Source organism: Arachis stenosperma, chromosome 3 (genome assembly GCF_014773155.1).
Source record: "Arachis stenosperma cultivar V10309 chromosome 3, arast.V10309.gnm1.PFL2, whole genome shotgun sequence".
Classification (NCBI taxonomy): domain Eukaryota; kingdom Viridiplantae; phylum Streptophyta; class Magnoliopsida; order Fabales; family Fabaceae; genus Arachis; species Arachis stenosperma.
Window position 1 is genome coordinate 170,056,741 of NC_080379.1, and position 137,760 is coordinate 170,194,500.

A 137,760-nucleotide genomic window follows, 5' to 3' on the forward strand; every position below is an offset into this window, starting at 1 on the left:
GTAATGAATGAGATGATAATGAAGGAGTTTGATTGAGAGGATGATGAATAATTATGTTTGAGATATATGTGACCGGGTAAGACGTAATGGTGATATCCACTTGCTCCAGGTATGAATGGAGAATGAATTGTAATGATAATAAAAATGTGTTTCTATATATGACTCCGAGTAAGATGCAGCGGTGTTATCTACTTGCTCCAGGTAAGAGTCAATAAGGCGGGTAAGATGCAATTGTGTTATCCACCTGCTCCGAGAGAGTTTGAGGCTTCGGGTAAGATGCAAGGACTGTGTTCTATCGGCGCTTGCTCCGGGTCGAGAACTGTAACACCGCCTGGGTAAGAGGCAGTGGTGAGGTTGTCCCCTACTCCAGATACGCAGGTAAAATGCAAAAGTTGCAGTGTTGTTCCACTTGCTCTGTGTTTGGTGTTCTGTCCAGGGTTAGCTACCGAAAATGTCGGGTTTGGCTTTATAATCGACAGATGAGACTCATCAGGCAAAGGACAAGTATGCATCATGTGCATATGTTTAATTTGCTTGTTTGTGCATTAATTGAGAGTGCCTATGTGAATTAGTATGCCTAATTGTTATACTTGCTACTTGCATTACTTGTACTCTAATTGTGTTTGTCTTTGTTTATCTGTGTGGTTCTACCGGAGTTGGGAGGACTGGAGGAAAGTGAAGAATTAAGAATTTCGGTTAGAGTTTGGTTAAGTTTAAGAACCTTAGAGAACTATCCCTGTTTATGGTTTTCGTCTTAAGTCTTTAAGTTTTATAATCTGAGTGTCGGGGTTCTAGATTTGCCTTTGGCATTCCTAGGACCTTATATCTTATTTATGTGGGTACTGTTATTATGCTAAGAACTTTCAGTTCTCATACCATATATATGTTGTTGTTTTCAGATGCAGGTCAAAAGACACCTCGGTAAACGTCTGGAGTTCATTATGCAAGCAAAGTGTTATATTTGAGACTCTATATTTTGAGCTTATGCTTTATATTTTGTAGTTAGATTCTCCTCTGTATGTATAACTTTATTTTGTCCATCTTAGAGGTCGATGTGAAAAAATAGGTTGTTGTTCTATATATCTATTTTGGGATATTTTGAATTATGTATATCTATGTATTTATACTCCGATCAGCCTTAATTTTGCAGGTTAAGTCGGAGGTTCAGTATTTTGTAATTCTTGATATTCTACTATTTATAATTACGTATTATCCTTTTCTGTTTTCTCAGTTTACGTTCGTGCAAGCAATGCACTTTTATTTTTGTGACTTATTGTTTAAGCTTCCTTTCAAAACTCCTAGAATATATATTAATTTCACCTATATTATATATATATGATTTTATTTTTAGAGGTTGTAATTTCTTGCCACCTCAGTTTTGTTTCATGATTATAGCAAACTGACTCTGCGTGGTAGGGTGTTACAATTCTTTACTCCGTTGATATTCCCATTCGCCAAAACGTCCGAAGCCACGCCGAAATTTATGATGTTGAAAAGCGGTTTGAGCGGAGAAGGAGAAGGAGAAGGAGAATGTGATTGTACTTGTACTTGAGGGCGCACCAACAGGCCCTTGGCTGCTGCCTTCTTCCGAGTTATGGCAGCCGCACTTGCAGCCCTTTCATCGACTCCCCTTCCCCTAGGGAGGGTCTCAGCAATCATTGCGGCATTGACAGATTTGTTTGTAAGTGTACTTGAACTTCCAGATCCCCCATCTGTAGCTGTTGGAATGCTTGTACAAACTCAGGACGTGCCTGTCATTGTATGAAAATCTAAATTTCAGTGGGTGTTAAAAAGAATCAGAGATAAAGGCGTAGAACAAAGATATACTTAAGATGATTTAAGAACAAAGTGAAAACATCTGCATCAAAGTTGAAAACTGATAGCTACATTAATGAACATTGATAACAAAGAACATCATTCTCACTTTACTGTCATTAAACATTAGTATTAACTAATAGCTATAGCCCACAAACACAACATCTATTATAATATATAAAAAGAGAAATTAAAGTACTGTTAACAAGCTAATGCCACCTAAGTTTAAAATTTTCTATGAATTTGTGTGTCAACAATAACCTTAGTTTGTAGCAACATAGAGCAAACAACCTATCTATATAATCACACTTAGAATATCACAGTAAATAGCATCTATGTAACTAAGCTATCATGAATTTCATAATTTCTCATATTAAATTCTTCAATTATATAAAAAATTATATTATAGATATTAGTTTATATCAAGGGTCTGAATTCTAATATTGTATATCCTCCTTGTTGAGTAAATTTTATTTTATAAAATTGTAAAAATTATTTAAAAGAAATCAAAGTAATATTAAAATAAGCTAATGACACCTAAGTTTTATGTAACCAACATATCAATTTCATAATTTCTCACATTAAATTCTTTAATTATATAAAAAAATTATATCATAGATGTTAGTTCAAATCAAGAGTCAATTCTAATTTTTTATGTCCTATTTGTTGAGTAAATTTTATTTTATATAAATTTTTCACCTCTCCATACCCACTCAAGAGATTGCGGAGTTGAGTTTCCTATCATAATAATAATAAATTAATGATACCTAAGTATTTTAAGTTCTACATAAAATTATCACGTTAACATTAAATTTAACTTTTAACAACATAGAGAAATTATCATGAGCTTATAATAATGATAATAAAATTTGAAAAATAAATGTATAAATGAGTGTGACGACTGAAAATACTTTAAAAACTGAAAATTTTGTGTATATTCATAAATGAATCGAATTGTATGTCTTATTTGAGTGTTATACATATATAGTTTCTATCCTATACTAAAAATGTCATAAAGTGCAAAAAATAAATCCATATATTTGTGAATCAATTCTAAGTCAAAAAATGTTATGTTATAGGTTTATACACAATATGTAAGAATGTTTATATATAATACAGTATTTACCATATGTATTAAAATTAGAATAAATAATTCTATCAAAAAATATTTTATTAAATAACTTTAAATTATTTTATTTTTTAACATCAAAGAATATTCTTATTTTATATTCTTGTATTTTTTCGGCTCATTTTTTTAGATATGAAAAGTATGTGTGTTGTGTATTATTGTGGAAGATGTGGGTGCTAGACGTGAGAACAGCTTTTTCTAAAAAATAGGACCATCCGATTTTTTTGTAAAAAAATTAAACTTACTAATCGGACAGTCCGTGTGGAAGAAGAAATTTAAATTTTGGTGAAGGTAATCGGATCCTCCGATTTGTATTTAAAAAATTAAAAAAATTTGGAGTACACAAATCGGACCATCTGATTTGTGTACTCCAAATTTTTTAAATTTTTTAAACACAAATCAGAGGGTTCGATTTGTGTACTCAAAAATTGGACGGTTTGATTTTTGTTCCTGACACCACAGTTGCATAAGCACCTATACACTCCATATCTACGTTCTACATCATTCTCTCTCTCACATCTAAATTAAAAAGTGTATTTTTTCATGCAATGCGTGAATTCAATGCGCGGATTTAAATCTAGTGATAAATAAAATGACAAATCAACAAAAGAAAAGGAACTCTCAAGAAAACATCAAGAGCGAGCCTTCTTGGCAGATGCCGGATTCAAAGCTTGATTGTTTTGCTTTTGAGGCATTCACCTGACAAGATAAAGTGTGAAGGTAACCAGTACATGGAGTGAAAGTTTCTGTTGCTACCGGGTGCTGAAAAGGAACATAAGGAGATGGAACACGGATACAGAACTTTTCATGTTTTTCAAAGTAAACTATAGAGTAGTATTGACCCCTCCGCTCGCTGAGAAATGCAAAGGATCAATGAAAATTATAATAGTTGGTCAATGATCAAATCACTCACAAAAAGTCCTCCCTATTGCAAAGATTTACCATCCAAGAATTTATGAATGTTGGCAAAGGGCAGCTCCATGCAAGTGTCAACAACGGATTCCATAGCTTACTCATGACCTCAAGATTCCATGGATAGTTGTATGAAACATACACACAACTAAATTGCCAAGTGATATTTGACCTTACTTGAATGCAAAAATTGTACCCAAAAAGACAAAAAATAAAAAATAAAAGAGCCGAAAAACTTGGAGAACTGAAATTTTCTGAACGTTTCACGGGAATAAATAGAGACTCAATCCCATTTAACCAAGGAAAAAGTAAATGCTAGCAGTGAAATGTGTAGTTTCATTCAACCAAGGGAAAAATATACAGTACCTGCACGAGTCATGTAGGGAAGGGGCGAAGGGCAAATTCAGTTTGTTGCCATCCATGATAGAAGAGTGCCATATTAGCATAACTGCAATGAACAAAATTTCAATTGGAGGTTCTAGAGCATAATGTTTCATAACAAACACCAATTTTTCTGAAAGCATGGTGTACATGAAAGATATTATATGCAATGGCCTATGGAGGATGTTAATAATATTGCATGAGTTGTAAGATCGATGTGAGAATAAGTTTTAGGTGACTCTTTTTTTTTTTTTTGTGAAATGCATGAATAGGTTTTGGGGTAAGTGTTTAATTCACAAACTTTTACATGTGTTCTTCCCATGTTTTGTCGGCAATACAACCCCAATTACTTAGAAAAGACCAAATTTATGATAAGTTCATTTACAAGGTAAATTTTCCTTGAATAATATTTTGTGGGCTTATTGATAAGAGTTTGTAATACCAAGAAGAACACTTAAAGAGTAAAACCGAAAACACGCAAATTGAAACAACTCGAGTGTCTCATGGCAAGAGTCACTCTTGTGACCTTTCGTCAGAAATGAGCAATGAAAAAGGGACTCTTACCATCGGAAGAAAATAGTAAGTAAGGACGGAGACAATGTTTAATTGGATTTTTTTTTTAATAAATAAAAATATTTTATTTACCGAAATAACAATTTTTAGCATTTTTACAAAAATTTATCCTATTTCTTATCTCGTTTATAATAATAATAACAACAATAACAACAAAGGTTTGTCTCACTAGGTGGGGTCGGCTACATGGATCAAACGACGTCATTGAACTCTATCATGTATCATGTCTATAGAAAAATCGTTTACATGTAGATCTTGTTTGACCACCTTATGGGTGGTCTTCCTAGGTCTTCATATGCCTTTCATATTTCGTTTACAGTGTAAACGAGATACGTGCATTCTTATTTCGTTTATATTGTGACGAGATACGTGACGAATTATGGCATTTAAGTGTAAATGAGATACGTTATGACAAATTTTCAGTAACTATAGAAGGATGTATTCTCCACAAACATTTTACTTCTTCTTCTCTTCTGTTTTTCTTCCAAAAAATAAGATAAAATGTCTACTAGTAGTGGATATATGGTTGTAAGTGTGTATCCCAATTGTCATATGAGAAACAGTAAGTTCTTTATCTAAGCTGAAGAGTCTGATATTGAATAGCGTTAGTGGTAGCGGAAAAAAAGAGATCGGAAGGGTGGGGTATAGGTTGTTAGTACCGATGAAAAATTGAGTTTTTCAGTTTCGTCTGTTTTGACTCCATAACGATGACAATGTGCGTCTCATGTTTGACATCCATGGGAGAATCGTGGCAGAACAAGTGATGGAGCTTTCTGTGGAGTTAGGTGATGTTGGTGGCGGTGAATTTGGCCACTCGGATTTTGTGCAGGATGACCCACCTCTCTCACCACCACCACTACATGTTGCTAGTCCAGTGGAAGACATGGACGTTGATGGTGAGGACTCCGACGAGGAGTATGTTGCAAATAGCAACGATAGTGGTTCTTCTGAAAATGATGAGGAGGAGGAGTTTGTATTGGAGGCGTCGGTTGAGGCATCAGTTTGGTATCTCCTGCCTGCCCCGCACCTAATTTCAACTTTATCAGTTGTACCCAGTTACTATATCATACAATAGATCTTGACGCGATGTACGAGAAAACTCCATTTTTCAACACGGGTGAAGACGATTACAACTTAGACGGTGGTGTAGAGTTTTGGGTTGGCCACAGATTCAAAAGCAGAGATGCATTAATGCAGGGTGTGAAGAATTACAGCATTCACAGAAGTGTTGAGTACCGACTTATGGAATTGGATTGATTAAAGTACCATGTGCATTGCCAACAATATGCAGCATAATGCCCTTGGAGTATTCATGTTGTCCTCCAACAGAATCTCAGATATTAGTGAGCTTAAGTTTAACTGTGGTATGTTTTCTCATTTATCATTATTGCCATATTTGGTGTAGATGCCAACCATGTATGTGTTATTTCATTAGGGAGGTGCGTAGGGTTAGAGGAGCGCACACACGTGTTTAGCACCCATCATGTCTTAGGATTATCGACAGTTGGATAGTAGTTTCATCTGCAATGTCATCCTGCCACTGATACAGTCCTGCCAATTCGTCAGCATTCCAATTCTACAAGATGCAGTTAGGCAAAGCTATCCTTCAAATTCTCATACAGAAAGGTTTGAATGACAAAATAAAAGACAATTATGCAGATATACAGTGATTGAGATGAGTCATATAATAAGGTATCGAAATTGCTGCAAATACTGCAGAATTGTTATCCCAAAATAATATGTGAGTTCAGGGTCATACTATATTATGATGGGCACTGTATGGCCATTGCAAAAATATTTAAAAAAAATCATTTATCATACATAATAGTCCTAGACATATGTAATGTCATGTATATATTAATGATCTATTTTAATTATGTGTATTTGAATGATTATTGTTATTTATATTTTTTATTACATTAGTAAATAATATTTAAAATTAAAAAAAAAAGATAATTAAAAAATATATTCAATTTTTATATATACTAAATAGTTATAATGTTTAATAGAATATTTATTATAGCGCATAATAACTCAAAACATTAATTCAAAATATACTTGGATCCAATAAAATTTTAAGCAAGTAGGATCAACCTATATCCAATATTAGAGTCTCAAATTTGACCTAGATTCAAAAAAAAAACTGGCAAAAAAGGTATAATATAATTATCGTAAAATAATTAATTAAATATAATAAAATACAACTTATAACATATTCAATGTGAAAAAAAATATATTTAAAAGCAAAAACATAAAAAATCTTTTAATATAATAACATAACATAATTTTTTGAAGTAAAATTGAATGATTTAAAGATGAACTTGAAGGAGAGAGGGAGGGAGGGGGTGAGTATTAGTGAAAGTCTAAGAAAAATAAGAGGGATTTGAATTAGAGGCAATGGCGTGAATTAGAGTTACTAAATTCAAGAAATATATATATTAGAGCAAATTAATAATTTCATATTCGAGAGAAATTAACAGGTCTTATAGAACAGGTACTTATGTTCCCTTATTATGGAGACTTCACTTGTCTCTGTTTAACCCCAAATCATGAGTAATTTCATGAATACTCATTTCAACAGATGTTTTCATTAATTTTTATTGGGATAAAGTATACTTTTGTCCCTAAGATTTGTAATTTTTTTTTAAAAAATCCTTAATATTTAATTTTATTTAATTTTGTCCCTAACGTTTTCGATTTATTCAATTTTATTCTTAACATTTTTTATTTGTTTCAAAATTATCCTTAAATTAAACGATTTTAATTTTGTCCCCAATATTTCAGATAAAATTAATATTCAAGGATAATTTTGATACAAACCGAAAATATTAGGGATAAAATTGAATACAATTAAATATTAGAAATATTTTTCAAAAAAATACAAACGTTAGGAATAAAAAATATATTTTATCTTCCTATTGCTAGTATTCATTGGTTTGTGATGTAGAGTTAGTCCAATGACTCACAAAATTCAGAGATAACCATAGTCCATACTATATTATTTTCATAAAGTGACATGTATTCTTGTTATAATAATATTTATTGAAAATAGATGGTTAAACACTAAATGAGTAAGATTCATATTTTTCACGTGTGCAATAATAATATTTTAAAAAATAATGTATAAACAACTTAAATATTAATGAATATGGACAACTTTAAAAAGAAGTGAAAAATATTAAAAAATTATATATTGATCTATAAGATTTTTAAAAAAAAAATTGTCTATAATCTATGGTTGATAACACAAATATATGTTACTTTTTTATGTATGTTTTATTTTATTTTATATATACTTAAATTTTTTGTATTGACATTGCTAGTGATTATAGAAAGACTTTTATCATTAAATAAAATTATAAAAAAATTAAAAATAAAATTAGTTAATATCTTTTTGATAATTCATTTAGTTTTTAACGTAATCCAAATTAAATTATATATTCAATTTATATTTATTTATTTATCTTAAATATTATGTATAATAGATAATATATTTAAGAATATTTTAAAAGTAATTATTCAATTTTAAATAATTAAAAAATAATCATGAGATTGAAATTAAAATAAGGTGAAATATAATAAAAATATACAAGAAATAAAAATAAAATAAATAATTAAAAATAAGGCGAAAAGAGCAATCAAAAGCAGTGAAAGAAGGTAAAGAAAGACAAAAAATATACTACAAAAATGTTTTAATAAAACCAATGACTAAAAAAAAAATAAAAATAAAAATATATTCTTATTAAAAAATTTAAGAAAAATGATCTATTAATCAACTTCTATAAAAATATTACAAAAATAACTGAAATGTTAGTAAACAAAATAATATTTCTTAAGAACTATTAATCAAAATATATAAAATAAAAATTAATATAAAACAAAATCATAAAAAAATTTACGAAAAAAAGATAAACAAAAACAAAAAATAAATATTTATAATCATATTTATTTAAAATTCATATTTCAAAGAATAGTCAAGTACTAGTATTTTATATTTTTATTTTTAGACTATCATAAACATGATTGTTCTCGATGACAATCCATTAAAAACAATAACATATATAAAAATAATTAACCATCCTAAAAATATGTAATAATTTTTATCGTATGTATATTAAAGTAAGAAATAATATATTTATAAATAAATAAAAATAGAAATCAAATCTCCAAACTTAATCAATATTAAAATTAAAATAAGAGTCTTGTTTATCCTCCAAATATTGTATTGAATAAAGAGTAGAATGAGATCATATTTCTATAAGTACAAATTAAATACAAATTAAAAAATATAAACAAAAACACTAAACAAAATAAACAATAAATGGTAAATTATAACCTAAAAAAAATCACTTAAACCTAAAAAAACACGTGATAAAATATAATAAACTTATATATGAGAAGTAAAAGTAAAATAAATAATTAAAAATAAAGTATAGAGACACTACAAAAATTTAATAAATTAGTGACGAATTTTTATGAGAATTTTTTTTATCATTAATTCATTACTAAGTAGTAAGTAGTGAGAAATTAGTGACGCACTAACGGCAAAATTAATGAAAGATCACAAAATATTCGAATTTGAGAATAACGATTAATTGGCGAGAGACGATTTACGAGTGAGTTTGTTTCTCACAAATTGAATTGTGTAGCTAAAACGAAAGAGCGAAATTTTTTTCTCGCTAATTTGTCACAAATTAATTAGCGAGTGACAATGTTCTAACAAATTAGTCACTTAGGGGTTCAATCGAATAAAAGTAAAGTAGTGAGGGATACTATTGTCATTGTTTGGTTGCAAGTGTTTGATATACAATTAGCGAGAAACAATTCAAATACTAGTTCGTCGCTAAATAAACTTTGTGAGAAAATGTTAATTAGTGATGAACAATGTTCCTAGCTAATTCGTCACAAAGACTTGAAATGCATTTTGCAATGGACAATAATTTTTACCTAATTTATCACCAAAGTTTTTATTTTTAGTGAGCAACCAGTTTCTCGCCAATTTATCGCATAATATTGTAAAATTTAAATTAGGTTAACGACGGAAAACAATGATCGCTAACTCGTCGTAATGGATAAATCATTCAACTAGAGAAATGTTCCTTACTAATTAGTAACTAAAGTGGAAATATGGATATTGAGCATCTAGGACCTCAGTAGCAAGAAATTTGCTACCCTTTAACAATTGACACACTTTGTTCACTAATTTCAAGTCGCTAATTAGCAGGCAAAATATGTTTGTCGCTAAGTTGTTACAATTTTAATTTAGCAAGTGACTTGGCAATTGCAATTTTGTCGCAAAGTAAAAGCTATATCCTACCTATTTGGTAGCAAATTACTCACTAATCTCGTTGAAAATTTGTCGCAGAATTATAACAAATACAAGCTAATCATGGAAACTTTAGAAGTAACTGGTCACAATTGAGTCACTAATCAAAAGCTTATTTAGTGAGGAATTAGTAATCGCTTAACAATTGATAGACTTTCTTCGCTTATTTTATGTTGCTACTAATTAAAGAGAAAAAATGTTAATTCTTATTCCGTCGTTACTTTAATTTAGCAATTGAATAGGTTTTGCAAATTCCTTGTAAAATCCAAGTTGTTTGTTAATTGGCGACGATGAATTGTATATAAAATTTAGCTTATCTAATTCATCACAAATTAATCGCTAACTTCTATATAAATTCATAAAAAATTCATGAAAAAAATTAAAGCAAATTTGTCAGATAAGCTAATGTAATTTGTCATAATTTTTCATTAATCTAAAGTCATTCTAAACAAGAAAATAATTAAAGTCTTAAAGAATATTAAAAACAGTAGAAGAAGATAGAAAAAATAATATGTGAAATAAATAAAAAATATATATTACAAGAAAACGTTAATATAATTAATGAATATAAAAGATATACGCCCAAAAAATAAATATAAAAAATAAAAGAGAAAAATCAAAATGCATTTTTATTGAAAAATCTTAAAAAAATAAAGGAAGCAGAAGAATTTATTAATCAACTTCTACAAAAAAAAATTGCAAAAAGTTTGAAATGTTAGTTAAAAAAATAATAATATTCTTAAGAATTATTAATCAAAATACAGAAAAAATTAATATAAAATAAAATTATAAAAAAATATTGGCAAAATAAAGATAAAAAACAAAATTATAAAATTATAAAAAATAGAGAGAGAGATAGAGCATATTCTAATTTTATATATATATAAAATAATAAGAGAATAAAATAAATTAAAATAATTTATGTATTTTATTGTCTTATATATTATTTATTAAATAATTTAATATTTATTTAGATCAAATCAAATAATTGAATAATTATAATAAATGTGATTTAATGAATTAAACAAAATATTAAATAATTTTATATTTATTCCAATAAAATCAAAGTAAATAATTGATTAATTATAATTACTGCGTTTAAATGAATCAAGTAAATTAGATTAAAAAATACTTCCAAAATTTAATCAAATTAATTATTAGTTAATACAAATAATTAGTATAATTAATTTTGTTCGATAAATTAAAAGAAATAAATGAAAAAAAATAAAAAAAAATGAATGAACAGAACGGTATAGCCGTCAAAAAATAAAAATAAAAAAAACAATTTTTAATCTTTTATTTATTGATTATATATTAATTTATTATAATTGAGTTCGCAATATCAATTATATGTTATTCAACTTAATTAATCCAATCAATTAATTAATATAATTAATTATAAATAATTTTATATATATAACTCATTTTGTTATCCTCTCTAAATAAATAATTAAACACGGAACATCTTAATTATTTGTGTAAAGTAGAATAAAATAAATACGTAAATTCAGTAGATATAAGTTTAAAAATTAAAAAATTTTATTAACACTCTCTTGTACAAAATTATTATATTATAAGATAATATTAATAATTGGAAAAATTATTACAATGGACTGCTAGAAATATGTAATTATTAAAAAGGACCTTTAATATTAAAATTATTTAAAAAGACTAATTTTATAATATTTAAAAAAAATCAAATTTTTTTTATAAAGAGACAAATATATTCTTAAATTATTTTTTTATTTATTTCTTTTTTTAAACATATTTTTTTCTAATTATCTATCATACTCAAATATTTATTCTTCATTTATAATTTATAGAAACATTTGTTACTACCAATCACAAAACGTAAGACCTGGGAGCATACTAATCTCTTACTATTATCATAGATAGAGTAGTCAACAATGAGCATCAAATAAATCATTCAAAACTTGTGGAATTTGTCTCAAGATATCTCTTTCTTCAATTATTCAAGGTTTAACCCTTGAATCAAATGCAATAATCGATACTGATCTAATTGGTCTCTGGTATGAAATATTTGTATACCTTGTGATAGACACCCAGCTCCTTGGCAGGTAAGTTAATTTTTCAATGCTGTATTTAATATATCCTAACAGAAACATTGCTATTGAGTAATATATTTCTTTTAAATTTGTTTTCAGATTTTAATGTTTTTAGATTTTTCGAAAACAAGTAAGTCTTGAGGGGTAATAGAGGTCCTGATGAGGGGTAATAGAGGTAAGCAAGCAAGTCCTGAGGGGTAATAGAGGTCCTGATGAAGGGTAATAGAGGTTTACTTAATAGCAATGTTTCTGTTAGGATATACCAAATACAGCATTGAAAAATTAACTTACCTGCCAATGAGACGGGTGTCTATCACAAAGTATACAAATATTTTACGCCAGAAACCAATTAGAATAGTACCGATTATTGCATTTGATTCAAGGGTTAAGCCTTGAATAATTGAAGAAAGCGATCTCTTGAAACAAATTCCATAAGTTTTGAATGATTTATTTGATGTTCATTGTTAACTATTCTATATATGATAATAGTAAGACATTAATCTGCTCCCAGGTACTTTTAGGTCTTAACGTTTTGTGATTGACAATAACAAATGTCTCTATGAGTTATAGATGAAGAATAAGAACTTGAGTATGATAGATAATTAGAAAATAAATATGTTTACAGAAAAATAAATAAATAGAAAAATAATTTAAGGGTATATTTATCTCTTCACAAAAAAAATTTGGTCTTTTTTTTTTAAATATTATAAAATTAATCCTTTTAAATAATTTTAATATTAAAGGTTTTTTTAATAATTAAATCTACTTAATAGTCTTTTATAATAATTTTCTCTAGGATTAGTCTATATTTAATTTAGTACTATTTTCTATTCGAAAAAAGATATAATTTCACTCTATTTTGAATTATATATAATTTATGTTTTAAAATTATTTTGATAGAACGAATCTTTTCTATTTTATTTTTTATCAGTTTCCTCATAAAAATATAATTTACATCATTATACTTATTTGATATATATCACTGAAGTTATAATATGCAGCTTTAATTGATTTAACGTTATAGTAAATAATAATTCCAAACCATAAATAAAATTAGGAGATATATGCCTAGAAAAATTAATTAAAAATTGATCATATTATAATATTTATAATGAATTGGTGACGATCATAAAGCTGAAACAACAAAATGCATTGTTAGTATATTATATGAAGGATTAAGTACGATTTTGGTTTTTAACGTAGAGGTCGAAAATTTATTTTGTTGGCATTTTTTTTACTACAAAATGTTTTCTAAGGTTTCAGTTTGTTTTAAAATCGTCATTTTTTTCAAATTTTTTATTTTTATTACCAAAATACTCTTAATAAAAAAAAGTAAAATATCATTTTTGTTCCCAACATTTAGGGTAAATCTCAAAGTAATCTCTAACGTTTCAAAATTGATTCAATGTTATCCTGCCGTTAGGAATCTGTTAACGGAATTGACGGCGGGACAAAATTGAGACGATTTTAAAACGTTAGGAACTTAAATAGGATGAACACGTTGGGGACAAAAACGATACATAGAAATAAATTTAAATTTTATCCTTCAATAATATCAATTTTTTACGGTACATAGTTATTCAATTATTTTTTAATCACATCTAAGTAAATTACACTTAATCATATTATTTTTATTCTAAATAATTTTTTATAATTTTATTCTTAAAAATTTTACTCATCATAAAATGTTTTTAGAATGACTATTACATAAACTTGTGGGGAAAAAATGATAAATATACAATAAAATAATGTGATCCTAGTTATTTTACAAATATTTCATGATGAGTAAAAATCTTTAAGAGTAAAATTATAAAAAAAATTATTTAGAATCAAAATAATGTGATTAAGTGTAATTTACTTAAATGTGATTAAAAATAATTGAATAACTATGTATCATAAAAGATTGATACAAGTGAAGAATAAAATTAAATTTTTTTTATGTATCATTTTTGTCCCCCAACGTTTTCGTCCTATTTAAGTTCCTAACGTTTCAAAATCGTCTCAATTTTGTCCTGCTGTTAATTTCGTTAATAGATTCCTAACGGCAGGACAATATTGAGTCAATTTTGAAACCTTAGGGACTTAAATAGGACGATTCAATTGTTAGGGACAACTTTAAAACTTATCCTAAACGTTGAGGACAAAAACAATACTTTACTCTAAAAAAATAAAAAAATAAAAAAATAAAATGCGTAAAGTAAAGGAGAAAGGGGGAAGGGTTACGCGAAGGGAGAAGGGTGGGGGGAGGGTGTTCAGGAAGAAGAGGGGGAAAGGTCCTCGCCGTCGCTGCCACTGTTCTTTGCCGCCGTCGCTGCTGCTCTTCGCCATTGTCACCGTTCAGCAGCACCAGAATTAGTCGCAGTTCCGACTTCAAATGTCAGGGCCGCTGTTGCTCGTCGTCGTTCGTAGTTGGATCTCGCCGCTATTCCTTTGGGCTCGGCGGAGGTGCTCGATGGCGGTGGATTATGGTTCGAGGCAAGAACAAGGAAAAGTTTCAGTGGTGAGCTGAGGGAGGAGAAAAGGTCGCGCGGTGGCACTAGGATAGCGCGAAGAGAGAAGAAGAAAAGGGTTGTGGCGCTTTGATGGCGGATCGGAGCTGTGATGGCGGTTTCTAGTGGCTCGCCGGATTCTGCTTCTGCTTTCATTCTTCTTCTATTATTGTTGTTTCTGGTTGCTTCTACTTCTGATTGATTATATTGTTTCATTGTTATTATTGTTCTGTTTATGTTTCTGCTCCTGCTTCTTCTGCTTCTTCTTGATTCCATTGTTGATTCATTGGTGATTCATTATTGTCGTGCTGTTGCTGCTTCTGTTTGATTAATTATTGTTGTTGCTTCTGGTTCTGTTTTTGCTTGTGTTTTTGCTAGTGCTTCTGTATGATTTTGGGGAAGAAGGAGAAGGGGCATTTTAGTCCGAAGGACGGTTTTAAAATAAACTGAAATTTTTGGTATCATTTTGTAGCAAAAAAAAGACCGAGGACAAAATAAATTTTCAGCCTCTACATTATGATTTAAAATCATACTTAACCCTAATATGAAGAAAGAGATTCTTTTACTATACTTACCGCAAAAATAAAAATAAAATCATAATAATAGTTTAGAGAAGAAAAAATAAATATGAAATATGAAAAGAATTTTATCTATAAATTACAATGTTTAGGACAATGGATAAAGTAGACCTGTGATTAAAAAGTCAAAAGAAAAAAATTAATCAAAGAATATAAAGTATAAAAATAAAAAACAAAGCAAGATAAATTCTTATTAAAAGGCAATTCAAGAGAGAAAATTATAAAGAAAAAAATATTAATCAATTTATACAAAGATATTATTAAAAAATATTTAAATCATTAGTAAACAAATATAAACATTGTTAAGAAATCATACATAGGATGAAAAATTAATATAAAATAAAATCAATATAAAATGATCTCAATTTGACAGAAATGAAAAATAAAAACAAACAAACATAAAGAGGTACATAACCTCCGCTAAGTAAGCACGAATGCTGTAAAGAGGTGGAAATGAAATGACATAGAAAGTATAATATTTATAATCATATTCTTATCATATATATGATTTTGTTACCAATTACCAATAAATAAACTTAATTAAATAGTCTTATCTTATATACCAATTTATAGTACCAATCACTATATTAATACTAAACAGATTAAATTAAATTATATTATATGATATTTAGATATCTATCATATTAATTATTTGATATAATTAATTAATTAGAATTAATTTAATTTAATAAATTAAAAAATAAATTATAAAAAAATTATAAAAATATATATCATGTCAATTTTATCATTAGATAAAAAAATCTAATTTTAATAGAATATAATAGATTATATATATATATAACCAACAAGGTATACTTCAAATGATATAATCTTTTCATACTCATCTAAGAGGTATTATAATTATTGTTGGTAAAATGTGTGTTTATTGTTTAAATATATAGTAATAATTATATACATATTAGTAAAAAACCGTAAAATTCCTAATCATATACATGTTTAAATATATAGCAAAAATTATAATACATTTAATAGGAATTAAATTTATTATTAATTGATTGAATATAAAGATAATTAGCAGTAATTATAATAAATTTTGATTATTACCTAAAAAGAGTGAATTAAATAACAATAATTGAATTAATTTCTAATTTATGAGTTAAGTAATTAAGAATTGATAATAAAATAATATTCTTCTCTTATTTAAAAGAATGTTATGATCCTCTTTTTTTTTTTAAATGCCATTATATATATATATATATATATATATATATATATATATATTATTTGGCTAGTATTTTGCCTAACATAATATTCATTTCATATAATTATTATTTATATGTAAATTAGTTTAGGTTGATCAGTTTTTTTTTTTTTTTAACGGGAAAGGGATTAATGATTATTTATTTATTTTAAAAAATTGTTTTTCTACATATATTATTGTACCATTATACTAAATTACTAATAGTATAATAAGGAGATATTGATGTACATATTACTTAATTTATAAATGATATTATTATTATTATTATTATTATTATTATTATTATTATTATTATTATAGAGAAGATTATACTATAAGAAAAAAGAGCTATTTTAATACTTTATTTTTTAATACCATAATTAAATGTCAAAATTAATATATATTTTGGACAAATATTACAAATGTCAAATTCTCTATATTTTTTTATGAATAATTTGACCGTAGAAAATCACTTCTCAATTTTGATACTCATTTGTTTTTAATTTACTCTACTATTTCTCTTCTTCTCTGGGCTCAATTTTGACATCACACTGCTTTTAGTTTAGGATTATACTACTAATTCTTTATTTTCAAAATCTCAATTTATTCTTCAGTTTCAATATCTCATCTCATTCTTTGTTAAAATTTTTTGTTGAGAATATTTTATGGTAAATAAATATCAAAATAAATAGTATTTTTTACGGTTAATAAGCTAAGTATCATAGAAAATATATTCTCAAATTTTTCTAACATTATTTTTTACCGTCAATATTTATCAAAATAAGATTTAAACTTTTTTCACAATTACTTATATATTAAAAATACTATTTTTGACAAAACTTTTATTAACATATTTTCATAGTTAAAATAGTATCAAAATTTATTTTTTTGACAAATTTTAATTCTTATTTTACACACATAACCCTAAAAAATAATCTATATTGTTGTAGTGATATATTAAGTTATCTAACGATTTCAATTATTAACTCTATATAAAATTAACAATACATAATTTTTTATAAAAAAATATAAAACAAAAAGCAAGAAAATAAAAACAAAACAATCATAGAATAAGGCTAATTTCCCTTTTATTTTACCCTTATTTTCTTTTTTTTAAACAAAAAAATCAATCTAATAAGATAGAATAAGAACAAATATATATACTAGAAAAGAAAGTGAACCTTATCTAATTGCGATACGAATATACAATCAAGATCTTCATGCGAATGTAGCCATGCTGCATAGTTTACACTTTACATTAGCCCATGCTCCTTTTTCACAAGCTAGGCCTTTATTTGCTTTCTTTGAAATAACTGTCAACTTAACCATTCATATAATTTGAAGTAGTGTTTATTTGCTTAGACTGAAACTAAGATAAAAAAAAAATTGATATTTAGTATTATATTTAATATCAGAGATAAAAACTAAAATTTCAATCATATTTCTAGAGGGTGGGAATAGAAAAATTACTGAAAATAAAAGATTAACATTTTAATAATATTTTTTTAAAAATATTTTTATTTAATTTTTTAAATTCTAAATTTATCTTTTAATTTTTATATTTATCTTAAACTAAATATAATACTTAAACATAACTTAAATTAGTATATTTTACACTAAATATAATATAAAAATTTAATTCAATCTCAGTCTTAATCTTTGACTTTCAATTTCTGTCTAAATGCAACTTAAATATTTTATATGTTCATATATTTTTATAATATTATCTTTACAAAATATTTAGTATAAGATGGAATTTAGATCGTTTCATGTGTGATACAAAAAAGGAAAACACACCCCATACATATTTAGTATTAGCCCGCTAGCTTCAAGATCTTTTTTCGAGGTTAATTCCAAACGTAGTAAAACAGTTTTTAATTAGAGGTTAATTCCATTATCTTTATGGCAATAGGAGTTGGCTAGCCTATGTTAAATTATGATCAGAAGTAAGATGTTTTCTAGATATTTTGATTTTATTAAGACCCAATAATTTTTAAAGATATGAATCTGTATACCATTGCCTACCTGCCATTTTATATTCTTTTTAATTACTTTCTTATCTTTCAGTAAGCTTCTCTAAGCCAGGAAGGATTAATTCCTGATTAAGCGTTCATAAAGAAAGAAAAAGAAAAATATTTACTCTTTAGAACCTTGTGAGCTAGGGACTCAGATCTGTTTAGGATATTTCAATGCTATTTTTTTAACATTGTAAAATTAAAGGCTTTTAAGTCTTTAAAATCTAAATCTTCATTATCTTTAGTTTTATAAATTGGGTCCTATTTGATTCATTGTATTTTTCTTTCGTTGTCTCTCTGACCCCATCAAAATCTCATCATATTTTTTTTCTTTAATTTATAGATAATTGTAGGTAGATCCTGGTATTTATTTTGAAATCCTACATGTGCAATTTGAAAAATGCTCTAGTTTTAGTTCTAGAAAAATATTTTGACAGAAGAATACTAAAGACTTATTGAGGTTAATTATCTTTTCGACTATCTCACTATACTGTAATAGAATGTTTAGTAAAATATGACAAGTTTAGGTAGTTGCTTTACCAAAGAGGATAGAGTTGTCAGCAAAAAATAAATGGCTAAGAGTAGAGCACCTTCGATTTAACCTTAGATCTGTAAAATCTTAATTTTATTCTTCTCTATGAACCAGATCAGACAGGCCTCCTGCACAAATTGAAAAAAGATAGGGTAAAAGAATATCTCCTTATCGGAAACCTCTTGTTAACTTAAAGAAGTTCTTTGAATTTTTTTCTGCCGTAGTAGAATAAAAAATCATAGTGACACATTTTTTCATCCAATCTATTTATTTCTGACAAAATTTCGGTCTTTTAAACATTTTCTATACACAACTCCACTCTACTCTATTGTATGCTTTGCTCATGTCGAGTTTAAAAGTCATATCATAATCTTTCTGCCTCTTATTTTTTAAAGGGATAAGTACGATTTTGGTCCATAACGTTGAGGGTCTGAATCGAAATCGTCCCTCTTCTAATTTTCGATTTAAAATTGTTCTTAACGTTTTTTTTCGTATTAAAATCGTCCTTTTATTTTTTTGGACAAAAATACCCTCATCACTACCAACATAATTACCTCTTCACCACCACCACCACCAACTGCCACTCCACCACCATTATCAGCATCATCATCACCATCATCATCATCATCAACACCCACTGCCACTCCTTCATAAACCCTAAACCCTCACTGCCTCTCCCTTCCCCCTACCCAGCATCCCCACCTGTCCCCTCCCCCTCCCCGTATTCCCTTCCCCCACCCCCAATAAATCAACAAGCAGAAACAATAATATTCCACAACAAATCAACAAATCAACAAGTAGAAAATAACAAATCAACAAATCAGCAACAATAATATTCTACAACAAAAGAAGAAGAAATCCAGAAATTCACAGAAGAAGAAGAAGCGGCGAGGCGGCGAGGCAGTGGAGGCGAGGCAGAGGCAGAGGCGGCGAGGCGGCGAGGCAGAGGCGGCAAGGTGGTGACCCTGACTCTCGCGTTTCTCTCTCTGCTAGTCCTCGATGGCGACAGTACTAAGGGAGACGACGAGCAAGGACGGCGGTGGCTCCTCAGACGACGACGCACGCGACGGATCCAGCGGCGGTGGGAACAGCCGAGGCAACAGCGACAGCCGCCGTCCCCTTCCCCCTTTCCCCTTTTCCCCTTCCCCTCCCCCCTTCCCCTCCCCCCTCCGCCTCTCCCCTTCCCCCCACCTCCACCCCACGTCCTTTCCCCTTCCCCCAACCCCGAACCCCACGTCCTTTCCCCTTCCCCTCCAAGCTTCGCCGCCGGCGCCGTCCCCCTCCCCCTCCCCCTTCGTATACTCTTTGCCTCCCTCCCCCCACAAAACGCATTTTCTTTTTTTTTATTATTTTTTTATTAAAGTAAGGATAATTTCGGAATAAATTAAAAAATTTTATTAGAAAGGACGATTTTAAAATGAAATGCAACATTAAGGACGATTTTAAGTCGAAAATTACATCAGAGATGGTTTCGATTCTGGCCCTCAACGTTAGGGATCAAAACAGTACTTATCTTTTTTTAAATAATACATAAATTCATGGACAATAATAATATTGTTACTGATAACTCGTTCTTTAATAAAGACATTTTAGTTCATATGAATAATTTTGTCTATAATTGATTGCATTTTTTTTTTTGTTTAGTTTTGTAAAATTTTGTCATTGTAATTTTGTGTATTATTTATTATTATAATTTTTATAATATAAATTATTAATTATATTAAAAAGAATAAATTAAATAAAAATTAATTATAAGTAATAATAGAATCATAATTAATAAAAAATTATTGTCTAAAACAATACTAAAAATAAAAATAGTGACCGTACTAAAAAAATACAATATAAAAAGAATATTGACGAAAAAATATAAAAAGTAACAATCTTACATATATACCTAAAATAAAATAATAAGATAATATAAAAAAATTATTTAAATTTATATATTTTTAATAATTTATTATTTAAAAATAATTTTAAATATTGTAATTCAAATAATATTTATTTATTGTTTCAGTCAAACATAATTTGACCAATCTTGTCTCATAAACTATTAATAATAAGATGCCAATCTAGTGAATAACATTTTGAGAATCCACTTAATCTATGATGGCCAACTAAAATAGAAAATAATCAATCTTTTTAAACCATCTTAATTATATTGTAAATAATTCCTTAAAAGTAGAATTTTGGATTTTTTAATCAAGTTGGTAAAATTTATTAAGAAATAAAAAATTAGTGGACAGTATAAGTTAGTAAAATTTACATTTAGTATAACCAGATCCTTCTTTATATTTGAATTTATAATGTTTTAAAGTTGGGGATTATTAGAAATTATTATTAAGAGGGAGACTCTATTATAATTAGGGGTGACAAACGGGTTTAAATTTGTCGGGCTGGTTTGCGTAACCCATAAAAAAAGTGGGTTGAATTGAAAAATTGGAACGGTTAAATAGTAAAAATTCGTCTAACCCACACCGCTTAAACCGCAGACTTTGACAGTACAGGACGGAATGGGCTCTATTCCGCCGGACTTAGTAATTTTTTGACAAAGGATTATTTTTACAATTTTTTTTGTCAAAACCTAACTTTTCCAAGCCCAACTTACAAGATAATGAAGATGAAAATTGAGTGTTTTGGATTATATTTATTTTGTTTTAGAGACAATATTTATAATTATGTTTTGGATAAAAACTTAGTTTATAATTGTGTTTATTAGATATTTATAATTACAAAGACTTTAGTTTGTAAATAAAAAAATTATAATTATTTATATCTTTAAAAATTATAAATTTATTAAAATAATTGTGAAATTGCATATATGATTTAATAGTTAATAATAAAAAAAAAGGAAAATTTAGCAGGCTTAGCCCACCAGCCTGTCAACTCGTAATTAGACGGGACGGAGTAGAATTTTAAAACCGTCTCACTAGGTAGGATGAGCCGGCGGGGCAGATCAACCCGTTAAAAGACGAATTTTTGACGAAACAGGTCAGACTTTTTCACTTGCCATCCTTAATCACAACTAATGAAAATAATCTTTGAATTTGTAAGATGTCTTAAAATTCAGCGAATTTTAGATAATTTAAAAAAAAATAGTAAAGGTCTCAACACCCAAATACTTATAGTAGAGGTCTTAAAATATTAAAATAAAAAAATTTTATTGACAAAGTAAATTATTTTATGTATTTAATATTATTGAAAATTATGAAACCTTATCTTTTCTATTAAAAACTTCTGATCTTCCATTGTAAACAAGTTAATAGGTTTGTTTGGGTGAACTTCTAAAAAAAGATTAATTTTTGAGTTATTCTTTTTAAAGATCTTATGAAAAAATAAAAGTAATTTTATGTTTGGATATTTCATGCAAAAAGATCTTTTTATTTATCAATTATATTTGAGTATAATAATATAAAAGTATCTTTTTGTTTAGAGTTAAGTATGATTTTGGTTCCTAACGTAAAAGTCAAAAATTTATTTCATTCTTGTCCTTTTTTTCGCTACAAAATGATCCCAAAGGTTTAACTTAGTTTTAAAATCGTTCTTCGGACAAAAATACTCCTCCCTCCCCTCTTCTTCCTCAACATTAATCAGAAGCAAAAGCAGAAGCACAAACGCAGAAACAAAAACAGGCAACAATGGATAACAATCAGCAGAACAAGAACAATAATAACAATGGATAATGAAATTAGAGTGACAACAAAAACAAAAATCAGAACTAGAAGCACAAACAAAAACAGAAACAGCAGAAACAGAAGCAACCAAAGCATAAAAAACAACAATGGAATAAAAGAAATAAACAGAAGTAACCAGAAGTATCAACAACAACAACAACAATGGAATCCTTTAAATCTGGAAAATTAAAGAAAAAAGAATAAAAAATTAAAACAGAAGGAAAGGATTGCGGCAATAGTAGGGGAGGAAGGCTGCAGCGGTGAACGACGATACGGTGTTAACGGGCTACAAATCGCCACGAGGAGGACGCTTTGGTGGTCGGCAGCGCTGTGGAAAAATTCGTTCCTCTCTTCTCTTTCTCTCTCCTTCTGCTCTCTCCTCTTTTGCCATTAGTGTAGAGAGCAGTGGCGGATCACAGGCGGCAGGGCGGCGGTGCGGTGGTGTGGCTTCCCTTCCTCCCCCTTCTCTTTATCCCTCTCATGGCCTTTCTTTTTTTTATTTATTTGATTTTATAATTTTTTTAATAAGGGGTAATTTGGTCATAAAAAAAATAAAATTAGTAAAAAGGACGATTTTAAAATAAACTGAAAATTTTGGGACTATTTTGTAGCGAAAAAAAATGCCGGGAACGAAATAAATTTTCAGCCTCTATGCTAGAGACCAAAATCGTATTTAACTCTTTTGTTTATTTATTAAATGAAAAATATCTTTTTTAAGGAAAAAAGATATTTAAAAAAAAGATGTAAATTACAGCTTCTCAAAAAAGATTTTTTTTTATTTTTCTAGTGCTCTTACTTTTACTACTAGAAATTTGTTAAACACACTTAAAAAAATTTTTTTTTTAATTGAAAAAAATTTTTTTTATTAAAATAATAACGTCCAAACAAACACAATGTATACCGGTAGATGAGGAAGAAAGAAAAATTGACAGTAAGTAATAATAGAATCATAATTAGTAAAAAAATTATATTCTAAAATAATATTAAAAATAAAATATTTAAAAAAGTACTAATATAAAAAATGATTCAAATTTATGTTTTTAATAATTTTTTATTTAAAAATAATTTCAAATAATGTAATTTAAATAACATTTATTTTATTATATTCTAATATTTTTTTGGTGTTTTCAAAATATTTACTATAATAAGATGAAATAATTATATTACGTGTTTATTAAAATTAACCACCAAAGTCAGTCACTAATATAAAGTATATGTTAAAATATAAATATACACTGAAAATAAATTAAATTATATATGTTAACATATATTTATATAAATATATTAGTATATTTATATATAAATATATTGGTGATTGATTTTAATGTAAGAATAATTTTTTTTAGTTAAAGTTTAGATTTTTTCGTATGAGTGATTCCAAAAAAGGAAAGCATGCCCCATCCATATTTAGTATTACTGTGCTAGCTTCACAATTTTCAAATCGAAAAAAGGTTTCTATTAATGATTTAATACCTTTCCATAAACTGAAATTTATGTCCATAAGCAAAAACAAAAAGAAATTCCAAGCAAATGAATAAAAAAATAATTAGAAAAAGTGTTAGTTTACATTATAAATGAGTGTGCTGTTCACAACAATAATAATCACATACATGCCTATCCTCGTTTTCCATACACATTCCCATCACTTTCTTCTTTCTTTAGTAATCACTGTCACCATCATCAGGCATGGGTCGCCGTAAGATCGAGATTAAGATGGTGAAAGACACCAACACAAGGCAGGTCACATTCTCCAAACGAAGAACCGGTCTTTTCAAGAAAGCCAACGAACTTTCTATTCTCTGCGGATCCGAGGTTGCTATTGTGGTCTTCTCTCCGGGAAACAAGCCTTACTCCTTCGCCCACCCCACCGTCGACGCTGTCGTCGCCAAGTTCCTCATCCAAAACCCTGAGCGGCGTGGTGGAGGCGATGATGACGAGGACAGCAGCGATGATAATGATGGTGGTGCTGATCCAGACACCTTGGACCATTTGTTCAAGGAGACTGTGGAACAGGTGCGCGTGGAGGAAAAAGTGGGCGCGGCGCGTGAAAAGGCTATCAAAGAGGTTGTTGAGGGAGGGAAGAAATGGTGTGAGATTGGTGAATTGAGTGAACTGAAAAGGAGGGTGAGGGAGCGTCTTACTATGTTGGAGACAGTTGAGTCCATGATGCTTCTTTCACATGAACCTGTGGTGATGGGAACCACTGTGGATAACCATCTTTCTAAAATCAAGAGGAGAAGATCAATGATATAATGGTAATGATTAATTCTTAATTAGTAATTAGCATCAACTATAGCTATATTTTGCCCCAAATTTCCGCCACTAGTTCCATGGGTGGAATACTGTAATTTCATCAATAAGCTCTTTATTATATTTTGCTTATCTTGAATTTCTAGTTTAATTTGTAAATGAATTAAAAGATGAGAATCTTTTTCAATTATTAGCATACATGCATGGATTATGTTTTATGTGGAATTTAATTTCAAGTATAATGCTTTTACCAAAATTTGATTATATTTTTGTGTTGTATTTTGATCAATTCTTGCTGAAATATGATGACGCGTCTTGTAATGGAATCAACAAATTGAGAATTGCACGTTTCCAAATGATTAACGTTCTGTTTTGTTGAACCATGAAAAACACATTCAGGTCTGTCTTCACTTCTCACTATTGAGTTATTAACTAAGGAAATTTATATATCTTTTTATAATTCTACTCTTTATTTTTCCTTGAAAACCACAAAAAAACTAATATACCGTAAAAAGTTATTAATCCCACTAAAAAGAGTAAATTAAATAAAAAAACTAACCATAAAATAATAAAAAATTATAATCTAAAATAATACTAAATAAAAGAATATTGAAAATAATAAAAAAATATAAATTCTATTTTTATTTAGCTTTATAAATTTTGTCATTATAATTCTTGTGTACTGTAATTTTTTTATAATATCAATTACTGATTTTACTAAAAAAAGACAAATTAAACAAAAAAAATTAACTGTAAATAATAGTAAAATCATAATTAGTAAAAAATTATATTATAAAATAATACTAAAAATAAAAGTATTGAAAATATTAAAAAAGAAATACGATGTAAAAAATATTAAAAAATATAAAATTAACATTTTTATGTATATATTTAAAATAAAATTATAAAATAATATAAAAAATTATTTAAATTTATATCTTTTAAAATAATTTTTTATTTAAAAATAAATTTAAACCATAAAATTTAAATAATATTTATTTGACTATAATTTATTTTGATATAAAAATTGTGAGACTTAAATCATATCACTCAAATAAACAATTTGACCAACCCCATCTCACAAACCATTGATAAGATACCAATCTAGTAAATAATATTTTGAGAATCCACTTAATGTATGATCGGTCAACTAAAATGGAAAATGATCAATATTTTTAAATATCTTCTTAATTATATTCTAATTAATTTCTTAAAGGTAGAGTTTTAGATTTTTTAATTAAGTTGGTAAATTTATAAATAAAAAATTAGTGGGCAGTATAAATTTGTCAAATTTACCTTTAGTATAAACATATTCTTCCTTATATTTGAATTTATAATATTTTAAAGTTATGGATTATCAAAAATTATTTTTAAGAAATAGACTTTATTACAACAAATGAAAATAATCTTTAAATTTGTAAGATGTCTTAAAATTCAGCGAATTTTAGATGATTTTAACAAAAAAATAGTACAAATCTTAACACCTAAATAATATAATAGAGGTCTTAAAACACTAATATAGAAAACTTTTATTGAGAAAATAAATTATTTTATGTATTTATTATTATTGAAATTTTCAAAATCTTATCTTTTGTATTAAAAATTTCTGCTCTTTCGTTATTAATAAGACCATATATATTGGTTAGAAAAAGAGGGAGACTTGAAAAACAACATTTTTCAGTCATGTGAATTAAATGTAAATGTATAATATGAATTTTTTTAGATTTTAAAAAATTATAATTTTTTAATTTATTTATAAACTATACATATAATTAATTATAATCACATTAATTATTTTTATTTAAATTTAAATAAAATATTTTATTTTAATTAGACCTTTAGAATTTGATAACAACCAATAGTCAAATATACATAAAATTTCACAGTTTTGGTCTCTATATACAAAAATCACCTTGTAACCTTTATCTTATTAGAAATTAGAGAGTTGCTATTACTCGATAGACTTTAGTTGAAAAAAAAAAATAAATTCTTTCAATTATAATATGCTTTCAAATATCTAACTTTTTTAATAATTTAACATGATCTTAAAATTAAAAAATTAAAAAAATTATAACATTAGAGATATCAAATAACAAAATATTGCTTAAATAAATTTTTTTTGTCTCCATGAAATATTTATTTTTTATATTTTAGTCTTTGTTATTTATTTATTTTATTAAATATTTAATACTGGTGTAACAAATTAAAAGTTGATGTGGCAAGCTAAAACACTTGTAGCATTGCAACCAGTGTCGGTCAGGAATCGCGGGTGCTGGTGGTCAAAGAAGCTAGAGTGGTGACATTTGCAACTTCTGAGGTTGACGGAGGTGGAGGTTGTTTAAGCATTCCGCTCTCCATTCCTCTTTTTTTAAGTGAATATTTTGGTGTAAAATAAACAAGTGTAATGTTTTTATTTGAGCTGGATTGAAAAAATTACCATGTGCAAATCTAAATATAAGAACCAATATGTGGAAAATGTGAACATCAAACGAGTCTACAAGGTGGCCAAATTAAAAACATCAACATGATTCAGGACCTCCATGAATGGAGCTATTGATAGAAGCTTCATGAATAATTTGCCATGAATCAAATAAGAATAAGAAATAAGAAAAAGATAAAACGACTTAACTTTTTTATTTATTAAAATGAGACTTTAATAATAAAAAATAGATACAAACTAACAAATTATTTTTTATTATTTTTTATATCATCTATTTTTTGATGATATACTATTAATAAAAATATTATATTAATAATATTTTTATAATTAAGTAGAGATACAGTACTCAAGAAGTACTCTTTGTATATTTATTATTAGGATAGAAAATTATATTCTAATTTATTATGATCGTAAATTATGCCTTTTAAAATAAAAAATGTTTGATATAATTTCATATCAAAAGATGTATAACACGTATTCGTGACTGATGAAAAGCAGGTGGGTATCCAATTCGACTCCATCCGGTCAGGTAGAGTTATCAACCCGATTCCCAGCAGATAGATAGGGAATGGGTAGGGTTCTTGTGCGGGTCAGATAGGGTGTGGGTTGAGCCTCAACTGTACCTGACTAACTCACACCCTATATATTTATATAAAAATATGTTTCAAATAGATGTTGAACTAAAGACCTTTCATTAAATGTAAAAGATCATTAGCCACTAAAAGAAGATCATTAATTAATAATTTAATATTTTTTTTAGATAAAAGTCCGTTATATTTTAAATTATCATAAAGTTATATAATAATGTATTTTTTTTGTAACCCGCGAGTAAGATCGAGTACCCGTAAGTTAAGAACGAGTTAGAATTGAGATATTTTCAACCCGCAGATAAAATTAGGGTTGACTCCAAATCCTATCATACTCTACTGTTTGCCACTCCTAAATTGGAGGTGTCTTTGGTAACACAATTTTTTATAAAATTTAATTACTCTATAAATCCTTATAATTTTATCAAATTTTTAGTTAAAATCTTATATTTTTTGTAATGGAGTCTTTATATCATAAATTTTTTTTTTAATTTAACCTATACCATAAAAACACATTTAAAATAATAAAATATTTTATTAGAAAAACGAATATTTTTATTATTAAAATAAAACATCTAATTAAAATAAAACATCTAATTAAATAAATCTATATATTTCTAAAATACTAAAAGAAGCATTTGTATTATGTCCCAAGGTCAGAGTCCTAACCCTAGTTCTTCCTGTCTAGCTGCGTTTTTAGTGCTCATTGTCCGTTGCGTTCTCATGTCGTAGTCAGTGCACGTCGTCCCTCCCGTCGTGCGCCATTGCCATCATTGCTCACCTGCTTCCTCCATGGGTCGTCCGCCATCGCATGGTAGAGCGAAATTCTTAACTAAGTAATGTAACCTATGCCTGTTTGAGTATCACTGAAAATAATCAATTTCATATGTGGTTTAGTTAGGGGCGGATAGCAATCGGAATCAATTAACTTTAGGATTCTTTGAGATAGGCCTTTTGAAGGGACTCTACAATCTCATTGATTGTTCCTCAAGCAGCATTTCACATTTTCTTCTTACCTTTTTTATTTTTAACAAGGCTACAATGGATTGAAAATTTATGTTTGCGATTTTGGATTATAATATGTTATTCTGTATATGATTAATTGACTATATGAACCCATCCATGCAGGTAAGTTTCCAACATTAGTGACATATCAGGAATCCGTAGAGTCAAAAGTCAATGAAACAAAAGCAATGGTGAAGTTTCAACTTAAGAAAGTTCTTTGCATGGTTATTGCTGTTGGAAATTGCTCAATGGAGGAGAAACAAATATTCCAGAATGTACAACTCAATGTCAATTTCCTTGTTTCATTATTGACGAAAAACAGGTAAAATGTAAATTTGACTGTTCAAGACCTTATATCAGTGTCACTGTATCAATATTAAGGTTCTCAATATTGGAACATTAAGTTTGGGAGTCCTTTGGATTTTTGGTTTAAGTATACAAAATTTTGGGTCTTATTTAAAACTGTTTATTCCGTCCAAGATAAGATATAGGCAAGCTAATTAATCTCAGCGTGAGATGTGTTTATTTCATGATGTCAATATATTCTATTTGTATTAACAAGCATGAATATATTTGAAAATGTTCTATTACTGCCAGTTGATGTGTTCATAAAAAGGCTTAGGCAACTACACATATTTTAAGTGATGTCTTTTGTAGTCAAATGCTGGCAGCATGATGTTGAATAGGCACTAATTTAGTTTGGCCAATAGGATGCCTCTCATTGTTAAGCAGAGAAACATTTTCAACTACTCTTATTTTGATTTGAAAAGGAATGCTCGCTGCTTTTGCTTCATGTTATTTTATTTTTTTAATTTATTGTTAATCGTCTTTTCATTTATGTTCTGTTTGTTGTAACACGTGAGATGCTTGTACCTCAAGAGTACAATGAGGAGTGCAATCAGCATATTTTAGATTATTTAGATTTGGTAGTTTATATTGGCTAACCCTCATGAGTTGTGGACATGTTAGCAGGATGTTATGAAAATTATGGTTATGGACAGGACCCTGATATGTATGAAAGCTATCCAGGGTATGCAAATTACCAACCTCCTCAGCATTAGCAGCAACAAATTGGATATAGTTAAGAAGCCAAACCCGACTTCTATTTTTCTATTACCATTCTTCTTATTTTCGGTTCCTTCTATGTTCATGAAAAACTAGTCAACTCTATTTCCTTTTTTATTTTTCCTTCTTTTTTCTTTTAGTTAGTTATCAACTGTCGTTATATTAAGATTTACATTTGTTGTAAACCTTTTGTATCAAATCATGCTTGCGGAGTACTTTATTGATGTTCATATATTTGATGGATTGGTCCATTAAATATGTATTTCTAATTAAAATTTGTTTTTTTGCAAGTTACATTATTATGGATTTGTTGAATGTAGTAGATTGTTATTTTTTTTCATCTTTTCACCTTTTAATTATATTTATCATTACAATCTTTTATTGTATTGTCATATTGTCATGTCTTTTATCTCTTTCGATTAATTTATGTTAAATTATTTAAAAAGAATTTTGTGTAAATGTTCGTAGATCTGAGAAAAGAATGCAGATTAGAATAGGTAGGGGCAGAAAAAGAAATTGAGAAAGGATTATTGCTGCATCTTCTCACCGAACAACAACCTCTGCTGCTACATCTTTACAATCACGTACTCCCCACTACACTGTTGCTGCATCTTCATAATCACTATCCACTAGTGCTACAGATTGTGAGGTTCTTATCATAGCACCTCTTGAATCTTCACAAGTTGTATAAGAGGAAAATAGAAAAGAGTAGAAGAGATATGAAAAAAGAGAAATCTCAAAAAAGATATGAATCTATTATAGGTGGAAAATAAGTATATATAAAAAATATAGAAAATTAATTAAAAATTTAGTAAAATTATAGATATCTACAAAGTAATTAAACTTTCTCACAATACACAAGAGACCTATGATGACATTTTGCAGACGGCGAAAAACGAGAAAAACAATAGGCGTCTCGGAGTCAGTGCTTAACCATTTACAATTAGTAACCCGTGACTAGCGAAAAAGGAAAAACCAAAGGCAGACACCCCTTCATGCATACTATTATATTAATGTTATTACTAATGATAATATTAATATTATTACAATAATTATCTCAGTACGTATATATCTTAAATATTAATATTTGTAGGTAATATGTATAATTTTTTTAATGACGGCGCAACATTTTTTTATTTTTTATTACTAATAATTGTTACAATAATGTTCCACATCCATATAAAATACCTATCCAAGTCATCCAAACATTTTTCGTTAATGTGCCTCCCTCTCTCCCAAGATACGTGAAATATACCGTGTCCCTCTCTCTTTCCTATCAACGTAACAGATAAACCTCTTCTTCAACGTAAACATTCTTCTTCCTCTTCTCTTCTTCAACGTTAACGGTTTGCATTATAATTTTCGGATATGCAATTTCTGCTGCTCGTCGTTCTTTTTTTTCTTTTCTTCTGCTCGTTGTTGTTCTCTGCTGCTCATCCTTCTTCTTCCTATTCTTTTTCATTTTCTTTTTCGATTTTGTGGATTTATCTTTTTCGTTTTTAGATTTCAATATTCTATCAACATAATGAATGATTCAACTTCAAATCAGTTGAATGAGACATTTTGGATTATTCTTCTGAAACGAATCAAGTGGACATGGTTTGAATTCTTTTTAATCGAATTGAATAGAATGCAATTGTTAAATTGAATTGAATTGAATTGAATTGAATGTACGCATATGTTCTGAATTGAATTGATAATCTCTCAATTGTAGACACAGGTGTTTTGAACTTATATAATGAAAAATGTTTCGTTCATTCAGTATTATACAATTGTTTCATCATAATAATGTGTTCGGTTCATTCTGCAAAAAGCTGTTTGAATTTGATTTTATATAATGAATAATATTCCACTCATTTAGTACTATACAATTGTTTCACCATGATAACGTGTTCGGTTCATTATGTAGAAAGCTGTTTGAATTTGATTTTATATAATGGATAATGCTCTATTCATTTAGTACTATACAATTATTTCACCATAATGACGTGTTCGGTTCATTATGCAGAAAACTGTTTATTGCAAATATATATCTTTTCTCCCAAGTCTCCATTATAAGTGATCCACTAGTTTATTGCAAATAATCTCTGTTATATGCACACAAGAAGCAAGTGTGTCAAAGTAATTAGTTTTTATGAGTTGTGCCACGTTATTCTCATTGAATTTTGTTGTGTTGCTATTCTTTTTCAAGCTTCCCAATAAGTAAAATGCTTTAACATCTCCAGATGAAATTTTGAAGGCCCAGTCTTTTGTATTAGATTCATAAATTTATTTCTCTCAAAGTCCAACCAAGCACGCTTTTAGATTATTTTTTGAATCGAATTGAATGGAATGCAATTGCTAAATTGAATTGAATTGAATTGAATGTACACAGGTATTTTGAATTGAATTGAATTGATAATCTCTAAATGGTAGACACAGGTGTTTTGAATTTGATTTTATATACTGGATAATGTTTTGTTCATTTAGTACTATACAGTTGATTCACCTTAATAACGTCTTCGGTTTATTATGCAGAAAGCTGTTTTGAATTTGATTTTATATAATGGATAATGTTCCGTTCATTTAGTACTATATAGTTGATTCACCTTAATAATGTGTTCGGTTCATTATGCAGAAAGCTGTTTTGAAATTGAATACTAATAGAAACATTTTTTAATAGTGATATATGCACTTTTTCGGTCCATCCAGTGTATTAATTTCGGTTCATTTGGATTTTTTGGGCTATTAATGTTTAATAAATACTCTGATTTTTATTCACTGTGAACCTGAAACAAAACAGCAGCCAGACAGTTCCAATAAATATATACATTAACATCTCAGACCGACAAGACAAGAACTAATCCATCTTAAATCAGATATATACATTAACATTAGATTTTCAATAATATTTACATTAATATTCACATATATACATTCAAAGAAGTTGTGTTTGCTTTTTTAAACGAGTTAAACAAAATAATGTTAATTACAACCAGTCAAACAAAGTATAAGCTTACTATCTAAATCCTGATATGACAATTTACAATAACAGCCAGAGAGGGTAGTAAATGGCTTCGGGAGTCTTATTGTTTCAGATGCTTGAATCACTTGGTTTCTTATTTTGTACATATGCTTACGTTATAGCGCGGCTTCTCCTTCTTTGTCACAATTGTCTTCTTCATTTTTGCTGTAAGGATAAAAAAATTTGGTCAATAATTCACTTAATATACTAACAAGCACAAGCATGCACATTTTAATCAAGTGAATCAAAATGAGCAACTCCACTGAATCGAACAACATTCATGTGCTGAATAAAACGTGATAAACATTCATTCATCAAGAAAAATATTTATGCATGCATAAGAACTCAACTGAACACACTAACAATCAAATGAATCAAAATGAGCAACTCCACTGAACCGAACAATATTCATGTGCTGAACAAAACGTGACAAACATTCAATCATAAAGAAAAATATTTCTACATGCACAAGGACTCAACTGAACACACTAACAATCAAGTGAATCAAAATGAGCAACTCTACTAAACCGAACAACATTCACGTATTGAATAAAACATGATAAACATTCAATCATCATGAAAAATATTTCTGCATGCACAAGGACTCAAATGAACACACTAACAATCAAGTGAATCAAAATGAGCAACTCCACTGAACCGAACAACATTCATGTGCTTAATAAAACATGATAAACATTTAATCATCAAGAAAAACTTTTCTGCATGCACAATGACTCAACTAAATACACTAACAATCAAGTGAATCAAAATGACCAACACCAATGAACCGATCAATATATCACAGAAAGAAAATAACAATACATTTTTTATTCGTATGCCCTAGTTACGCAATAAAAATGGATTTAGAATAAGCCCATCTACTAAACGAAGCAACTCAATCCACTAAACATTAAATCGAACTAGGTGAAACGCGAGTTTTGAGAGAAATTAAATGAACATAATAACGACAATTTTTCTCATACCTTGCGGAGTCTCTGTTCTTGTTTTTGTTTATTTTTTCTTCTTCCTTTTGAAAGCTTGACGCAATTCTGGAGTAGGAACAATTTCTGCACAGAACATGATGGAGATTTGAGAGATTTTGAGAGAGATTTGAACTTCTCCAGTAGCGGTTTTGAGGTTCAAAAAGAAACGTTGTTTCATAATGAAGGCGTGAATAAATGTTAAACATTTTGAGGGTTTGGGTGCGTGAATACATGCTCATTTAATAGAATTGGATTTTCTTTTTGTGTTAGACCAACTTGAATAGACTTGGATAGAAAATTACGTAAATGTATAGCATGACCATAATTGTTATCTAATCTAACATTATATGTGTAATAATGTGAATATTATATATTATTATTAACTTTTAAAAATATGACATCTATATTAATATAATGAATATTAAATATTATTTTATATGCTAAAATAATATTATGTATTAATATTCATATTTTTATTATAATAAATTATTACCAAATGTCAAAATGATTATACGTATTAACATTAAAGTATAAATATACTATTAATAAATATAGTAGTATAATAACATGAAAAAGGAAAACTCTTCTTGCTAAAAGTAACTCTAATAGTTTGGTTTTCATTACATTTTTCTTGACACAAAGGGGAACTAACTGTTGGAGAGAAAGAAATGAGAATCTCCATACAATTTTTTAGAGGAGAGAGTTCTTTTGAATAACGACTAACAATATCCAATAATAACTTCTTATGTGACAAATTATTTTTAAAATAAATAATGATATAAAATTATAATTAATTAAATAATTATATTAAATAATTAAATTATAATTAATTTATTAATAATTATAATAAATTAATATAATTATTTATTAATTATTTATGATTTTATTATTTAATTAGTTATTATAAAATAAATATTTATATAAAATCATAATTAATTAAATAATTATATTAAATAACTAAATCATAATTAATTAATAAATAATTATAATAATTTATTATATTAAATAATTATATATCTATTTATATTAATTATTTAGTAATTAGTTATATTAAATTATAATTAATTAAATTTATTTACATAAAAGATAAATATAGTTTTTAAATATTATAAAATAATTTTTGGTTGAATTATTTATTTTTATTTGTAAAATTTTAAATACTAACCAAATTTAAATTATTTATTTTAATATTTTTTAATATTAAATTATTTTTGAATTTATACATTTTATCAATATTATTGTAAAAAAATACTAACTATATTCATTTTAATTACTTTAATTAATTTTGTAAAATTAGTTGTTGCAAAATTAACCGTTGAAAACTAGCCGTTACTATATTACTGTTATTATTAATAAATTTATATTTTATTACTCTATACACTTCTATCCTCACACTTTCTTCTATTCTTCTTCATTTTTTTTCAAGTTTACGAAATCAAAGTTCTGCTGATATTATTTTTTGGTTGAAAAAATGGATCTAAACCAATTCAACTCTTTTTTCAATTACTTACAAAACTTTTCTCAAACTCCAAATACCCAACCATCTCAAAACTCAAACTCTTAAATTCTAAATCAAAACTTCACACTACTAAATACATTTTAAAATCCAAATTCACAAAATCTTCATAATTTCAATTTTCAAGCTCCTTTAATAATCACTTTCTTATATTCCAACTACAAAATCAAAATTCATAACACACCACATTTTCTATTTTCATCCATATTTAACTCCTCTATCGGAAATGTTACTCCAACATTCTTCCCGTTTTTAACTCAATGCAGTTCATCGAGACATAACTCATCTGGTGTTGGTGAGTGGTAACTCTTCTAACCCATCCTCTCAGAGTCCAGTACAGTCTAGTCCAAATTCGCAATATTCAGATTTTGTCAATTCTCGTTGATTAGATGCTATCGACCTTAATGATGATGACATTAAAAATTGGAGGCAAGATAGTATTCAACACAAATATTGGGAAGAGAATGAGATGTTGATCAGTGTATGGTTGAATGTTTCAACTGACCCTATAGTTGATACCGATCAAAAGGGCAAAATATTTTGGAGTTGAATTCACAACTCCTACTGTGTAAAATTTTGCACCGACATGACAAGAAAGTAGTTGCATGTAAAAAACGATGATATAAGATGAACAAGACAGTTACACAATTTGCTAATTGCCACGATCAAATTAGTCAAAACATAAGGAATGGTTCGAATACTCATGATATAAAGAAGTTAACTTATAAACTTTATTCTACAAATTATAATAAAAAATTTACTTTTGAAAGATATTGAAATATGTTTCATTTGAAGCAAAAATAAAAAAATCAACTACCTACATAAAATAAAAACTCAAAGAGAACCAAAATCGTTGCAACTGGAACAAACTCGTCATCATTTAATTTAGAAAAAACCAAAAATACTCTTCTCGCTTTGAGCGAGGTGCTTTTCGAGGATGTTAAAAAAAATTTAAAAGGCTTTCTCACCCACTGCAAGAAGGGGTAACCTATCACTCCAAAGTTCAGCACCACACATTTCAGTATTCGAGAATAACACAAAAACCATATCCCCCGAGTTTTTTTTTTTTTTTTGGTCGGTGGATTGGACAACCCCCAATCCTAGGTACTCCAATGGATTAGACAACTCCCAATTCTAGGTACACAACACACTCACACACTCCTCACATATTTTTACAATTTTTCTCAATTGCATTTTCTAGAATTTGAACCCTAGACCTTGAGGTGGGGAGGGGGGAGAAATGCCACTAGAGCCAAGGCTCATTGGCATATCCCCCGAGTTCAAACTTCAAACCATGTCTTCAACTTTGTCATACTCATTTGACATGGGTTGGGCCACAAAGTGGACCTTTCCCCCCACTCAAAGCAGATCCCATGAATGGAGTTGGACATGGCTATACAGACCTGAATGCAATTTTAAAGCTACATAAATATGACCACAAAAAAAAAGTTACATAAATACTCCAAAAAAAAAGGTTACATAAATACTCTACCAAAAAAAAAGTGACATAAATAAAATATCATTGCATGTAGGGAAAGGATTATTATATAAATATATTAGTAGTTTAGTAGTCGTATTTTCAAATGACCTCAAATGAGATCTAACTAATTTATTTACCCTTAATATTGTTTACATTTTTTAAATACATAATAATATATAATTTTTTTAATATTAATTGTTTTCATAGATAAGGCCAGTCATTAGTTTGAATTAGCTTTTTCGCTAACGTGCCATCTTTTTTAAAGCTTATTATCAAAATACCACTCTTTTAAAACTAATTATCTAAATACCACTATTTTGCTAAGATGATAACTGATTTGTTATTTTATTTTTAACTACAATTAATTATAATAATATAAAAAAAGTGGCACATAGGTAATTAGATTCAAAAGAATGATATTTTAGGATTAAGTTTCGGAAAAAATAGTTCATTGGTTAAAAAGCCGTCTGAATCAAATTGTGCACATTAGCCAGTACTAAAATAGCATACAAATATACAACTTTAGTGCAAATAGCACAAACAATTTATTTGTAATAATAGTAACTCTACAATGGAGATATATCAATATCATCACAGGCAAGAGTGGTTTCCTCAGGGGTGAAATTCCAGAAATTGATCTCAGCAAAAGCTGTTTCTGAAATGAACATGATCATTAATATTTCTTACCAGACTCTATTCACATTTGCACTCCGGAATGTCCTATCTGTACAATTTTTCTTCTTCTTTTTTTTCCCTTTGCTGTTTTTCTTTTGAATCAAATTAAGTATTCATAATACATTAAAAATAGTGCATCAGGGTAATCTTTAGGTAGGCTATTGATATAAAGATGGAAGCGCAGCAAGTCCTCTTTTGAAACAGTTTCAGCATCAACAACATCCTCATTGCAGGTCAGAACCCATAGATCCTCAGAGTTAACTCTCCTTAAGCTGCCGCGGCAAAACGGGCATGACTCGGACCGTGTGTTCCTGCAGGTTGGGAAGCTCAGCATCCCCGTTACAAATGACAAAGACAAACCAAATTGTGCACATAATCTGTTAAGCAAGGTTATCAGACTCGAGAATTCAGCAAACTTGTAGAGTTCAAGTTTAGGTAAATGCGAATCCTAAAACTCTACGAGTTAACTCGAGAATTTGATAACCTTGCTGTTAAGGGTGAATAACCGAGTTATTACCACTTGCGGTAGCATTTGATACACATGGCATGACAGCAATTAGGCAAAACCATTTTGGTGCATGGCTCTAAGCAAATTCCACATTCATCTTCTCTTTCCAAATCAACATTGATCAGTTCCCTATCACCTTCAATCATCTTGTTGCCATTGTTGCAAGAGTGTCCTTCCTTACAAATCTCCAAGTTATCCAAGCTTCCATGGAGCCGCTGGAGAGACGGCAGAATAACGGCTAAAGTTCAATTTCCAACCACAAAAAAGATCAATAAGAAATAGTTAATAAAGGCAGCCATACACTTTTTTTATTTTTTTCTCTTTTGGTGGGTGAAATGAATAAATAAAAGAGAAAAAGGTACTTTTTTGCAAGTCAAAGGTTCACGCACCATAAAAGTCTCTTATGGTTGCCTTCCTTGCATGAGAAGTTATGCTTGATCTACCATCATTATGAACCTTTGGTACAGTAAAAGAAAAAAGCACCACCAATAACAACAGCAGGAAAACACATGTATCAATTATTAGCATTTGACAGACACATACCAAAACAAAAGATAAAGATAAAAGTTCTAAAGAAAATTTCAAGGAACTCACTTTGTACACAAGTATGTGGAACAAGTTGAGATAACTGTGTAGAAAGCATGTGCAAGAACAATCCATCCATTGCAAGAACAACAGAAGGAGAGGAGCCAAGTGATTGTAAACCAATTTCATTTGGAGAAGAGTCCCACCTTTGGCTCTTGGAATTGCAGCAGCCCTATATATATAGAGAGAGAAGGCACAGAACCACACAACTGAAATTCAGTAAAAGGGGCACAACACAAATAACCATAACCCCCCAAGAGCCACCAACTGTTTATTCCTTAATTAGATAGTCACCGAATTCATACTTAATTAACAAACAAGAAAACAAGTGGATTCTTATCAAGTGAGGATGATGATGATGATGATGATGATGATGATGATGATGATGATGATTCATTTTATTTTCCAAATCCTTTGATAAAAGCAAGAAATTCTATCGCTACAAACAAAACCCACTTTTAATTTGTCTCAAAACAAGCAAAAAGAGTAATCTAGCAATGAAAAAGAAAGAAACTTTAGAGGAAATGAAAGAGAAACTCACAAAGCATTGGCGTGCTGTATATCAGCCTCAAGCAGTTTGAGGGAATCCTGGTAAGGCAACCGAGAAAGCTGGTACGGCACCACTTCCATCCTTGGACAAAAAGCTGAAAAAGGGTTCACAGAGAAGTCCAAATTGGAATTCTTCACTTCGTTCTTCTCTCTCTCCAACCCTCAAAAAAGCAGTTTTTTTTTTTTTGTTTCCCTCCCTCTTTTCTTTTTATCTGCTTTTTGTGAGCCGTTGATTGTGAACTTCTGAGTATCGTGAGGGCCACTGATGGGAGATGAGGTAAAGAGAAGAACTTTGGTCGGTATTCAAGCTTGGGTGGTGGTGGTGATGATGGTGATGGTGGTGGTTCTTCTTTGAAAGAGTTTATGCGGTGGTGGGGTGGGTGAGAGAGAAGAGTGAAAGAAAGGAATAATGATGTGACAATAAGGAATGAAATGTGTTGTGTTGTGTTGTGTTGTGTTGTGTTGCGTTTCGTTCTTTCCTAAAGAGAGGGAGAGAGTGTATGAGTATATGTCATGTGTTATTGTGTATGTCTCTATATGACTATGCTCTTATGTGGATTGTGGAATGATGACTCATGAGGATGGTGATGATGACACACACATATCAACTTGCCCTTCATTCATTAAGCAAACTATTACTATTTTCCTAAACCTCACCAATATTAAGCCATTAGTGATTAATTTGAGATATCGTATTTAATTTTTAGCTTTTTACTAGGGCGAGACTCGCGCTGTCCATGGAATGATAAATTAATAATAATATAAAATATATTTTAATAAATATTGTATTTTTTAAAAATTAATTAAAAAATATATAAATTAATATTAAATTTAGTGCGTTTTTTATTTAAATATTTTATAATGTAAAAGTTTTTTATGTTAAAATTGTATAAAATTATATTTTTTTATTATTTTTATTTTTATCTTTATTTTAGTTGACGAATTTTATCTTCTTATTAGTGTTTATTTTTTTATTTTCATTGTTGTTGGAGTTGTTTTTTTTTTCTGTCATATAATTTTGTGAATACATATTTTTTTGAATTGTTGATTGGTATCTATTTTTTATTGTCTATTTTATTCTATTTTTATATATATGTTTTTCATTTTTTTTAAATAAAATAGTTTAAAATAATAAAGTGGAGCAATAAAATACAAAATACAACGTACAAATAATAGTTTTAAAAATCAAAAAACAAGAAACTCAACCCATAATTATTTTCGGCATTGCTAACAATAAACATTGAGTTGAACACCATTTCATTCTGTGTAACTCATACACAACCTTTCAATAACATCCGTTACTCTTGCTTCTTGACTCTCAAATATTCTGTTATTTCTTTTTATTAGGGTGAAAATAGGCTAGGCCAGGCTTTGTTCTTAACAAGTTTGGGTCTGGCGAGCAAAGCCTGGCCTGTCATGTAGTTAATTGACTTGAGCCTAACCTTACTAGGTCTGGCCTATTATTCAACCTGGCCTAGTCTGAAACCTGTTAAAAGGTCTGATATTTTTTTTATAAAAATAAAAATATTATTTAAAAAATACAAAAATATTTAAAATAAAATATAATAAATTTAAAATATCTCATAATTTTGTTAATAATAAAAAATTATTTATATATTTATTTATGTTTTAACATGTCCAGACAAGCCTGATAAGCCAATAAAACTAATTAGTGAGTATGGATCTGACATATTAATATATTAATGCTTTTAAAAGAGTTTGAGTCTGTGCCTCTTTTATAACAGATCAGATCAGGCCAGACCAAATACACACTAGACTACAAGCCCCTGATAGGCCGTCTAACCTTTTTTCACCCTTACTTTTGATCCATGTATGTTAGATAATAGAAAAAAAAATTCAATTAACCACCTTTTTTTTTCTTTCTTGCAGGCACTCCTGACCAACTCTCAAAATGTTGCTTAAATATTCTTTGTCGAAATATGTATCTTGAATTTATTAGTTTTTCTTTAATCTCTTGAGTGGTATATCATATAGGTCTAATAATATTAGTGTTGGTGAAATTGGTTTCTATAATCAATGAACAATATAAATGATATTTTGAATAATTAAAATTTTTGTAGTATTATTTGTTTTATTTGTTTTAATAGGAGTTGAGTTTTAGTATTTATTGTTGGGACAAATATTTTAATAACAGTATATTATTGACTATCTTCTTTAAAGTTAAAATCATTTACTTTGACTTTAAATATAAGTGTCAGATTGTATAAATTTTTCAAACTTTTTTACCGATATAAAATAAAGAAGATTTAAAATTATTAGAATTCCCTAAATCAATTTTTGGTACATGAATATCATTTTCTTATTATTATATAAATCATTTCAGAGTTTTGTTGTTAGAGTTACTAGCAAAACTTCGCAAGTTGAGACGATTTATGTTTGAATTTGATAATCCAAAAACATGTAAATCGTCCTAAGGTATTGTGTTTTGGTAAATGACTATAAATTGTCGAAGGGTGAGAGAGTAACGGATAAAAGTTGAAAACGCAGACCCTAGGACAATTTATGTATGTCTTACTCTAATCTTCAAAACTTGGGACGATTTATGTTTTAAATAACCATCAAGACCTGGAGGCGATATATGTGTGACACAAAGCTATCTCTTCCAAAACTCTAACTTCATGACAATGTATACCATACTCGTTTATTTATAAATTTATTGACATCATAAATCATTCCAAAATCATGAGGTTTGTCACACGCACATTAATTGTCTCATGGTCTTGATGGTTATTTAAGGAATAAATCATTTTAGATTGTTGAGAGTTAGAGTAAGGCATAAATTCTCTCACAGTTTTATGTTTTCAATTTTTACACGTTACTCTATCCACCAAAATATAGTTATCTATCAAAACACAGTATTTTAGGATGATTTATATACTTTTAAATTACCAAGTTCAAACTTAAATCGTCTCAATCTACGATGTTTTAATAATTAACTTAAACTATAAAGTCTTGGAATAAATTATATAATAATAAGAAAAGGATATTCGCGTAGTAGAAATTGATTTAGAGGATTCTGGTAATTTTGAATCCTCCTTATTTTATATAAGTAAAAAGGCTAATTTTTAAATTAGGATAATACTTTATTGTCATTTTGTCTTGGAATATCATTAAATTTAAGACACTTGTATCTAATAATTTTTTTACTTTTCTATCAAATAGCACAAAAAATACTGTAAAGATCTTTAATTTAATTTTGAAGCCGTAATAATTATTGAGTTAGTAATTTATAATTTGATAAAAAAATTTATGATAAGTATAATTTGATGAAATTTTTTTATAATTTGTATTTGTAATAATTTTTTATGTTGTAGCACAAACTTTATTTTTTATATCTTTTGTGAAATTTTTTTAATATTTATTTGTTCTTCTTCTTTTAGTGCATACAGTTTTTTAATGACATTTATAATAATAAAAATAAAATTTTTTAGAATATTTATTATGTGTATGTGTATATATTGAATACATTATTTTTAATAAAAATAATTTAAATAACATAAAATAAAAATATATGTTAATATTTTTTTAGCACACTCTATCAAACAATATTTCAAGTGATACAAACTCAAAATAGTGTTAAAAAATAATCAAAACTAATTCTTTGATTTTATTCTCAATTATTGTGAATAAAAAAAATACTTTTATTATACTCTTAATTGGTTTATAAAAATTATTTGCATATTTTATTTTTAAAATTTTATGATATAGACTCTTTTTTTTTAAGAAATGTTTGAATTTGTTCATCATATTTTTCTTACAATTATATGAAAAGGTGTTTCTTGTGATATTAGTAAATTATAGTTAAAAATGAGTAAAAAAAAATGTTAACATTTAATTTTTGTATCATATTTTTTTTAAGAGTTATATGAAGAGGTATTTCCTCTGGTGTTAGTAAATCATAGTTAAAAATTTATGAATAAAATTGTTAACAGTTAATTTGTTTAGTTATTACAAAAGCAACAACCAATAACATATTGAAACAAATATAATTATAAAGATCTTAAAAAATAATTATATGTAAAATATTACAAAATAATAAAAAAGATAGATATAAATAATAAAAGTAATAAGATTTTTTTTTGTAAATTTATTTTAAAAATGTAATAAATATTTTTATTTTGTACCTAATCATCTAATAGACTTATTTTAAGTAAATAGACTTCTTTTTATTTATTAGTGTAAATATTTTTCATAGACGAATTATGAATTTGTGAAATAAAATAATAGTAGTAAAAGTCTTATATATGATATATAAGTAGGTCAAATAGTAAAATTTGAATATTTTATAACTTAAAATTTGATATGATAATATTATTATGATGACATTTTTAATATAAATATTTATTATATTTAATTAGTGTTTTATGTTTCTATTGAATAATAATATGTAATAATTTACTTAATTATGGGAGTTGTGATTTTAATTTTTTAAAAAATATTTTATTAAAAATTAATTAGTTAATTTTTAAATTTTGTCAAATTATTAAAATTGATAATATGGTATATATTATAAAAAAAGACATGGCTTAAATTCAATATAAAAAAATAGTATCAACTTTATATAATAAAAATAAATAAATAAATAGATAGATTCTTCTATTAAAATATCTTTTGAGAAGAATTTTTATTTTGATATATATTAGAAACAAGAAATTTTGCCAAAATGTTGTTGCGAGTGTTACACTCTACCTTTGAATGAAAAAAAAAAAACCACACTATTTTAGGCTCAATAATCATGATACATATACATTAAAATTAATTATTAATATAAAATAAAATTAACATATAAAATATATATTAAAAATAAATTAAATAATATATATTTATATATAAATATATAATAATTAATTTTAATAATTAATTTAATGTATAAATAATATTTTTATTTTAAGTGATTAATCATAACTTTTTAGCAATATTTTTAGATTTAAGAGTTTTACGAACTTATATCCTAAGAATATATGTTAAATATATATATAAAAAATATTTTGTAAAAATTATTGTAAAATTAATTTTTTTACATTTTTAATGTATTAAATGCATACAAAATATTAAAAAGTTTTTATTATTATATTTTAAATATATTTTTAAAATATAAATTAGTTAAATTCTAAATTTAATACCACTTAACATCACGTGGGTATTGGAATTGAAAGTAATTTAAATTTATACGTTTTAAAATAATTGTCGTTTGACTTTTTAATATATTAAAATTAGAATAAAATATATTTTTTGTCTTTAAAATTTAACAAAAAATTCAAAAAATATCCGTAATAGCTAATTTTTTGTCTTTGAAGTTTGACTTTTTTATTTTATTTTAATTTTGTTCTAAAAATTTTTATTTGCATTAAATATATCCCTAACAGGTAATTTTTAAAAAATTTAAGACTGATTCAACAATAATTTCATAAGAACAACCTCTTTACAATCAATACAAACAAATCAAGCATAATTTTTATGTAATATTGTTAGATTGGTCTTAAATTTTTTAAAAATTTAGCCGTCGACGATATATTTGATGCAAATTGAAAATTTTTGGGATAAAATTGAAGCAAAATAAAATTTAAAAGTATTTTTAAAATTTTTGCTAAATTTTAAGGACAAAAAAATATACTTTATCTTTAAAATTAATATATTTATATATAAGTATATTAATTTTTTATGTATTAAATAAGTATAAAACAACCATTATTTTGTAAAATAAAAAGAGTATTTATATTTGTGTTTTCCAATAATTGATGAATTCCACTTTTTTTATTTTTTTTGGTATCTTCTTCTACAATGATAAACGAGACTCAATTCGTTGTTCTAGAAGAAAAAGGTAACTAAGAAATCATTTGTCTTTAAATAGTATCCACTTGTTTCTTGATTATATATTATGGCTGTTTTCGTTACAATTGTTTTTTGTCCTTATTGCTTTCTCTCTCTCTCTCCTCTCATCATTATGCGCCTGTTGCTAAGATGACTAATTAGGTTTCCATGGAAACACAAGGTATTAGTAGGTTTGCTCATTATCAACCGCCAATACTCGCCTTTTTCTTTTCAAAAAAATTCTCCTTGTATTATTATATTGTAATATACTAATATATTCTTCCCATCAATTCAACCGAATAATTTTCTCATATACAATGTATAATGAATGCCATTTGACTTTATCAATAATGTTTCAGAATCATGCCTTAAAAATAACGTGTTAATGTCTTTATCCCAATTATAAAAAAAACATTACAAATATAAATGTAATTCACCCTATTAAAATAAATAAAAATTAATATTACATAAATATCTTAAATTAAAATTATTTATATATTTTATCTTGAACAATTTATATAAATCGAATAAATTAAATTTATATAAATTAAATCAATTAAATTTAAATTATTAAAATACATGATAATTATATATAAATCAAATTAATTAAATTTAATTTAGTAAGGTGTCAAATTACATTCGAATTAAAGCTTGATAAATCCAAGCAAATACATTCGATTTATCATGTGATGTGATAGCATAATTGTAAAGATAAATAGAAACAAATACTTTCAATTTAGCATGTGATATGTGATGTAGTATATTTGTGAATGTCAATAAAATGACTTTTTACAAATTTCAACTGCGCTAATTTGATTCACTGGCTGCACTTGTTTTTGGACAAAATCGATTTAGATAATTAGATTATTTAACTAAACATCTTATAATTAATAAATATATTTTATATAAACATAAATATTTATTATAAAAAAGATTATAATTATAAAATATTTTAAAATCTTTTTATTTTAATAATTTTATATATTTATTTTTTGTACATCGGTATTTATTTTCGTTTTTTATACTAATACTTAAATTTTATTTATTTTTATAAGTTATATCTATTTATATATTTGTATAATAATTATTTATTTATAAGATGAATATAAAATCAACATAAAAAGAAAGCGTTTATCTAATAATTTTTTTCGTAACCTATGTATGTCTTGTTATAAACAATTTAATTCATCTTAGTTGACTCATTTGAAATATTTAGCTAAGAATAATATCACATATCTAAGTATTTTTTTAATTAAGTCTACTAAAGTTAGTCTAACATCAATAATATAAAAATCAATTATCAGTAATATTATTTTAAATTTTATTATTTAACTTAATTAAACTTAATTTATAAAAAAATATAGATACGTAATATTACTCTTTTTATATCTTTGATCATACATATACACAAATTTTAGATCACTACCTGTACTGCTATATGATTTTTTTCAAATATTTATTGATATAGTTGCTTCGATTTACCTTCACAATTATACTATATCACATCACATGGTAAATCAAATTTATTTGTTTTGATTTAGCAAGCGTTAATTCAAATATAGTTTGACATCTTATTAAATCGAATTCGATTTATATATAATTACTATGTATTTTAGTAATTTGAATTTGTTGATTCGATTTATACAATCGAATTTAATTGATTCAATTTATATAAAATTATTTAAGATATGACATATAATTAATTTTAATTTTAGATATCTAATTTTAATTCTCATTTATTTTAATAGCGTGAATTACTAGTAATTTTAAAAGTGTATCTAATTATATAATATTTTTGCGTAAATGATTATCAAAAAAATAAATGTAATTATGTAATTATATAAAATACTTTATTTTATCAATACATTAAAATTAAACTCGTAAAAATAAAAGGGAGGAGAATTGGAAACTAACAAGTAACAAGCATTATTTCCTCCTGCCTTCTTTTTCTTTCTTTCTTTTGAAAAAAAAAAAAAAAAGAGGGATGGTCTATAACTCATTATGCTAGCAAGTTTGCCAATGTTAGAAGGAATTTAATGGAGTCAATTAAGCTAGCAATAAGATGCTGCTCATGTGGCACATTAGATTAGATAATTGTTCAAAAGATTAGAGATTGAAGAAATGTTACACATGTATGTATTTTTTTTTTGTTCTTTATAATTATGTAGCTTATCCTAATCCCCTTATGTTGAAGAGCAGAAAACACAACTATGTTATCACCTGTTTGAAGCAAATTAGATTAAATATTCGGATAAAGGAACATTAATTATTATCATCATTAACATTGAATTATAATGGACTCATACATAGTTACGTGTAGGTACAGGAAAGGTGCTCAAACAATCCATCAAAGTAGGGCAAAATCTTAATCTATCCTAAGAAGATTCTGGATCACAAATATGATTTCTCCATGTTATATTCGTTGCTGTTTCAATTTTCAAACAGTGATTAATGTTGTCAATTATTCGTCGTCAGAAAAAAGAAAAAAGAAAAAAGAAAAAGGAGTTAGTTATAGGGCTTCAATAAGTTGAGACAACACGACACCACAAGGGTCCAAGTCCAACCCAACACAACACACAGGTTGGTTTGGTGAGGCCATAAAGTTTGTTTCTTGCAACTTGCAAGTGAGATTTTAGTTGATTGACTAAAATCTTTAAATATGTGTGTGAGTGTGTGATATAATACATAAAATTGAGAATTGTTCAATCCATCCGATCAAAAGAATTGTTTTTTTTTGCTTGTCACTATTCATTTCATAAAATGTCAATTTTTCCAAATTGATATTTGATGCCATCTTATCTTTTATTCTATTTGCCTATTTGGTCAATCATGTGTGTCCCTTAGTTTTGGATCATAAATCTCCTTCAACCAACACACAAAGATATGCTTATGTTAATTGATCCTAATTGATTAATTGCTGTCTCAAATTTAACAATATAATCAAATTTAAATTGCTCATTTATTCTTGCAACTAGCCAAATACTAAAATAGAAGAATTAGGGTTTGTCATTCACTATGTTGTAACTGTATGGATGGTGTTTGACATAATGCCTGATAGGATTACTGATTACTACTCATTTATCTTGCTGATGGGAGGCAGCCACTTGAGGAGTCAGGACTCTCAATTTCAAGAAAGCTTGTGAGTAAAGTTTTCCTAGAAGACTGTGGTTTTCCTGAAGTTGAAGATGATGATGATGATGTTGATTTTAGCTTATTTTGTGCTTCTTTTTCAATCTTGGTAGCATCTTGTATAGCCAAAATGACTTCTTGCATCCTTGGCCTTGATGCACCATGCTGTTGCACACATTGCATTGCAATCTCAACAACCCTCCAAATGGATTCAATCTTCGCATTCCCTGCTATACAAGGGTCAATCATCCTCATTACATCGCCTTTTCGGATTAAAGGTCTTGCCTGCAAAATTTTCATTTTCATCTACCATTAATTCTTTAGCTGAAATCCATAATGTTAAAGAAAGACAAGTTAAATCATTCAAAATAATATATACCCAGTGAACAATATTCATATCATCACCATAATCTTCTGGTGACACAGGTTTTCTTCCAGATATCAGTTCTAGAAGAACAACTCCAAAACTATACACATCACTCTTTTCTGTCAACTGTTGATTTGCATAGTACCTGCTTATAGACAAAGTACAAACTCGGTTCAGAACATTCAGAAGTAAAGAAATTATTGATCATAAGAATTTGAGACCCCATGGCTTACTCAGGATCAAGGTAACCTATGGTTCCCCTTGCAATGCTTGATATGTGAGTTAAATCTTCTTCGGCTAGCCTAGAGAGTCCAAAATCTGACACTTTTGCTCTCATATTGATGTCTAAAAGAATATTGCTGGTCTTTACATCTCGGTGAATGATGCTGGGATTGCATCCTGTGTGCAAGTATTCAAGACCTGTAGAAAACAAGTCTGTTTGTTCAACTGTTAACTTGGAAGAACTTACATGGACTGAGAAAGGTAATTTTACTACTGAACCTTTGGCTGCATCTTCTGCAATTCGAAGTCGAGTTAGCCAGTCTAAATTCTTTTGCTTGGAAGGTTCTGTGAAAACATTGGAAACACATGTCATGGGACAATTTGTAGTGCTAAATAAACAGATTAAAAGAAAACGTAGGATTTAGTTGTTAGACCATGAAGGTGATCCCTTAAAGTGCCATTGTGCATATACTCATAAACCAGAATATGCTGATATTCTTCTTCACAGTATCCAATCAGAGGAACCAAGTTCCTGTGATGAATTCTTGATAAGAGGGCTACCTGCATTTGTTATTCTACAATCAAAGGTCTGAAAATTAAGAATTTCATATATTCTCGTAGTTTCTCTTGTCTATTTGTGGAGAATGCCATGCTAATAAGAAAATATACTGAATACAACTCCTTTGGTTGAACTGCATTTCTGCAGGTAGAAAATTTCTTTGTAACTGAATTGAAGTCCACCTCATTAACAAATTGGCGGTTCCCATGGCTGGATGAATCAGTCATAGTCTTAACTGCAACCTCTTTTCCATCTTTCATTCTCCCATAATAAACAGATCCAAAGCTTCCTTTGCCAATTTTCTTCGAAAAATCATCAGTAGCTTCTTTCAAATCTGAGAGTGCTATATAGCAAGTGGTACCTTCATCCGTTAAATTTCCTCGAACCAATGAATATGCAGTTGAAGGTTTAGTGCTTTTGTGTGCAGAAACACCTGCTGGACATGAGAATGCTAAGTTAAAAAAATTGTAGTTAAAAAAAAGAGCTTAAATAGTATCGACTTTGAATTGACCAACTAGCCTTTTTGTCTCGTTCGAGATTTCCTTCTCTGCAGCAGTAGTAACAAAGTACCTATGAACAATAGTAATAGAATTGCTAGTACTCCAATTGAAATTCCAAGTATCAACTTGAAATGCTTCTTGTTCCCTCTATGTAGTCCAATATTTCCATCATAGCTAGAAGATAGAATAATTGTGATTACAAGACTAGCTGAAAAGATCATTCTATCATACAATTGTGGATCATAATCTAATCTTACATTGAAATACAAGAAAGATTTGCTGTTGCTAAGGATACTTACTTGAAAACAAATTTTCCAGATATTAATCTTGCTGGTATTTCCCCACTAAAGGAATTATTCTGTATGAACCTGCCAGAAATTCACAATTCTGGTATGATTGATAAAAATACGAAGATAATTATATCGTATTTCGAATGAGAAAGAATTGGAAATAATTTGATCCATAAATCGAAGTTTGAAAGGAGAAACATCCATGAAGATAAGTATACATACAGTGCTTGTAAACTTGGCAAACTACCCAGGTAAGATGGTAGAGGACCAGTCAATTTGTTGTTTTCTAAATGGCTGCAAGAGTCATCAGTTGACAAAATGAAAAGAAACTTAAGAAAAGAAATAAAAAAAGAAGGAACTTACACAATCTTTAGATTTATAAGATTGCTCATGTCAGGTAGTGTTCCTGTAAGTGAGTTTCCATCTAACCACCTGAGTGAATAGGATTATATTACAAGGAAAACCAGTAAGGAAAAAAACTAAAGCAAATTTTTATTTTTTATTTTTTTAAATATAATGATGTACTTACAACTCTGTCAAAGCATCCATGTTATTCAGTTCAGGTGGGATTTCACCTGTCAAATTCCTTCTTGATAGAACTCTAAAATAAGTAGTTGGAATTTGTAAAATTGTAGTCAGTTTCAACTTCCGGTATATATTAAATAAGCAAAATGTGATGTCAACTTTTGAAATATATGATGATGATTTTCCATTATAGTGCTTCCGAATTTACTCCAACTGTGTAGAAATGTTCATAACAGATAGCCCATTCTACAATACTGAGTTAATATGGCAATTCACTTGATTAATGTTGGAATGGAACAAAATTTTCAACACAAAAAAGATTGAAGATGTTACATTTTTGAAATTCTTGGAGGTGTAGTGGCACTGCAATTTATCCACTCCCAGGGAGTTGGAACACAAGGATCACCTTCATTGAATTGCAAACTTTCAGCAGACGCCAATCGCAATGCATTTACAACAGTTGCTGCAAAATGAAAATAAGAGTATAAATCATTTCAATGGAACAACCAAGTAATCTGCATGTTCCATACAAGCAATGCTATATGTGCAATTGTATACTGATATCAGTAACTTACAATCTTGCCTGTCAGTCTTTGAAGCAATCCGTACATATTTGCTTATTTCCATTGCATTAAGGAGAGGTCCTCGAGTAGAATCCGGGGTTGCAACAAAGTTGAATGACAGAACAAAATCCAGACTCACATTCATGTAACTTGGTTCATAAAGAATGTAGCTACCATTGACATTCTCAGCAATGTTAACAACTGCATTGCTATAGTCAGGTATATAAGGCTGCTTCAACTTGAATTTCCGAACCTCATTCTTACCAAGATCTTCAATCTCTGCAAAATACGCGTATGCGCGAGCATTGGCAGGGAAATCCTCTAAATTCAATCTATAGCTAAGTACTCCTTTGGTGCCAACAACTGCAGTTTGCATAACTCTAACAGGCGGATACTCTCTTGTCCCTATATCTATGTTCCTTGTAGTACTAATTCTCTCTGTTCCGGGCGCCACCCCTACAAGAAAATTTTGCCTTCTAGCAAGATCAGAATCCCAAATTCTATCATATGGATCATCCGGGTACCTGACATTAATACAAAGATTAAATCAAGACCATGCTTAACCAAGCTGCAATATTTCAAACACTTTAAGGCTACAAGGCTCCACACCTGAGAGATGCCTCACTTGGAGCACCAAAATTGATTCTTGCAGCTACTTTCAAGTAGTAGTTATCCTCATAATCAGTGGCATACATAGAAAGATTCAAGGGTCTAAGCTCAAGAGTAGATATAAAAGGAGAACCAGTTGTGGCACAACACATGCAAACATCAATGGAACTTGTGGGTGCCCTTATAATCATTTCTTCAATATACACTCTTTTAGCATCATATATAGAGATAGTGGCCCATTTTGTTGCATCCAAATAGAGCTGAAACTGAGGGTATGTGCCTCCATTTTTCAGCATTCCATATTGAAATGTTGCTCTAACAAGATACCTTCTTCTCTCAACTGTGCTTAGTGTGTAACAATGTTTCTTGCTGTCAATGGGAAAGTCTCGGCGCGTTCGATACTGAACCATGGTTCCTCCATTTGGAGCATCTTCTACTTCCACTGGAGTTCCATGGTGCATCATGTCAGAGTCTGAAATCCATGACAACCCTGAGCTTCCATCAGTGTAGTTACTTTTCCCTCCACAATCAATGCTAACAAATTCTGCATGACATGGTTTCAAATGAATAAATAAACTGATGAAGTTTCATGTTTCAATAGTTTTTCCTTCAACTGAGAATTCAATTGAGGAGCATAAGACTAAAGAAAATTACCTTCAAGTTGTGAAACAGAAAGTGGAGTCAGTATAAGAAGTATTATACTCAGGAAGAGAGAAAATAAATCCATAGAGGTAAAGCAAGACAACATAGGAAATCTTTGATTCAAGAATGTTTTAAGTGATTGATTATGTTAACAGTTAATATCTGTCAGTTCAGTATCTTCAACTGCCATGTCCCAATAATTACATTTCAACTTTTCTCTGATTGATAAGTTTGGTTGATTGTTCATTCACGTTCTTATATCTTTATCATTTGGGGTTAGGAATCTTGTTTTTTCATTTTAGGCTCAACTTTTCTTTTCTCCTTTTTTTCCCATTCTGAAAAAGTGACACAAAAGTCCACAAGCTACAAAGTGAGAAAAAGATATATAGCATTTTTGGATCAATCCACTTGTTATTGTAAGAAAAGTCCAAATTTAATTTTTCCTGGTTATCAAATTTGTCTTGGGCGCCATGGGACAAGAAGAAGACATTTATATGATGGTAAGATTTGGTATCTCCTTAGATATTTTAATAGTTTTTTAGACAGAATTCAAACCACCCTTTGAATTTTTTGGTATAATTTGGTGATATAACATGAATTAAAGGGAGGAACAACATAACTGTGATTAAAGGATGACAAATACAAATGATTAAAAGTGGAGGTAGGTGATTAGAATGGAAGGGGGCTTAAATTTAGGCACTTTACTTCCTTTAATTAGTGCTTTATCAGAGCGCATAAACTTAGTGAAATTGTATAAATAAATAACTTTGAACAATGTTGTGCTCTCTCTGCTTTCTAGAGTTTGAAAAAGTATGCATGTCATGTGTGGCCTTGGTATCAACACTGTGGCCTGGGTCCCCTCTCCCCTCTCTCTCAAATCTCAATGCAATCAATTCCATGGGTTCCATCATCTTCTTTACAAGTATCCAAATTTCATTATTAAAAATTTCATGAGCACCCTCACAGGATTTAAAGTCTCAAACTCAAGACTTTTTAAAAAAGGGATGAGCTTATCTACTACTCAACTAATTTAATATTGGTTCATAAGGTTAAATGTAACATAACTAAGAATATATATATATATATATATATATATATATATATATATATATATATATATATATTCAACCATATTACATATTTATTTAAACTATAATAATTATAATTGAGATTTTCACGTAGACATGTTTTTCAGTTGCAACATGCAATCAGAGAAAGACAAGTTGCAGAATATCTTCTGTTGTTTCCTCCCGAATCCTGAGATTTTCCCCACATACACAGAACAGAGTTATTTGGCCATGCATTCAGCATAGCTTCTTCTTCAAGCAATAAATAAATAAATAAAATGGAAAATTTAATAAGAGATGTTGAGTCACTGTAAAAAGAAAAAGTAAAATTCTTTTTTTGGTTTGAAGCCAACAAAAATGGTTATAGGTTACAAGTGATACAAGTAAAGTATGATGAAATTTTAAGAAAATTAAAGAACATTATAGAATTTAAGCTTGGTTTAGAATTAAGTATAATGCAAATGATTCTTGTCAAATTAAAGGACTCATGAAACTACTTGTAAGTTGTCCAACTTGCATAATCAAAGTTCTAGTAAAAATTTGCAACTTGAAGATAAATTAGCTTAATTGCAATCTTTGACTTAGTCAAATAATGAGTTGTTACATAAATTAATATTTATCAACTTATCATACAACTTGATAAAGATGAATGTAAAATAAGACTCTAGTACACACACTTGTGCAATTTGCGTGCGTTTAGTTTGTGTCCATGTATACCAAGGACAGTGGTACATGTCTATTGTTTGTTTGCTGAAACACAAATTTTTAATGGACACTGTCACACAAAAGTGTACATAAAATACATGTTTTCAGTGTCACTCATTTGAGTTGAGATATTGAGACACAATTGATTAGACACAAATTTTACATTTTTATCCCTTCTTTTTTTTAAAATACCAATTATGTACCTTAACCCTAACCTCCTTTTTCTCCATTATCTTCTTCATTCTGAGTTTCTAACTCCAGAAAGGCAGAAACCTTTCAACATCCAGATACCTTCTTCCTTTTCCCTTCTCTTTCCTCCATCCTCCTTCTTCTATTGTTGTGTCCCTCCCTCCTCCCTCCTCCCTCCTCCCTCCTTCATCTTCTTCTGTCACTATCCTCTTCCCTCCATCACTCCTCTCTCTACTACCGCCTCCACTCTTTGCCACTCATCCAGATCTGTCGCCTACTACTGCAACATTTGCAGCACCGTCGCCATGCAGTTCTCACATAACAAAAAAATCGCAGTGGCATCACCGTCTAACGAGATAGCAAGTCGCAGCACCGTCGCAGCGCTGTCATCGTCCACCTCTCGTGACCTAGCAACTCACAGTATCGTTGTCATCCACCTCTTGCAACCCAACATCTCACAGCACCTACCCCTTCTAACATAGGAACACTCGTAGTGCTGTGCTGTTCGCCTTCCTCCGTTTTACAACTCCCACCACCTTCCAGTTACTCGCAGCCGCTACTATCTTCTTCTGCCCTTCTATTATTGTCAGCGCCATCTCTCAATCTCTTGAATTTTTTTTTAATTTTGGTTTATTATCACTATGATTGTTGGCTTGCCTCTCTTTCTCTCATTTTTTTTGAGATAGATAAATGATTATTGTTAAAAAATTTATCATAATTTTTTTGTTAGTTATATGTAAATGATGATGATGAATTTGATATTGGTATTAATGATGGTTATAGATGATGGTGGTAATTGTAAATGCTGATATTGGTGGTGGTAATGGTGTTACGGATGAGGATAAATTTGGTATGTTGATATGAATGTATATTAGTGTATTGTTATGTATATTGTTATCAAATACAATAAAAAAATCTATGTATATTTATGTCTATGTATTGTTATGTCTTTGTGTTTTTATCCATTACTTTGTGTCTTTGTTACCAAAAGGAGCCTTTGTGCACAACTTGATCAACTTGTAAACCAAATGCACGTCCACAAAATTATATATAGGGGGTTAAAGCATTTGTTAATGTATGACATATTTTGCATAGAATTAGTGAGTGAAACTTAGAGAAAAAAGTAGTAAGGTCTTTCATATGTGTAATCCCTTTGCATGAATTTCCATAATATGTAAAAGAGTATTATAGACTTCTCTATATATTGTGAGAGATTGTAATTTCACCACTTTGTCATATTATTTTCACTATTGTCTATATTCTTATTATGTTCTATTTATTTTTTCGTTCGCAAATTTTAGTTGCGTTATTTAGTCTCTATTAACTCTAGTACCTAACAGTAGTATCAGAATTTTAGGTTCTTAATCTTCCGCTGCAAAAGGACAAGTTAGTGTCAAAACCATGGCAACAAAATTTAAGATCGAGAAATTAAGTGGGATAACTTTTTCCTTTGGAAACTGAAGATCAAGAAAATTTTGAGAAAAGATAATTGCTTAGAAGCAATAGAAGGTAGGCCTACCAGCACTCCTGATGACAAGTGGAAAGAGATGGAGGGAAACGCCGTTGCCAATTTACACTTGGCTATGGCAGATTCTGTATTGTCAAGCATCTCCGAGAAACAGACAACAAAAGAGATTTGGGAGGTACTCACTAAGCTGTACGAGGTAAAGTTACTTCACAACAAGATATTCATGAAAAAAAAGCTCTATACTCTTCGTATGAGTGAATCCACATCAGTAAAGGATCACATCAACAATCTTAATACTATATTTTTGCAACTGACATACATGAAGTGTCAAATTGTAGAAAATAAACATGGTGAACTTCTTCTCCAAAATTTACCAGACTTGTATTATTAACATCACAAATAACAATATTATTGATCAATTTCGATTTGATGATGTTGCTGCCATTATTCTTAAAGAAGAAAGCAGGCACAAAAATAAAGATGATCGAACGAAAAATTCAAAGCAAATAGAAATTTTGTCGGTGATGAGAGGCAATGGAATGTGGCTCTAGTGGGAGTCAAAGTCGTGGTAGATTAAGGTCTTAAAAGAAGAACCTTACTTGTTACAATTGTGGCAAGAAAGGACACTTGAAGAAAGATTGTTGGTTCAACAAGAAGAGCATGAAAATGTCTTGCGCATCGAAGCTGCTATTAGTCATGAAGACAATAAACTACTAGTTGATGTTTGGCTATTGGATTGTACAGTAACATATCACATAACTCCACATCATGAGTCGTTTAGCACTTATGAACCCATTTCAAAAGGATTTTTACTCATAGGAGATGATCATGCCTTAGAAATTGTGAAAATTGGTACCATCAAAATTAAGATGTTTGATGGTTCCATCCATACGATTCAAGGTGTAAGACATGTGAATGGCCTGGGAAAAAATTTGTTATCCGTTGGGCTATTAGATTCTCAAGGGTACAAGATTAATATTGAAAGTGGATCGTTGAAGGTGACTAATAGTGCTCCTGTGATCATGAAGACAAAACGGCTAACAACCAATCTCTACATGCTTTCTGGAGATACAGTTTGAGATGCAGAAGCATCAGTTGTATCTGCAGATCAAGAAAATACAACGATGTTGTGGCATCCCAAATCAGGCAATATGTCAGAACGTGATCTACAAATTTTTGCATAACGTAATCTCCTTCTAGGGCTTAAAACAGTGAATCTACCTTTCTGTGAGCACTGTGTGACAAGCAAGTAGTATAAATTGAAGTTTGAAAGATCAACCGCTAGAAGTAAGCACATACTAGACTTGATTCATTCTAATTTATGACAATCACCAGAATTATCACTAGGAGGAGCAAAATATTTTGTCTCCTTCATAGAAGAGTGTGGGTATTCCCCATCAAGAAGGAGTCAGATGTGTTTCCAGTATTCAAGGAATTTAAAGCGCAAATAGAGCTTGAAACTGGGAAGAAAATAAAGTGTTTGAGAACAAACAATATAGGAGAATACACTGATGGTGATTTTATTGCATTTTGCAAGAACGAGGGTATTCAGAGGCAATTCACAGTTGTATGTACACCTCAACAAAATGGTGTTGCTGAGTGGATGAGTAGAACTCTTCTAGAAAGAATTCGAGCTATGTTACAAACTACAGGATTAGCCAAGTCTTTCTGGCCAGAAGCAGTTAAAACAGCATGCTACGTGATTAATATATCACCGTCAATTGGGTTAAAAACTCCAATGGAGATGTGACAAAGTAAGCCACCTGATTATTCTTCTCTCTATATGTTTAGATGTCCTGTTTATGTGATATTCAATACCCAAGAAAGAACAAAACTTGATCCTAAATCAAGAAAGTGTATCTTCTTGGGCTATGCTAGCAATGTAAATGGGTATCGTTTGTGGGAGCCCACTGTCCACAAAGTTATTATCAGTAGAGATATTATATTTGCTGAAAATGAGTTATGCAAAAGGAGCAAGAAAATAACAGTAGCACTGAAAAACTACTACAATACATGAATGATAAGTCTAGAGAAAAAGACTCTTCTAAAGCAGAACCTGAGCAAGTTGAATAAGGACTAAGTAAAGCTCGCAGAATTGAAAAAACCATCATGGCATGCCAACTATGTCATGACTTGCTATGATTCATATTGTTTTGTTATTGAAGATGGAGAACCATCAACCTTTCAAGAGGCTATTGAAAGTCCAGATTCTTCTTTATGGATGACAGCCATGCAAGAAAGAATGGAAGCATTACGCAGAAATAAGACGTGGGAGCTTAGCTTGTCCTACTCCCGAACAAAAGGAAAGCAATTAGTAACAAATGGGTTTACAAAATAAAGTGTGACAATTGATTTCAATAAAAAATTTTCTTCATTAGTTAAAATTTTTACAATAAGAGTAGTTCTTACTATATATGTTGTGTATGACTTACATCTAAAACAACTAGATGTAAAGACTATCTTTCTTCATAGTGAACTTGAAGAAAAAGTATATATGCTCTAACCAGAAGGCTTTGAAGAATCAGGGAAAGAAAACTTGATTTGCAAGTTAACCAAATTTCTGTACGACTTAAAGTAGGCATCGAGATGTTGGTATAAGAGATTTGATTTCTTCATTATTAGCCTTGATTATAATATACTTCCGTCAGACTATTGTACTTATTACAAGAGGTCTAGTAATGGTGATTTCATCATTCTGCTGTTGTACGTGGATGATATATTGGTGATAGGCCCCAACAAAGATCGTATCCAGGAATTAAAGGCTCAGTTGCATAGAAAGTTTGATATGAAGGATCTAGGACCAGCAAACAAGATTTTGGGGATGCTGATTTGCTAAGACGAAAAAGATAGGAAGATTTGGCTATCCCAAAAAAATTACTTGATAAAGGTCTTGCAGCGCTTTAACATGCAAGAGTGTAATGCAATATCAATCCCACTTCCTGTGAATTTTAAATTATCTTCTGAGATATGTCATAGCAATGAAGCAGAAAAGATAGAAATATCTTGAGTACCGTATGCATCTACAGTGGGAAGTCTTATGTATGCCATGATTTATACTAGACCAGATACCGTTCAATATGTCGAGATGGTCAACAGATTCATGGCAAATCCAGGAAAAGAGCACTAGAGTGCTACGAAGAGGATCCTGAAATATATCAAAGGAACCTTTAATATTGCTTTATAATTTGGAGAATCTGAATTTACCATAAAAAATTATGTTGACTCTGATTTCGTAAGAGATCTTGACAAAAGAAAATCTACTACGGGATATGTGTTCACACTTGCAGGAAGTACAGTAAGTTAGTTATCAAAATTACAAGTAGTTGTAGCATTATCAACTACAGAAGTTAAATATATGGCAGCTACGCTATCTTGTAAGGAAGCAATTTGATTGCAAAGGTTAATGGAGGAACTCGAACGCAATCAGGATATGATTCTAATATTTTGTGACAGTTAGAGTGCCTTGCACATCGCAAGGAATCCAACCTTTCACTCAATAACGAAGTACATAGGCGTTCAATATCATTTTGTTCGTGAAGTAGTGGAAGAAAGAAAAGTGGATATGCAAAAAATCCACATCAACGACAATCTTACACATATCATGACAAAACTAATCAATACAATAAATTTGATTGGTGCAGATCTTCTCTTGGGCTTATTGAAAATATGAGTAATATGAATACACCAAAAGAATAATTTTGAGTAGGAGATTGTGAAAAAGAAGAAGTGAAATTCTTCTTTTGCTTTGAAGTCAACAAAATAGCTAGAGGTTATAAGTAATACAAGTGGAGTATGATGAAGTTTCAAGAAAATTAAACAACATTATAGAACTTAAACTTGGTCTAGAATCAAGTATGATGCAAATAGTTCTTATCAAGTTAGAAGACTCATGAAACTACTTACAACTTGCATAGTTAAAGTTCTAATAAAAATTTACAACTTGAAGATAAATTACCTTAGTTATAATTTTTGACTTAGTCTAAAAATGAGTTATTATATAAATTGATATTTATCAACTTGTCATACAACTTGATAAAAATAAATATAAAAAAAGACTCTAGTATACACACTTATGCAATTTGTGCACAACTTGATCAACTTGTAAACCAAATGCACTCCACAAAATATAATATATAGAGAGTTAAGGCATTTGTTAATATATATCATGTTTTACATAAAATTAGTGAATAAAACCTAGAGAGAAAAATAGTAAAATTTCTAATATGTGTAATTCTTTTACATGAATTTTCATAATATATAAATGAGTATTATAGATTTCTCTATATATTATGAAAAATTGTAATTTTACTACTTTATCATATTATTTTTATTATTGTCTATATTTTTATTCAATTCATTTATTTCTCATTCACAAATTTTTTTTTTGGACCGGGGCCAAGGCCAGATAACTGACCCGGCCACCCAATCAGAACCCGATTCGCCCCAGATCCCGACCCCCTAGTGCTCGACCCTAACACTATTGTCATCTTCGTCGCGTAGCTCTCTGGTCGAGCTTGTTGCTGCCGCCGGGACCTCCCCTACCAGGCCGACCTGTTGCATGGATCTGACGCCTGGAGCATTCTTCCCCGTTCTGAGATCTCCGGATGCATCGTTCTTCTCACCAGTCCGGTATTGACGCCGCTGATGAAGGAACCGCCTACACAAATTTTAGTTGCATTATTTTGTCCTGTTCATATATCATCTATATTCATGGTTGCCTACACGGTTATCTGTGGCCCATACTTTTAATATTTGGCAGAATATTTAAAGGGTCAGCCAAACACGCCCCTTCTTGGTCACGCTTTTGGGCCTTAAGACTTGTGGAATAAGGGCAGGCCTATAAACTGGACCGACAGTGATGTACTGATATGCATTTATGTAACCCAATTTATCTTTTTCTTTATTTATTAAAAAAAATCCTTTCTAACTGCATTGTGCTGAGTCAATAATGCTCTATGATTCTATGTACTTGACTCAGTCATGAACAGCCTCCACAGATGAAAGTAGGTAACCAAAATATGAGTAACAAATGTGCTTATTAAATTTAAATTAAAGGCTTGATGTATATAGATAAGGTCAAGAGGCAAGACACTTTAAAGTAGAGGATGTAAATAGGTGACAACTGGTTTCAACAAGAAAAAAATTGTTGCAGCCGCGCATTATTAATGTCCCTTATGCCAGAAAGATGAGAAAGAGAGAGGGAGGGAAAAGTTTTTGAGAGGACTGAAACCGAAAGCACAAAATGTTAGACTTTAGAGTAGTGGATGGAGTAAATAAATATGATACTATACTATATGTAATGTACTATGAGACTCTAATCAGATTAGACAATTATCAAAGACAAATGGTTAAACACGCTGCATTGCAGTTGACCACAGAGAATTGAATCAATGGGCAAGAAAAAAAGGTAACAAAGTGAGAGAAGGCATCCTTTTCTTTCCTTAATAATCCTTATATGGTGGCCAAGTTTGAATATTAAGCTAACTTCTTTTCTTTCTATCTATCTACCCTCACACAACACGGTCTCTTTCTCTCTTTCATCTTCATTCATCTGCTTGTTTTCTTCTTTATTTAGAGATACCCCTCCTTCTAATCCATGCAATCATCAATATTCTCTTTGTGGTACAACAAACAAATTAAAATAGCTCCCTTGCATTAGCAACAACAACATAGCTTTCTTTTACTATATCACCCTTCTATTTTTTGTTCTTTTCTTCTTCCTTGTTGGGACTTAATGGTGCAAATACAATCCAATAGTTCTTTCAGAGAATCTCTCAAGGCTCTTGAAGATGATATCCAACATGCCAACACACTGTAAGAAATTTTCTTTCTTCTTAGATATCAGTTTCAAAAACTATCACAAATATCAATTTTTTTAGTATACCATTTTGTCCAAATTGACTGCTACATAAATAAAGAAAAATTCAAAATTGCAGGGCATCAGCACTCCCTAGAGATTATAATGGGAGCTATATCCAAATGAAATTATGTTACAGCCCTTTTGCTCCTCTTTTCTTGTCATTGATTGAGTGGTTGGATTTTAGTTGCACAGATGATATTCCCCATTGTTTGGGATTACTCCACATTCTTATATCCAATGTGAGTCATCATATCATCACCATTTTCCCATTTTCATGCCCTTATTTTTCTCTTTTTTACATCTAGTTTCAATGAACTTGCTGCCTACTATGTTTTTATATAGGTATACATTGATGGAATGCCATCTATTTCCTCAAAAGAAAGGATAGCCTCTCTAAGAGAATTCTATGGTATGTTATGTCTTCCTTCTTGCCTCTTTAATCAATTTTTTCACTTCAATTATGTGATTAACTTGCTTAAAATGGTGAGAATTCTCCTGCAGCTGTAATATACCCTTCGCTCCGATTACTCGAAGGCGAGTTCAATGTGTCCAGAATCAGAGACCACAGAAGCAATTGCAGCCAAATTGTGAGCAGAAAAAGGCTTGAAAAGTTTCTTGATGAAGACCAAGAGGGAGATGATGAATGTGACATATGCATGGAGAAGAGCAGGAAGATGGTGCTTCCTAATTGTGTGCATTCCTTGTGCATTAGCTGCTTCCATGATTGGTACACTCAAATCAAACACTTTGATACACTTGTTCTGTTCTCAAATTAAGTGTGGCCAATTATTTGATGTTGCTAGTAAAGTGTGACATGAAATCTTTGTAGGTATTTGAGATCAGAATCATGTCCATTTTGCCGTGGAAGCCTCAAAAGGGTTAGTTCTACAGATTTATGGGAGGTTATTGGAGACAGTGATGTAATTGACCGAGCTACACTTGCAATGGATAATATAAGACGTTTCTACCTTTTCATGGAAACTTTGACACTTAATATCCCTGATGCACATGTCTATGCATTTAACTACATGTTATGAATTGATTTGAATTCAATGTAAATTGGAAGATGATTACTACTTGTAAGAAAATTTTGAAACTTGTGTAATCTGTAATGAACATGTTGAAGTGCCCTTCTCAATTATTAATCAAAACAAATCAAGTGCTGATAAGCCTAAGATTGTTGTTGTCAATTGAAGGTGCAATAAGGTTATGCCAGTTTAGTGTTTTACTCATTTTAAATTAACCCTTTAAAAAAGATTTAATATGAGTTCTCATAAGTTGGTAAAAACTGTAATGCCTTGATCAACTAGGCAAGTGAACAATGTTGATTCTATCAAATTGGAGGACAGAACCGAGACTAATTTTCTTCTAAATGCTTAGCCTGTTGCTCACACTAATTTTAGTTCCTTAAGATAGCATTTATTTTCATTGACTGAAACTAAGACAGAGAAGCGAGACTTAGTATTATGTTTTGTGGTCTAGAACTAAAAATTTAATTTCAAGACTCAAAATTTTGGTCCCTTCAATTTCTCTAGAAATTGAAAATATAGGGAACTGAAATTTTTTGAGATGAAAATTGAAATTTTAATAATATTTCTCTCAAAAATATTTTGATTTAATTTTTCAAATTTCAAATCTACTATTCAATATTTATATTTATCTTAAATTAGACATAATATTGACACATAACTCAATTCAGTATATTTTACACCAAACACAATATAGAGACTCAATTTAATTTCTGTCTTTCAATGTCCATCTTTCAATCTCAACTCTCAATCTCTGTCTTTTTTTTCAAAGGTAGCCTAATAACTTTCATCATAGTAGTCCCATGCCACACTGACATGTTAATTTACCTGTATTTGATTATTCATACTGTCTAGTTCATACTTCGTAGGATTGTTTGACAAAAAAGTTAAACTAAAAATTTTATGTTCAAAAAGTAATTTTTTATCCTATGGTCTTATCTATCAAAAATGTACGACTCGAAATTTTCATTAAATTAAGTGTGGAAAAGATAAATACACACAATTTTGTTAGAAGTTGAACATGCACCTCGAATTACAAGACAACAACTTTAGCATTATTCCAACTTCCAAGACTCACCTTTGTTATAATCTCCATGTTAAAGAGAGAGAGACACAGAACCCAAAGACCTTAAGATTCTGTTTAAGAGATGAAGTTCTAGAAATAAACCTGTGATATCCCAAATGGAAAGTGACTCAAATGATAAGTAGAATGGATTACAGTGTTTCAGCAATAGCAATAGGACCACATATATTATATTACTTTGTTCTCAAAAAAGTATTTGAAAGCAAGTGGTTCAAAATGATTAGTTGCAATCAAGCATACACTCTAAATTCAATTCTTATTGCATTACACAACATATTCTCATATAGTCACAGACAGAATAATGAAAAAAAAAAAAAAAACTTGACAATGAAAAAGTAAATAAATTCCAAAGAGAATAAGCCAGGTAAAAAGAGCTACTGAGGAAAGCATCATAGAGGGAGAACAAGGCAGAAACCATTTTCATTAACTTTGAATTAAATTAATGAAAAGCTATATTCCACTTAGCATAAGTTGCAAGGACTTGATCCTATTAACTATTTTTTATGTTCATTTTTTCCAATCATAAGAAGCCTCACCACCCTCTCTTTAAGTAAATAATTCTCTCCTTATCATAAAAGAATTTCCTAGTGGGAATTTTTTGTTAGGTTCATTCACTCATTTAATTTATCAGTTTTTTTTTTTTTTGGCTTATTACAATTAGTTTCCTAAAACTTCTTCCGTACCCTCACCCCACTACACAAAATGTATGCCTTTGAATCCAAAACTTACTTTTCTACAAAGACAAAAAGAGAAGAAAGCTAGTTAACTATATGAACAAAAAGGTCTCTATTTATTTAAATATGAATAAAGCTTGTGACTAAGGTTATGAAATGAAATCAATCTCAATCAATAGTATATAGAAAAGGAGTGGGGGAAAACAAGAAGAAATAAAAAGAAGCAAGAAGTGCATATTGCTTTAGCTACTACTGTTGGTAATGGAGCTTAATTAAATGATAATTGGTTGGAAATAAATGATTATTTAAAAGAGGTTTATAAAAGATGTCACATTTGAAGGTGTGTGTGAAGTGTGAAGTGTCATGCGGTGCAGATGGAGCAATCTTGGCCTTTCAAATGTTAAGTTGGTTTGGTATCGTGGCCTCTATCAATGTACATGATTAACTAGATTCCTATCTATTATTCCTGGATCCTAGAATTGTTATCCATATGCTGCTCTTGTAGGCAAAAAAATTTGGATATGAGAGTAAAATAAGTGATATATTTTAATATGGTAATTTTTGGTGTTTTTTAAAATTGTGGGAGTACACAAATCGGAGGATCCGATTTGTGTTGAAAAAGTTGAAAAAAATTCAGAGTACATGTGTTAAAAAATTGAAAAAACTCAGAGTACACAACTCGAACCATGCGAGTTCTTTGGTCATGAAATTTTGCTTCACAAATCGCATGGTCCGATTTGCAGCTGATGGAATTTGAAATTTGAAACATGGAATTCGGACCCTCCGTTTTGTTTGTTTTGGGTAATTTTTTTTTTTACATCCGAAGGGACACAACTCGCATGGTCCGAGTTCTGCTTCCTCTGATCCCACAATGAGGTGAAGCACCCCTCTTCCCCATACTCGAGTCTAACACTTCCTTTAGTTCCATATTCAAATTAAAAACTCGCTCTTGTAACCTTTTTTTCCTTTTATTTTTTGTAGTTTCACGTCTAAATGTTTTTACGTAAAAATCATAATTAAAATATTTAATTTACTATCTAATAATTTTTAAGTATTATATTCAATAAAAATCAAATCAGTCAATAAACACTTTAGAATATGAAAAGCAGGGTAAATATACGATATTAATATAAAAAAATATTAGAGTATTATAAAAATTTATTTTTTTGTTATTAATTAATTATTAATATTTAAAAATATAAACTAAAATATGTTGTTAAATTACTAAACTAAAAGTGTTGAATTAATAGTTAAAAATGATGACTAAAAATAACCAATTCTAATAATTTTTTAATATTTTCTTGATATAATATTCAAAACATTATGTTGAAGATGATTTGATGAATCAATAAAAGCTTTTCCTTAAAGTAAATTTGGATCAAATGCTTATAGAAAATTAGAAATGCAACAACCCATAACCTCTTTTTTTTTATTGTGTGTGTTAATTATACGGTGAAAATTCAGGTGCAGTCGACTTCACGTGAAGTGATACTTGAGAGCCGTTAGATGAAAATTTAGTTAAATTAATCAAATCACCTAATGGTTCTCAAATATCAATTTCACGTGAAGTCGACTGCACCTGAATTTTTATCTAATTATATTCTTTAAACTAATGACTCTCAAATATCAACTTCACGTCTACACCTAAGTTTCCACCTAATTGTATTCTTTGAATCGTCATTTCGGTCCCCGCAAACTTTTGCCATTGGACATATTCATTGTGGAGCACGTAACGGTCTATTCATCATGGTGGCATAATTGGATCCTTTTAGCAATACTTGAGTATTATATAATCCATTGCTCCTAATTAATTTATAACCACATATTCTAATTTTAATTTACTGCTTGGACTCCCCATTGAAATCTATTTCCACTTGTCTGCTAATTCCTATCTTCATTTACACTTAAGGGTTCATTGTGTTAAGTGTTTATGACACTGATGTTTTGTCCCTCTGCAATTGGAAGTGTTTTGTGTTTGTTAGAGTTAGAATTAGGTTGTCTCTTATTTTTTGTTCTTTAGTAATTTGTTTTCAGGTCCGTCATTTACCTGTCGGAAAGCAACATAGTAATTAATAGATTTCAAGACCTAATAAAGGCTCCATTTTACGACGTATATAGAAAGTTAAAAATTCGTATGCAGTATTTTATCTTAAGTTGATATTTAAAAATTATTAGATAATTTAATAAATTTAACTAAATTATTATCTAATAATATTCGAGTATCAATAAAATGAGTCTTTACCATATAGAAATTGTACCATTTTTTTAATAATAAAAAAAGTTCTAAAATAAGGTTATAAGTACGGAAAAGTTGCTTTAAAGTTTAAAGGGATAAATTAAATACGTTATACGTGACATTAATGGTTTGGTTAGGAACACTACTTATCCAAGTAGATGTGGTTTACCGGGTGTCATACTTTATCATGATGACATTTAAAAAAATAAAAGAAAATAGAGTTAATCTTCAAATATTGAATTATCTATTAATTTAAATTCAATTAAGAAGAGAAAGAACAATGCTTGTTAGCAATATTCAATCTAAAGTATATATTTTCCCACTTAATTTATGGCAATTAGTTTCTTTCAAAGTTTTCTGAGTCAGTAATCAGAAGTGGGATTGTTGCATACAAAATAGAGACCATGGTGTTTATGTATAATATATTTCATGTCACCTTTCTTTTTTGTTGCTGAATTCCATAAAGAAAACGGTTTTGGATTCTCAGTTGATTCTTACTCAGCTTATATATAGACCGTACATATGTTCAACCTCACAAGCAACATAAATATAAATTTAAAAAAAAAAAAAAACCAACCCGCCATTATAATATGTTCCAAAATAATATATATTAAGTATAAACTGCACTTAGAAATCAGAATACTTGTTAGCTGCTAAACCAACATTATTAGAAGCATGATGACTCTTTGAAGTTAGAGAGCAGCATCAATCTTCTAATCTTATGTTACTGCTAAACTAACTCAGTGTTTTTCAGCTTCTTGATTAATTAAGTAGTTAATTATATCTCCTGTTGAGTAAATTAAAGTTTGCCACTTGTTGCCAACTTAATTTTCATCAATCGTCACATCTCAAACATTTACTATGACTTGAAGTGTTAAACTCAAAGGAGACATAATGCACTAACAAAAACATGTGATCCACTTGGACAGTTAATATTCCCTTACTCTTACACTTACCCTTTCTCTAATCTCTTCCTTTTTTTATTTTCCCCATCAAAAAACCAAACCACCATTGTTCTTTTCTACTGGAACTCCCAAAAGAAGTGATCCTAGCTAAGTAGGAAGCATGGATAATAATGGTTGCTTGCCATGTACACGTCGTGAAGGTTTTCCAGCTGGACTGAGAGTTCTGGTTGTTGATGATGATCCAACATGGCTCAAGATCCTTGAAAAGATGCTCAAGAAGTGCTCTTACCAAGGTAACTACTAACTGTTTCTTTTACTCATCATATCATTGCTATGGTTTGTTAATATTATTAGGCTCCAATTGTTAATTTGATAAGGGATGATGTTTACTTTCCTTTTCTTTTCTGTTTTAGAATAGTTACAATTTCTTCTTGCTGCTGTGTGTTTATACAAATGACTCTTACTACAAATAAAACAAGCATATCTTATATATGCTACTCTGAATCCGATCCCTTGTTTTTCAGTGACTACATGTTGTTTGGCAACCGAGGCTCTGAAGAAGCTTCGAGAGAGGAAAGATGCATTCGACATAGTGATCAGCGATGTAAACATGCCTGACATGAATGGATTCAAGCTTCTTGAGCATGTTGGACTTGAGATGGATTTGCCTGTCATTAGTATGTTATCATTCAAGTTTTTAACTTCATATGATATATATGATTATAACAAAACTAAACTTGATAGTTTAAATTGTGCAGTGATGTCTGTTGATGGAGAAACAAGCAGGGTAATGAAAGGTGTTCAACATGGAGCATGTGATTATCTCCTCAAGCCTATAAGGATGAAAGAACTGCGAAACATATGGCAGCATGTCTTGAGAAAAAGGATTCATGAAGGGAGAGAGTTTGAAAGCCTAGAGGGATTTGATTTTGAGGGCATTCATCACTTGATGAGAAATGGACAAGATCAATGTTGTGATGATGTGAGCCTCTTTGCATTAGAAGATTGTATCAGTTCAACAAGGAAAAGGAAAGATGCAGATAACAAACACGACGAAAGAGAATTCGGAGATTCTTCTTCAACCAAGAAAGCTAGAGTGGTTTGGTCTGTGGATCTTCATCAGAAGTTTGTCCAAGCAGTGAATCAGATTGGATTTGATAGTAAGTCTATCTCTTAATCAAATAATACAAAAATTGTGATTGCTGACCAAATTAAAACTTTTTCACTATGTTAATAAGACTTGTCTTTGTTTTACAGAAGTTGGTCCCAAGAAAATTCTAGATTTGATGAATGTACCATGGCTTACCAGAGAAAATGTTGCTAGTCATTTGCAGGTAGGTATATGATGATGACTTTCTCTTAGGTGGTAGTGATAATAACCATGAAAGTTCTACTTTTTTATACTCATGAGGGAATTTTTGTCCTGCAGAAATACAGGCTCTACTTGAGTAGGTTGCAGAAGCAGAGAGATCAGAAGAAATGCTCCTCAAGTGGAATAAAGAATCCGGATTTGAATCCAAAAGATCCCGGAAGCTCTAGTATTAAGAACTCTATGAACAAGCAACAAAATGTAGTTTCAATTGACGGCTTCAGATGTCCAAACAATGGATTAGTGCAACTTCATGAATCCGATTTCACTGTGTCAGAGCTTAATAAAACAGAACAAAGAAGAGCACTAGCTACTAATAACATTATTCCTGATCCAAACATGACAAAGGTTTCACAGATAGTCCTTAATCAAACCTTTTCACCTCTCAATTCAGAAGGAAACATTGAAGTATTTGATTGCACCATACCAACACAGTACACTTGGAATCAAGTTCCCAAAAGGAAACTCCAAGATGATCCTAAATCACAATCAATTGCTTCAATGGTATCCAGTCCCTCTGCTGCAAGCTCAATAGCTTCTTCTGCAGTTGACAACATTATTCCGGTTCAGTCCAAAAGCCTTATGGTGAATGATCAATCTTCAGTCACTTCAAATCCGGGCTTGAAAACACAGGAATTTGATGCCAGTCTCATTCCTGATCTGGAATTTTACCAGCAAAACCTACTCTGGGGTGGCGAGGCGGCCTTTTCGCCTTTGGAGGAGGACTTGAATTTCTTTTTGCTACAAAGTGAATGCTACAATGACATGAACTTTGGTATGCACAGCATAGACATGTCAGACTATTATTATGATCCAGGGCTTACTGCTGATGTTCCAAACCATTTATTATACGATTCAGCAGATTATTCAGTAGTAGATCAAAGTCTATTCATAGCATGATGGTATGAAATTAAAGAACAATTTATTATTGTTACTATACTTTTTTTTTCCCTTTTTTGTTGAAGAATTTCAAATGTAATTGACTGATTTGGGGTATTCTTTTCCTCCTAGCATGTATAGAAGAATTAGATGATGTGTGATGACAAGGCATTATTGTTGAACTCAACTGAATATATTTAGATCAAACTTTGCTTAACTTGTTATTTATTTCTTAATATTAGAGTACACACTCTTGTTCAAGAACATGATGAGCATGTCCAACGGTTTGGTTCAAGAGAAGCATAGCGAAGAAGATGAACGTGACGCTCAAACATGGCCATGTCTTTGTCAAGCATGCACACAACCGCTTCAATCCCTTTTCCATCTCTTGTATCCATCAAAACCACGCTGTTCTTCACAGGACACAAAACAGTGGTCACCCACACTGGCTTCCCCCACCCAAAATCCGCTTCATACGCCGAAAACCTACACCACCCAGAGAAAAAAATCATATCTTTCTTCTTCTTCTTTTTCTCCCCATCCTCACAACTAGTCTTATTATCAGTAGTAACAGCTTGTCCGAATCTTAGGAACTCCGACACGAATTTCAAGTCCCCAAAGTTTCTTACATACTTGTCACAAAACAAAGCTAGCCCTTCTCTTGTTTTGGTCACCAACTCGTGCAACTCCACTTCATCATTGTCCATGGAGGAAGCATAGAAGCTCGAAACCAAGTTCCCTAAGGACTTGTCCGGCAGCGGAGGAATCATTCTCTTGCGGAAGTTGATGGCAACACGCAAGAGCGTGTTGCTAGCACTCAATCCCAACGCCGAAACAGCACACTTGTAAATCAGTGCAACCACAACCTCAAACCTAGTAGGGTTCTCCACCTTCTGAGAAGACGACGACGACGAAACCAAGGCCTTAAGTGAATCAATTTTGGAACCTTCGAACACAAGCCTTCTACACACCTATAATAATGGAGGAGTACTAGGTAAATAATGATCTGAACAACATGAACAATCACCAATCAAATAAAAATAGAAAAGTATGAGAAGCCAATGGGTACAATGGAAGTTTATGGAGTATTAGAGATATAACTATTATTGTTACCTTTTTTCATTAGCTGAAGTTTTTGGGATGAGTGGTATCATGACATGGTATTAAAGCTTTAGGTCCGAAAGGTCAAGAGTTCAATAATTTAATCATTGGTAAATCCCAAAATCAATTTAATCTTTTGGGAAGATGTTTATTATCCCTAGTACTCGGATGATTATTCTAGATAGTATAGAAGATGTTTATTTTGTAACTTAATAGCCCATTATACACGTTGTACAAATAGTCCATTGTTTCTCTAGCAGGATCCAATAAAAATACACTTACACTCTAATTTAATGCTACTAATTAAATTTAAGATTAATTTATTCTTTTAACCCTATTAATTCACATTGTTCACACATTATTTAAAAATATTGTTGGTTACCAATACTTTTTCATTATAATAATAATGCATAGGAAAAATATATGGAACCAACTAATAATAAGCCAAGAATGGAATAACATAATTAATTATAATTAGTTTTATTAATTTATAATTTAATTTGTTTGTTAAATTATTGTTGACCACGTTCAAAATATGAGGGAAGATACGCTAGTGTTAGGAGAGAATCAGGGAACAGATGCTTTGATCATTCATTAGTTGATTCCATATAATTAATTATGTTTTATTAATGCGTAACATATAAAACATAGAAATCATATCCAAAACCATCCAATTTACAAGAAAAAAAAAGTGCCTATCAAGCAACATCCGGTTAAAGTCACCGGTGCCTCTGGTGTACCAATTGGCTGATTCTTGACTTATATAGAGTTGGTTCCTAGCATTGTTGGCATGCATAAATATATCTATAATTTTTGTATAAAGACTATTTTACCCATCTTCATGTAATACGTACCATGTTGTGGTGAGGGACGAAGGAATATTGGCGGGGAAGTGGGAAGTGGCTTTGTGGGAAAAGCGAAGCTCCAAGATGGGGTAAGGCTACTGTGATGTGAGGTTGTTGGGTGAGCGTTGACCAATCGTTGAAGAAGTTGAACAAAGTGGAAGCGTCACCAACCTTGTGACACATGCATACGGTTATGGCCATTCCGCCGCACGCGAAACAGTTAATTTGAACTGCCAACAAGCTCGAGTCCAAGCCCATATCCTTCCACTGCAGCTCGTCGGGGAACAAGGGGCTCAAGAGGGCGTCCGTTGGGTTGCGGAGAATGTTGGAGAGATTCTTGGTTTTGATTCTGGTGACCACAAGGGAGACGCCTTCATCGTTGCAGTGTACGGAGGTTGGATCTTTGAACCTGCCGGCAAAAGGGTAGTATTTGCATAGAGCTTGGGATAGGGATTTCTTGAGAAGCGATATTTTGGCGGCTTCGTCGGGAGATTCTTGAGGGGCATAAAAGTAAATTAATGGGACTGAGTTTGGAGAAACGGCATTGTCGAACAAGGAGAGAGGGTAGTTTCTGAGGTGTGTTGGAGTGGGGGAACACGGTTTGATGCTCTCTCTTGATATCACTTCCATTTCCATCCTTCCAAGTTTTTTCAATGGGAGTGAGAGTCACCGCCATCAAATGTATGTCATTTTAAATATAAATAAATTTATATATTCTATATGATAAAAAATATAAAATAAACTTGATTAATTAAGAGTTGTGTGAAATAAGTATTATAATTTTAAGATATCTAATTTAATTTTCCACAATATCTGTTCTAAAAGTCTAATTAATACTCTAATAACATCAAGTAATAGATTTGTGTGGCGGTATTTAACTAAATAATGAATTAATCTTTACATATAAGTTATTTAATCAAATAAGTCTAACGATTTAACTAAATCATTTATATTCATGCGAACACATTTTTTTTGTGTTTTTGCTGCACGTTCTCTTCCTCATCTTCTTTCTTTGTCATTGATATTTCGTCTTCTTTTTCTTCTCAATTTTTTTTCTCTTTTGTTATCATTGTCATCAACACCACTACCTCTTTCTCATCTTCTTCTTTCTCCTTTTTTTTTCATTGAAATTTCTTTTCCTCCTTCTTTTTCTTCTTTCTCCTCCATCATCTTCATAATCATGATCATCATCATTATAGTCATCGTCATTATCGTCTTCTTCTTATACATATTGTCGTTATTGTTATCGTCATTATTGTTATTATTATCGTAGAATTTTTGTCGTATTAATGACGTTACCAGATTTAAAATCAATTTGAATGTGTTTTTGTTGATAATTTAATCATTTTTATATATTATTTTTATACCGAGATTATGTATGACAATCATTAATTTATTTGGATTTGTTTGTCCAAAAAAAACTTATATATATAACAGAACTGTTAAAATATGCACGAAATTGAAAAGATATTTTTGCATTTTATTTAAGAGAATGATATTTATTTGTAACATTTTTTGCAAATAATTATTTTGCATATTTTTTATGGTATGAAAAATAATTTGTTTTCTTTTATTCCTTATTATCAATTATTTAATTAAACTCACCCTAGTCAAAGAATAAAATATAGTAGTGTGTACTTCATATCTCCAATATTTTATGAACGTAGTCCAAGTCCATCTCTTTCCTATCTATATATATATATATCATTTAAAAAGCAATCACTTCCAAATAATTGTCCCACGATTACATTATTAACTTTTGTATTTATGTTATATACTTAGGCAAATAATTCTAGGACCACTTCAATGGCTTGTATATATGTTAATGTATACGTTCATATATACAACAAGAACTGATGACCAACTAATAATGGCAACAAGAATATGGCCTATATAATATCTTTTTGATGCATGCAGCACAACCTTCTTGACTATATATATATATGCCTAAATATATTTTTTTAAAAGGACGAAATGTTGTCAAATATTGTCATAATTGAATTACCAAAGAAACCAGATTTAATATAGTTTTTTTTTTCTTTTCACTGAATATTTGGATTGGAATGTAAGATTTATGATTTGAATTCGATGGAGGATAATTTTACTTGCCACAACTGTTCTCATTTTGCTTATTAATTTAACTCGCTCGTTTGGAAGAAGTGATGAATAGCTTGTTTGGGAATAGTTAGTTGGTCATAAGATTATCGTTATTAGGGGTGCACATGGACCGGGTGAAGCCGGGTTTGATGTAACCCAGACCCGACCCGAAATATTCACCGGGTCTATTTATTAGACCCGAACCCGGCCCTAGACCCGATGAAACCAAGATACTTTCGGGTCATAATTATACCGGGTGAAAACCGGGTGAAAACCGGGCCGTTAACATTACATTACGTTGATACCTTCTTGTAAGCTAGTATGTAAAAAAATTCAAATTTACAAGACTCCAACCATTAGTTAACATGGTAAAATTCACTTAGAAAAATATAACAAGAACCAACCCTTGTTCAAAATTAAAGCATAACCACAATCAATACTAATATTGTCTAATAATACTAAATATTTAAATCAATACAAATAACACAATCTTATGTATTAGTCTAAAGTCTTATACATTCTAAACATAAAACATTAATTTATAGTCTTATAATGACTAATAACACAAAATATTAAGGTTTACAATACTTAAATTCCACTTAAGAATAGTCATGATCTATCACTAATAACACAAAATATTAATTGTGTGTGATGACTGGGCCACCGGGCCGACTTCGGGTGACCCGAGCCATGGCCCGGACCCGACCCGAAATAATGACCGGGTCTATTTTTGAGACCCGTACCCGACCCTAGACCCGATGAAATCACACCAAATTAGTCCGTAAAGTGTTCGGGACCGGGCCGGACCTTCGGGCCGGGCCGAGTCTGTGCACCCCTAATCGTTATGTTACAATAGTTAATTAACGTTCTAATATTCGGTTATTATTTGTAATATGTAAAACTCATATATAATTATCTTTATCTAAATTTTATAGTTAAAAATTATTAAATAATATAATTTAATTAAATATATTAAATTATTTAATAATGATCATTTATTAATTTTATACAAAAATAATTATATAAATTTTTATTTTTCTAATATATATATATAGGAGTTTTTCAAAATGGTAATACTTTTTATTGGACCTATTAACGAATCAGTTATTTTTGAATTTTTTAATAAATTAGAATAAATTTTTTTATAATAATAACAATTAACTCAATTTTTATTAGATTCGGTCGAACTAACCAATTTACATAACTCACTGGATCATGATTTTTTTGTTATTTTTTAAACAAAAATCAGGAATATATTTGTTATTTTATAAAAAAATTTAAACATAATTCGATTTAGATGGTGTAAATCGATCGAATCTAATCGAATCTAATAATTATAGTGCGAACAATTGAATTTACTATTGTTATTATAATAAATCGATTTTATTTTTATTTATTAAAAAATAAAGTATTAATTAATTTAATAAAAATATCCAATAATATTACAACACATATAAACATCTTTTGGAGGTGGTGTCTATGATAATAAGACAACAAAAGTAATAGAAATAGACAGAGATGGATCCAGAAAGTTTAGTATGAAGGGGTCGAATTTTAGATAAAAATTTTTTATTTCATAAAAATAATTACATATAGTTTTTAGAGTTAGTTTTTCAAAAAATTTATCAAATATATATATATATATAATTATAAATTTTTTCATAATTTTATTTTTAAAATGATAGTTACATAAAAAAATATAACAATATCAATAGTATATTATAAAATTCTAAAGTACCAATAATTTATAGCGTGTTTAGTTAAAAATAATCACATATCTTATTAATTAAAATTAATTCTTTTAAAATTTTATAAAAATTTGAAAATAAATGATAAATTATTAATTATTTAAAAGACACAATACCTTTATAGAATATAAGATATAAAATATTTTTATAAAAGTTTTTCTTTCAACAACGTAAATTTAGAAGAAAAATAAGTATTTTTTATAAGAAAAGAATATCTAAAGTATATAATGTGATTACCAAAATATAACTACGTAAGTTATTATTAATATAATAATATAAATTTTAATATGTTAATATAAAATAAACAATTGATTTTTTTAAATAAATATAGAGATTATTATATAAAAACTAATTTAAAAGTTACAAAGACTTGAGAATATGATATTAAATTAGTTAAGTGAAAAATATTAGTGAATTAAACAATCAAAATATAAATCTATCATATAATAAAAAATAATACTAAATTATATAATATTTTTATTTTTTTAAATATATATCTCATATATAAATATAGTTTCTAAAAATTTGGGGGGGCCGAGGTCACCACTCGCCCTCCTCTAAGTCCGTTCCTGAAAATAGAAGTTACGACGATATATGATAGAGATAGTAGTAATTGTAAACTTGTAATTAGTTATTTTGTTATCTATGTGGATAATTTTTTAAATTAAATTTAATTAAATTTTTTTATACTTTTAAATTAATTTTTATTATACTAATAAATTATTAGACCAATCTAATTATCAAAATGACCGAATAATTTTGAATTCTTTTATATATAATATAGTTGGCATTCCATTATTTATCCAGCATAATAAGATGAAAAAGTCTTAGGGTAGTAATTTTTTAAAAAATTGGCCAATATTTAACTATTAAAAGAAGATTAAATGATCTAATATTATTGAATTTAATCTTATACTATTAAAAATAATATTATTGACCAATTAATAATTATAAAATACAAAAATTACTGTCACCTAACACTCTTCTAACGAGATATTACTGCACTTTTATATAGTACCATGCATGCTCACCATAATGGTAAAATTAAACCTCAGTGACCTTGATGATAACAATAATAATAAGTAGGTGCCTTCTATGGTACCTATTGTTTTATTGTACCTATGGTGACTACAAAGAAGTTTTCCAATTAATTGTGGACATCTGATAACTTTTTTTTTTTTTTTAGAGCGTATCACTAAAAATGTTGCTTAAAGGGAAAGTGTTCCCCTTAATCGTTAACTTGGCTCTGATACCAAATTTTTAACTTTGAATAAAAATAATTTGTAAATTCTATAGTATTTGGTAAAATTTTTAACTTTGAATAAAAATAATTTGTAAATTCTATAGTATTGACCATTTCTACTACTTTGATGTATATTTATAACTTTTTTAATCTTGTTTTAGTTTATAATATTCTTTTTTGCATGAATTACTGTATATAAATTCTTTTATCTGTTTGTCTTTTTCTTTAATATAATTTCTCAAATCCTCAATTACTTCTTTTATTTCTACACTTTCTCTTGTTTCTAAATATCTGTTTAATTTTTCAATTTCATTCTCCATTTTTTCTTTCAGCAGCTTTAATTCTTTTAAGTCGTAATATGGTTTTCCAGGCATTTATAAATTTTTTAAGTTTAATTCCAACTTGTTTATATTTATTCTTATTTCTATCCTTTTTATTATAAGATCTTCAATTTCAATCTGAAGATTATTTAATTCCCTTTTATACTCCTTTATTTTACTTTTTAATTTTCTCGTCCTATTTCTTCTTATTTTATTTTCTGGTTTTTCAATCTTTTTATGCTTCATTATTTAAAATTTCCGCAAACTCTATCATCGATTCATCACTATTTTCTAGAGATTCTATTAATTTTTCTAGTTCTTCAACTTCTCTTTTTAACTTGTCATAAATTATTTTTTGGGTTTCAAATGCTCTTTGATTTATTTCAGAAAACTGTAAATATTTCAAACGATTTTCTCTTTCAAAGAGCTCTTGTTTTTTGTCTTGATAAGTTACATATATTTCTTCTTTATTTATTGTCATAGTTTAGTGTTTAGGGTCTCATTTAATTTTTCGACCTTTTTTGTTAGTTCTTTTATTTCAGAACTTTCTTCTTTAATTTTTAACTTAGATAAACTTAAAGGGCTATTAATTTTAGATTCTCTTATTTGAAAATTCGATGAAACTAATTTTCCTGATGGTTCTTTTAGTAATAGAACTGGATTTTCAATAGCTTTATATTTTGGTATTTCTGTTTTTACAATTTTTCTGAAATAATTCATCAACATAAATCCTTTCTCTGTTTTTAAATATTATACTATGATGACTGTTTGTTAAAGCATAATTTATTGCATATGTAATTGAAAAAGGTTCATCATCTTGTTCCATTAGATTCTTTCTATGAAATTTATAAGCCAAACTTATAGATCTTCCAAGGTTTTCAGTTGATAAAGGTATAGCATATCCAAGATGGACATTGAATTTAACATTTACGTTTGCCAAGTTTCCATGAACAATTCCAATTATTTGATCTATTGGGTCATCAGTAATTCTTTTATCACAGATTGCTAAACTTATTGGTGAATTAATTCCTTTCATATATGTAGATTTAATTAAGACTTGTATAGTACTAATATGAATCCATCCAATTTTAGATCTTTTTTGTTGATCCTTAATTTTCTCAATCTGTTTACTCAATTCTTCATCATTTATCAGAGCTATTTCAAGTTCTCCATTGGCAGATTTTATCTTTATAGGGGCTTCAAGCTGAATTTTTCCATAGTATATTATATTTTTTCTATTAAAAACTTCTTTTAAAAGATTTTGTTTATTGAAATTTTCATTTGATTTGAGATTTAATTCTGTTTTTAGAACAGCCTGTTTTTCATTATCTAATAAAGCAGTTAATCTATAATAATCAGATTCTTCTGTTAAATCTAAGCTTTCTAAATAATTCATAACTAAGAAATTAGGATAAAGGCGTACCTTTCTGGAGAAAAACTTCCTTTATTTAGTATATTTTACATAAGATGTTTTTATCTCCAGAGGGGAGATTGTAGATACTAACTCCAGAGGGGAGTTTAGAATTGGTTTTTCCTAAACGAATTCTTCTTCAAACTATAGAATCGCCTCGGCAGCTTCCTCCTTGCTCTCCTAGCATATGAGTACTCGTAGCCTCCTGCTTTCTATGGTTTGATCTTTTCTACAATTGCCTAAGCAACCTATTTATAATGGTTGGGTCTGATGGACATTCCCATCCTTACCCTTCTTATGACGTCATTGCTTACGTCATTGTTTATTATCTTGCACCAGCTACATTGTTGGTGCTCTATGACCTAAGCGCTTACGTCACTATGCAATAATGTTGAGAGATGCTTCAGATGTGCTATCCTCCTCTTTCATTATGTGTCCTTCAGATGCGTTGTCTTCTTCCTTTATCATGTGGGTTGATTCCGTTTTATTATTGCTTTCTTCAGATAATTCTGAGACACATAGCTGGCACTTGTGGTCTTCTCTGTCTTTTATCAAATAGCAGAGATTCCTCTTTATCCCTTTGGGGAGATTTTCTAAGAGTCCAGATAAGTTGTAGAATGCTTATTCAAATTCCACTAAGAGTCTCATCTCTCTTTCTTCAATTTCATTCCTTTTACTAGACACAAGCAAAGTATTTCTGCTTTTATAATTGATTCTTGTGTGAGATTCTCTTGTTATCTTTTGAGTTCTTTCGAAGACCCTTGCTAGTGTGCTGGCTAGTCTTCCTTCATGACTGTAGATTGTTAAATCTTGAACTTGATCAATTGGTTGAAAATTTCCTGGGAAGACGGACATGTAGATTACTTGATGTGCTGGAACCAAGCATTCTTCTTCTTCATTAAAAATAGGTTGACTATTCGTAAATTTTAGGGATATATCCCTTGGATTTACGTTGTCAATCATATTTTTAAATCTCTTTACTGCATCAATGAATCCTGCAGAAAACTCACTAATAATTTTTAAATCATTAAAAATTAAAATTATATCAATTAATCCATACTGGAAAAACTGATAGGTGTCAGATGGGGAAGCATCTGGAAATATAACCAGCTTTGTTAGCTGTTCTTTGGCAATAGGATAATATCCCAAGATTGCCCTTTTTTCTTCAGTCCAATTCAGGACTATGTTAAGGGTTTCTCTGAGATTTGATCTACAGACCCTTTTCTTTTTCTTGATTTCAGCCCTTGTAGGAATGTTTCTTATTATTCCTGTTCTCTGGGTTTGAATTGGAGCTTTATCTGCTCTTTTTAGGGTTTGCTCTGGATGAAGAGCTTCATACTCCCTGAAAGATTCCTTTGCTTCTTCTAGTGTTAAAAACCCTCCTTTATGAATTATCTTTGATTGATGTGTAAATGGTGCTGCTTTTTCCCAGGCATCATATACTCCTTTCATGGGGCCATTATAAATTACATAATATTTTTTATCTTGGGTGGATTTTTTGATAATTTCAGCAATTGTTTTATTTTCTGGAATTTTTTCTTCACCTGATTTGTCCACCACGCTTAGCTGGCTGAACTCTGATGGTTTTGGTTGTTGTGTTGATTTCATTGCTTCGATGGCCTTCTTAAGGGATTGGATCTGTGTCCTTATTTGCTGACAATGCTTGCATTTTTCGAGTTCTTGTTCGTATTTCTGGATTTCTTGATCTAATGCGTTGTAGACGAACTCCATTCTCTTGTTAATGTATCTGCAATAACATTTTTGTCACCCTTAATATATTCAATTTTTATTGGATATTGTAACAAAAATAATTGCCATCTTACCAATCATCCATGATTATAATCAACTTTTAAGTTATATCGTATGAAACCTGTTAGGTAACTTGAATCTGTCCTTAATGTAAATTCTCTGGGTAATAAATCAATTTTCCATTTCTTAAGAGATTTAATTGCTGCTAGAGTTTTCTTTTCATGAGTGGTATATCTCTGTTCTGTTGGAGTAAAAGTCCCTGAAATATACCTGCAAAGTAATTCCTTTGGGGGATATTTAGAATCTAGTGATTCTTTTTCTTGTTCCAAACTTTTTATAGCTTTCTTAGCTTTTAGACATCCTGACCAGGTTATGTCTGAAGCATCTGTTTCTACTATTAAGTAGTCATTTTCTTCTGGAATATAAAGTTCTGGAAGTTTTTCACATAATTCTTTAATTCTTTGAATTTGTATACTATTTTTTTCATCCCATTTCCATTCTTTTTTAGTACTTATTTTTGGAAATAAGCTTTTAGTGTATTCTGTTATATTCTTTAAAAATCTTTGATCCGAAATATAATTTATACACCCTAAAAATCTTTGTAATTATTTTCTATCTTCTATTCTGTTAGGGAATAAATTTACCTTTTCTAGAACATTTGGTTGAAGTTTTAGCTTTCCTTGAGTGGATAGAATTAATCCAAGAAACTCTATTTCTTGTTTTGCTAATTCTTGCTTTCTTTTTGCTAAGAACTAATCCTTTCTGTTTACATCTTTCTAAAACTATTAATAATTTTTGAAGATGATCTTCTTTATCCTGTTTTGTAAAAATTAGTATATCATCAATGTATACTAAAACAAATTCATTTAACTCTTTTAGATTTTCTTCCATAAATCTTTGATAAATACCTGGGGCTTGCTTTAATCCGAATGGTAATACATTCCATTCATAAAGCAACACACTTGTTGATTCTTTTGTTGGGCAAGTAAAAGCAGTTAATTTCTTTGTTTCTTCGTCTAAACGAAGTTGCCAATATCCTGATTTTGCATCAAGAGATGAAAACCAAGTTGCTCCTTTGATTTTTTCTAAAATAGAATCTTTTCTTGGAAGTTTATGAGCATCACCAATAGTTGCTTCATTCATTTTCTTATAGTTTATTACCATTCTTCGTTTTCCCCTTTTAATTTCATTATTGTTTTCAACGTAAAAAGCTGGGGTCGCATGAGGACTTTTACTTAATCTTATAATTCCTTTTTCCAAAAGATCTTTACATTCTAATGAGAACTCTTCTTTATCTCTTGCGGAATAAGAAATTTTATTTGAAACATTTATCTCTTTTGTGGGATCTTTTAATTTAATGCTTACTAATTCGTTATTTGTATTTTTAACATCTAAAGGATTTTCAGCACAAATTTCATCCAAGAGTTCTTCTATCTTTATTTCAAGATTATTTTTTGGAATATTTATCTGAAAATATAGATTTAAATAACATATTTCTAATATAGAAAATATTTTAAATTTTAAGATCTTATCTATAGTAGTAGTTGGTATTTTTATACGTTTTGATTTTTGATTTATTGAAGAATCGTGTGGAGCTTTTAAAACTATATATGTTAATTCTTGAATGAATGGATGATATAGCTTTAAAAAGTTATTTCCTATAACAAAATCCATTCCAGAATCTAACATATATATAGATGGAACAATGAACCTATAATTTTGAATAAAAATTTCAACCATCTCTGCTTTTTGGTCAATTTTATGTATTGATTTGTCAGCTATTCTAACTTTTAATGGTTTTTTTTAATTTTTTCCAATCAAGTTTTATATTTGAACTAGCAAAGCATTGTGTTGCCCCAGAATCTATGAAAGCATTTATAAACTTTTCTGTTATTTTTATAGTAATAAATGTAGCATTATTACTCAGTCTCTGAGTCTGTTTCCGAGACATATTCAAAAATATAGTCTAAGTTATCATCAGATTCTTCTAATGGTTCCATGAAACAAGACTTAGCAATTTCTATTTGTTTAGTAAGATCCTTTTTATCCTTCTTTTTCGGGCATTCATTTGCGTAGTGTCCTTCTTCTTGGCAATACCAACATTTACAATTTTCTTTTTTATTCGGGCAATAGTTATTTCTTTGTCTTTTGTTTTTATTGTTATTTTCTTTTCTAAAATATCTCTTTTTTCTCCAGTTTGGATAGTATTTTTTTTTTCTAAATTGATGTTTTCTTTTTCTTTGAAAATTTTTATTAAGACCATATTTTTGGGGTATCTTTTCATTATCCTGACAACAAATTCTAATTATATTCGCAAATCTTTTTTGAGTTGCTTCTTGCATACAACGTTCTTTTATTTCCTCTCTTATTGCAGAGGTTGCTCCACCAAAATTATTTTCAATTGTCCCTCTATTTATCTCTCTTATAAATCTTCCCATTATAAATTCATTAGCAGGATATGGAAGTTTTGTTATATACATACTAAGATAATGATTTTTATCTTCTTCTTTTAATTTGTAATAATGTATTCTATATTCGCATATATAAGATTCCACATTACATAGATCATATATTTGAATATTAGCTAAATGGTTTTTTGCTTCTTGATATTCTTTATTATAGACTTCTTGTTTATGATCTATAATATTTTTTCCAAAAAATTCTTTATATAGAATCATCATTATATATAATATCTTATCATAAGCTGTTGCTTTTGTTGCTAATTCTTCTATTATTTGGTTTTCTATTGATGTCATATAATCTCTTATAGTTCCTTTAGTATGAAACCCTATGTAGTTCCAGATATCTCTTCCAGACAATTTACTAAGTTTTGGATTAGTAAAAGCTTCTAATAAAAAGGAATTCAACCAATTTTCGAAAATTTCTTTTTCATTCTTTTTACGGTCTAAGTCAAGTATTCTTTCTCCTTCCATTTCCTGGATTTTAGGGATGTATTTTGATGGTATTTTTGTATATTCTGAATCTTTATTTATAAATCCTTTTTTAAAAGCATAATTATCAAAACCTGTTTCCCATTTAAATTGAGATTGATTATCCTTAGATGTTCTAGCTTCATTTTTAACTTGTATTGGAATTGCTGGTTCTTCGTCACTTGAATAATCTAAGATATGTTCTTTATTTTCTATATTTTCAAAATTTACTAATTCTTCTTCTATTTGAAATTCCTGTTCCATAATATTATTTTCTTGAGCCATTTTTAATTGTTTAAAAAGCATTGTAACTTCTTCTAATTTTTCTTCAATATTCATAATTTTATTGGTGGTTTTACTTTTAAATCTGTTATGTTAATTATGTTTTAAAATTTTTCTTCCTTGGGATTCTCTTTTTCCTTATTTCTTTGAAATTTTATGGATGTTAATATTTCTTCAAGCATATCTACTATAGAATTTAATTGTGGGTTAAAAGTATGATATAGATGTGGGGAATCATTTCCATGATAACATTTTTTAGAAATTCCGTGTGAAAAATAAGTTTTTTCAGGTTTTTGAAGTCCTTTAATAAAACTTATAGTAAAATAAAGATTTTGAGAAAAATCATTTTGTATTGATTTTAAGAATTCGGTGTCATTACAGTTAACATTAGTTAAAATCATTAATTTTTGATCTATTAATTTTGATAACTTAATTATTTCTTCTCCTAAATCTTCTAATTTACTTTTTTCCATTAGGTGACGCTTTTCTTTGTGAAAAGCTACACTTTTAAGTTAAAAATGTATCTCTAGCCACCACTAGTTACCATAGACATAGCCACCAAAGACTTGACTTAATAAGTATTCTCCATTACAAATCGAGTATTTAGATAGTAAAAATTGATATAAAATTGTTTTCATATAAAATTAATAATAAAAAATATAAAATAATAATTCAATTAATAATTTTATATTTTAATAAATAATTAAATAATTATTAATTAATATATAATATAATTTAAAAATATTTATTAATTTATTATTAATTAAATTTTTATTAATAATATAATAAAATTGATTAATTAAATTTATTATATTATTTAACGATTTTCAACTATGAAATTTATACACCGAATTTTCATAAAAATAACCACCACACTTAAACACATAATAACGTAACGATGGTTCATGCATGAACCTTTGGATTAATAGAAGCATATTGAAGGAGCTCGAAATCACGCTGAAAGACCACCAAATCTTGCTCCTCCATGCTGACAAGAGCTTCAACGCCATTCCCATCTTTCGCATCCATCAAAACCACACTGTTCTTCACTGGAGACCCAACACTCGTCACCCACGCCGCCTTCCCCCATCCAAAATCCACCTCATACGTCGGAACCCTACACCAGCTCGCAAAGAAGAACACTCTCTTCTCCGATCCAATCGGACTACTCCTCCTCGCCGTAGTAGCCTTCCTTAGGAACTCAATCACAAATTCCTTATCCCCAAACTTCTTCACACTCTTCTCGCACAACTCCGATAAACCTTCCCTCGTTTCTTCCACCAACTCGTGCAACCCTGCACCTTCCTCCTTTTTCTTTGACACTACGGGGAACGACCAGACCCAGTTCCCTATGGACTTCTCCGGAAGCGGAGGAACCATTCTCCTTCGGAGATTCGCGGCAACAAGCAAAAGAGGCGCGTTAACGTTGCCGCCAAGCCCCAAAGCAGAAACGGCCCGCTTGTAGATCATTCCAATCACAACTTCAACCCGCGACGGGTTCTCAACGCCGTTGGATTTCACCGTTTCCTTCAGGGACTCGATCTTGGAACCCTCGAACACGAGTCTTGCACACACAGTGTTTTGCTTCGTGAACGAGATTTCAGGAAAGACCGGCAAGTCCTCTTGCGGGAATAGAGAAGATCCCGCAACAAGATCCGGCGGGAAAGGTAGTTGATTATTGGTTCGGTTGATAGTAGCCCAGTCATTGACGAAGTTGAAGAGAGTGGAACCGTCGCCGAGTTTATGAGACAAGCAGACGGCGATGGCGATTCCGCCGCAAGAGAACCGGTTGATTTGGATGGCTAATATGGTGGCATCTGAACCCATGTCCTTCCACTGAAGGCCATCGGGGAAAAGATGGTTCAGAAGCGATTCGGAAGGGTTGTTGAGAATATATGAGAGGTTGGTCTTGACGGTTGAAACGAGAAATGTGACGCCTCGGTCGTTGCAATGGATGGATCTCTGGTCCCTGTAGGTACCTGCAAAAGGGTAGTATATGGTTAGAACTTGGATAACGATTTTTTGAGCCTTGATATTTTGGTTGTTACGTCTTCTTCGTTGTTGTTGGGGTAAAAGTAAATTGCTGGGATGTAGTTTCGTGCAACGATGTGGTCTATGAAGGAGAGGTGATGGATTCTGTGGTGGCAAGGTGTAGGTTTAGAGGGTTTGATGCTTTCTCTTGATATTAATTCTCTCTCCATTCTGATTCCCCTGCAATTTAATCACTCTAATAATTGGATGATGGATGATCACCAATGCGTGCACAAAACTTGATATATATATATATATATACACAAGTAATTCCTTATGTACACCAAAATCGCTATCAAATTCAATCATTACTATAAAATATATATTAAAATATAAATACACATTAAAAATAAATTAAATTACAAATATATTTATACACAAATACGTTAAATAGTTAATTTTAATAATTAATTTTAGTATATAAATAATATTTTTATATATTATAAAGAAACATATCTTATGTTCACATGCTTAATCCTTGGCAGATCATAACTCAATTCTTTTATAATTTAACCTTTACCATCTATAATTATCCAATTATTTCAACGATAATAAAATAAAATAGTTGTATTATTTTCTAAACATTTTTTGTTTTGACATAAATTTAATCAGTGTGTGTTTGAATTTTAGTTTGTAAACAGGAATTTGCATAGAATTGATTTTACAAACTTGATTTTGATGAAAAGTAAGTTTGTATTGAAATGATTTATGTTTGGCCATCTTTATATCAAAATGGATTATAATAAAATAAATATGGTTTAGAATACACTACTCAAAATCACTTTTAGATGAAAAATTACTAAAATAGACATCAACTTAAATAATTTTTTATATTATCCTATCATTTTAATTTAGATATTTGAATAATCTTATTAATTAATTTTATAATAAAATTAATATATATTATTTTAAATAAAAATAACATATAAAAATTAGCAAAATAAAATTATATATATAAGAATATTTTTTTGGTGACTATATATAAGAGTATTTAATCAAATATGTTATATTTTTTTAAAATTTTAAGTATTAACATAAAAATGTTAATTTAGTATTTTTTTACATCGTATTTTCGGTTTAATACTCTTAATAATTTTATTCTTAATATTATTTTAGAATCTAACGTGTATGATTTTATTAATACTTATGATTAATTTTTTATTTAATTTATCTTTTTTAATAGGTTCATAATCTATATTATAAAAAAATTACAATAAAAAACTATATATACCAGAATTATAATTATAAAAAAATATTAAAAATAATAAAATTAAATATTTATCTTGACAGTGATAAAAAAAACCTAAAAATCTTTTATAATGTATTTTATATAATATATTTTTAGTTTTCTTAGTACTCTTTTTTAGTACTTTATAAATTTTTACTATTATTATTAAAAATAATAATAATAGAAAAAAAGAGCTTATATAAAGAGAAATAATAAATAATACATAATAGAAAAAAAGAACTCATATCAAGAGAAATAACAAGAAAAGAAGGCCAATTTACTTAACAAAAATTTCATAAATAATACAATAACATATCTATAGGATAAAATTGGTAAAGAAAAAATAGATGTTGAGGGTAAATGGCTAAAAGCCCGTTGGTGAAACGCAGAAGCTAGAAATTGTTGCTTCTGATAAACGTGATTTTAAATACAAAATCACTTCTACGTTTGCTAAACTAAAAATTAGCCAAACAAAAATGTGAAGCTTTCAAGAAGGTTAAACGTGCTTTTTTTTCTCAAACGGGTACCCTCAAAGTAAGAATCAATTACTTTTGAATTAACACATCAACTGAATTTTATTTTTATTTAAAGTTATTCTTTCACACATTTTCATTATTTTCTCCTTCTTATGTCATATTCACATTAGCTCATGTATTTACAATAAAGCCTGACTAATCCAAGGAATAGCCAAATTATCAATTATATATATATTAGAGAGAGAGAAAGAGAGCGAGAGTAAACCAAGTGGTATTAATTAAAGTTATTTCCGTACAAGATTACTTTTTATATTTAGATATATTAAATTATTAATGTATAGAACAAAATCAAAATGACAGTGGCTATGAATTGAATATGGAAAGAGATGTTTATATTAGCAGAAGAATAATAAATTATTAGCTCCTTCTCTACAATAATCAGACAAAGTTGCCAATCATCTAATATATATAATAAGAAAAAGTATAGGGTATCAACATGTTATCTGCTAACTTCTGCCAACTTTTATTTATATTTGTGTTTTATGGAAGTGTATTCGTAGATGTGTCTAATAATTAATATATTTTAAATACATATATAAAGAGACACATCCAGAAAATATATCTATAAAAACACTTCTATTAAACACAGTTATAAAAAAGATATTTTTGTTAGACACATCTACGAACACACTTTCATGAAACACAATTATAAATAAAAGTTGGCAGAAATTGGCAGATATACTGGTAACGTAGCAGAACCGATATAATAAATAAGTACAGTGGGGAGAACTTGATAAATGAATTGTAGCGTTAAAATAACACACCGAAATTGAACTACTTTTGTTGGACCACATAACAATTAACAAATTGAAATTTTGCGAAAAACAACAATAGCTGATGATAAGTGATTTGAAGTAATACTGTAATAGTAATCATTTAAATTGTTAGATTCCTAAAAATAAAGAAAAAAGAAACTTAATAAGTTCAATTATTTCGGAGAAAAATAGTCTGGTGATAGCTCTCCTCTATAATAAGAACATAATCTTGATGACACATTGAAAATTAGTCGGACATGGTTACTTCACAAATTCTTTTCATATAGATTTCATGGACCACATACATAAGCGAATTGAGATTTATATTAAGGAAATATAAAGTTGCTGATCATTGTAAATTTGGATTGGTCGCTGGTCTCGATCTTTGTTATCTTAATAACAATAATGCATCAACAACAACAAAATTTTATTCTATTAGCTAGATGAGATTAACTACATACGCCAAACAATTAATAACATTGTTATGTCCTATTATGTATTATATTTGTCTTAAAATCGTTTATAAATAGATTTTATTTTGACCACTTCATTCAAAAAAATTTTACGTCTTTCTCTTCTTCTATATTTTATTCAAAATCGTTTTTTATTTTTGTTCGGTTGTTCGTTGGATCACTAGAAAAAGTGATAATTGGGAGTAAGGGTCAGGACCTAAATACAAGAGTTGAGATAAGGAATTGAACATGTAAATTCTCAGTTGATCAGCGGGTGGAGTCACCTATAAGAATAACTCGATGCTAAAATAAATGTTTATACGAAGTTAGATTAGGATTATAGTGACGTACCTGTGAAGAAAGGTAGGTCCCTCTCTTTTATTTCTCTTTTTCTAGTGGACCCTCCCATTTGGGCTCAATTATCTGAAAGCTTCTATCAGTTGTCCAGATTTTTACTGACAAAATCGTGTCATGTGATGGACACATTGTTTCCCGAACGGGTCGTGGACCTGTGGTCGTCGCAGGTTCGTCTAGTGGACCTCCGACTCTTGTTGGATTGGGCCAGAACATTGTCCCCTAATGTGTCAAGTCGTAGAACTTACAATTGGTGCATTAACTTAGCCCATGTTCTCGTGTGATATAGTCTTTATCTAATTGTGACTTCGTCGGCGGGACTCACACTTTTAGTGCTTTCTTTGTGTGCGTGAGTTGCCCCCAATTGTACCATTACTCTGAGATATCGCTCGGTTTTTGTACCCGAAGCATTAAATGCCTTTTAAGAGTGATTTGAAAGCGCATAAAAAGGTCAATTTTACTCTTGACCTTTCGCGCTTCTCCTCCTTCAGTTACAATTACTTCCCCTACTTCATTCTATCATTTCTTTTCCTCTTTCTCTTTCTTTCACACAACTGCCATCACCACTCTTGCCGTTCCTCATTTTCTTTGTCGCGATAGCTACCGTTGATATTACTTGGGGATTTCGCTTTGCTACCGTAGGGAACTTGCCATTTTCTGCTTCCATTGTTTTTCTTCATCACAAATATTGGTAAGTGACTATTTTTGTACCTATTTTTCTCATTTTTTGCCATTATTTTTGTATCTCCTTTTATTACTATTGCTTCTTCCTCTGGTATCTGTTAAGTTGTTCTTAGGGGGCACCATAAGTGTCATTATCGTGATTTAGGCTAGAATTGTTTAGTGTAGAATGACTTAGCTTTGGCCCAGGACTTGCCTCCGACCTCATGTTTTAATTTAAACGGTGACCCCACTGTAGATATGGCGCAACAACCTCTTGCGAATCGTTAGGCGTGGTGCACTACTGATGTCACGAGCACATCTTCTAGGATAACTGCAGATAAGCTACAAGAGCTCTGCGGTTCAGGAACAATGTGTGGAGGTGGTCCCGAGAAGGCAAATTACGAACTCTTAGTACCAGTCCCCCAGGAATGTGTTTGCCAACTCAATCTCGACGCTCTTCGCATCCTTGAATGGATGTGGGTATACAAACCCATGTTCACCACTTTGGGTATTCGAATTTCCTTCTCTCTCTTTTTCATGGCCCTCTTGAATAGATGCGAAGTCGCCCCTTTGCAACTCTGCCTGGACAGTTGGGCTGTCATCCATTGCTTTGAGATATTTTGTGAATACTTGGAACTCTCGGCCATTATAGAGGTTTTTTTCTTCTTTTTCCTCCTCACAAACCCTTCTCGAGAGGGTAAACACAGGAAATGATACCTCTCTTTTCGGGCCATGCAGAACTAGAGGATCTTCGACCTCTTCAAAGACTCCTTCCATGGCTTTAAGGAAACCTTCTTCAAAGTGAGACCGGCTTGAGGTCGTCACCCCATTCAGCTCACACTTAAAGAAGAAAGGCGCATTCCAACCTATTGGAGCTTTGGCGCCGGCTCTAATTACATGCTCAAGGTTACCCATGAGGGTATAGGTAAACAAAACCAGCAGATTGCTGATGTCTTGCTGGCGATATTTGGCTCTAATCCCCTTAACCCTCATCTCCTAATGGGTGATCGGGAAGCCAGTCAAGATTATGTAGGTAAATACATTTTTTTCATTATCACTCTTCCGATTTTCTGATTTATATACTGTTATTTTATCAATGGCTTCATAACTTAGTTTTCTTTTTCTTTTCTTTTGTAGTTGGGATGGCCGTAGAGAACACTTTCCTTAGTCGATTGATTACCCATTTTTTTCTCCGACAGAGACGACGATGCTTCTGACTCCCCCAATCCTCAAGCGAAGAACTCCCAACTTGACGAACCAAAGGTCCAGTCTCAGCCTCAACCCGAGTCCTAACCTGGGAACAGTGCAGCCGACGGGGCTGACCAGGGCAAGGATGCAACGGTTGAGCACTCTTCGGGTGCTCGGGTTGAGGAAGAAGACAATATCGTGATCCCCAATCCAAAGAAAAGAAAATCCAACTCCAGGACTCCTCTTGGGCCTTGTGGTTGGTGATGCCTCTCTGAGTAGCCCTAAGTTTTCCTTCCAAAACCTGGCCCTGCGCCAACATGGGCTCCACCTTTCTGGCAATGGTGGCTGCCTAGAGAAGACTCCGATACATCTACCTTGCCTGGGCAGCCAGTTCTTCTTCCCGAAAGAACTGCTTAGTGCCAGGGAGGAGTTGGGAGTCAATGAAGAACCCTACATCAAATTTCTTCTCCATAATAGAGAGAATTTTTTTCCGAGTCAGAGTTCGTTTTTCTCTTCTTGGGGTTAGTAATAATGATCACCTCACCTTCGGGTTCAATCATTATTCCCTCACTCTGCTCCGCGTTGTCGGTAGAAATGTTCTTAGTGGGTACCTCGGGAGGAGAGCGTGATTGAGCTTTGCCCTTGCCGGCTGTAGGGACCTCAGGCTCAACGGTGGGGGTCGCCAAGTTGTCATCATCATTGTTATTCTCCAGGAAGAGATGAGTCATCAAGCAGATCAAAGTTGTGTGCCTGGCAACCATCCCAACTACAAAAGAAGCAAAAAGCAAAATAAAAAGCAAAGTTAGGAAATCAGAACATAAACAGCATATGAAGTCGGAAGCAAAACAATAATGTGCAAGTCGGAAGAGCGGAAAATCGTCGGGGAGAGAATCTTACCTACACATTCACAACCGGACTCTCGTCTGTCCATTAACATATAGGGGTTAAGATTTTTAGAATTAAAAATTGCTAGTAAAACATCGACGATCTTTTGGTTCTCCCGACCTAGTCCATCATAGGTTATCTTTATCAAATAGTTGGAGCTAGCTCCGAAACTCCAATAGGTCGGTATCCGCCTTTCTCCTTCAAGGGTGAGCCAAAAAGAACGACAGCTCTGAGCCGGACTCACTTTAAAGAAGGTTTCTTTGAAACCATGGAACGAATCCTCGAAGAGACTGAAGATCCAACGGTTCTGTACATCCCGGAAGAAAAGGTACCTTTTCTTATGTTTTCCTTATCGGGAGGGGTTGCAAGCAAGAAGAAGTAGAGAAAAACGTTAACAGAAGCTGGGAGCTCCAGGTATTCGCATACCATCTCGAAACATCGGATGACAACCCAACTATTGGGGTGAAGTTGTGACGAAACAACATCGCATCGATTTAAGAAGACCATCATAAAAGGTAAGAAAGGAAGGCAAATGCTCAATGTGGTGAATATGGGCTTATACACCCACAGCCAGTTGGGAACCCGAGAAGACAATAAATTTAGTTGGGAAATACGCTCCTGGACTTCGGAAACGAATACATCATAGTTTGCCTCCTCCGGACGACCACCGCATAATGCCCCGAATTTCGGAATTCTTGTAGATCCTCCTGAGTTGTCCTGGAGGATGTGCTCTGGTGCACGAAATTGTGATCTCTTCTTTTCACAACTCAAATAATCCCTAGTAATGGCCCCAAAGACTTGGTGCTCAATACCATGGCATCACAACTTCGCACAACTAACCAGCAAGTGCACTGGGTCGTCCAAGTAATAAACCTTACGCGAGTAAGGGTCGATCCCACGGAGATTGTTGGTATGAAGCAAGCTATGGTCACCTTGTAAATCTTAGTCAGGCAGACTCAAATGGTTATGGATGATTTATGAATAAAACATAGAATAAAGATAGAGATACTTATGCAGTTCATTGGTGAGAACTTCAGATAAGCGTATGAAGATGCTTTGTCCCTTCCGTCTCTCTGCTTTCCTACTGTCTTCATCCAATCCTTCTTACTCCTTTCCATGGCAAGCTGTATGTTGGGCATCACCGTTGTCAATGGCTACAGTCCCGTCCTCTCAGTGGAAATGTTCAACGCACCCTGTCACGGCACGGCTATCCAGCTGTCGGTTCTCGATCATGTCGGAATAGAATCCAGTGATTCTTTTGCATCTGTCACTAACGCCCCACAATCGCGAGTTTGAAGCTCGTCACAGTCATTCAATCATTGAATCCTACTCAGAATACCACAGACAAGGTTTTAGACCTTCCGGATTCTCTTGAATGCCGCCATCAATTCTAGCTTATACCACGAAGATTCCGGTTAAAGAACCCAAGAGATAAACATTAGAGCCTTGTTTGCTTGTAGAACAGAAGTGGTTGTCAGTCACTTGTTCATAAGTGAGAATGATGATGAGCGTCACATAATCATCACATTCATCAAGTTCTTGAGTGCGAATGAATATCTTGGAATTAAGAACAAGCTGAATTGAATAGAAGAACAATAGTAATTGCATTAATACTCGAGGTACAGCAGAGCTCCACACCTTAATCTATGGTGTGTAGAAACTCCACCGTTGAAACTACATAAGAACAAGGTCTAGGCATGGCCGTGAGGCCAGCCCCATGATCTAAGATAGCATAAGACTAGAGATAGCTACCAAGATTTCAAATACAATAGTAAAAGGTCCTATTTATAGGGAACTAGTAGCTTAAGAATTACAAAGATGAGTAAATGACATAAAAATCCACTTTCGGGCCCACTTGGTGTGTGCTTGGGTTGAGCATTGAAGCATTTTCGTGTAGAGACTCTTCTTGGAGTAAAACGCCAGCTTTTGTGCCAGTTTGGGCGTTTAACTCCCACTTTGGTGCCAGTTCCGGCGTTTAACGCTGGGAATTCTGAAGGTGACTTTGAACGCCAGTTTGGGCCATCAAATCTTGGGCAAAGTATAGACTATCATATATTGCTGAAAAGCCCAGAATGTCTACTTTCCAACGCCGTTGAGAGCGCGCCAATTGGGCTTTTGTAGCTCCAGAAAATCCACTTCGAGTGCAGGGAGGTCAGAATCCAACAGCATCTGCAGTCCTTTTCAGTCTCTGAATCAGATTTTTGCTCAAGTCCCTCAATTTCAGCCAGAAAATACCTGAAATCACAGAAAAACACACAAACTCATAGTAAAGTCCAGAAAAATGAATTTTAACTAAAAACTAATAAAAATATACTAAAAACTAACTAAAATATACTAAAAATATACTAAAAATAATGCCAAAAAGCGTACAAATTATCCGCTCATCACAACACCAAACTTAAATTGTTGCTTGTCCCCAAGCAACTGAAAATCAAACAAGATAAAAAGAAGAGAATATGTAATGAACTTCAAAATCATCTATGAAGATCAGTATTAATTAGATGAGCGGGGCTTTAGCTTTTTACCTCTGAATAGTTTTGGCATCTCACTTTATCCTTTGAAATTCAGAATGATTGGCTTCTTTAGGAACTCAGAATCCAGATAGTGTTATTGATTCTCCTAGTTAAGTATGATGATTCTTGAACACAGCTACTTTATGAGTCTTGGCCGTGGCCCAAAGCACTCTGTCTTCCAGTATTACCACCGGATACATACATGCCACAGACACATAATTGGGTGAACCTTTTCAGATTGTGACTCAGCTTTGCTAGAGTCCCCAATTAGAGGTGTCCAGGGTTCTTAAGCACACTCTTTTTGCCTTGGATCACAACTTTATTTCTTTCTTTTTCTTTTTTTTTCTCTTTCTCCCCCTTTTTTTTCGTTTTTCTTTTTTTTTTGTATTCACTGCTTTTTTTTGCTTCAAGAATCATTTTTTTTTATGATTTTTCAGATCCTCAGTAATATGTCTCCTTTTTCATCATTCTTTCAAGAGCCAACAATTTTAACATTCATGAACCACAAATTCAAAAGACATATGCACTGTTCAAGCATACATTCAGAAAACAAAAGTATTGCCACCACATCAAAATAATTAATCTGTTATAAAATCTGAAATTCATGCAATTCTTCCCTTTTTCAATTAAGAACATTTTTCATTTAAGAAAGGTGATGGATTCATAGGGCATTCATAACTTTAAGGCATAGACACTAAGACACTAATGATCATAAGCACAAACATAGATAAACATAAGCATAAAAATTCGAAAAACAGGAAAATGAAGGATAAGGAGATTAAAGAACGGGTCCACCTTAGTGATGGCGGCTTGTTCTTCCTCTTGAAGATCTTATGGAGTGCTTCTCTAATTTCATGGAGGAGAATGGAGTGTTCTTGGTGCTCCACCCTTAGTTGTCCCATGTTGGAACTCAATTCTCCTAGGGAGGTGTTGATTTGCTCCCAATAGTTTAGTGGAGGAAAGTGCATCCCTTGAGGCATCTCAGGGATTTCATGATGAGAGGGGTCTCTCGTTTGCTCCATCCTTTTCTTAGTGATGGGCTTGTCTTCATCAATGAGGATGTCTCCCTCTATGTCAACTCCAACTGAGTAACAGAGGTGACAAATGAGATGAGGAAAGGCTAACTTTGCCAAGGTAGAGGACTTGTCCGCCACCTTATAAGTTCTTGGGCTATAACCTTATGAACTTCTACTTCTTCTCCAATCATGATGCTATGAATCATGATGGCCCGGTCTATAGTACTTCGGACGGTTGCTAGTGGGAATGATTGAGCGTTGGATAAACTCCAACCATCCCCTAGCCCGGGCTTGAGGTCATGCCTTCTCAGTTGAACCGGCTTCCCTCTTGAATCTCTCTTCCATTGGGCGCCCTCTTCACAAATGTCTGTGAGGACTTGGTCCAACCTTTGATCAAAGTTGACCCTTCTAGTGTAAGGATGTTCATCTCCTTGCATCATGGGCAAGTTGAATGCCAACCTTACATTTTCCGAACTAAAATCTAAGTATTTCCCCCGAACCATAGTAAGCCAATTCTTTGGGTCCGGGTTCACACTTTGATCATGGTTCTTGGTGATCCATGCATTGGCATAGAACTCTTGAACCATCAAGATTCCGACTTGTTGAATGGGGTTGGTCAGAACTTCCCAACCTCTTCTTCTAATCTCATGTCGGATCTCCGGATATTCACTCTTTTTGAGTTTGAAAGGGACCTCGGGGATCACCTTCTTCAAGGCCACAACTTCATAGAAGTGGTCTTGATGCACCCTTGAGATGAATCTCTCCATCTCCCATGACTCGGAGGTGGAAGCTTTTGCCTTCCCTTTCCTCTTTCTAGAGATTTCTCCGGCCTTGGATGCCATAAATGTTTATGGAAAAACAAAAAGCAATGCTTTTACCACACCAAACTTAAAAGGTTTGCTCGTCCTCGAGCAAAAGAAGAAAGAAGAGAGTAGAAGAAGAAGAAATAGAGGAGATGGAGATGGCTTTATGGTTCGGCCAAAGGGGAAGAAGTGGTGTTTAGGGTGTGTGAAAATGAGGGAGTGAAGATGGGTTTATATAGGGGTGGAGAGAGGGGTAGGGTTCGGTCATGTAAGGGTGGGTTTGGGAGGGAAAGTGGTTTGAATTTTGAATGGTAAGGTAGGTGGGGTTTTATGAAGGATGGATGTGAGTGGTGAAGAGAAAGATGGGATTTGATAGGTGAAGGGTTTTTGGGAAAGAGTGGTTGAGGTGATTGGTGAATGGGTGAAGAAGAAGAGAGAGGGTGGTGGGGTAGGTGGGGATCCTGTGGCGTCCACAGATCCTGAGGTGTCAAGAAAAAGTCATCCCTGCACCAAGTGGCGTGCAAAAATGCACCCTTTGCCAATTTTGGCATTAAACGCTGGGCTGGTGCCCATTTCTGGCATTTAACGCCAACTTCTTGCCCTTTCCTGGCGTTTAACGCCAGTCTGGTGCCCCTTTCTGGCGTTAAACGCCCAGAATGGTGCCAGACTGGGCGTTAAACGCCCAACTGCTACCCTTACTGGCGTTTAAACGCCAGCAGGATCTTCCTCCAGGGTGTGCTATTTTTCTTTATGTTTTTCATTCTGTTTTTGCTTTTTCAATTGATTTTGTGACTTCTCATGATCATCAACCTACAGAAAACATAAAATAACAAAGGAAAATAGATAAAATATAACATTGGGTTGCCTCCCAACAAGCGCTTCATTAATGTTAGTAGCTTGACAGAGGGCTCTCATGGAGCCTCACAGATACTCAGAGCAATGTTGGAACCTCCCAACACCAAACTTAGAGTTTGAATGTGGGGGTTCAACACCAAACTTAGAAGTTGGTTGTGGCCTCCCAACACCAAACTTAGAGTTTGACTGTGGGGGCTCTGTTTGACTCTGTTTTGAGAGAAGCTCTTCATGCTTCCTCTCCATGGTGACAGAGGGATATCCTTGAGCCTTAAACACAAAGGATTCTTCATTCACTTGAATGACCAATTCTCCTCTGTCCATATCAATCACAGCCTTTGCTGTGGCTAGGAAGGGTCTGCCAAAGATGATGGATTCATCCATGCACTTCTCAGTCTCTAGGACTATGAAATCAGCAGGGATGTAATGGTCTTCAATCTTCACCAGAACATCCTCTACTAGCCCATAAGCTTGTTTTCTTGAATTGTCTGCCATCTCTAGTGAGATTCTTGCAGCTTGTACCTCAAAGATCCCTAGCTTCTCCATTACAGAGAGAGGCATGAGGTTTACACTTGACCCTAAGTCACACAGAGCCTTCTTGAAGGTCATGGTGCCTATGGTACAAGGTATCAAAAACTTCCCAGGATCCTGTCTCTTTTGAGGTAATTTCTGCCTAGACAAGTCATCCAGCTCTTTGGTGAGCAAAGGAGGTTCGTTCTCCCAAGTCTCATTACCAAATAACTTGTCATTTAGCTTCACGATTGCTCCAAGGTATTTAGCAACTTGCTCTTCAGTGACATACTCATCCTCTTCAGAGGAAGAATACTCATCAGAGCTCATGAATGGCAGAAGTAAGTCTATTGGAATCTCTATGGTCTCAGTGTGAGCCTCAGATTCCCATGGCTCCTCATTAGGGAACTCATTGGAGGCCAGTGGACGTCCATTGAGGTCTTCCTCAGTGGCGTTCACTGCCTCTCCTTCCTCGCCAAATTCGGCCATGTTGATGGCCTTGCACTCTCTTTTTGGATTTTCTTCTGTATTGCTTGGAAGAGTACTAGGAGGGAGTTCAGTAATTTTCTTGCTCAGCTGTCCCACTTGTGCCTCCAAATTTCTAATGGAGGACCTTTTTTCAGTCATGAAACTTTGAGTGGTTTTGATTAGATCAGAGACCATGGTTGCTAAGTCAGAGTGGCTCTGCTTAGAATTCTCTGTCTGTTGCTGAGAAGATGATGGAAAAGGCTTGCCATTGCTAAACCTGTTTCTTCCACCATTATTATTGTTGAAACCTTGTTGAGGTCTCTGTTGATCCTTCCATGAGAAATTTGGATGATTTCTCCATGAAGAATTATAGGTGTTTCCATAGGGTTCCCCCATGTAATTCACCTCTTCCATTGAAGGGTTCTCAGGATCATAAGCTTCTCCTTCAGATGAAGCTTCCTTAGTACTGCTTGGTGCATTTTGCATTCCAGATTGACTTTGAGAAATCAAATTGACTTGCTGAGTCAATATCTTGTTCTGAGCCAATATGGCATTCAGAGTATCAATCTCAAGAACTCCTTTCTTCTGATTTGTCCCATTGTTCACAGGATTCCATTCAGAAGTGTACATGAATTTGGTTATTTGCAACCATTTCAATTAGTTCTTGAGCTTCTGTAGGCATCTTCTTCAGATGAAGAGATCCTCCAGCAGAGCTATCCAAAGACATCTTGGATAGTTCAGACAGACCATCGTAGAAAATACCTATGATGCTCCATTCAGAAAGCATATCAGAAGGACACTTTTTGATCAATTGTTTGTATCTTTCCCAAGCTTCATAGAGGGATTCTCCTTCCTTCTGTCTGAAGGTTTGGACTTTCACTCTAAGCTTACTCAATTTTTGAGGTGGAAAGAACTTTGCCAAGAAGGCATTGACTAGCTTTTCCCAAGAGTTCAGGCTTTATTTAGGTTGTGAGTCCAACCATATCCTAGCTCTGTCTCTTACAGCAAAAGGGAATAGCATAAGTCTATAGACCTCAGGGTCAACCCCATTAGTCTTGACAGTGTCACAGATTTGTAAGAATTTAGCTAAAAACTGATGAGGATCTTCCAATGGAAGTCCATGGAACTTGCAATTCTGTTGCATTAGAGAAACTAATTGAGGCTTAAGCTCAAAGTTGTTTGCTCCAATGGCAGGGATAGAGATGCTTCTCCCATAGAAGTCAGGAGTAGGTGCAGTAAAGTCACTCAGCACCTTCCTTGCATTGTTGGCATTGTTGTTGTTTTCGGTTGTCATGGGTTCTTCTTCTTTAAAGATTTCTGTTAGGTCCTCTACAGAGAGTTGTGCCTTGGCTTCTCTTAGCTTTCTGGTGCACGAAATTGTGATCTCTTCTTTTCACAACTCAAATAATCTCTAGTAATGGCCCCAAATACTTGGTGCTCAATACCATGGCATCACAACTTCGCACAACTAACCAGCAAGTGCACTGGGTCGTCCAAGTAATAAACCTTACGCGAGTAAGGGTCGATCCCACGGAGATTGTTGGTATGAAGCAAGCTATGGTCACCTTGTAAATCTTAGTCAGGCAGACTCAAATGGTTATGGATGATTTATGAATAAAACATAGAATAAAGATAGAGATACTTATGCAGTTCATTGGTGAGAACTTCAGATAAGCGTATGAAGATGCTTTGTCCCTTCCGTCTCTCTGCTTTCCTACTGTCTTCATCCAATCCTTCTTACTCCTTTCCATGGCAAGCTGTATGTTGGGCATCACCGTTGTCAATGGCTACAGTCCCGTCCTCTCAGTGGAAATGTTCAACGCACCCTGTCACGGCACGGCTATCCAGCTGTCGGTTCTCGATCATGTCGGAATAGAATCCAGTGATTCTTTTGCATCTGTCACTAACGCCCCACAATCGCGAGTTTGAAGCTCGTCACAGTCATTCAATCATTGAATCCTACTCAGAATACCACAGACAAGGTTTAGACCTTCCGGATTCTCTTGAATGCCGCCATCAATTCTAGCTTATACCACGAAGATTCCGGTTAAAGAACCCAAGAGATAAACATTAGAGCCTTGTTTGCTTGTAGAACAGAAGTGGTTGTCAGTCACTTGTTCATAAGTGAGAATGATGATGAGCGTCACATAATCATCACATTCATCAAGTTCTTGAGTGCGAATGAATATCTTGGAATTAAGAACAAGCTGAATTGAATAGAAGAACAATAGTAATTGCATTAATACTCGAGGTACAGCAGAGCTCCACACCTTAATCTATGGTGTGTAGAAACTCCACCGTTGAAACTACATAAGAACAAGGTCTAGGCATGGCCGTGAGGCCAGCCCCATGATCTAAGATAGCATAAGACTAGAGATAGCTACCAAGATTTCAAATACAATAGTAAAAGGTCCTATTTATAGGGAACTAGTAGCTTAAGAATTACAAAGATGAGTAAATGACATAAAAATCCACTTCTGGGCCCACTTGGTGTGTGCTTGGGCTGAGCATTGAAGTATTTTCGTGTAGAGACTCTTCTTGGAGTAAAACGCCAGCTTTTGTGCCAGTTTGGGCGTTTAACTCCCACTTTGGTGACAGTTCCGGCGTTTAACGCTGGGAATTCTGAAGGTGACTTTGAACGCCGGTTTGGGCCATCAAATCTTGAGCAAAGTATGAACTATCATATATTGCTGGAAAGCCCAGAATGTCTACTTTTCAACGCCGTTGAAAGCGCGCCAATTGGGCTTCTGTAGCTCCAGAAAATCCACTTCGAGTGCAAGGAGGTCAGAATCCAACAGCATCTACAGTCCTTTTCAGTCTCTGAATCAGATTTTTGCTCAAGTCCCTCAATTTCAGCCAGAAAATACCTGAAATCACAGAAAAACACACAAACTCATAGTAAAGTTCAGAAAAGTGAATTTTAACTAAAAACTAATAAAAATATACTAAAAACTAACTAAAATATACTAAAAACATACTAAAAATAATGCCAAAAAGCGTACAAATTATCCGCTCATCACAACACCAAACTTAAATTGTTGCTTGTCCCCAAGCAACTGAAAATCAAACAAGATAAAAAGAAGAGAATATGTAATGAACTCCAAAAACATCTATGAAGATCAGTATTAATTAGATGAGCGGGGCTTTAGCTTTTTGCCTCTGAATAGTTTTGACATCTCACTTTATCTTTTGAAATTCAGAATGATTGGCTTCTTTAGGAACTCAGAATCCAGATAGTGTTATTGATTCTCCTAGTTAAGTATGATGATTCTTGAACACAGCTACTTTATGAGTCTTGGCCGTGGCCCAAAGCACTCTGTCTTCCAGTATTACCACCGGATACATACATGCCACAGACACATAATTGGGTGAACCTTTTCAGATTGTGACTCAGCTTTGCTAGAGTCCCCAATTAGAGGTGTCCAGGGTTCTTAAGCACACTCTTTTTGCCTTGGATCACAACTTTATTTCTTTCTTTTTCTTTCTTTTTCTCTTTCTCCCTTTTTTTTTCGTTTTTCTTCTTTTTTTTTGTATTCACTGCTTTTTCTTGCTTCAAGAATCATTTTTTTATGATTTTTCAGATCCTCAGTAACATGTCTCCTTTTTCATCATTCTTTCAAGAGCCAATAATTTTAACATTCATGAACCACAAATTCAAAAGACATATGCACTGTTCAAGCATACATTCAGAAAACAAAAGTATTACCACCACATCAAAATAATTAATCTGTTATAAAATCTGAAATTCATGCAATTCTTCCCTTTTTCAATTAAGAACATTTTTCATTTAAGAAAGGTGATGGATTCATAGGGCATTCATAACTTTAAGGCATAGACACTAAGACACTAATGATCATAAGACACAAACATAGATAAACATAAGCATAAAAATTCAAAAAACAGGAAAATGAAGGACAAGAAAATTAAAGAACGGGTCCACCTTAGTGATGGCGGCTTGTTCTTCCTCTTGAAGATCTTATGGAGTGCTTGAGCTCCTCAATGTCTCTTCCTTGCCTTTGTTGCTCCTCTCTCATGATTCTTTGATCTTCTCTAATTTCATGGAGGAGAATGGAGTGTTCTTGGTGCTCCACCCTTAGTTGTCCCATGTTGGAACTCAATTCTCCTAGGGAGGTGTTGATTTGCTCCCAATAGTTTAGTAGAGGAAAGTGCATCCCTTGAGGCATCTCAGGGATTTCATGATGAGAGGGATCTCTCGTTTGCTCCATCCTTTTCTTAGTGATGGGCTTGTCCTCATCAATGGGGATGTCTCCCTCTATGTCAACTCCAACTGAATAACAGAGGTGACAAATGAGGACTTGAGGTCATGTCTTCTCAGTTGAACCGGCTTCCCTCTTTGAATCTCTCTTCCATTGAGCGCCCTCTTCATAAATGTCTATGAGGACTTGGTCCAACCTTTGATCAAAGTTGACCCTTTTTGAGTTTGAAAGGGACCTCGGGGATCACCTTCTTCAAGGCCACAACTTCATAGAAGTGGTCTTGATGCACCCTTGAGATGAATCTCTCCATCTCCCATGACTCGGAGGTGGAAGCTTTTGCCTTCCCTTTCCTCTTTCTAGAGGTTTCTCCGGCCTTGGATGCCATAAATGGTTATGGAAAAACAAAAAGCAATCCTTTTACCACACCAAACTTAAAAGGTTTGCTCGTCCTCGAGCAAAAGAAGAAAGAAGAGAGTAGAAGAAGAAGAAATAGAGGAGATGGAGATAGCTTTGTGGTTTGGCCAAAGGAGAAGAAGTAGTGTTTAGGGTGTGTGAAAATAATGGAGTGAAGATGGGTTTATATAGGGGTGGAGAGAGGGGTAGGGTTCGGTCTTGTAAGGGTGGGTTTGGGAGGTAAAGTGGTTTGAATTTGAATGGTGAGGTAGGTGGGGTTTAATGAAGGATGGATGTGAGTGGTGAAGAGAATAGTGGGATTTGATAGGTGAGGGGTTTTTGGGAAAGAGTGGTTGAGGTGATTGGTGAATGGGTGAAGAAGAAGAGAGAGGGTGGTGGGGTAGGTGGGGATCCTGTGGGGTCCACAGATCCTGAGGTGTCAAGAAAAAGTCATCCCTGCACCAAGTGGCGTGCAAAAATGCACCCTTTGCCAATTCTGGCGTTAAACGCCGGGCTGGTGCCCATTTCTGGCGTTTAACGCCAACTTTTTGTCTTTTCCTGGCGTTTAACGCCAGTCTGGTGCCCCTTTCTGGCGTTAAACGCCCAGAATGGTGCCAGACTGGGCGTTAAATGCCCAACTGCTACCCTTTCTGGCGTTTAAACGCCAGCAGGATCTTCCTCCAGGGTGTGCTATTTTTCTTTCTGTTTTTCATTCTGTTTTTGCTTTTTCAATTGATTTTGTGACTTCTCATGATCATCAACCTACAGAAAACATAAAATAACAAAGGAAAATAGATAAAATATAACATTGGGTTGCCTCCCAACAAGCGCTTCATTAAAGATAGCATAAGACTAGAGATAGCTACCAAGATTTCAAATACAATAGTAAAAGGTCCTATTTATAGGGAACTAGTAGCTTAAGAATTACAAAGATGAGTAAATGACATAAAAATCCACTTCCGGACCCACTTGGTGTGTGCTTGGGTTGAGCATTGAAGCATTTTCGTGTAGAGACTCTTCTTGGAGTTAAACGCCAGCTTTTGTGCCAGTTTGGGCGTTTAACTCCCACTTTGGTGCCAGTTCCGGCGTTTAACGCTGGGAATTCTGAAGGTGACTTTGAACGCCAGTTTGGGCCATCAAATCTTGGGCAAAGTATGGACTATCATATATTGCTGGAAAGCCCAGAATGTCTACTTTCCAAAGCCGTTGAGAGCGCGCCAATTGGGCTTCTGTAGCTCCAGAAAATCCACTTCGAGTACAGGGAGGTCAGAATTCAACAGCATCTGCAGTCCTTTTCAGTCTCTGAATCAGATTTTTGCTCAAGTCCCTCAATTTCAGCCAGAAAATACCTGAAATCACAGAAAAACACACAAACTCATAGTAAAGTCCAGAAAAGTGAATTTTAACTAAAAACTAATAAAAATATACTAAAAACTAACTAAAATATATTAAAAACATACTAAAAACAATGCCAAAAAGCGTACAAATTATCCGCTCATCATGCTCATCACGTCAAAAGTAACCCAAGCATAACGATATATAGGATTTTGCACCATAGGCTGCTGCGTCATACCTACAATAGGGGCACCACTTAAGTAAAAAGGGAAAGTGGAAAACTCGGAGAAAGTCAAAACTGAACTACATTTTACTACATCACTATCCTATGCTATTCCACATAATTTCACGCCTAAATCCAGAAAGAAAATCACCTATGGTACCCTCACTAAGAGCTAACTAACAATGGCAAGTTCAATTCAAGAAAGTAGTAATCAAACGCAACAAATAACGACGAAAGAATTATTAAAATGAACAAAATGAGCACAAAGATTCACTTACCAGTAGGTAAAGCAAAAGGAAGCAATGGAGTGGGAGCAGATGCAGTGAAACACACAGCAAGCAGAAGGTGAAGTGATAGTTGAGAAGTAGTAGTTATGGGAGAAAATGAAAAAGGAGAATGAGAAGTGAGAGAGATGTGAGAAAGATATGAATGTTTGGATGGTAACCGTTGAAGGGGAGCGCGAAAAGGTAAGGGTAAAATGGACTTTTTCCTCCGCTTTCAAATCAGTCATAAAGAACATTTTAATGCCTCAGGAACAGAAACCGAAACAACACTCCAAGCAATAGTTGGGGGCAACTCACGTGCACTCAAGACATGTCCCACAGGTGGGTCACGAGCAGAGAGAGACTGTTACACGAGAAGATTCTTGCAGGTGGCTCCACCGCCGATCCATATTGTGACTTTCTCGCAAAGCTCACGTCTAGGTTCAGATACTTTTTTCTTTCTAGTAGTTATTCTCAACCCAACACTAATTTATTCATATTTTTGTCATAATTTCTTCAAATTTTTTGGCTCTTTCTTTTTTTTTGGTTGGTGGATTGGACAACCCCCAATTTTAGGTACACAACACACCCACACACTCTTCACATATTTTCACAAATTTTTTTAATTGCATTCTCTAGAGTTTGAACCCTAAACCTTAAGATGAGGAGGGGGAAAAATGCCACTAGAGCCAAGGCTCATTGGCTCTTTCTTTTAAGTGAGTCGTTGTGTGTGACTATGTTATCACGTGGGCTCTTATCAAGAATGGGCTTATAATCCATGGACCCTAATATTTTTGCGCGCGTACATTTGTCAACGTTGCCTTTCAATGGAAAACAAAAGTGAACATTCATATTGGTTCTTAAAATTTCGCTCACCTCTCAAAGTAATCTTCAAATTTTAATTTTCTTCACCGTCTCTACTCTTTTAAATTCCGATTCATGTATTTTAATTGACGTTGATGATGAATAGGGTAAAATTAGATTTAGATTCTATCTTAATTTTATTTGTAAATTTAATTTTTTTAATTTAATTTATTTTATTTACAAATTAAAATTTTTTTAATTTTAATCATATCCGTATTTTAAAGTTAAATATTCGATCCAACTTACGACAAATCAATTTTTTTAATTAAATATAATATTTAATCATTTCATATTTTATAAACATACTAATCAAATAAAAAATATAAAATTAAGTCTATATTAAAAATAAAAAAACAATATTATGATAAAAATTATTTTTAAATTACAAAAAAAAGATATGTGAATTCAATTTCTATCGATTTCATTATAAATGTATAATAATTTTTACTTACATATTATAATATATCACGAGTGTGAATTAGATTAAGCATAAACCCACACCCAAATCCTACTCATAGCTCAACCTGCTTCATTCTTAATTCGATTTGTTGCTAATTAGGTTATTATTAACCCTACCCAAATAAATCAAATCGAATTAAATTATGTAGATAACATTTGCATTGCCAACCCCAATTTTACCCTTGTCCCCCCATCTAGTTATGTTTCCACGCAATCTTACTTTCATCTCCTATGTTTTATTTTTCATTCCTTCTAATAAAATTTTTCCCTTCAACTCTACTCCTCCACACCCAAGTCTTTCATTTTCCTCCAGCATCCCAAAAGTTAACAGATTAGTAATACATCGCTTTTAGCTCTTTTGCCTAATTTATAATACTTTAATTAATTGGATTCAAGTTTTAAAGTTATAATACTTTAATTAATTAGATTCAAAATTTTTAATTAAATTAACAAATAATGCTGAATGAAAAATATCTCAATTATAGTAGTTCAATTCATTATAATAACCCAACTTAACAATATTAGAGGCCTTCTTCTAATATAAACTAAAGAAAAAAGTTCGGATATTTTCAACAGATAGAATTTTGAAATAATAATTTTGAAATCATAAAAAAAAATTTAAAAATGAAGAAAAAATTTCTCTCTCAAATAAGTCGGAAAGAAAGCTAATGTTATTTTCTAGAATTAAAAAGTATGATAAACTAAAAAAATAAAAAAATATTAGAAAAAAAAGAAGAAAATCGAACTCCCAACTTATCAATTGATAAACCTTCATAAAGTCCCATGAATTCAGGTGAAGCTTAGAAGGGACAACTTTGTTGATAGAAAAGACTTTCAGTTTCAAACTCGGAAAAAGAAAGTGATATCCCCAATCTAATAAACAAGTAGTCATACATAAAAAAAACTTTTCAAGTTACGGAGAAAACAATTTCTATCTTCTGGTCGGAGGTTACTATTTCATACTTCCTCTCGTCCTCCTGGGTCCTATAAATCCTATGTTGTAAACGAATTTTTTTTTACATATTCATTATCAACTATGGGGACGGCAAAAAGGACAATAGTATCTACCTAATCTAAATAAGGAGAAACCTTAGAAGACATGCTGAGAACAACTAAATTAGACATAAAGGACCTACAAAGTAAAATAAAGCTATGTCATCACAAAAACTAAAGAGCTGCAATTCAAGCACAAAAAACTAACATCAAAATATTTAAAAAAGTCAGAATCTATTGAAAACAGACATGGGTCCAAATTTTCAAGACAAAATAGAAATAAAGAATTCAACCTACTCTACCAGAATGCAAAATCATGCCATTACTTAAGAGAAAAATGGTATCATTTGGGGATAAGATAACAATTCCATAATTCAACACAAACTCAAAATTTACAAAAATTCTCAAATTCCCATAACAACACTAAAGTGACCAAAAGATTATTATGGTAGTAAGCAAGAAAAATTTCTAACAAGAAGCCACATCTCTACAAAAAACCATAGTTTTGGAAAGGCTCTTTCTTACAAAAATATCAAAGCAACATTTTTGAAAAGACCCAATATTTTTTTCATCAACAAACATTATCTAGCCACAAAAAGAAGAAAATCCAACGTTGATGAAGAGCAAGAAGAAAAAACGCATGCGACAATAAAATAAATGGACAATCCCAAAATATTTCTCGCAACACAAACAAAATCTCAAAGAAAAATTTTAAGGTAGAGAAGCCTTGAAGAAAATGAGTAATGATGAGGGAGAAGAAGAAAGTATATATGGAGAAAAGTGAAATAGAAGTGCAGAAGATGAAACCAAAAAGAGAAAAGAGAAAGTGATTATGCTTATATATAGTCACTAGGGATAAAATGGTACATTTATCCTTTAATGACAGACATAGTTAGGTAATTGAAAAGACGTACGAACGATTATGAAAAGATGTAACATTTAAATTTAAAAACACGTCGAGTACCCGACCTGACTGTAAGAAAGATGGTATACCTGACATAATGCAATGAAAATTACAAGAAATCAAAGTCCGACTTGAAAAATGCCTGAGCTCGAACCAATGAAGCTCGATCTCAAACAAAGATACTGCTTATACCTTGACCCATGACTTAACCAGGCCCAAAATGAATAAGACCCAATCAACAGATGTTAACTGATCAACACCTATCCGACCTCATAGAGGTCGGATGCAAGAACATGAGTTCAACCTTACTTATCTAAATAAGTAATCAACTCTTACTTTTTTTCTTACTCATCTAAAAATGAGATCTTAATAACCTATCTAACAAAAAGGAGTACCGAACCCATCATCAAAGGTGAGACTACTCAAAAAATAGTTATTGACTTTACATCTATACTTATAAATATCCTGACAGTCTCATGTATTTTTCGAACTCTAATTTACTAAAAACCTGTCTAAAATCCTTGCCAACTTAAGTATCAAAGTGCCTTGCAGGTACCACACTCCCACCCCCTCACGAGGAACTCAGACGACTTCATCCCTGCAGGAAAAGACATCAGATTTTTCATCTAAAGGTGTTTGGACCACACGTTCAGACCCAAATCATCTTAGTTCTAAATAACTCTTGGAACATTAACAAATACTACTCAATAAAAAAAAATGACAAATCAATCATTGACTTTTTAGTTCGTATATATTTAAGTTCCTAAGAATTTAAAATACATTTAAATTTCTGATCTCTTCAAAATCTGGACATATCGATTATTGAGTCTAATTTGTCCAATTTTAAAAACTCTCTCACGTGTGCATCCGTATCAACCAGGTCAGTACAATGGGAGTCACGTTTGATTTTTTCGTTGAGTCTGACTGATCCAAGTGAACATGAGGGATCGATATGTCCAAATTTTAAAAATGTCAAGGATTTAAATATATTTTCAAATCTTTAAAAACTTAAATGTCTACATATCAAAAGGCCAAAGACCTATTTATCTTTTTTTCAAAAAAAAAATAAAATCAAAATCACAGTAATTCACTTTAATAACCCAACTTATGTTATTTTCTAAATTTCTTTTCCAAAACAATTCACATCCCAACATTATTTTTGTCCGAAAACGTGGTTAGACCGTTTGCAACAAAATCGAACGGGTGTTCTCATAAGTTTGATTAGTTTAATCAATAAGAAGCAAATTAAACAGGTATAATTAGATTACTGAACAGATAATATGGTCCCTTGAAAAGATGTTTCCAACATCCGCGTGTGAGTGGAGTGTGGAGTCCATTTCGGTGGACGGGTAACTACTGACTAGTAATAAATTAATACTTTACTCCGACTGCATGCATAGCGAGGAACCTTTTTTTTTATTCGAATTAAGATCTGATACACAGTTGTTTATTAGGGAAAATCCAAGGAGCATAGCGAGGAACCTTTTTTTTTTCGAATTAAGATCTGATACACAGTTGGTTATTAGGGAAAATCCAAGGAGCATACAACTATGCAAGCATACAAGTGATACAACACATGGGTTGAGAAGAATTCAATGATTGATAATTCTAAATTCATTTTAATTATTTTCTTAAAGTCTAAATGAATAAAAATTTAAAATATTTTAAAATTTTTAATGAAAACAAATTTATTTATTAAAAAAATTAAATATAATTAGTAACAATAAAAATTCATAATATATATTTTTATTTTAATGTTGTTGGATCCCTTTTTTTTTCTCTCTCTCTCAAACGTATAGGGCGTGGCTTATATTATATGAATATGTTATTTCTATTTGTATGTGGGCATTTTTGTAAATGAATTATTTAAATTATAGTAATACTTCAAATTAGCTTTTTTTTAGTTGAAATACTTTATTTCTAAAATTTTAATTATCAAGTAATTATATTGTATACACTACTTTTTTATACATTTTTATCATAGTCAAACTCCAATCCCTTAATGCGTTTCCACAACAATACTTTTCGATTAAAATAGTAAATAATATTATATACACTATTTTTATTATATTTTTTTATATAATTTTACTTTTCATATTATAAATGATTAACAAAAGGTTAAGAGAATGGAATATATATCTTTTATATATAGCATAAAAAATAGAATTTAATTTTGATATACTGTCAGTATAAATAATTTTATACATACATTTAATTACGTAATATTATATTATTAAAAATAACTATATTTTATATTGATCGCACAAATAGTCATCCAAAAAAATGAATATAATTATAGAACTATATAAAATATTTTACATTGTCAATATATTAAAATTAAACTCTAATATATATATATATATATATATATATATATATATATATATATATATATTAATAACTTGTATATATAAAATTAGAAGTGACAAAACAGACTACTTGTATCCCCAAGGCCGCCGGACATGCATTTGAAGAAGATTGGGGTGCTGTTTTTTTTCTGTCTCAAAGATGATAGTAGTGTGCGTTTCAAACTAAATGTCCACTATAAACATATGCATATCATTCTAAAGTTTTGGACGTTAGTTTTTTAATGCAACTAGAACTACCTTATTTGGATCTCTATAACTCAAGTTGTGACCATTTGAGTATGAAGAGATCAGGACTGATGATAACGTGCATGCAATTTGGATGTTTGGGTATTTTTAGGGTACGATTTTAATTCTTCAGGCCACGCTTTTGCTGTACTTACTTGTACTTTTCTTATAATTTTTTTTTAATTCGTGCTTATTTTTTAGCCAAATACTCGAAACACTATCCCAACTATAAATATTTGATTATTTATGAAATTCTATTAGAAAATATAAGAAATTTAATTAAAACCTAAGAAAATAAATAAAAAAGAATTTTAAAAATTGCTTAAGACGACGTGTTATCATTATTTTTTTATTTTTAAAAGATATTTGTATTGTAATTACTTTTTTTTCCTCGCAATATCAATTTCAGTTATGATCTTTCTCCACTTAACCACCGTGGTGAATGAATTTTTCAAAAATAAATTTATTAATAAAATGGTCGTATTATCTCAAAATAAAATAATTAAGAGTCAAAGTGTCTCTTTTTTATTGTAAGAGATCGACTTATCCTTTGTGAAAATATCTAAATATATATAATAATTTTAACTTAATTTTAAATTTAACAAACAATTTTAAAACCACAATAAATTTCAATACAATATAAACAAGAATAAAAATAGAAATTTTTGATAAATACCAAATAATAATTTTAGTTAAAAAAACAAGTTAAATTGCGGCACATTTTAAAGAGAGAGCACGCGCACATACATATATATATTGATTATGTTATGTGTATATTAAAATTAGCCACAAAAATCAGTTATCAATATAAAATACATGTTAAAATATAAATACATATTAAAAATAAATTAAACCACATATATATACACACGAATATATAGAATGACAAAATAAAATAAATAAAGAGAACAATAAAAGGTATAAAAATAAAAACAAAAGAGGTCTGTTCCAAAATATTAATTTTTAACTTATTTGCGTAGTCTCATCCTCTTTTGTTATAAAAAAAAATGTTACATATATGTTAGAATATATTAGAATAAATTAGTATTCATTAGAATTATTTAACATATATTATATTTTTATTATATAGATTTTCTTAACACTTATAAATATCTTTTTATATTATATTATTTTATATAATCTAAATAAACACAAATCTTTTTTTCCTGTTCTCTCTTATCTTTCTAACATGGTATTAGAACCATAATATCCTCCTTAAAGATGATAGATTTTTTTTGTGAAATCACCGTATTTTTTTCACACTTTTTCTTTATGTTATTTTTTCTTATTTTTTGTCATTTCTTTGATACTTTTTCATCTCACCGATTAGCCTATCTTCTCTATCTTGTGTCTTTCCGACTCTAATAAATCAAACACCATTGTCATCTGTTGTTTACCTATTCTCATAGAGAAACTATATATTTTTCGTCACCAGTTCGTCATCTTCTAACATTTTACCATCTTTTCACAGTTTGCCATCTTTTTTGCAGCTTCGTCTGCGCTTTTCTTGTGGTAGTTCCGTCTATAGTTCTTTGTGGCAGTTTCATCTGCGTTTCGTCTGCATTTTCTTGTGGTAGTTCCGTCTGCACTTCCTTCCAACAGTTTCATCTGTGCTTCTTTCCGGCAGTTCCGTCTGTATTTTCTCCCGGCAGTTCCATTTGTATCCATTCCATCAATTTGTGCAGTTTTTTTTATTTCGTTATTTTAAATAAGTTTTAAACTCAAGTTGTCACTTGAGTTTGAGGGAAGATGTTAGAATATATTAGGATCAATTAGCATTTATTATAATTATTTAGCATATATTTTGTCTTTATTATATCGATTCACTTAGCACTTATAAATACACTTTTATATTGTATCATTTCACACAATCTAAATAGACATAGATCCTTTCTCTACTGTTCTCTCTTATCTTTCTAACAACATATAATTTTTTATACATGTTCAAAAGTATTTTTCCTCTTTCGAGCTTAGAAGTTATTTGAATAAAATTGTAGAGAGTAGGTTGGAGACACGATGTTGTCATCATCCTCCTATTCCGAGTTCCTAATATCTCGAGTTCGTCATTTCCAATGATGGGGATATTTTTGTAAGGACTCCGACACTCAAGTTAGCATAGGTCGTAAAAAGAACTAAGTTAGATATTATACCTGAGTGTGCATATTTAGAATAGCACATATACTATGAGGTTATGATGTTACAAGTTTCTCTTATGTGGATTGTTCTTTTCATGAGCAACTCTCAAGTCTCATCATAATAAGATGTTTGATGTCTTATTGTGGTCTTCTTCATATGATGTTTTTAGACCTATATATAGTCAATGTTATAACATTCGCCTTTAATAGTAGAAGGTATAATTATTCTATTGGTCCTTATAGTTTCATGAAATTTTCAATTAGGTCCTTATACTTTTTTTTCTTTTAATTGGGTCCCTGCACCAATTTTTTTTTTAATTGAGTCCATATACTTTTTTTTTCCTTTTATTCGAGTCCCTACACTAATTTTTTTTAATTGGTTCCCTATACAATTAAGTCAATTACTACCAAGAGAGACATAATTGAAAAAAAATTTGATGCAGAGACCCAATTAAAAAGAAAAAAAGCATACGGACCTAATTAAAAATTTTACAAAACTATAAGAGCAACAGAATAATTAAACCATAGTAAAATAATAGTTACAATGTAACAATTAACCTCGTAAAATTGAATTATTAAGTAATAGAATGAAATATGAAGAATTAATGTCCTTTTTAAAATACGAGAAAATATTTAATTATCAAATTGGTTTTTTAAAAGTTCTTATATTCTTAATTCAATTCTTTAATATTGGACTTATAGAAATATTTCAAAACAAAACATATTTCACTTTTATGTTAAAAATGATCGGTAAGAAGTAAGAATTCATAAAATATAAAATTAAAGATGTACAAGAGAAATTAAAAAATAAATAAATAATGCAAATATGATTTCTTATTAACAAAAAAAAAATGGGGTACTAACCCTCCTAATGACCCGCTATATAAAACCATGTAATATGAGAAGCAGGTTGGTTGTGAGTAAACAGAGAAGCAATCACCCTTTCTTTAATAGTAGAAGCCATGGAAATGGAGTTAATATACAAAGAAACCATGAAACCAAGTTCAGGCACTCCTCCACACCTAAAAACTTACCCTCTCTCCTTCTTGGATGTGACAACTCCTGCCCAATACATGCCGATGATTTACTTTTACCATCCAAAACAAATTGAAAACCAAGAATCCAAGTTAGCCCTCCTCAAGAAATCCTTACCCGAAGCTCTCTCAATGTACTACCCAATTGCAGGCAGGTTCAAAGGTAGACTCGCCATTGACTGCAACGACCAAGGAGTGCCATTGCTCGTCACAAAACTCAAATGCCATCTCTCTCACTTTCTCAACAACCCAATCCAGCCTAATCTGCTTCCTCTGTTTCCAGACAATTTGGCCTGGACAAATATGAACAATCCAGACCACGATCCCATCATGGCCATTCAAATCAACTGCTTCCATTGCGGCGGAATTGCAATTGCAGTCTGCGTCACTCACAAGCTCGGCGACATTTCCACTCTCATCAACTTCGTCAACGACTGGGCCGCCATCACCAACCACTACCAACATCAGAACCACCCACTACCCTCTCCGCCCTTACTGGACGCCGGAGTGTCCGTTTTTCCTCAAGGAGACCTGCCGGTTTACCAAGAAAAACCCTACTTCGGTCTCCCGAAATCGGTCTGCAAGAGGTTCGTGTTCGAAGCTTCGAAGATCGAAGCCCTTAAAGCCACGGCTGCACCGATTCTTCCGACAAGGTTTGAAGCGGTGGCAGCACTGATTTGCAAGTGTGCGGCTTCTGCACTGGGGTTAAGCCCTAACTCGCCGTTGTTAAGCACCGTTACGGTGAATCTCCGCAAGAGGATCGATCCTCCTGTTCCCAGCAAAACCTTAGGGAACATGATAACGTTCTTCCTGTTTTGCGCCTCTAAGACGGATCAGCTCCCGGAGTTGGTAAGCAAGATGAAACAGGGGATGGTTGGTAGTGAGATGCAGTTGAAGAAGTATGGAGGAAAATATAGGGACTTGGATTTCATCGGCGAGATACTCAAACGAGACTCGGAGGCTCCCAGGGATTTGAAGTTCGAATTGATGACACTTTCCAGTTGGTGCAGGTTTTCAACGTACGAGGCGGATTTTGGGTGGGGGAAACCGGTGTGGATAGCGTCCATTTCGAATTTCAAGAACGGTGTGGTTTTTATGGATGCGAGAGATGGGAAAGGGATGGAAGTGCTTGTGAACATGGAAGAGCAGCACATGGCAAGGTTTGAGTGTAACCAAGACCTGCTTCAATATGCTTCTGTTGAACCTTCCGTTCAGCTCTACCACCAAGATGATCTTTCAACTTTCAACGTCTAAAATCGGAAATATTTGTCTCTTTTATGTCTTCTTCTTTGAGTTTTTCTTTAGAAATTCTACTCTCTGTTTTTCATTTTAGAATGGTGCATGCTATTATTGTATCAATAATACTATATGACAAGCGTAGTTTATTGTTTTTATTCATGATTAAGAGTTAAATTTTAAAATAATCTCTGAATTTGCACTCGAATTTTAAAGTAATATCTGAATTTAATAATTACTCAAATTTATCTCCAAAATTTTTTTTTGAGACTCATAATAGTCTCTCAAATAATTTTCGTCCATTCTTACCATTGAAAAAGTCTGAAACGACGTCGTTTTGTATATAAAGAAAATCCTTTTGAGTCCCCTTCCCCAACCCTACTCTCTCACACTCAGCACTCAACACTACTCTAGCTTTCCTCAACCCTCTCTATAGCCACCTCTCGCCGGTCTCCATCTCGAAAACACACCCAACCAGATAGAACTTTAGTTACAACCCGGTATCACATCCCTCTGCTTCAGATGAACTTAGGCACTGCTCCTTGGTTAATGGTGAGGCGTTGTGATGATATTTAAAGCTCCGCCGGCCGCTACTGTTATCTCCTCCTCCACTCTGACCTCACAATTTGACCATTGTCCTTGGTCTCGTCATGTTTCTTTTGCATTGCCCTCCTTCCCTCTACTACATGGATCTCCGCTTGAAGCTCTGTCGCGTTCTGTTTCTGTGACCTCCACGACTCCTATCGAATAGAGATCATGCTATCCCAAGGAGATTTTTTGCCCGATTTCGTCCATGGTATCGCTCGATCTGCTCGCCGTCCTCTCTCTCTCTCTCTCTCTCTCTCTCTCTCGTGATTGTTGTTATTTAGGTTGATGATGTTTGCTAGTTAGGACAAAGGAGAGGCGTAATCGTGGTAATGAGGGATAGTGGTGACAGAGAAAGGTAGATCAACATATCAGAAGTTGCAGAGATAGAAAAGAGAGAGAGAGAGAAAGAGAGAAAAAAATTTTAGAGAAAGAAGACGAGGAGAAAGGAGAGAGTTGATGGTAGGGTGAAGTGTGGTTTCTTGATGTGGTGATGATGATGATGTCGGGAGTGGTGGCTGTTGGGAAGAGATGAAAGTGGTGGTGCTGTGATGAATGATGATGTAAGTGGTAAAGAAAGAAAGGAAACGACGACATTTTAAGTCCAGTCCAATGGCAAGGATGGACGAAAATTATTTTAGGGACTACTATAAGTCCCAAAGGACAATTTCAGGAACGAATTTGAGTAATTATTAATTTCAGGGATCACTTTGAGATTCGAATGTAAGTTCAGAGACTATTTTAAGATTTAACTCCACAATTAATCATTAGTATTTAAAAATGTATACTAAAAATATAGTAGTAAATTATTGAACTCAAAATATTAAATTAAATTAAAATTATCGACTCCTAAATTTTTTTCGTAAATATGTTGTAATTGCATTTGGAAAATTTAATAGAATAATCAATTTCGCTACACATTTAAGTTTTTTTTGGCAATTAAATCCAATCAAATTAGTTAAAATCCAACAAAAACTAGTTTCATTAGTGAAAGCATATTAGGTACGCTCCAACTCCCCATTTATGTGAACGTTTGTATTCTGCGATTCTTTTCTCTTTGCGTATTTCTTTCTCATCGTGGTTCTTTTATTACTATTGCGGTATATTTTTGTCTTTTTTTCCTATTCCTGATAATTTTTCAGCATTATATATTTTTTTCTTTATTTGATTTTTCTTCTTCTTTTCTTACTTTTATTCATGTTAATAGATAAAATAAGATGAATTATAAGAAGGTGAAACAAGAAAAAAGAAGATGATGATGACAAAGAAGAAGAGGATGAGGAGTTTTGAGTATGTAAAATTTATTAAAAAAATACCGAAATTTTTAACTGTGACACAAGAAGTTTCTTAATTTTGACACCTAATTATGATACAAGTTTTTGTTAAGAGGGTGAACTGAGAATTATGAGATGTGAAACAAAAAAAAAATAAGAAGAAGAGTAGAAAGAGAAGAAAGTGGAAGGAGAGTTTTGAATTGTACAGAATTCATCACAAAAATAGCACCAATATTTTTTAATCGTGACACAGAAAATTTTTTATTTTGACAGCAAAATTTCTCTACTATGTCATTTCCAATTAAATGATGTACTTTTTTATCATTGAAATAGTTGGATGGTATTGATTCACATATAAGAGTCTAGCCATTTATGTGTCATTTATAATAAATTGATATAGTAGTGTTTTGTTCTAAAACATATTCAAATGTATTTTGTTGGTTGAGTGAGTTAAGATTTTGGACTTGTGATTCTTTAAAGATTTCTTTTGTTATTTACCAAAAATTTTTATGTCATTTTTAACCAAAACAACAACAACAACAACAATAACAACAAGAAGATGATGGTGATGATGAGAAAAAGGAAGAAAATTTTGAATTGTGCAAAATATTTCAGAAAAAATAATACTAAAATTTTTTAACTTCTTAACCCTGACATAGAAATACGATGTATTTTTCTTATTGTTAATCTAATTGTGTGATATTTAACTAAGAAGAAGAAGAATGGTGGTGGTGGTAGTGGTGATGATGATGATAATGAAGGAACAGTAGAAAAAAATAAAAAGAATAAATCAAATGAGAAAAGAATGAGGTAACGAAGAGGACGATAACGAAAGAGAAAGATGAAAAAAAAGAATGAGGAGAAGAAGAAGAAGAAATAGCAGCGTTAGTAGTGTGAACTACAAGAAAATGCTGAGTATCGTCGGCTTTTCTGTCGGATTTAGAGGTGCATGTTAGCTGCGGGATTACCTGCGGATTTACTGGCGGATTTGATAATAAATTCTTCGGAAAAAAAGTTACCAAAGGATTCTGTTTTTTGACGGTAATTTCGACGATAATAATTAGAAGAAAAAGCGAAAAAAATGGCGCCACGATTACTGTCAGATTTACAGGTGAATAAATCTGACAGTAACATTGATTAGCGAAACATTAAATTTTGGTCACATGCAAAGATATACCGTCGGATAAATTTGCCGGTAAAATTCGATAGTAAGCATGCCCTAAATTCGAACTACGAACCCTCTTCCCCCTCTCTTCGAACTACTCTCTCTCTCTCTACTCACCCTCTCGCCTCCCTTTCTCTCTCTAACCCTCTCATCTCTCTCTCAACATTCTCTCTGGCAGCCCCCTCCGATAGCCCCTTCTCGTCATCTAGCTCTCCTTCTTCGTCTCTCTGCATCGTTTCTGTCAAATTGCCGTTGCTGGTGCCGCTTCTGTCGTTGCTCCTTTCAGGTAGCACTCCCTTCTTTCACTTCTTAAATTTGGTTCTGACTTAGTATTATGAATTTCTAATGACCATTGATATTAGATGGTGTTGGAAGTTGAGAATATATTCTAAATTGATTTGTTTATTTTGTTGTTTGAATTCTATGTTTAGTAAGTATTGGTAATAAGAGCTAAAATGATAATTTAGGATCAGTTAGAGAACTTATAAAAATTAGTTTGATGATGAATAAATTAAAACACTTAATTAGTTAGGTACTCAACTAATTAGTTAACAAAGTAAATCATATAAGTCCGAATAGAACTTAAATTTAGAGACAGCTACATATTTTTAACCTTAAGCTTAGATAATATCTAATCTCATTAATCTAAGAGTGAAGTTAGAAAGAGAACATCATTGATATTAGACTAAAATAATTGGTAATTTGGTATCTTTAAGGTTAAGTAACTAAAGATTGAAAAGAGAAATGTTCTAAATTAAAATCTTTATTGAATTCTCAATGCTTGATGATATGCATGATTTCGTAGTTCTAAAGTCTGAAAATAGATTCTCTAATGAATTAGTTAGGTCTAGATTCAAGGGTTCTAACTTTTTAAAGTTTCGTATTTTATTATTGTTTGTTAGGTTGTTTTTAATGTGTTGTGGCTGTTTTTGAGTTTTAATTTTACGGTTGATTTTTTCTAGAATTTGTTTTGATTGTTGTACGGTTTATCACTATGAAAATTATTACTTTTTTAGGGGAGGTTATGTTAAATTTTTTTTCAAATAATATAAATGTGGGAGGATTTATATTAATTGGTATGCTCTTTTCAGACATGACGACAGGTAGAGGTGTTATGGATCGGCCTCGTGGTCGTGGTAAAGGAAAAATTTCTATTGGTACCCATGGAATTTCTCAATCATCTCCCTCTAGTTCGACTACTCCTGTGACGTCATAGGCAATGGGTGCATAGGACTAGCCATTCATCATAGTCCCTAATCCCCACTACGTGGCTCTTTCTGCTGCGCCAATCCCACAATCTTCAAGAATCCTATTCAGATGTCTCTCCACCACCTCCTATCGTACAGATGACGATTTGGCTTGATAGTTTAACGGTGTGAGTACTATTTTAAGTATTTTATAGGCAAACTATTTTGAGGAGATTATTCAACATATGTGGTTGTTAATCTTAAGTTTTTCATTTTAGTGAGTTAGTTTAATTTAGTTACACTCAATTTTATAGTTTTAGTGGATTCAGGTTGTTAAGATAGGTTCAATTTAGGTTAGTAGGTTTGAATTGCTGAAAGTGTTTGTGAATTCTAGATTGTTGATGAATGTTGTTGCTTATGTCATATAATTCTATTGGTTTGTTTGTGAATTGTTTAAGTGAATTATTGATGGATAGATTTTTTGGCACATTCTAGTTATAGATAAAATTCTGCCAAAATTTTTAAAAAATCTAAATATAATTGAAGTGTATAGATTACTTCAAATAATTTTTTAGTAAACTACTAATCTTAAATTTTCTATTAATAGGTTTGCGCCAAATAACCATGTATGTACACAGGAGTGTACTAATGTCATCAAACTAATATATGATATGTAAGACCTCGGATTTTTATAAAATTAAATAATAAATTTGTTTATGATTTATTATATTTAATTAATATTATATTTTAAGAGATTTTATATATAAATCAAGCAATTTCTTATTTATGATTTAGAACTTTAGTAATTGAACAATAATAAGCATTTTATATGCTTTAAGTTGAATAATTAGGTTTTTAACTTTATTTCATGACTATAAAAGAAATTGATTTTTATTATCTCTAATTATTGAATTAGAGTATCTATTTAAAAATAAATTTTAAGTTGATAATTAAATAATATTTTTAAAATAATTTTAAAGAATTAATTTAGAATTCAATTTAATACAATATCCCTTAAATTTATTAAAATTTAACAAATTCCAATTTGCCTAAAAGTTCCTAATTTTACAATTTGTATTAAATCAAACCCTAATTTTAAAATCAAACATACAAAACTCTAACCCTAACCCTTTTATCCCACCGCCATTTCCCCTCCCCAAAACCCTCAGCCACCCATCGAGAAAGAAAGAAAGAAAGAAAGAAAAGGGAGAAAGAGAGAGAACCAGCGGAGGGGAGGAGAAAAAGAGAGGGGAAGAAGCAGCGCCGACGAGGAACCCGCGCCGCCACCGTATCGTGCCATCCCTGCGTTGCTGACCTGTTATCAAGTCATCGGAGAAGAGGAAGGAATCTCCATCCGCGCCATATACGTGCACTGTTGCTGCTGTTCCGCACCGCCACCACCGTGTCTCACTACCAAAGGAGGAGCCATTGCCGAGAGGAAGCCTGTCGCCGTAATCCACGTCTCTGTCATCACTGTGCGTCGCCGTCTAGGGAAGAGAGAGAAGACATGCAAATCAGGGACGCACAGAGGAAGAAGAGCGCCACCATTCGCCACTGTCGTTGCTGGAGGCTGCGCCGCCTCGCCTCTGGCTGCCGGGAAATAGTGCTATTGCTGTAGGAGGTCGGCATTGGAGTTGCTGCTCCATTCCATCGTTCTTCTTTATGACAATAAGTTTCTTTCACTCTGAAGCTCTTGCTATTATTTTTCTGGTAATTTGTTGTTGAGGATTTTAAGGTATGGGTGTCGTAGTGTTAATTTATTGGGATTGCATGTGGTGGAAGTTGTCGGAGCTGTTGCCGGGCCGGTTCGAAGTGGCTACTGCTTTGCTATTTTATTGCTATAAGTTGAACCTATTCTAAAACTATCATTGTTAGCGTTCTGGTTATTGTTACTGGAAATGTTGAAATTCTGATGTCTCAGGGTCAAATTGATATAACCGCAAACGGTGAATGTTGTTGTTGCTACCGTGGATTGAAAGAAAAGGTTATCGCCTTTTAATTGCTGTGAGCTTGGTCAGACGAGGTAGGGGGTTTATTTTAATAAGAATATTTTGGACTTTGAATACCTGATAAGTTTACTAGATTAATTCAAATGGATAAATGCATGTGATGTAAATGATTCTCTGTTGAAATTAATATGTTGTGTTTGTTAGTGAATTGGTTGATTTTTTTGGATTTCTGGTGAAATGGATTGAATCTATGGATTTTGGTTTTCTTTGATTTTAATCGATAATGATGGTATTTCCGTCCCTATCGAGAACGTGTGATTTGTTCTCACCCCAAAATCTTCCACACTTTCAGTGACACAGGTTCGAAGACTCAGTTTGAAGCTGCAGACGATTATTTGATTTTATTTATGAGTTAAGTTACTTTCATAGAATTCCCTCGCTTGTTGCTTAAGATTTTTATTTTATACAGAGGGATATGTGTTGTATCTGAGTTTTATTTTGATTTACTTGCATAAGATTTATTATTAGTAGTAATTATGTGATTATCATTACTTGGTGATCTATGATGTATGATTTTTAATGAATTGAAAACAAAATTTTTTGGCATTTTCTTAAAGATTGAAATGCAATATCAAACTAAAGGCTCAATATTAAATAGTTAATAAGAAAAACAGGTTAGTAACGCGTTACTTTTGGTACGATCATGAAGTACTGGAAGTTGGGTCGTTACAATATAGTATCAAAGCAGTTCATCTTGATTAGAGCCTTGGGAATGGACTGACTATGTTTCATTGCATACTCTGAGTATTTGTCATGTAGTAGGTCTTGTCCGGATAACAAGAATTAGAGCTTTAAGCACATGACTGTCTATTGATTAACGATGTTAGCTTACCGTTGCATATCTGTTGATGTTAAGTCTGGCCAACTTAATGTTGATGGTTTATGTGAACGAAAAAGTTAATGGGTTATCATAGATAAAACAGAATTAATAAATGATGCGAATAATGGGTTTTGGGAGCGTTAGAAATTAATTCTTGAAGTTAGTTGACGTATGATCCTTATTTGTGCTTGGTGTTATCATTTCCTCTATCAGTTGCATTGAAATTCCTTGTTTCAATTCCTTCTCTTGAAATGCGGTTTGATTCTCTGTCAGATTGTATTTCTAATCATCCTCTAGATTCTTGATGTTATGTTTCTCAATTTTGCGTTTTTCCTATGTGAACTTTGTACTCTAATTTAATTAGAACTTGCTTCGATCAATATATTATCTTCCTTATTATTGTTTCTAGCAAAATTTTCTGATTTAGATTCATTTCTTAAGTTATGATTTGATATATTAGCTCTATGCTTTGCATCTTATGCGTATTCAGAGGCAGTTTTGGCTTTAATATTTCTTTTTTATAAAATCTCATACTTTTTCAGCTCAGTATGAATCTATTTTAAACTAATACGCCGGTTTTCTTGTTATTGATCCTATTGGATTTTGTTGAATTCAAGAGTTATCCTTGTAGCTGTCAATTTATTCCTTTCCGATAATCTTCATTACTTGTTTATCCTTGTTTACTTGAAATTTCATTCATTCTTTTAAATCATTTTGAGTGTTGTCCTCATCGCTTGTTATTCCTTTCTAAAATCTTGTGTCCTTCTGAATAAACTCGAGATTTGTTTTGGTGTTACATGCAATCTCTAGGCATAGGAAGCAAATACGTTAGTTCTTTAGGACACGGTTCATAAACACGGAAGGTGAAGCTTGTAAGTATGTGACATCATAGGGAGTTGTGGAGCTTTGATTCACGCGAAAGAGAGTTTGGTTGATATTAAACTTGTAACCGGTAGTGAGTTTGTGAAGTGATTGCATGATAAGGGTGAGAATTTTTAGATGTTTTGCTCGATAAAGTACAGTTGATAGTTGTGATAGTGAGCTATGTTAAAACCGTTGATGTTGACACCATGTAACTTCTTGGTTTTGAACCTGTCTTGTAACTTTTGCTTTACATCACACTCTTCTTTTATATCTAAGTTTTATAGCTTATCCGGTATATGAAAATTTGTATATATGCCAAAACTTCTTGTTTTTCTAAAGTATTCAAAAGAAAAGTATTAAAACTATGTAATATGTTATGTATTACTTTAATTTTTTAAGACAAAAATTTTTATAAGTGGGGTAGGGTGTAAGACTCTGGCTTTTTATAAAATTAAATAATAAATTTGTTTATGATTTATTATATTTAATTAAGATTATATTTTAAGAGATTTTATATATAAATTAAGCAATTTCTTATTTATGATTTAGAACTTTAGTAATTGAACAATAAGAAGAATTTTACATGCTTTAAGTTGAATAATTAGGTTTTTAACTTTATTTCATGATTATAAAAGAAATTGATTTTTATTATATCTAATTATTGAGTTGAAGTATTTATTTGAAAATAAATTTTAAGTTGATAATTAAATAATATTTTTAAAATAATTTTAAGGGATTAATTTATAATTCAATTTAATACAATATCCCATAACTTTATTAAAATTTAACAAACCCAAATTTGCCTAAAAGTTCTTAATTTTACAATTTGCCCAAAATCAAACCCTAATTCTAAAATCAAACACACAAACCCTAACCCTTACCCTTTTACCCCGCCGCCATTTTTCCCTTCCCAAAACCCTCAGCCATCCATTGAGAAAGAAAGAAAGAAAGAAAGAAAGAAAGAAAAGGGAGAAAGAGAGAGAACCAGCAGAGGGAAGGAAAGAAAGAGAGGGGAAGAAGCAGCACCGACGAGGAACCCGCGCCGCCACTGCACCGCACCATGCTCTGGAGCTCACCATCGAACCACCCGCCACTGCTATCTATGCGTCGTTGTCCTATCATTGTCAAGGATCAGGATGCCGAGAAGCAGAAGAGAAAGAGAGATCGACAGAGAAGAGGAAGGAAGCTCCATCCTCACCACACACGTGCGCTGTTGCCGGTGTTCCGCACCGCCACTGCCCGCGTCTCACTGCCGTTGGAGGAGGCATCGCCGAGAGGAAGCTTGTCGCCGCCATCCACGCCTCTGTCACCGTTGTGTGTCGCCGGCCAGGGAACAGAGAGAAGACGTGCGAATCAGGGACGCACAGAGGAAGAAGAGCGCTACCGCACCTCTAGCTACCGAAAAACGGTGCTATTGCTGCAGGAGGTCACCGTTGAAGCTGTTGCTCCATTCCATCGTTCTTCTTCATGACAGTAAGTTGCTCTCACTCCGAAGCTCTTGCTGTTATTGTTCTGATAATTTGTTGCTGAGGATTTTAAGGTTTGGGTGTCGCAGGGTTAATTTACTAGGATTGCATGCGGTGGAAGTTACCGGAACTGTTCGAAGTGGTTGTTGCTTCGTTCTTTTATTGCAGTAAGTTGAACCTATTTTAAAACTATCACTGTTAGTGTTTTGGTTAATTGTTACTGGAAATTCTGAAATTCTGATGTCTCAGGGTCAAATTGCTATAACCGTAAATGGTGAATCTTGGTGTTGCTACCGCGAATTGATAGGAAAGGGGTTTATTGCCTTTTAATTGCTGTGAGCTTGGTCAGCCGAGGTTGGGTGTTTATTTTAATAAGAAAATATTTTGGGTTTTGAGTATCTGATAATTTTAGTAGATTAATGCAAATAGATAAATGCCTGTGATGTAAATGATTCTCTGTTGAAATTAATATGTTGTGTTGTTATTGAATTGGTTGCTTTTTTTGGACTTCTGGTGAAATGGATTGAATATGTGAATTTTGGTTTTCTTTGATTTTAATCGATAATGATTGGTCTTAAATGATGGTATTTCCGCCTCTACTGAGAATGTGAGATTTGTTCTCACCCCAGAATCTTCCACCCTTTCAGTAACACAGTTTTGAAGACTCAGTTTGAAACTACGGGCGATTATTTGACTTTATGTATGAGTTAAGTTACTTTATAGAATTTCCTCGCTTATTGCTTAAGATTTTTATTTTATACAGAGGTATAAGTGTTGTATCTAATTTTTATTTTGATTTACCTGTATAAGATTTATTATTATTAGTAATTATGTGATTATCATTACTTGGTGATCTTTGATATACGATTTTTAATGAACTGAAAACAAAATTTTCTGGCATTTTCTTAAAAATTGAAACCTAATATTGAACTAAAGGCTCAATATTAAATAGTTAATAAGAAAAATAAGTTAGTAGTGCCTTACTTTTGGTACGATCATGATGCATTGGAAGTTGGGTCGTTACATACGAACCACCTATGACTGAGCTACAAAAAGATTCATGCTGAGACTAGAGAGCGATTATTTTAGAAGTGGGCGGTAAAAATTTAGCATCTTCAAACTTTTGTTTATATCTTCTATTTTGTTTAATTATATATTTAATTTTGATTAACTAGTGCTAAATGTCCTTTCTATAGGAGAAGTTTACATGGAATAAGACTCGCGATACCATTATCAGGAGATCTTCGACCATCGGATGCTAGGCGGCTTCAGCAGATGGTGGAGGACGTACGTGAAAGGCATAACCACCTCACTATTCGGCTTCGTCCTGACATTAAGAAGTAAATGTATGTCCATTGGGAGACTAATAAAGGGTATAGCCATCGCCATATCATAAATAGAGCTAGCAGGGCCTCGTTAAGTCGTCGAAGCATACCGGTATGTTAACGACTTTCATGAAGACAAAGGTCAGGCTGGTATATAACTTGTTTCATTTTGTTATTAAGTTTGTTTTGTCTTTAAAATATAATGTCATTATTACTTGATTTAACATATAATTTAACATGTGTAGTCTAAGTCGTTGGATTGTGATGTGATGATGGTGGAGATCTTCAAGTATACTCACATACACCTTGAAGGAGAACAAGGAGAGAATTTCTTATCTTCGGACTGTGAATCATTATGTGAGTAAACATAATGTGATATAAAGTCTTCAATTAACTGTAGTCGTATTCATGACATGTGTTACACAGGAGTCCCGCACGCAGAGATTGGAGACCGCAACCTAACAATCTCAGTATACTGGAGACAAAAAAACAACTCTGCTGCATCAGAAGTCGATATTGACACGATTTGGCGCGAGACTGCATCTGAGCCGCCATACAAGAATTGCATCTACAAATTGGGATTGTTCTTCGCCGACAACCTTTGCGCCTCCACATTGAGACCTTCATCCGCCTCTACCACCAGCCGGCCAGTCGATCCTGAGGACAACATCGATTTGAGGGAGTAGGTGCTGGAGCTCACCTGGAGCCTTCACCATCAGGATCGCTCAACAGCTATAGCAGTCTGAGGAGAGGTATCAGAAAATCCTCACGAGCATGTCAGACACATATTTTCTCAAGCTGGAGTGGAGGCGAGAGCTGGAGCGCCTTCATCAGATGGAGCAATAGATGGCGGTGTACCAAGATTAGATGTGCGCTGGAAAGGCATCGATATCACCGTCTAGTCTGCCGTCTCAGCAGGACCAGCTGGGGGCACGACGACAACGACTATCAAGATCTTTAGATTAGAGTTTTGTTCTAAATTGTTTCATTGTATTTTATTTATTTGACTTTTTATTTTATTTGTACACTTGATATTTAATTTACCATATTTAGTTCCTATTATTTAGAATTTGACTATTAATTATGCAAAAAAAGGCTAGTAATTGTGCAATTTTTTCAAAAGAAAAATTGAATTTACCGTCGAATTCCAAAAAATTCGATGGTAATTAGGCAAAAAAGAAAATAATGGAGTACCAAAATTACCGGTGGAAAATTCCGTCCGTAATTAAATAGTTTTTAGGCAAAGAATCCGTCGCAGAATCTAACGATAACTACCGACGAATTGAAAATTTCAATGATAATTTATAGTACTCCTAACATTTTTTAAACCATTTTTTTAATTGTTTTGCATGAAATAAAATATTTTTTGTGATATAATTTAAATAAATTTATTAAAAAATTAATAATTTAAAATTTTATAAAATATATTTTATATTCCATGCATTAAAAAAAAGCTGAACTCGAACTATATTTATAGGGCATTCATTGGTAATTCGAATGAGACCAATTTAAATTACCTTGGTCTGCTACTTAGTGGTAATTCGAATTAGTCCACTTCAAATTAGAGTTGTATTCACGAGTATGTAGTTCTATTCTCCCTCGTTTGAATTACTAAAACATTTCGTCCATGCATAATTCAAATTGCATGGCTTCAAATTAGTATTGGATTTTATAATCATTCGAATTACATAAAAATACTTGGTAAATCTTTGTAACGTTTTTTATTTTGGTAGATATGTGTAATATTAGCTTCCAAGTAGTTTATATATGCATTTTACCCTAAAATACATGTTAGAATATAAATACACATCTATTATATCTATTATCTATTATATACTATTAACTTTATAACCAAAATGTACCACATGTCACTTTCTCATTGCAATTGAAATCAATTTTTTTCCTCCAAAATTAAAGAATTCTTCCCTCTTCTCTCTCCCTTTTTCTATCTCTCTTATTCCTTCTCTTATTTACAAATTTGACAATCAAAATATACAACATGGCACTCTCTAATTACATTCAAATAAAATTAAAATTTTAAAATTGAATATAGCTATATTATATATTGTATTTATATATTACTGACTAATTTAATAACTAAAATATGTTACATGACACTCTCTTATTAAAATTTAGAGAAAATATTTCCTTTCAAAATTACTAAACCTCCCTCTTACATTCTCTTATTTACCATTCTTTTTTTCCTGTTTCTCTCTATCATTGGCACTCTATATATAATTTATATTTTATATTAGTAATTTGACAAATCAAAATAGATCAACAGATATTCTTTTATTGTAATTTATTTAGCTTCCAAAATTAACAATAAAATTTTTAGTTATTATTTTCATATAAAAAGTTTAATTTTTTATTAATAATTAATTTTAACATTTTTTATCTAAAATTTGAAAAAATTTAACTTGTATACTCTTATATTTAATTAGGTGTTAAGTCTATTGCACAAATAAAAATAATTAATTTTTATGTTTGTTATTTAAAAATAATATTTGTTACCCTCTTTATATAAAAATATAATTATGTATTAGCATAAAAAAAATTATATCAATTCTAACTTTTAATCACAATATTAGTATTTTTTTAAATTATATATAATAAATATTTTTAAAAAAAGTGAAAACATAGATCACAAAGATAAGTAGTAAAATTTAAAGCTAAACAAAAAAATATGCATATAATAATTTTTTTATTTAAATTATAGGTTTAATTACTCTACAGGTCCCTATAGTTTCACCGAATTTTCAATTAAGTCCCTATAAATTTTTTTCCTTTTCCATTGGGTCCTTATACATGAATTTTTTTTTTCAATTTAGTCCCGATTAACGTTAAACGTAAAAAAGAATGTTAGTAAATTATGAAATTGCTTGTATACCCTTGAAAAGAAAAAATAACAAACAAAGACTCAATTGAAAAGAAAAAAAAAGTATAGGGACCAATTTAAAAATTCAGTGAAACTATAAATATTCAATAAAATATATTTCTATAACATTGATAAAATGAAACAGAAATAATAATAATAAGTATATATAAAATTCACTTTTCGTCATTCAAGTATTCATTATGATAATGTAACATTTTATATTTGTGTAGATTCATGGAATATTATTTGTGTCTTTATCATATCATGTACATCATAAAAAACCACAAGGCTATGTAATTTGTGTTATTAAAATTTTTGCTATATATAAACGAAACTATAGAAAACATAGTTTTAGTATAATACAGATCATCTGGAAATCAGTTCTTTTGTTGCAGCCTCCCACTCTCTGAACCAGTATAGGGATCAACAATAACATTGATAATGGCTGATTTCTGGGCCAAAAAAGATTAGACTTGAGTTCATTAGATGTCACAACAAGATAGCCTTTTCCACCAAAAGCTTCAATCAAAGTATGGTAACCAAGACTTCGATAGTGACGTCTGTGTTATGGAGTTGCCACTAACAACGCAGAGTAGTGCAGTACAGACCATGGACGACAGACGCTCACGTCACCAAGGATGACGACGACACCAGCGAACAGAGGAGAAACGTCACTGACTTTAGAGAAAAAACGTTGGCGAGGGTTCTACAAAATGTCAAGGGTAGTTTTGGGATTTTAAAAAATTAGAGGTGGGTTAGTTTGCTATTTTAACCCAATAATAAGAATATTCGATTTTTTAATAGAATATTCTGTTATTTCAAATGATTTTGTCATGGTAGGGACTAAATTGAAAAAAATTTAACGTCTAGGGACCTAATTGAAAAGAAAAAAAAGTATAGGGACCTAACTGAAAATTTGGTGAAACTATAGGGACCTACAGAGTAATTAAACCTAAATTATATTATGTTGTTAATTTTATTTTTTGTAAAACAAAAGGATAGATAAAAATAGAGAATAAGAGAAAAGAGAGAGAAAGATAAAAAAGAAGAATAGATGTGGGAGTTTGTTAATTTTGGAAGTTAAAAATTTTTTATTGTAATTAAAATAAAAGAATATTTGGTGGCATATTTTGATTTGTCAGATTACTAATATAAAATATAAATTATATATAGAATGCGAATGATAGAGAGAAATAAGAAAAAAAAGAGGTATAGATAAGAGAATGTAAGAAGGAGGTTTAGTAATTTTTGAGAAAAATATTTTTTCTAAATTTTAATGAGTGTCATGTGTCACATTTTAGTTATTAAATTAGTTAGTAATATATAATATAGCTATATTCAATTTTAAAATTTTAATTTTATTCTAATGTAATTAGAGAATGCCATGTATATTTTGATTATTAAATTTGTAATTAGTAATTGATATGATACATAGAAGAGATAAAGTGAGTGAAAGAATGACCAAATGAGAGAGATAGAGAAAGGGAGAGAGAGGAGAGGAGAACTCTTTAATTTTGGAGAGAAAAAATTGATTTTAATTACAATGAGAAAATGATATGTGGTATAATTTAATTGTAAAATCAGTAATATATAACAGATAATAAATGTGTATTTATATTCTAACATATATTTTATACTAATGACTGACTTTAATGTTTATAACATATATTTTACAAATGTTAATATATTTATATTAATTCATTATTTTTTTTATAATTATTAAAAAAAAGAACACTCCCACAATCTAACCATTTTTTAAACAAATATAAAAAATAAAGCTTATAAATATATCTCACAAAAAAAATACTAATTTTGTTCCCTTCATAAAATTTATAGGGTATTATAATGTTTTTTACGATTATTTTTTTTTTTTTGAGAGAAATGCAAATAAATTAAGGAACTAATTATTGAAGAAATAAACTTTATTTTATAATAGTGCCAAAATAACTATTGAACTTTGTACTTGAACAATTTTGATTTTATTTTATATAATGGCTCAATAATATTTTTATCTAAGATTTAACAACACATAAAATAACCTCAAATGATAATTTTATCTACAAATTAACCTTTTAGTAATTATTGTATATTCTTAACCATTTTTCAAAATATTAAAAAATTGTGAAACTAAATCCACGAGATATCATTATTTCATTTGAAAATAATTTTTAGCTATCTTTACTCATTAATATTTTGGCTGCAAAAACTACCCTAAAGATAATATGGTCCTTTGAAAAGATGTTTCCAATATGGGTATAGGGCTGGAAGTGAGTCAAGCCAACTCATGAGCTCGCTTGAGCTCGATTCGTTAATAGCTCGATAAGCTAAACTCGTGAGCTAGTGAGCCAAGTTTGAACTTGGAATTGAGCTCATAAATTAAATGAGCCGAACTTGAGCTTGGATAAGCTCAGCTCATTAGCTCGTGAGCTGACTCGATTATATATATATATATATATATATATATATATACACATATCTTATATGCATTTAATCTATATTTTTAATATTATATATATATATATATATTAATGATCTTAATTATTTAAAATTTTATATTTATTTTTTACATATACTTTTAATGTAGGACATAAATAAAAAAAATTATAATTTATTGATAGATAATAATATATAAAATTGATCTTTTTAAATATTTTTTCAAATATATGTTATAATTTATTGATATAAAATTATAAATTATGTATTTATGTTTTTATTATTTGAGTCAACTCGTAAGTTCGAGTCAGCTCGTGAGCTTTCGATGAGCCAAACTTGAGCTTAAAAATTAGGCTCGATTATTAATAAAGCGAGCCGTGAGCCAAATTTAATTTTTGTGAGCTGAACTTGAACTTGGTCTAACTCACCTTAATTCGCCTCAATTCAATTCGCTTCCAATCTTACATCGACATCCGAGTGGAGTGTGGAGTCCATTACGGTGGACGACTGGACAGGTAACTACTTACTAGTAATAATATAATATTTTATTCCGACTGCATGTATAGCGAGGAACTAATTTTTTTCCGAATTAAGATGTGATACAAAGTTGTTTATTAGAGAGAATACAAAGAGCATACAACTATGCAAGCATGCAACACATGGGTTGAGAAGAGAATTTTTTATTTTTAATATTGGAGTGATATTGGTATTTTTTTAAAATATAAATTGTTAGAGTGTTATATTTAAATGTGAAATTATTATTATTATTCTATTTCTATTATTTTTTATTGTATAATCATATTTTATCAACATCGTTATCTCTTTTATTATTATCATTATCAATATCAATACTATTAATATTAATGTTCTTTTATCTTATTTTTTTTCGATGTTATTTGATGAGTGAAAATTAAAGTTTACGGACGTCGACAAGTGCACCGAATCATTCAAGTAATACCACAGTAAGTGGATATCGTTCCCACGAAAATTAAAAGATTAAACAAGCAAATATCATATTAAATACCTAATTAGATAAAAATAACCTGGATTAATGAAGGCAAAATTTGTATCTTGCTTGAAATCTTGAGTCCTTGAGAGACAGTGAACTTGGATAACTACAAGAGACACGCCGAATAGCGCACAGCGCTACGCGGATGAGATAGCTAGCAGATCTGGCAGAATAGAGGAGGAAGCAGGAGAAGTAGAGAAGCTAGCACAACGTAGAAACTTTGGAGAGGGGCAGAGACAGTGATGAAAGTTGGAGAGAAGAGAACTGTGTTGTAACTAGTGAGATCTGAGAAACAGGAAATCTAATTGAACCCTGCAAAGAAAGTAAATAGCGACTTCTCTCAAATCTGCTACAAAAAAGGCCGCTAAACTCCAGATAGCGGCTATTTTTGAAACCGACTCTAATAAACCGCTGCTATTTGCCGTGTGTCTTGTAGTGGATGTTAATTGAGATAAGACAATGATGGTGAGAGTCAAGAATTTCGAAGATGTTTATGCTCTTAAAAAAACTAAACTTTGTTTACTTATTGTGAAGTATGCAAATATCTTTCATAACAAATCTTTAGTAACTGATTTTCAATTCCTTAGTTCCTCAATTTCTTTTTAATCAACTAGTTGTCTGTTAATTAATTAAAGAGTTTAAGTACAAAAAATGATTTAGTTTTTAATAAGATTTAAAAGTAGTCCTTAGGTCGAATTACATGTCACTTATTCAAGGCAGTCCTATCCAGTTAAACTTTAGAAGAAAACACAATTTTCAAAAGTTTTTCTAATCCAAATTATATATCACTTATTCAAAATTAAAGTGATTGAAAATTATGCATTTGCCGCACACTAATTAAATCATTATTCCTAGCTGAATTCGAAGAATTATGTGAAAGAGTTTTCAAGATTTAATTCAAATAATAAAATTTTCAATTATAATAAAAGAATTCAAAAGGGATTAACATACCTTTTGATGCTACTAATTCAGATGAAGAACAAACAAGCCAATCATGAAATAAATTAATGCAATACTTCAAAATAAAATAAACTTAGATTAATAACCTATAGAAAACATAAACAGAACTCTTAACCCTTTCACAGAGGATTAGTTACCCATGTAATGAAAGAAAAAAAAGAAAAAAATTGTGTTGAGGAACGGAATGAGATTTGGATCCAAAGATCCTCCTCTTGGATGCCTCCTCTTGTGAACCTTGTTCAATTATTTATATCTTAAGTTTACTTAAAATTCAAATTCAAAACTATCATAATCTTATCTTTCGGAAAGAAAGATAAGGGAACCAACTACTTATTTCAAATTCAAATCATAACAATAATTCAAATCTAACAAATCCTAACAACAAAATCTTTTATGTTTCTGGAAGGAATTAATAACTAATCTTCTAGAGTTTTGAATATTTTAGATGTGATTAAAACTTCTAATAAGGTGAATAATTAAGCTTGGATCTTAATTGTTGCATCCTAAGAAATGTAATTGTCTTTACGCCGGCCGCATTAGAGAAATTTGGGCATAAGCTCAAATTCACTTCCCAGGGAGCACACATGCTAGGCATGTGACTAGGAGGCTTGAGGGACGCCCGGCGGATAGAGGCAAGGAAGGAGGGCCACCGGGCGTGTGATTTGGCCGCCGAGTGTGCGAGGAGTGAAGGGGGAAGGCCGCCGGACGTGCATTTGAAGAAGTCTCGGGCGCTGTTTTTTCGTGCCCCAAAAATTATGGTAGTGTGTGGCTTAAATTAAATATCCACTGTAGATATATATATATATATCATTCTAAAGTTCTGGACGTTAGTTTTCTAACTCAGCTAAAACCACCTCATTTGGACATTTATAACTCAAGTTATGACCATTTGAGTATGAAGAGGTCAGGGTTGGGAAACATGCATGCCTTGCGTGCATGCAATTTGAAGGTTTGGGTATCTTTAGGGAACAGTTTTGATTCTTTAGGCAACGCTTTAGTTGTACTTGTATTTCTCCACTTAACCACCGCGGTGAAAGAATTTTTCAAAAATAAACTTATTAATTGAGTGATCATATTGTCTCAAAATAAAATAGTTAAGAGTCGAAGTATCTCTTTCTTTTTAGTAAAAAATTGATTTATCATTCGTAAAAATAAACAAAGGTCGAGTTAGGTATTTACTCTAAATAATACCATAATTTTAACTTAATTCTAAATCTAACAAACAATTTTTAAAACACAATAAAATTTCAATACAATACAAACAAAGAATAAAAAGAATTTTGTGATAAATAATAAAAAGTAATTTTAATTAAAAATAACAAGTTAAATTATGGCACAGTTTAAAGAGGGAGCGTGCGCACGCACTCACACATATATATATATATCGACTATGTTACGTATATACTAAAATCAATCATCAAAGTTACTCACCAGTATAAAATATATGTTAGAATATAAATATACATTAAAAATAAATTAAAACATACATATAATTATACACAAATAGTCTAATTTTAGTATATATATATATATATATATATATATATGAATATATAGAATGACAAAATAAACTAAATAAAAAATAAAATAAATAAAAAAAAAACAAAAAAAAGGTATAAAAATGAAAATAAAAGAGGTCTGTTCCAAAATATTAATTTTTAACTTGTTTGCGAGTCTCATCCTCTTTTGTTATAAAAAAAATGTTACATATATAATTTTTTATATATAATTTTTTATATATGTTCAGAAGTATTTTTACTCTTTTAAATTCAAGAGTTACCCGAATAAAATTGTAAAAAGTAGATTAAAGAAACGATGTTGTTACTATCTTATTATTCCAAGTTTCTAATATCTCGAGATCGTTATTTCTAATAGTAAAGGATGTTTTTGTAAGGAATCTGATGCTCAAAGTAACATAAGTTGCAAAAAGAACTAAGTTAGATATCATACATAAATGTACGTATTTAGAATAGTACATATATCATGAGGTTATGATGTTACAAACTTCTCTTATGTGAATTGTTCTTTTTATGAGCTATATTGATCATAAGATGCTTGATGTCTTATTGTGATTTTTTTCATATAATGTTTTTAGACTTATATATAGTTAATATTATAATATTCTCATTTAATAATAGAATGACAGTTACATCGTAACAATTAATCTCATAAAATTGAGTTATTAGACATTAGAATGAGATACGAGGAATTAGTGTCATCTTTAAAATAGAGAGAATACTTAATTATCAAATCAATTCTTTAAAAATTTTTGTACTCTTGAATCCAATTTGTTGTATTCGACTTATAGAAATATTTCAGAACATATGTAATGCAAATATAAAATATAAAATTAAAGATGTACAACTGTACAAGAGAAATTAAAAAATAAATAAATAATGCAAATATGATTTCTTATTTGAAAAAGTCTAGGGGAGAGTAAATTTATTGTATTTTGGCCAGCATGTAATCAGCAGAAAAATGTGAGTCATTGGATGAAATCTCATACCAATCTTACACCATCAAATCATTATTGATGACTAATTGATGGCTACCAATCACAAATATTGCTGGCCTCCTAGCATTGCTCTTCTTATTAAAAAAGAAAAAGGGGGTATAACCCTCTTAATGACCCGCTATATATATATATATATATATATATATATATATATATATATATATATATATATGAAACCATGTAATATGAGAAGCAGGTTGGTTGTGAGTAAACAGAGAAGCAATCACCCTTTCTTTAATAGTAGAAGCCATGGAAATGGAGTTAATATACAAAGAAACCATGAAACCAAGTTCAGGCACTCCTCCACACCTAAAAACTTACCCTCTCTCCTTCTTGGATGTGACAACTCCTGCCCAATACATGCCGATGATTTACTTTTACCATCCAAAACAAATTGAAAACCAAGAATCCAAGTTAGCCCTCCTCAAGAAATCCTTACCCGAAGCTCTCTCAATGTACTACCCAATTGCAGGCAGGTTCAAAGGTAGACTCGCCATTGACTGCAACGACCAAGGAGTGCCATTGCTCGTCACAAAACTCAAATGCCATCTCTCACTTTCTCAACAACCCAAATCCAGCCTAATCTGCTTCCTCTGTTTCCAGACAATTTGGCCTGGACAAATATGAACAATCCAGACCACGATCCCATCATGGCCATTCAAATCAACTGCTTCCATTGCGGCGGAATTGCAATTGCAGTCTGCGTCACTCACAAGCTCGGCGACATTTCCACTCTCATCAACTTCGTCAACGACTGGGCCGCCATCACCAACCACTACCAACATCAGAACCACCCACTACCCTCTCCGCCCTTACTGGACGCCGGAGTGTCCGTTTTTCCTCAAGGAGACCTGCCGGTTTACCAAGAAAGACCCTACTTCTGTCACCCGAAATCGGTCTGCAAGAGGTTCGTGTTCGAAGCTTCGAAGATCGAAGCCCTTAAAGCCACGGCTGCACCGATTCATCCGACAAGATTTGAAGCGGTGACAGCACTGATTTGCAAGTGTGCGGCTTCTGCACTGGGGTTAAGCCCTAACTCGCCGTTGTTAAGCAGCGTTGCGGTGAATCTCCGCAAGAGGATGGATCCTCCTGTTCCGAGCAAAACCTTAGGGAACATGATAACGTACTTCCTATTTTACGCCTCTCAGACGGATCAGCTATCGGAGTTGGTAAGCAAGATGAAACAGAGGATGGTTGGTTGTGAGATGCAGTCGAAGAAGTATGGAGGAAAGTACAGGGACTTGGATTTCATCGGCGAGATACTCAAACGAGTCTCGGAGGCTCCCAGGGATTTAAAGTTTGAATTGATGACACTTTCCAGTTGGTGCAGGTTTTCAACGTACGAGGCGGATTTTGGGTGGGGGAAACCGGTGTGGATAGCGTCCGTTTTGAATTTAAAGAACGGTGTGCTTATTATGGATGCGAGAGATGGGAAAGGGATGGAAGTGTTTGTGAGCATGGAAGAGCAGGACATGGCAAGGCTTGAGTGTAACCAAGACCTGCTTCAATATGCTTCTGTTGAACCTTCCGTTCAGCTCTACCACCAAGATGATCTTTCAACTTTCAACGTCTAAAATCGGAAATATTTCTCTCTTTTATGTCTTCTTCTTTGAGTTTTTCTTTAGAAATTCTACTCTCTGTTTTTCATTTTAGAATGGTGCATGCTATTATTGTATCAATAATACTATATGTGATGCGGGAGCAAGTAAAGTTAGTAGGTTAATTATATTAGTTAATTGTAATAAGGAAATATAAGTCTGGTATTATTTAGGACAGTAAACTTTGTGTTATCTATTAGTTCCACATCGTCCGAGTTATGAAGGTTTTTCCTTCTCCTACTAGTATAAATAACTCATGTACTTTTTATTTATGAAATAGAGTTGAATCTAAACTATGTCATCATAGTGGGGTTGTTAACCGTCAAGATTGGTGAGCCCAAGCGACGTTCTGGCGTCAATATGACAAGTGTAATTTATTGTTTTTATTCATGATTAAGAGTTAAATTTTAAAATAATCCCCTGAATTTGTACTCAAATTTTAAAGTGATATCTGAATTTAATAATTACTCAAATTTGTCTCCAAAATTTCTCTCCGGGGCTCGTAGTAGTCCCTCAAATTTTGAGTCCCCTTCCCCAATCCTACTCTCTCACACTCATCACTCAACACTACTCTAGCTTTCCTCAACCCTCTCTATAGCCACCTTCCATCTCGAAAACACACCCAACCAGATGAAACTTTAGTTACAACCCGGTATCACATCCCTCCACTTCAGATGAACTTAGGCATTGCTCCTTGGTTGATGGTGAGGCGTTGCGATGATATTTAAAGCTCCGCCGGCCGCTACTATTATCTCCTCCTCCCCTCTGACCTCACAATTTGACCGTTGTCCTGGGTCTCGTCATGTTTTTTTTTGCATTGCCCTCCTTCCCTCTACTACATTGATCTATGCCTGAAGTTCTGGCGCGTTCTGTTTCTGTGACCTCCACGACTCCTACCGAAAAGAGATAATGCTATCCCGAGGAACTTTTTTGCCCGATTTCGTCCATGGTGTCGCTCGATCTGTTTGCCGTCTACTCTCTCTCTCTCTCCTCTCTCTCTCTCCT

General features: G+C 31.4%; 9 protein-coding genes and 1 non-coding gene across 11 annotated transcripts; 6 read left to right on the top strand and 4 right to left on the bottom strand.

Moving 5' to 3' along the window:
- The first annotated feature begins 24,374 nt into the window (after positions 1-24,374).
- Positions 24,375-24,941, top strand: LOC130967300 (agamous-like MADS-box protein AGL29). The gene has a single exon (XM_057892117.1). It carries the CDS (start codon positions 24,375-24,377, stop codon positions 24,939-24,941), a length of 567 nt encoding a protein of 188 aa, XP_057748100.1.
- Positions 24,942-37,520: 12,579 nt separating this feature from the next.
- Positions 37,521-39,839, bottom strand: LOC130967458 (E3 ubiquitin-protein ligase AIRP2-like). The gene is made up of 5 exons (XM_057892316.1): positions 39,328-39,839; positions 38,796-38,958; positions 38,591-38,657; positions 38,211-38,439; positions 37,521-38,004 (listed from the first exon to the last, which is right to left on the bottom strand). The coding sequence occupies exons 1-5, from the start codon at positions 39,414-39,416 to the stop codon at positions 37,794-37,796; spliced, it is 759 nt and encodes a 252-aa protein (XP_057748299.1). The 5' UTR covers positions 39,417-39,839; the 3' UTR covers positions 37,521-37,793.
- An 8,065-nt stretch (positions 39,840-47,904) lies between these two features.
- LOC130967431 (probable LRR receptor-like serine/threonine-protein kinase At1g67720) lies at positions 47,905-52,802 on the bottom strand. Its single transcript, XM_057892284.1, has 15 exons — positions 52,586-52,802; positions 51,932-52,475; positions 51,335-51,846; positions 51,093-51,222; positions 50,764-50,835; positions 50,598-50,666; positions 50,457-50,528; positions 50,244-50,312; positions 49,964-50,118; positions 49,627-49,877; positions 49,320-49,446; positions 49,165-49,230; positions 48,897-49,083; positions 48,676-48,808; positions 47,905-48,581 (listed from the first exon to the last, which is right to left on the bottom strand). The coding sequence occupies exons 1-15, from the start codon at positions 52,677-52,679 to the stop codon at positions 48,246-48,248; spliced, it is 2,817 nt and encodes a 938-aa protein (XP_057748267.1). The 5' UTR covers positions 52,680-52,802; the 3' UTR covers positions 47,905-48,245.
- Positions 52,803-61,150: 8,348 nt separating this feature from the next.
- On the top strand, positions 61,151-63,202 carry LOC130967436 (E3 ubiquitin-protein ligase AIRP2-like). Its single transcript, XM_057892286.1, has 5 exons — positions 61,151-61,816; positions 61,939-62,101; positions 62,205-62,271; positions 62,364-62,589; positions 62,692-63,202. Exons 1-5 carry the CDS (start codon positions 61,737-61,739, stop codon positions 62,897-62,899), a joined length of 744 nt encoding a protein of 247 aa, XP_057748269.1. The 5' UTR covers positions 61,151-61,736; the 3' UTR covers positions 62,900-63,202.
- Positions 63,203-67,517: 4,315 nt separating this feature from the next.
- Positions 67,518-70,390, top strand: LOC130969434 (two-component response regulator ARR11-like). Of its 2 annotated transcripts, XM_057895154.1 has the most exons (6): positions 67,518-68,082; positions 68,314-68,466; positions 68,548-68,949; positions 69,047-69,123; positions 69,219-70,060; positions 70,280-70,390. In XM_057895154.1, exons 1-5 carry the CDS (start codon positions 67,950-67,952, stop codon positions 70,056-70,058), a joined length of 1,605 nt encoding a protein of 534 aa, XP_057751137.1. In that variant the 5' UTR covers positions 67,518-67,949; the 3' UTR covers positions 70,059-70,060; positions 70,280-70,390. The 2 variants fall into 2 exon arrangements, with proteins under 2 accessions (XP_057751137.1, XP_057751136.1); XM_057895153.1 differs by lacking the exon at positions 70,280-70,390 and having other exon boundaries at positions 69,219-70,219.
- Positions 70,232-72,636, bottom strand: LOC130969435 (stemmadenine O-acetyltransferase-like). Its single transcript, XM_057895155.1, has 2 exons — positions 71,993-72,636; positions 70,232-71,008 (listed from the first exon to the last, which is right to left on the bottom strand). Exons 1-2 carry the CDS (start codon positions 72,617-72,619, stop codon positions 70,295-70,297), a joined length of 1,341 nt encoding a protein of 446 aa, XP_057751138.1. The 5' UTR covers positions 72,620-72,636; the 3' UTR covers positions 70,232-70,294.
- A 12,030-nt stretch (positions 72,637-84,666) lies between these two features.
- On the bottom strand, positions 84,667-89,786 carry LOC130967301 (acyltransferase Pun1-like). The gene is made up of 2 exons (XM_057892118.1): positions 89,672-89,786; positions 84,667-85,742 (listed from the first exon to the last, which is right to left on the bottom strand). Exons 1-2 carry the CDS (start codon positions 89,784-89,786, stop codon positions 84,667-84,669), a joined length of 1,191 nt encoding a protein of 396 aa, XP_057748101.1.
- A 9,012-nt stretch (positions 89,787-98,798) lies between these two features.
- LOC130970903 (small nucleolar RNA R71) lies at positions 98,799-98,906 on the top strand. Its single transcript, XR_009082149.1, has one exon. It is a non-coding gene; the product is annotated as a small nucleolar RNA R71 (small nucleolar RNA).
- Positions 98,907-113,289: 14,383 nt separating this feature from the next.
- LOC130966733 (acyltransferase Pun1-like) lies at positions 113,290-114,823 on the top strand. Its single transcript, XM_057891560.1, has one exon. It carries the CDS (start codon positions 113,360-113,362, stop codon positions 114,683-114,685), a length of 1,326 nt encoding a protein of 441 aa, XP_057747543.1. The 5' UTR covers positions 113,290-113,359; the 3' UTR covers positions 114,686-114,823.
- Positions 114,824-135,780: 20,957 nt separating this feature from the next.
- LOC130967303 (BAHD acyltransferase At5g47980-like) lies at positions 135,781-136,731 on the top strand. Its single transcript, XM_057892120.1, has one exon. The coding sequence runs from the start codon at positions 135,781-135,783 to the stop codon at positions 136,729-136,731; it is 951 nt and encodes a 316-aa protein (XP_057748103.1).
- The last annotated feature ends 1,029 nt before the right edge of the window (positions 136,732-137,760 follow it).

Bases quoted from the DNA above. Each gene is read 5' to 3' on its own strand.
- LOC130967300 (XM_057892117.1), top strand. From the start codon at position 24,375: ATGGGTCGCCGTAAGATCGAGATTAAGATGGTGAAAGACACCAACACA.
- LOC130967458 (XM_057892316.1), bottom strand. From the start codon at position 39,416: ATGGAAGTGGTGCCGTACCAGCTTTCTCGGTTGCCTTACCAGGATTCC. The intron at 38,959-39,327 runs GTGAGTTTCTCT...CTATATATATAG, and splicing joins ATACAGCACGCCAATGCTTT to GGCTGCTGCAATTCCAAGAG. The intron at 38,440-38,590 runs GTGCGTGAACCT...ATTGAACTTTAG, and splicing joins AACCATAAGAGACTTTTATG to CCGTTATTCTGCCGTCTCTC.
- LOC130967431 (XM_057892284.1), bottom strand. From the start codon at position 52,679: ATGTTGTCTTGCTTTACCTCTATGGATTTATTTTCTCTCTTCCTGAGT. The intron at 49,447-49,626 runs GTGGACTTCAAT...TAACAAATGCAG, and splicing joins ACCGCCAATTTGTTAATGAG to GTAGCCCTCTTATCAAGAAT. The intron at 49,084-49,164 runs GTTCAGTAGTAA...TGTTTTCTACAG, and splicing joins TGCAGAAGATGCAGCCAAAG to GTCTTGAATACTTGCACACA.
- LOC130967436 (XM_057892286.1), top strand. From the start codon at position 61,737: ATGGTGCAAATACAATCCAATAGTTCTTTCAGAGAATCTCTCAAGGCT. The intron at 61,817-61,938 runs GTAAGAAATTTT...TCAAAATTGCAG, and splicing joins ATCCAACATGCCAACACACT to GGCATCAGCACTCCCTAGAG. The intron at 62,272-62,363 runs GTATGTTATGTC...ATTCTCCTGCAG, and splicing joins CTCTCTAAGAGAATTCTATG to CTGTAATATACCCTTCGCTC.
- LOC130969434 (XM_057895154.1), top strand. From the start codon at position 67,950: ATGGATAATAATGGTTGCTTGCCATGTACACGTCGTGAAGGTTTTCCA. The intron at 68,083-68,313 runs GTAACTACTAAC...CTTGTTTTTCAG, and splicing joins CAAGAAGTGCTCTTACCAAG to TGACTACATGTTGTTTGGCA. The intron at 68,950-69,046 runs GTAAGTCTATCT...TTTGTTTTACAG, and splicing joins GAATCAGATTGGATTTGATA to AAGTTGGTCCCAAGAAAATT.
- LOC130969435 (XM_057895155.1), bottom strand. From the start codon at position 72,619: ATGGAAATGGAAGTGATATCAAGAGAGAGCATCAAACCGTGTTCCCCC. The intron at 71,009-71,992 runs GTACGTATTACA...CCATTATTATAG, and splicing joins TCGTCCCTCACCACAACATG to GTGTGTAGAAGGCTTGTGTT.
- LOC130967301 (XM_057892118.1), bottom strand. From the start codon at position 89,786: ATGGAAGCAGAAAATGGCAAGTTCCCTACGGTAGCAAAGCGAAATCCC. The intron at 85,743-89,671 runs GTGTGAAAGAAA...ACCCTTTTGCAG, and splicing joins CAAGAGTGGTGATGGCAGTT to GTACCTACAGGGACCAGAGA.
- LOC130966733 (XM_057891560.1), top strand. From the start codon at position 113,360: ATGGAAATGGAGTTAATATACAAAGAAACCATGAAACCAAGTTCAGGC.
- LOC130967303 (XM_057892120.1), top strand. From the start codon at position 135,781: ATGAACAATCCAGACCACGATCCCATCATGGCCATTCAAATCAACTGC.